Source organism: Cupressus sempervirens, chromosome 7 (genome assembly GCF_028749045.1).
Source record: "Cupressus sempervirens isolate cs-2001-9-10 chromosome 7, ASM2874904v1, whole genome shotgun sequence".
Lineage (NCBI taxonomy): Eukaryota > Viridiplantae > Streptophyta > Pinopsida > Cupressales > Cupressaceae > Cupressus > Cupressus sempervirens.
The window spans coordinates 854800588-854944766 of NC_143124.1; the positions used below are offsets into that span (position 1 = coordinate 854800588).

General features: G+C 37.1%; 2 protein-coding genes across 3 annotated transcripts; both read left to right on the top strand.

Moving 5' to 3' along the window:
• The first annotated feature begins 23621 nt into the window (after nucleotides 1–23621).
• LOC149550134 (putative GABA transporter 2) lies at nucleotides 23622–116146 on the top strand. 2 transcript variants are annotated; one of them, XM_089793256.1, is made up of 7 exons: nucleotides 23622–24000; nucleotides 24452–24682; nucleotides 66987–67084; nucleotides 114377–114563; nucleotides 114836–114966; nucleotides 115272–115511; nucleotides 115593–116146. In XM_089793256.1, exons 1-7 carry the CDS (start codon nucleotides 23835–23837, stop codon nucleotides 115977–115979), a joined length of 1440 nt encoding a protein of 479 aa, XP_089649382.1. In that variant the 5' UTR covers nucleotides 23622–23834; the 3' UTR covers nucleotides 115980–116146. The 2 variants fall into 2 exon arrangements, with proteins under 2 accessions (XP_089649382.1, XP_089649383.1); XM_089793257.1 differs by having other exon boundaries at nucleotides 115729–115999.
• On the top strand, nucleotides 55892–56906 carry LOC149550135 (uncharacterized). The gene is made up of 2 exons (XM_089793680.1): nucleotides 55892–56374; nucleotides 56504–56906. The coding sequence occupies exons 1-2, from the start codon at nucleotides 55892–55894 to the stop codon at nucleotides 56645–56647; spliced, it is 627 nt and encodes a 208-aa protein (XP_089649806.1). The 3' UTR covers nucleotides 56648–56906.
• Nucleotides 116147–144179: the final 28033 nt, after the last annotated feature.

Below are 144179 nucleotides of genomic sequence, written 5' to 3' on the forward strand. Positions count from 1 at the left end.
TTTCATTCTTCGATCGATTTACTTTTGTTGGCGCTTCAAGTTGGAATAAACATTGTATCTTAAACATGAGTGCTTGCAAAGTCTAGATCAGAAAACTTAAGCGTCAGTTGGTAAAAGAACAAGTGTGTTTTTTAGCCCAAGGTCATCCAAGTCTTCTCTCCCCTTGTCGTCTTTTGAGGCCATCTTGGGTGCATAAGATTAGGATCCAAAACCTTGTTTCTTTTTAGGAGGCCTGCTTGGGGATTTCATCACCCCTTGGACGACCTCAACTCCAGCGTTCTGGCGGAGTATAAGAATCGGAAGGTGAATCGAAAGACACCTCTCTTGAGATCAAGATTTTGTCACTCGAGCTAAGCCTCAAGGAACTTTATACCCTTGAGAAGTGAAAGAGGAGAAGTGGGTTACCGCTCCTCTCGGCTGTGTGACATCTTTTTGGTCTCATCTACGGATTTGGGCCTCACGTACCTTGGGTATATCGAGGACTCCTTAGCTAAGCCAACTTTCAGCCTTGTAGACAACCATCTAGGATGTTAATGTGTTTGAGGTGACTGATCGAAACATTTGTAGAACATACACACTCCTTGGCGCAAGTATCACTTTCTGAGAATCAAAAACTTCTATCTGGTTGTTTCTATCTATTGCTTGATCTTTTATTTGTTGAATGAATGTTTGCCAAACTTGGTCAATCCTAGCTTAGGGCATACTTAGCGTAGTCACTGCCTATTCCAGAAGTTGAATGAGTTGAAGCAAAACAACCAAGATCTCTCAAAGCCAAGCAGATTTAGAAATTGATGTTAGAGCAACCCAAACCCAAACAGAAGTTCCACAAAGTTAAACTCAAACCATCTCTAGCATACCAAGAACTTTTAGCCAAGAGAAAAGAAATAACACCAAGCCCACGAATTGCCAAATTCCACAAAGCAGAGGACAAAGCTACCGACGAAGCACTTCAAGAGGCCTGGTTAGAGCGCACCATCAAATTTAGCCAACATCCAGGAGTTAATCCTGCTTATGCCTTACCAACTAGGCATGATTTCTATGATTAGACACCCTTGTTTCTCCACATCTTCTTGGATAAGCTTCACTTTAGAATCATTTTTGTAGAAAAGCCAGCCATCTTAGGTTATCCCCTTAAGCATTATTAGCTCATCCATATCATTTAGAATCAAACCATCTAGCCAGCAATCAAAACCTCACATCCAAGCCTTAAAAATTGTTGTCACTTTTGCCAAAAGTTTGCCACTCCTAAAAATCTTCCAAATCCATCAATATCACCAAGGTTATCCCTTTGACAGAGCTTTGTCTAGGGTAATCCAGCTTTGTCACTTGTTATCCCTCATCACCTTGAGCTAAAGGTTGGGATCCACAAGTGGTCAATCTCGTGTTCTTCCTAAAGGATCATCAGTCTATCCTTAAGTTGACACAATCACCACCGAGCTTGCACATAGGAAAGCAGACCTTTCGTGCTTTGGCAACATATCTTTGAAGTTTGAATCTCCAACCCAATCCTCCTTAGGTTTTGTCATATAGCTTTTCCTTAACCTAGGAAATCATTTGCATAGAGAAGCCTTCCCGCTTTTGCATCCATCAGCATTATTGCATCTCATCCCTAGGAGCATTTTTCATGCCACCCGTCACTCGCTTAGCCAAGAAGAAAGAAACAATGGAGCCCTATCATTTGGATCGAACAACCTCACCCCCCTTGAGCACTCAGCCATCCTTCAGCCCAGAGAAAGCTATGCCATCATGTACTGACATTGAAGCTTTCATGAACCAACCAGGAAATGCAGTATTGGTAAATGCCATTATAGACAAGAACAAAGAGACAATCATGGCTAATTTTCGAAGGGAAAATGTAGGAACCTTTGACTTTGGAAGACCCCCTCCATTATCAGATCCATCTCACCCATTGTTTGGGCAGCTACCACCACCCATAGGCTCTTATGATCCAAATTATCCTCAACATATGCCAAAAGAAGAGCCTCCAGCCAATCCATATGATCCAACAGAACCAAACATACCATCATCCACCCAAGTTGAAATCTCCATGCCGCAAGCCAACCCAGCCACCACCACTCCATCCTTGGTTCATACCTCTCTGCTCCAAACCCCCTTTACCCAAAATAGCTCACCGTTCACCCCCTTCACTATTGCTGCTGCTGTTCCCCAACCCAGCCTTCCAAATCCACCCATCTCCCAAATCAGTGCTAGCATCTTTGGCCAACCTCAGCAATATACAACAGGGATGCCACCCATGGGGCCAAGTAATCAACCTTTCATCACCCCCAGCTTGTTCACTGCAGCCCAAAGCACAATCCCATCATTTCCATTAGGTCTTGGGAGCTCAATACCATTAGCCACAAATCTACAAGCTACTACCCTCACTCCACAAAGCTATCAAATCCCACAAGCTACTACCAATTTTCTACCAAGCTCCCAAGTGACCCCAGCCCCTGCCACCACTCTACCAAGCTTCCAAATCCAACCACAAAGCTATCAAACCCCATCAGTTCCATTCCCAAGCTTTCAATTCCCACCACCTCCACCACCAACTAATCCATTACCTCCAATTACCAACTACTTTTCAATGCCACTTCTAGGAGGTAATCCACCACCCCAGCCAACCACCAATTATTTACAGATACCATCCCAAATGGGGGCACAACCCACATATATTGGTCAAACCCCACAAGCCCCCCGATCCTTTCCCCAAGCCTCTCAACCATCTTATACCTTACCTCCACAAAGCAATCCATTTATCCCACAGCCAGCTTATGTTCCTCAATCCCAACCTCAAATCCCATATCAACAGCAAGCCTCGCAGCACATGCAACAATATGCGCCACCTCCCCCTCAGCAACCTGTCATCCATCATGCAACTGCCCAAACAATGTACAATCCCTATCAGCAAATCCCTCATAGCCATCCATATTCAGTGGCCCCATCCAGCACATACCTACCTCAAGGCACTCCTACATTGGGGGCACCCCAGCCATCACCTATCAATTCAGAATGGGAGCAAATGAAGATAGCTCTGAAAGCCATCCAAGAAGGGAATGATCCGAAGACATTCAAGTTTGAGAATGTGTGTCCTTACCCATTTGACAGAGCCATTACCATGACACCATTTCCCAAACACTTTGAGGTACCCAAATTTGACAAATTCAGAGGAAAAGGAGACCCTGTCACACATATCAAAGAATTTTACATGCACTGCCAGGACGTAGCATACAATGATGTCTTCCTCTTGCGCCTTTTTCCCAAAAGCTTAGCTGGACCAGCTCTTGAATGGTTTTATAGAATCCCCTATGGCACAATTAAAAACTTTGCTGAATTATCTGAGGCATTTGTAGCCCAATATGCCCATCTTGTTGAAACAGAGCTATCAATAGTTGATCTTGTCCACACCAAGCAAAAAGGTGGAGAAAGCCTTGCCGAATACCTGCAAAGATGGCAAACCCTTACCACCCGCATATCCTGCACCTTGCCAGAACGCCATGTTGTGAAAATGTTTATTGATAATGCCCATCCTAGCTTGGCTCACCACATGACCATGAACTGTTTGCAAACCTACAAAGATATCAAAGAGAAAGGAATGATCCTTGAGCAAGGACTCATTAAAGATGGTGTGGTCAAGCTTTACAAGGAAGCCAACCAAAATCAATCACATTCCAATGACAAGTCTAGGTATTGGAACAAAAACAAGCACGTTGCAACAGATGGCGTCACTGACACCAGACATGTGAATATTGTTGGTCCTTCTCACAACCAGTCCAACCCACCATATCAACCAAAAAATCAACAAGCTATCAACTACCAACAACAGAATAACCAAAGCTATCAAAACCACAATCCAAGACCCAACTTCCAAGGGTCTAGCAATCAAGCTAATGCCATCAATGTAGCTGCAGGACAAAAGCCTAGATTCCAACCTACACCTAGAAACTATACACCCCTTGGTGAACCATTGGATGTCATTTTTGAGAAACTAGTCAAAGAAAACCTCATCAAATTTCCTCCTACCCAGCAAATTGACCCAAGCCAATCCAAAGCTGCATGGTACAAAGATAATGAGTACTGCAAATTTCATAGGGTAAAAGGTCACACTACCCTCAGATGCATGAAACTAAAAGACTGTGTGCAGGACCTCATTGATCGGAAGGAAATCACTGTTGGTGCCCAAACCTCTCCCAATGCAGGCTTACAGATCTATCAAAATGCTTTTCCTCCACACCACAACCAAAATCCTGGAAAAGCACCTATCCAAACCAACAACAACAACACCAACAACCGTCAGCCAAACCAACAGCATGGGAAGAACAATGACCACACTTCATCCTATATAGACTATGGTAGCCTTATAGGTTGTATATCCGAGAAAGAGCCTTCCGTCAATGTTATCAATATCCAAGGACCAAACAATGAGTGTGCAGTCACCACTCGAAGAGCGCAATTTAACATCGCAGGCCCACCTGTTACACCAACACCATCAGCTCCATCAAAAAGCCAGTACAATATCTTGGAACACCTTGGGAACATGCCAGCCCAAATCTCCATTTTAGACCTTCTTCGCACTAGTCCTGTGTACAAGAACATCCTTGATAGTGCTCTCATAGAATCTCGTGTCCCTTTTGATATCAATGCTACTGATTTTCGTAATCTTGTTGGACACCTCTCATCCTCATGTGCCCTATCGTTCAAACCCACCGACATACCCGTGGTCGAGCCAGATCACACCCTTCCGCTTCGCATAGCCATCATGGTATCCAACTTTGCTGTAAAAAGAGTAATGATAGATAATGGATCAGCCTAGAATATTTGCACCCTAAAATTCATAAAACAAGCTGGGTATACTGAGGCAGATATCATCAGTGAGGTTATCACCATCAAAGCCTATGACAACTTGGAAAGAACCACAGAAGGAACTATTTTGCTGCCAATCAAGGTTGGGCCAGTCATCCAAGAGACACTCTGCCATGTTATTGATCTAAACCTACCATTTAACATCCTCCTTGGTCGCCCATGGATTCATGCCATGAAAGCCGTTCCATCCACTTACCATCAGTGCATCAAATTTCCGCATCAAGGCACTGAGGTAACCATCCATGCCGATCCAGAACCCTTTGCTTACTGCAATGCGGTTGAAGCTTCATATACAAACCATTGCCCTGGAATTGATATTGGCACATCCATCACCAGCTCATCCCACACTTATAATGACCCAGAAACCATCCTCGCCTCTACCCTGTCTACCGTGAAGATCAATAACAAAGGCTGTGGAGAGTATAGTCTGTCAGATGCATTTATTGTCGGGGCACTCCCACTTGATCCACATGCCCATGGACGACCAACATATCACAAAGCTAAGGAGGTTCCACCTCCTCGATACAAACAGTTTGGCCCAACAACCTTTGTATCCTCAAAAATCCCTCTTCATGAGGAGCTCACTCCAGATATCAACAAATGGTTACATAAGGATGCACCTCAAAGAAATCAAGCACGCCTTGATCACTTCAGCCAAAAGTATCCGCAAGAACATAAGCTCATCACTGACAAATGGAACTATCAAGGTGGTGGTCTAGGACCAGAAGAAAGAGGCATGCAGTGCCCCATCGACGCACATAAGTGGGAATCGAAGTCAGGTCTTGGCTTTGGCATATCCACAACTGGGGGCACCAATGAGAACGGTCACACTTTTTCGAACATTCATCGCAACCTTGTCGAAATCGAAGACATTCCTGAGGAAGTTGAAAAGAGAGCCTACGACGATATCCTAGACCAAATCTCCCTCGGAGACTCTGTTCTCCAAGAACTATCCATCCACCTCATTGACCTACCACTCGCCCATCCACAACTCATAGATTGGGACCAACCAAGTGTCATACACATCGATGAGTTCACATCAGAGGAGGCACTTCTAAGATTCATGGGAGCTGAAACTCCTCACAAGAAAACAAAGCCAGATTTTGCCTATATCTACAAGCTAGATCCCAAGGGGTATTTTGGAGAAAATCCCCAACCTAGTTCCGATACACCCAAAATTGGAACTAAGTTGAATCTGAGACTAGCTAAGGCAACGAAGAGAACCCCTCAGCAAGAAAATCCAGAGCCACAAGAAGAACATGAGGATTTAGCATTGCCTCCTCAAGATAATCGACCAGAGGTATCTTCTATTCTAATTGAGGATACTCGAGAAGTCAACATTGGTTCTTCAGAGATCCCCAGACTTGTACACATTGCTGCGTCCCTATCACAAGACCAAGCTGACCTCCTCTTTGAGGTCTTAAGAGAGAATATTGGCCGATTTTCATGGTCATATCAGGACATGCCAGGACTTGATCCAAAGCTTGTAGTTCATCATCTTGCAGTTGATCCAAAGATCAAGCCCGTCAGACAAAAGCTTAGAAAAATGCACCCCAAGGTGGCATTATTGGTCAAAGCTGAATTAGAAAGAATGCTAGCTGCTAAGGTTATCCGAACTATCGACTACTCAGAGTGGATCTCCAACATGGTCCCTGTCACTAAACCTTCCGGTGACATCAGAATCTGCACTGATTTTAGAGATCTTAACAAAGCTTGTCCAAAAGATGATTTTCCCTTGCCCAACATAGATATGATTGTAGATCTTACAGCTGGACATGAAATTTTGTCCCTCATGGATGGATTTTCTGGGTATAATCAAATCAAGATTGCAGAGGAGGATCAGCATAAGACAGCATTCACTACCCCTTGGGGAACCTTTTGCTACAACATGATGCCTTTTGGCCTAAAGAATGCTGGGGCTACCTATCAAAGAGCTATGACAGCCATTTTTCATGATCTCATCCATAGCATTTTGGAGGATTATGTGGATGATATCTTGGTCAAGTCTCATACCTTCATGGATCATCTTGCTGACCTAGAGAAAGTCTTTGATAGGTTAGCCAAATATCATCTCATGCTGAATCCCAAGAAATGTGTCTTTGGGGTCACATCTGGCAAGCTTCTAGGTTTCATAGTTTCTAAACGAGGTATAGAGATTGACCCCAAGAAGGTCAAGGCTATCTTAGACATGCCTCCTCCCCAGACACTGCGACAGCTTCGCTCTCTTCAAGGAAAGCTCCAATCTGTTCGGCGCTTCATCTCCCAGCTTGCAGATAAGTGTACACCATTTTCACATTTACTGAAGAAGGATGAAAACTTCAAGTGGGATCCTTTATGCCAACGCAGCTTCGACCATCTCAAGCAATATCTCATCAATCCCCCTATCTTGGTTCCACCAGTTCCTGGTCGTCCCCTGATTTTGTACATATCAGCAACACCTACTGCTCTAGGGGCACTTCTAGCACAGCTTGATGACTACAACAGAGAAAGAGCCATCTACTACATCAGTAGAACCCTAGTTGGTTATGAACTCAATTACACTCCTATGGAAAAAGCTTGTTTGGCAGTTGTTTTCTCAACTCAAAAACTTCGCCATTACATGCTAAGTCATACCATCCAACTAGTCTCCAAGATTGACCCTCTCAAGTATATGCTCTCTAGAACAGCACTTACAGGCCGTTTGGCCAAATGGGTTATGCTCCTTAGTGAATTTGACATCCAGTATGTGGATAGAAAGGCAATCAAAGGGCAAGCTATAGCATATCACCTAGCTGATGCACCTCTAATAGATGTTTATCCGTTGATCACAGAATTTCCAGATGAGCATATCTGTCTAATTGAAGAACAACCCCCATGGAAACTTTATTTTGATGGCTCATACACATCTCATGGATCAGGGGCAGGAATATTGTTGGTCACACCTCAAGGAGATTACATTCCAAAAGCCTTCAAGCTACAATTCCCTAGCACCAACAATATAGCTGAATATGAGGCCCTCATAGCAGGATTAAAGATAGCTGTAGAATGGAACATTGTTGAGCTACAAATCTTTGGCGATTCTCAGCTCATCATCAAGCAAGCCCTAAATGAATATCAAACCAAAGATGAAAAGCTATTACCCTACAAAGAGCTAGTTGATCAGCTAACCCAACATTTTACAAAGCTTCAGTTTACACAAGTGCCTCGAATACAGAACAAAGCAGCAGATGCTATGGCTACTATAGGCTCGCTCTTGGAAATTCCCCAAGCAGCTACACAATATGAGTTTTTAGTGGAGCAGCTCCTCACACCCGCCTATGCGAATGAGGATTCAAACCGTGTTTGTATCCTGGTTGGTCCCCAATCCCCTTGGTACCATGAGATTCATGCTTACCTTAACGATGGTATCATATCCCCTCACCTCACACGTACCCAACGCCAGAACCTCATCTGAAAATCATCCCGCTATGTTATCATAGCCAATACCCTATATCGTCGAGGTTATCACGATACTCTCTCTCGATGTTTAGACCAAAATGAGGCCGCGATGGTGTTAAAGGAAGTACACTCTGGACTTTGCGGTGCCCACACGAGTGGTATTGTCCTAGCGCGACAAATCCTTAGAGCAGGCTACTATTGGCCTACCATTGAAGAAGACTCCTGTGACTTTGTCAGAAAGTGTCTCCCATGTCAGCAGCATGCAAATCTTGTGCACGCTCCGGCACAGGATCTACAGCCTATTGCACCACCTTGGCCTTTCGCTTGTTGGGGCCTTGACCTAGTTGGAACTATCACACCCCTCTCATCTGATGGACATAAATGGATAATAACAGCTACAGACTATTTCACTAAATGGGTGGAAGCAGTCCCCCTAGTCTCAGCTACAGGAGTTCAGGTCTCCAAGTTCATCTTGTACCACATTGTTTGCCGCTTCGGCATCCCATCCACCATCTTCACCGACCACGGAGGTAACTTTGAAAATCTCAACATGGAAGAATTATGCACTTCCCTCCGCATCCATCACCGCTTTTCTAGCCCATATTTCCCACAAGGTAACGGCCAGGCAGAGGCAACTAACAAAACTCTCCTCAAAATTCTAAAGAAAGTTGTCAATGATTCCGGCCGTGATTGGCACCTACAAATAAATCCAGCCTTATGGGCCTATCGAACTTCCTTTCGTACATCCACAGGCACAACTCCATACTCCCTAGTCTATGGTGCCGAAGCGGTACTACCTATAGAGGTTGAACTTCCCTCCTTGCGCATATCTTTGCAAGGGCAAATATCAGATGAAGAATATAGAGTAGCTCGACTCACCCAGCTAGATCTCTTAGACGAGAAGCGGCAACAAGCCTATGATCATCTCACAGTCTATCAAACTCGTCTCAAAAGAAATTTCAACAAGAAGGTGCTTCCACGACACTTTCAGCCAGGTGACATGGTCCTCAAAGAAAACATGAAAGTCCAAGTAGATCGAGAAAAGAAAGGCAAGTTTGAACCTACATGGCTTGGTCCTTATGTTGTCACTGCTTCCTTTGGCTCTGGAGCTTATCAGCTATCTACACCAGAAGGAGAACTCTTGAATGATCCTACTAACATCAGTCATCTCAAGAAGTTCTATGCTTGAAGATCCTTGGTATACCTAGCTTTTGAAAAATACAAAAGAAAAAAATAGTAAAGAGAAATAAGCGTCCAATGGTGAAAACTTGGCAATTCAAGCACCTTGGATAGGTACCTTGGTGAAAACCTGGTAATTCAGGCGCCTTGTGTACTAAAGACTAATCCATTATCTATCACTATCCTATCCCTCATCCATTTACCCACCATCCCATAAGACACACTTGCTTGTTCCTTTGGTGTTCCAACCAAATATCCAAAATCTGATGAAGCTTGTAAATACCTCCTGTACAGCTTGTAAATCTTGTACCAAAGCTTGTATTATACCTTGTGAATCTTGTACCATACCTTGTCTATCCAAATCTTGTCCAAGGTTTGTACCATATTCCAGCCTATAAATAATCCTGTATCCTAGCTTGTATACTATCACGTGCACACACAAAAATCCATTTTCCTTAAGCTTTTCGCAAACCATCTACCTATCCACCTATCACCTATTATAGACATCCCATCCTTCACAAACATTTCCATCTCAAAAAAAAAAAAACCAAAACATGAACAAACTTGTACATTTGTAACATATCTTGGTCCATCAGCTTGTACATCCTCTTTAACTTAGTACCATTGTATCTATCCAGCGTTCATGTCAGTTTGTCCTTGATCAGCATCTTGCACCCATCACACATCTTGGTTAGCTATTCCAATGCATCCTTTAGCTAGATTTCCTGTCACCAAAGTGTTATCTTTCTTAGTTCAGCTTGCCAGATGCATCACTCATCCAAATCCACTAGCTTCGGTGCTCTCCAATAGGTCCTTGCAGGATATAGCTTTCCTCATCTCTGATCTTGGTCCGTTAGTGCCTTGTCCTACCCATCTCGTTGGCAAACGGCTCTCTTTTGGATTTTCACTTTCTTTTGATTTGGGATCTTCCCTTTTGGGTCTTGAAGTATCTTTTCCAAGCAATCTCCTTGTTCCCTCCTCAAGGTTGCCACGATCTTCCATATCATGGTATGCTACGAATGGGGCAATTAGAGTGTAAGGTCTTGATCAGGTCTTTCGTTTGTTTTTCTTTTCTGCTTGTGGGTTCTCCAGTGTCGTTTCCACGCTGCTTCCTCTAGGATTCATGTGTGATGCTGGGGCAATCCTTGCGTGTTTGTTTTGAGTTAGTTTGTCAGTCCTTTGGACGGTTGGTGAAAAGGCCTTGATGTTCTTGGTAACCTTGGCAATTAACCAATAGTCCTATAGCAAATCTAGTGCTCAACTACATGGTGGTACTTCTCTTTGAAGTATCCCCCCGCTCAAAAAGCTTCAATGGTTTTCCTTCATCTCCATTATCCCCCACCCATATCTAGCATCTGTCTCTCCTACCCCAGCTGATGCATCAGTATCTCTTTGAATCACTCATCACTCTTAGCTTTAGGGATCCACAATCCTAGTCTTAGGGATCCACCAATCCAAATCAACCCACCAAGCCTCATCTTTCGAGATCCACAATCCTAGTCCTAGGGATCTCCGAAACCCATCTTCCGCCAATCTAACTCTTTGAAATCCTGTTCCATCAGCTTTATAATCCCCTCATCCATCTCCCTATCCTGGATTCCTTTTTATAGCGCTCTGCTCCTTCATCCTCCATCTTCCCTAAGGTCTTAAGCTTGCTTCCTCTTGTGCATCTGATTCTCCTTTATCATTCTCCCATAGTGAGATTTTGAGCTAATTCAGCCCCTTCTCTTTGCCAATCTGAGTTTCCTTGCTCATCCCAGATTCTTGTACTTTTTCAAGAAGCCACCAAGCCTCGCTTTCTCTCCCCGCTGCCTTCTTGAGGGGGCATCTCGTAGTCCATTCTCTCCTCTTCTGCTCTAGCCTTGGGCATCTTATTTTCTTATCTTTGATGTCATGCCACTTGCGGCATCACATCAAAGAGGGGCAAAATGTAGACACCTAAAAACCTTTAGAAAATAAAGTATTTTTATTTTCTGAAAAAGTTCTGATGACATCATCATTTATTAATTAATTAATTATTTAATTAATTAATTAATTTTTATGCCATTAAATCCCTTTATCTTAATTAAAAATATTTAATTAAGGAATCCCTCCCAAAAATGTTTAAATCTTATTTAAACATTATTTCCTTATTTATTAATTATTTAATTAATAAATTGACCAAAAATCCTAAAATAAATAAATGACATTATTTTTTGCCCAAAAATTTGCCAATTTCCTTATGACCAATAACCTCTTCCAAAATCTTCTAATCCTTCTTTAATTTCAATTAAAGGCTAATCTCATCATTTCCTACCCTTAATCCCAACTCAAAATATTTAATTAAAATTAAATATTAATCCTCATGTTTATTAAAAAAGTTTTAATAAATATCTCCTCAACCCAAACCCTTGAAATAAATAAAACTTTATTTATTTCCTAAAAATCTAATTTATCCTCACCCTAAGAAGTTCTAGACTCTTCTAGAAAGTCTTCATCCTCGTCCTAGGAAATTCTAGACTATTCTAGAAAGTCTTTATCCTCATCCAAAGTCTAGACTCTTCTAGAAGATGTCTTTAAACCTAATCCTAATCCCCTCCTAACCTTGTCACATTCCCTAAACATGGGTTAAAACTTACTAACCCAAGCCAAAGTTAACAAATATCTCTTCCTTCACCCACCCTCATTAAATGCCATCCACTTGCCTATCCTTAAGCTAATCCTAAACCATCCTAATCCATCCTCTAATCATTTGCACAAGCCTAAACAAGCTTAAAACATTTCTAATCAAGTCCAAGTCGAATTTGCTCTCATCACCCTCAAAATATCTCAACCATAAAACTTTATGAAGTCCACTAGGTCATAAATGACTCTTACAAGCCCTTTTATTGCTCTTACAAGTCATTATGAGGGTCTTTATGAAGATTTTATCCCTTGAGCCTCCTTTGTTGACTCATCCTTCCCCTTTCCTCCATCCTCTCACCATGTGACATGTGTCACTCCTTGATTGGCTATAAGGAAGCACAATCCATGTGCTCTCCTCTCATGCAATCTGAGCCTTCCATAAGCTTTTTCCCATCCTTGCATCTTAGCCCTCAATCCCTCAAGCCTCTTGCCTATAAATTGGATCCTTCCCCTTTGCAAAATAACACAATCCATGAAGTAAAGTTATAATGCTATTTTGAGAGCCAAATCCATACTAAAGCCATCTATCCACACCAAAAATCCACAATCATCCATTGAAGCCTTTGGAAGCATATTGAGCATACACCCTATCTTTTTAGACAAAGCTACTCAACAAGAGAGCTTCTCATTGAGAGAGCCCATTAATGGCTCATATTCTCAATTGAGAGCTCATCTTAGTCTATCTTGAAGTTTATGAATTTTGTTTAGTTTGTAGAAGCTTTATTTAAATTTGGTTTCTATTAGCATACTAACATTGCTCATATACACATACTAGAAAATTTTAGACCTCTAGGTTACAAAGCATGTGAAAGAAGAATGGCTAGAAACTTTATTTTATCAATTCTGATTTTGTAACAATCATATAGACCAAAATTTAGTAGCTCATATCTTTCGACTCGGTGATTATTTTTCCAATCACTTCAGCCAGAATGTAGAAAATTATTTTTGGAAAAAAAATTCAAAAATGAGCTCGATCCAACGGTGGAAGAAAAAGATATGCCCCCCGAAACATGACCCATTTTTACTAGCAGTAGTATTTATTTTTGTCTATCCAACAAAGCAAAGATTTTTTTTTAACATATTTAAATGTCAATTGTTAACATATAATTTAAATATGTTAAGATATATCATTATTAACTTTAAAGTTAATAAGAATATCAATTTTCAAAAGGAAAAAGATGAGAAGTCAAAGAGACAAGAGTTAGTTACAAAACATAAAAGTGACTAGAAGAAACCAAACAGTTGCTGGAGAATGTATTTATTGTAAAACCTTTTCATTTGCAAAGGGTTCATCTTTTCTACAAAAGTAGGCATTGTTGGAGTAGAGGGGACGACATTTAATTTCTGTATTTTGGTGTATGCAAGGGAGATTGATATTCAGTTTTTGTAATAGATTTGGTTGTAGATTGCAAGCAAATATAATCAGTGTTGCATTTGTTGTGTTTAAAACAATAAAGGTTTTGTTATGAATCAAAGTATTTGAGCATCACTTTTTTTTATTACTTTCAATCAGAGTATTGTTACGATCAGTTTTGAGCATTTTCTTGCATTCTTAGACAAATGGTGAATGGGTGATAGATCGGTGTACTGTCATTCATTCTTGTTGTAAAGATTAGGATGTTTAATTTTTATTTTCATTTTGCATCGCATTTGCATAATCATCATTTACATTGCATTACCAATGTCAGGGAGTCATAGGAAGTGTGAATTCTTGGGGTTGGCTAGGTGTAGAACTAAATTCATTGCCCGAGTTAGTTTTGTCTAGGGCTGGCTTGGTTTTCTTCTTTTTTTCTCAGGTTAAGAATGTACCCAGTTAGTTTAGGAATCAAACGAATTCATTGCATATCATTCATAAGCGAGCTGTACCTTTTAATTTGAAGAAAATCTATCAACTCAATGATAGATTATCCAACTCTTGGTATCAAATTATTTTTCATACGTTTAGGCATTTAAGAGTTACATTGGAAAGAACAATCTATTTACCAACAATTTTTTTGCAACTCTACTGGGGAAGTGGAAAAGAAGATTAGTTTCGAAGATTGCTTCCTTAGTTTCATTGTTATCTCTAATGTCTAGAGATTTGTGACTCAATTATTGATTCTCATAATTTTTGGTTGAGGAGTCTAATGTTTTGATTTTTAGAATTATTATTATCTCGACTTGTAGGAGATTGGTGACTCTATTATTAAAGGACCATGGCTATTAAAGTTGTGAAAGGAAGGATGTTAGGCCCTTCCTTTATTGAACTTCATCAAACTCATGATCGAGCTTTGTGTAATCTTTTTGACGGTTTTAGAGAAAGCATTACCCATGGAAGAAAAGTGAACTTGAGCCTTGAAGAAGACCATGTACTAATTCTCCATTGGAGATGTGTTTGTGCTAGGTACCACAAATTGAAAGAGCTGGAAGTGAAAGCAAAGTTATTACAGCACTGTAAAGAAAGGGTGTTCCAGTTAAGTGAAGAATTAAAGGTGGATGATGATGAAGTTTCAGAAGTTCCACCTAATAATGTTTCTTATAATTTTTTAGTCTTGAGTGAACACGACATTTAGCTAAAGAAAAAAATAGAAGATTACCTACTTGCAAAAAAATAGATGCTGAAAGTGATCCAAATCTACAATTCCTTTGGGTTGCTTTTAAAGAAAGTATTGTTGAAGGTGAAAAGAAGGGATTGAGTTTCTCCCAAGATCATCAATCTGCCCTAATGTTAAATTGAGTGATCCAAAGGTATTTTAATATCCAAGATCAAATAAAGGAAAATATGTTTAAGCAAATCTCTCTGGAGAAAAACTAGTAAATAAAAAATCTCTATCTGCAAGTTGTTTGGTTCTTGGAGAGCAAGAAATATCCCAGTTTCTGGATGCACCCACTTCGATGAACATGGAGATTCTTGGAGATGATAATAAAATGGTAAGTGAACTTGAAAAAGAAATAGAAAATTTGTTTGTACCCTCTTTTCTTCCTATTGTTGAAAGTTTCATATTTGAAGAGAATAATGAAGATCACTTTTTGCTAATATTTCTTGTGAAAGTCATCCCTTGGTTTGTGCACAAGTAGAATATGAGACTTATAAGTTTGAAGAAGACAGTAGAGAAGATGATCTTCAGTTTGCAGTGCTACAATCATTTTCTTTTGTAGAAAATGCCAAGTTGAGTATTCTTGATGAATTAAGTATTGATGAAAAGGATGAAACATGTTTTGACGAATATCATTTTAAGTTTGGAGAAGTAGTTTCAAAGACAAATTTCAAACAAATACCTTTGATGGCTAATGAAGTGGTACATCATCATAAAGAGGATGAAGAGCCTGATTGTATTTTTCTTTGACACGAAATGGAAGTTGATCAAGTCTTATTGCCCCCCCAAGGTGATCCTTCCTCTATAGTTGATTTAGGTATTGGAGTTTTGAATTTGGATAGAGAGTTTTTAGACTTGTTAGCCATTAGAAATGATGAAGTTACTCCAGGCTAGATTGACCCTATGTGTGATGAAGAATCATTCAATTTCAGCATTGATTTAAAATCTAAAAGTTCTATTAAAAATTACTGATAAATGTGTGTATGATGGAATATCATCTTCAGAACAATTTGAGTATCTTGAATCTATCAGTCTTGTTTTGACTGTTGAAATATCTATTAAAGGTGATGTTGTAGAAAGAGATGAATGTGAGTATGTTCCTACACCAAATTTAGACTCTTTATACTTTTCTTCATTACAAAAAATGGTCAATTGTGCAAGAAGTAATGTGCAAAAAGGTAGGGACAAATCAAAAGTTTATGATGAAGCATGGTTGTTTGGAAGAGATTTCTAGGTGGCATATTTTCAGTATGCCTACAGATTCACTTTTAATTATGATGAAGTTGCCAAGAGGGAATGGTTTTGGTTCAACTTGTTGGAGCACAACTTTCTTTTCTAGAAAGGATCATACTTCTCCTTTCTGGTTAATGGTCATGTATGAGTCCATTTCTCTTCTCCTTCCCTTTTTTGAGGTCTCCTCACCCGTGTTTGTAATTAGTTTTCTTTTGTAATTTTTGGTGTGCTTAGCCTATCTTTTCCCAGTTTTGTGTTTTTGGTTGTTTTTAGTTTTGTTTTTGGGCCTTGCTCCCCTTCACCCTCCCAACAAGTAGCTCTTTGGTTATCTTGTTTATGCCTAGACTCTATAGCTCAATGGATAAGGCACTTGTTTTTACCAGAGATGTTGGATTCTCTATGCACTCTATAGTACATAGTCCCCAATTAGAGCCAGCTATAGGCATACTTTCGGTACACCATTTTCAAACTTTTAAAGTTGACCTCATAAAGAGTTTCCCCAAATATTTATGGTTTTTTTCCCTAACCATATTTCTATGAAGTTTCAATGTTCTAAGGAGAAGTCATTTTTAGATTTTCCATTGGAGAAGCAAGTGTTTCATTTTCCACCAAAGGGGAAAACATAGTAGAAAACTCATTTTCTGCTACACCTTTCATAGTCATTTTTAGATTTCCCATTGGAGAAGAAAATGTCCATTTTCCACTAAAGGGAAAAGCATAGCGGAAAATGCATTTTTGGCTACGCCTTTCGCTGTCAAAATTCAGTTTTCCACATGAGGAGAGAAAAGGAAAATCTCAATCCAAAATCAAGATATATGGGGTTTAGTATCAAGATCACTTTAGAAAAGTAATTTATGAATCAATCTACATCAAAATTGTGCCCACTACATGGAGGTGGAAAATTGAAGATTAGATGTGCTTTCTGCATCAAAAATGGAATTTTCACTAAGTATCAAATCAACAATAGAGAGATGAAAAAGAGCTATTAATTGATTAAACAAAGAATGATAATATAATAATGATTTATCTTTTGAATATTTGGACATCAACATGACATTAAATATGAAGTGGAAAATTCATTTTATGCTATGCCTTTCGTAGTTAGGTTGGAGTTTTCCACGAAAGAGAGAAGACAAAAATCAAATTTTTGACCAGAATGAATTTGAGTGTTATGTAACCAGTAACACAATAACAAAGAAGAAGTATTACTTGTTAATTAATTTCAAAGTGTAGCTATTACTAGAATGTGCAAATTTAACATACAACAAAGAAGCAAAAAATTGAGAACTTGGTACACTTTTCGACCTCCATTCGAGATTTTCTACCACAAGCATTCTAGAGAATCACTCCCAAAATTCAGCAGAGAATCAACATGGTAAGCATGGAAGAACATACTGGCAAATTGTAGATATCTGGGTTACAAAGCATGTGAAAGAAGAATGGTTAGAAACTTTATTTTACCAATTTTGATTTTGTAATAGTCATTGAAAGAAGAATGGCTGGAAACTTTATTTTATCAATTTTGATTTTGATTATTTTTCTAATCGCTTTAGTCAAAATGCAGAAAATTAGGTTTGGAAAAACATATCCAAAAATGAGCTCGATCCAGTGGTGGAAGAAAAAGATATGCTCCCCGAAACATGACCCATTTTTACTGGCAGCAATATTTATTTTTCTGTCTCCCCAACAAAGGAAAGATTTTGATTTAACATATTTAAATGTCAATTGTTAAAATATAATTTAAATATGTTAAGATATATCATTACTAACTTTAAAGTTAATAAGAATATTAGTTTTTAAAAGGAAAAAGATGAGAAGTCAAAGAGACAAGAGTCGGTTATAGAACTTAAAAGTCATTGGAAGAAACCAAACAATTGCTGAAGAATGTATTTATTGTAAAACCTTTTCATTTGCAAAGGGTTTGTCTTTTCTACAAAAGTAGGCATTGTTGGAGTAGAGGGGAGGGCATTTAATTTTTGTATTTCAGTTTATGCATGGGAGATTGATATTCAATTTTTGTAATAGATTTGGCTATAGATTGCAAGAAAATATAATTAGAGTGTTGCATTTGTTGTATTTAAAACAAGAAAGGTTATGTTATAAATTTGAGTATTTGAGCATCACTTTTTCTAATTACTTTCAATCGAAGTATTGTTAAGGTCAGTTTTGAGAACTTTCTTTCATTCTTAGTCAAATGGTGAATGGGTGATAGATCAGAGTACTTCCATTCATTCTTGTTGTAAAGATTAGGATGTTTAATCTTCATTTTCATTTTGCATCGCATTTGCATAATCATCATTTACATTGCATTACCAATGTCAGGGAGTCATAGGAAGTGTGAATTCCTAGGGTTGGCTAGGTGTAGAACTAAATTCACTACCTAAGTTAGTTTCGTCTAGGGTTGGCTTGGTTTCCTTCTTTTGTTCTTAGGTTAAGAACGTACCCAGTTAGTTTAGGAATCAAACAAATTCATTGCATATAATTCACAAGGGAGTTGTACCTTTTAATTTAGAGGAAATCTATCAACTCAATGATAGATTATCCAACTATTGGTATCAAATTATTTCTCACGGGTTTGGGCATTTAAGAGTTACATTAGAAAGAACAATCTATTTACCAACAAGACTCCCACTCAACCATGAAACTTTTGTGCTGAGGATAACTAAAAGAACAACCTCGCTCTGATACCACTTGTTAGGATTAACCCAAGGAAAAAAATAACAATTACATGCAAATATAAATAATATTAGAAAATAATAAATCACATAGAAAAGAACACAAGACACCAAGATTTAATGTTGTTCACCTAATCCCTGGGCTATGTCCACCAAACAACAAGTTCGATATTATTATGATCTAGTGATTACAACCTAATTACAATCTGTAATCCCTTACATCTCAATACAACTGTGAGAACCAATTTTCGCATCACAACACTAAAATAATCCCTAACCCTAAGCCCTTTTATACAAGTATTTTTACCGCTTTAAGGTTATAATTAATAATTACATGTTGGTCCACAATCCCAATAAAATAGGGCCCAAATTTTTTTTTCTCAGGGCGATGCCTTGAGCCCCAAAGAATTTATAAAGTATGTATAGTACTTTCCTGATCAACCACCACAAACTAACAAATGAGCCAATAAGAAATAATAAATTCATGATTAAAAATTAATTTACAAATAAATCTATTTTTAACTTTTAGGAATAGATGATGTTGGTTATAAAAATTAATTGAAGACCACAACTGAAAACATTAGTTTCCTATCTTATAGATAAGGAAGATACTAATAATTGTAGCTTGGGAGCTTGAGGTAGCAAAGGAAATGTCAAAGGTAAAAAGAGTAATTTGTTCTCTTTTTGACAAAGACGTTCTATTGGGGATTGAATCTATTCTAGAGTGGGTGGTTCCAGATGTTTGTTTTAATGTTATGTAATGTTTTGAGGATGAGGAGGAAGTCACATTCTATGGCTTAGTGTCATTCTTGTGTTGGTAGGGGAAGGTTGATAAGATATATTATATAATTATAGGGTATACATGGAAAAGATTGGGGAAAATTGAAGGAAGCAATTGTTGAACATAAATTATAGAAGATGACTGCACAAAGGGTCCTCAACTTAAGGGTGCCAAGGAAGCAAGGACAAGTAGTAGAAAAAAGAGCAAATCTTTCTTTTTTTAGGGTGAATGTTGTCCTTTTTTGAAATTATGATGATGGAAGTTAAAACTAATGAAGTTTTTATGTGGAGGAATGTCATTGATGGATTATCTTTTGTTATCATATTGATGTTGTTCAAACCTATTCAAATGAATGAACGATCTTGAAGCATGATGCATTATAGGTGTGACCTAGATGAGCGATGTTATCATTGGGTTTTACATGTAATCCTAATTTTTATTTATCAATATGTAACATGTATAAATGTCTACTTAGGCATTGTAGGGCTTTAAATGTAGATTTTTGGTGGTCAGGTCTTTCTTTGCTATGTCTCCTCTTTGTAATTTGATATAGACAATCTGATTGTGAAGACATTAGTTAGGTTTTCTAAGTTTGGTCTAAGATGGATTCTGAAGATGATATAAATTTCTATAATATCATTAATAAAATGAGTGTTACCAATTAAAAAAGAAAAAATACTTATAATCTTTGAGATTCTTAATAATACCATCAACTTCCTTAAGGTTTTCTTTCAACTCAATATTAATTTTTCTTTGATTATCAATATCTCAAGTGTAATCAAGAACTTCTTCTGAATGTTGCTATTTTGCATTAGGATTCTCCTCAAGTTGTTAGACTTCTTCCAAGGCAAAGGGTTTGATACCAATTTTTGGGATTGAAGAATACCAAGGAGGGGTGATGTGAATCAATATACTATCTCTTTTATTAACTTCAAACCAATTTCAGAAATATCATATAAATCTTATAGAAAGTAAACTAAAACATGACATAAAGATAATCAAAAAACTCATAACACTACTTTTTCTTCAACGAAAACCTAGTTAAGGGAAAAACCTCAATGGGGGTGGTACCCACAAATAAACTCACCACTGCAATAAAAAGTGCCCTGTTAAAGGCATAAGTACAAAATATTGGAATGCACTTGCATTTAGGCACTCATCTAAAGCTCATTGTCCAATCACAAAATTGATCCCCTTGGTTAAGTTGATCAAATTACACAAACAAAATTAGACTTATTGTCCTTTACCAAATTGCTTTTTAATGTCAAGAATGCTTATATTGTTCCAATGATAATCTGACAATTCTTTGCATCAAATATAATCTCTAAACACATAATTCATTTACAAATCATATATGATATCCACAAAAACACATGCCCTTTGCAATCAAAACTCAATTACATATATGAACTCATAACTTAACAACATAAGATTGTTGGCTCCCAAAATCAAATGTGGGACTAAATCAATAAAATAATGCTCGCTAACCAAGGTGGTCAATTATGATATGTTGGCTCAACCAAAATATATCATTTATGAAAACTTATCTTCAATCAATCAATCATATCGACAAATATTTACCAAGTATGTTCTTTACGAAATATTATCAACTTGATCTTTAGAATTGAACATCTCCTTCATGTAATCACTTCAAGTTTTGTGATGATTGGATTACACATAATCATATGTCTATATTTATGCTTTTCAATCACATCCTCTAACTCTTATGGATATGCTCAATCCAAACTAATCTAATTGATTTCCCTAAACTATTCTTTTGGTAAATAGATAACTCATAAGTATCAAAATCTCAAGTTAAGTGTCTAAGCTACAATATCACTAAGAGTAATTGAAAAGTAGTTGCCATCAATGAAAACATATTATGCTCAACTGATCACTGTTGCCAACTCAAACTCCCTTTGACAAACTCCTTATTTTTCTCATACATTTCTACATTCTCTTTAATGTCAACATATTTAAGGAATTCAATAGGGCCATATGTGTCAAACGCCTCTTGATGAATCCTCAACAAAGGCTCACCATGTTGTCTCTAACTGCCTTAGCTAGATGATCATATCTATTAGATTACTAGTATCAAATCTACATCCATAAATACATTTGGAACTTCAATTTTCCTAAATCATATTGTCAGGCATTGGATTCATGGTTCACCAAATGGGATTGTCCATACCATAATATGAAGGAGGCCTTGCCATATAAACCATCTCTGATAGTTTTTCATCCTACCATCTTCTGGCCCTCAAATATATCATTTTTCAAGGGTTCTTATTGATCCATAAAATCATCAAATAAATTACTCTTCAAATATTTTATCTAATGTAAGTGGTGTTCATAAGTTGACATCTTTGATAAACTAGGGCTTTATTAAATAATAATTTGTAGAAAAAATACACTAGAGTTCACAACTATTTCAATAAATTCAAAATGGATTTCATCTTAACTTTAACAAAATCACACCCCAACTCAATTTCTATACTCTAAACAACCTTTTTCCCTATAATTTGCTACAATTCCCACTCAAATACCATAAAATAACACACAGATGGAACACCCTACTTATGGTTTTTTTGCTAAAAATTTTCCCCAATTTTGCACAGAGAAGCTTTACTAGATTTTAATGTAGCTTAGGAACACTTCAAGATTTTGACTAAATGTAAAATGGCCAAAAAATAGATTGAATTAGCCTTTTATTGATTGTCTACAACAACCACTTCAACATCCAATCTACCATTAATTCATACAATTGATAAAATAGATTGGAAACCTTTTGAGCTCAATTTAAATCTTAGTAGTAGACCTTGCCTAGGTTGGAAACATCCAATGATTTTGAATAGTCAATTTGACATTGACTTCCACATTTACAAATGAGCCCAAGTATCATCCAATAAGAAGCAACTACATTACTCTAGGAAGCATGAGATCACCTTAGGCCTACCTTTATTCAACCATCAACTAACTTGGTCATGTGACAAGATCTCATGATCTTGTAGAATAAAGATCATGCATGTTTGATCACATGATCATGACGTTTGTCATCTTGCTTGCAAGCTAAAGGTTTGCTCAATTGTTAGCTTGCAAGCAAGATGACAAACGTCATGATCTTCATTGATTATCACCATATGCAAAAAGATGACCACTTAAGTTGCTCAATATTCAACTTCAATGTAATTAGCAACCAATATATTAAAAACGTCATCAACATCCTTGACTTCCTTTGATGCCATCTATCCCCCACCTAGTCCTACCTTCTTAGTCATCTATTGGCCTAAGATACATGATGTCATCTCATCATCCCATGATCAATAAAGATTGAGCAATTTTTGTGGCAAGATCATGACGACAATTAATCTTTCATATTCTTATTCATCGATCAAACTGAGCTCACTTACCTTTCTATTAACATTCAAGCATCTTTTTTGTCACTTCAAAATATCACTACTCAATTTCTTCATGTGTTGAAAGATGGACATTTTAGTAGCTTGAGAATTAGCCATAAGGATCATTAGACATAATATGCGGTATGAAATAATATTGCAGACGAACCAATGTATGACAATTGACAACTCCTTACCATCCCTAATTAATTAGGTCCATGTTGTGACATCATCATGGGATCACACGCGAATCAAAACATGTGTCACATAGCTTGTCGTTGGAAATGATAAAGGGACTCCAATAACATGACCACATAACCCTTAACTTAGGTGCTTAAAACATGAAGGAGACCACAACACTAGGACATAAAGGACTTAATCAGAGAAAAATTTAAAAAGGGGTCGACACTTGATAAATAAAGTGTTAGGACATAAGCACATTGGTCCCTTTCGATAACAAGATAACCCATCCTTAAATGGAAAAAGGTAAAAGACTAATTAGAAAGACAAGATTTTTTTTTCTTGACAACAAAACAATTTTAAATCGTAAATTCCTAAACCTAATACCTAAGGAGCACAAAGACACTCCAAACCACAAAAACATACCTAAAGTCTTGTAAACCATATGAAATTTGGAAGACATGAAACTTTACCACCCCTTTTAACACCATGGCAAACATTTTCTTACAACAAATTACTAGTTTTTTGAATTCAAAACAATGCTGGGAGGAGATTATTATTAATATATATTATATATATTATATATTTGCACATAATAGAAACATAATCTGCAAACACTCGTACATCTACTAAAACGAACTTTTTAGTAGAGTAGCTTGTCCTACGAAATTTTGACTTCGTAGTTCGGCTTCTTCTCTTACTCTTTTAATTTCCAAACGCCGACATTGACATTTTTCCTATGGGAAGGCTCAAATAATCCGTTGAGAACGTTGAAGGAAAATGGTTGACCAGACCGTTTGTGAATGTATCGATAGAATCTGCATTACGTATTACGGTGAAATTCACTCTGTGGAGAAATTGTGGTCTGAACATGGAGTACGTGAAGCTTTCCAACAGCACCAAGGAGGATATTTTGCATCACCATGAAACAGGATGGGAAGAAGAGAGACTTGATAGTTATAACGGAGGAAATGAGAATAGGCTAAGAGGAGATTCAGAGGAAGATGGTGGTGCGGCCTTTGTTTTGGTCTCCAAAGGTGCTTTCCAACCACCCTTAAAATTGTATATATGCTTAGTGTTTGAGTAAACTAGGATCCATTTCCTTACCCGATGACATATAAAGGGCTCGTAGCTCAGTTGTAGGATTGAAAGAGTGTTCTATGCCGGTCCTGAGTATTAGGCGTTTCATGTAAATTCAAAAATGGTATTATTGTGGGAGTAGAAATCCTAAACACATAAAGGTGTTAACACTGAATACTTGTTGCTTGGTCCAACATCTGTAGCTCAGTGGGAGACACCCATAGTCTTTTGGAATCAAACTGCATATCTGACTAATGTAAAATTTAACAAAGGCTGGTTCTAGAAGGCAGATTCGAACCCCGGGACATGATTCTATTCAGTTTATTTCTAAACAATTTAGTATGATTTTACTCAATAAGATAGCCTCAGATAATAAAAAAATTGAGTTAGTTGTTTCTGTTGTCACAGGAACATGGTGGCATGCGGGTTTTCATTTAACGACTGCCATTGTGGGGCCTTCCATTCTTACATTGCCATATGCCTTCTCTTGCATGGGATGGACGGTGGGACTTCTCTCCCTCTCTACAGCAGGGGGGGTTAGCTTCTACTCTTATTACCTTATGTCCAGAGTACTTGACAACTGTGAGAAAAATGGCCGTCGCCACATTCGATTTCGAGAGCTGGCAAGTGATATCCTTGGTATGTAATTCTACACTGCCTTTCTTTAATTATCTCGATTTATGAATTATTACACAGTTTTCTGCTTTAGCTACCTTTAGTGTTAGCGTATTTAATCACCCATTATATAACCCTGGGAATGTTGGGGTTAAACAAGAGCTGCAATGACATTTATTGTCTTAACACAACTCTCAATTGAATTCTCTGTTCATTTAATTAGCAATTTCATTTTAAAAGTTGAATTCTTTATGAAGTTAGTCTGACGTTAATCCCATTAATAAATGAGCACAATAAAACATAGTTAGGCTTCCATAACTGGGCCGAGCCTTCAAATTTTGAGTAAATTCGTAAAATTTCTCCCCTAACCCGCAAAACCCAGTTTTACCTTGACATCACCATTAAATTGAGCTTTGAAAAATTGCGGAGAGACTGCCAACCTTCCAGATAACTTAATGTTTCTTAGGCATTGTCAATTCGAACTCATTATTTGAGGAGAGAGTACATAGTTGGTTACTTCATAGATTTTCAGACCTGGTGAAGGCAGAGGCGAGTCTTGTGAGAGTGAACATCACCGTTTAATTTTTTCCAAGCACCGAATACTTCAGAAATAGCTGCCTTGATTTTGGCACAAAACTTCCTTTGGGTGCATCTTGGAAATTGTTTTCTTCCTCATCAAGTAGAAATATATATGAAATATACTCCACTTTCCAAATCAACCTCAAAGGGTGTCTAACTTTAAAAGTCCAAGCTTCGATCCAGTTTATGACAGAGTTGTTGGAAATATTATTGGGAAACATTGTGATCTGAGGTGTTTGTGTTTGCTCAAACATTGTGCTTCAAGAGTCTGCTAGTTATATCTTTGGTCCGGGAGAAGGATATTGGTCTGAAAAGAAGTAAAGTTGTTTGCTGGACATGATAGTGTTTCTGAACCTACAGAACAGTGGCAGACAAGCACGTATTAAGTGTTATAAAACAGTGGAAAACAAGTATGTATCAGTGCTACAAAACAATGGAAGACAAGTATGTATTGAATGGCACAAAACAGTGGAAGACAGGTATGTATTTTGGAGATTGTGTGAAAGATGCTTCAGAGTTATTTTCTTAGGTTTGGAAGTCATTGGTTTTTTTTCAGATGTTAGTGGTTATGTAACGAAATTATACAATGATACAATTTCATTTGACAATTGTTCAGTTGTGTGTTTTCAGGAAGATTTTTGCTCCAGAAATCAAGGTTGAAGATATATAGATGTGATTAGAATTGTATTCAGGTATTGGTCTTTGTTCCAGTGTGTTCCCTGGTGATCCAGAAACTCTTCCTAGTGATTTGGAAACAGTGCCATCAAGTATTGTAGGTACGATTAATTGTTTTTTGATCTGGAAATGTGTTGTGACATGGCTTCTGACATGGAGTGACATGGCATGTGGATCTCACCATGACGTGTGGTGGTTCGGATACAGCTAGCAAGTGATGTGGTTCTTAGGGTAGTGTGTTACTACACATTTGAGATGGCTATGGAAGGTGTTCCAATAATTTTGGATCTAGTATTGGGCTTTGTGTAATGTGTTCATGGTCCCTTTTTCTCCTGGAGTGGGTCGTGCTTCATGTTTTTGGTCTGGGTATTACATTTAATGATTGTCTCTTATCCGGATAGGTTTGTGCTATGTGACCTATGTATTTAATGTTTATCTCTTATCTAGATGTGTCCATGTTATGTGTAATCTATGTTTTGGTCTGGATGCTTCTAGCATGGGACCTTATTGTAATTTGTTGTTAGCATGGCCGAGTTGTAACTTAATTGTAATTAGCATGAACAAACTTGTTGTAAAATCCAATAATCTATTTTGTATATAAGTACAACATGTGCTTAAATGACAAATAGGAAGAAAGTGCAGTGTGCAAATCAGTGAAGATTTATAAAACCAATTTCAAAAGAGAAGAGTTCAGTTTACATGGCTGCTGTTTTGTGATACTGGCAGAGAAGAAAAGGTAGTAACTATTTGTTACTGAGGTTGACAGTTCTGTGCAGATCAACAACATTATCAGGAGAGCTTTTTCTTATCCTTTGGGAAGAATTGTATGTACCTTGTCCCTAGGATAGTGTGTCTTGGGTGTACAAGTTTTTTACTATATTTTGCTAGTTTGGTAGTGTGCTTCTGTTTGCAAGTTCAGAGCAGTGAGCTCCTATCTTATTTAGTGTTGTATTGACAATGAGCCTCTGATTACATATCCGAAGCAATGAGCTCCTACTATCTTTGTAATTAGATTATATACAAGTAAATTATCTTACTGGGCAAGCTTTTTCCCAGTTTGGGTTTTCCACATATAAAAGTCTTTGTGTTCATTTGTTATTGTTTCAATTCATTGTCCACTTAATAAGTTGTGTGGTGGAAACTATTGATGGTTGATTTTCGGAGAGAGGGTTTTAGTTTATGTTGAGCTTCCCCTTCAACATCCAGTGTGCTCAATAATTGTTATCAGAGAAAGGTTCCTCTTGACTAAGCTTAACCGCTTGAGGCAAATCTGGGATGATGCAAAATTTACACTCTCGTTCTTTAGCTTTTGATGGCACAATATTTCCTTATTAGAATTGGGAGTTAGTGCTACATAAGAAGAGATGATGAGGTCTGTAAAAAATCAAATTTAAATCTAATGAAGACATATTCCTTGGTTATTTCCCAAGAGGCAAGGCTTATAGATTTCATAATAAAAGATTGCAAAACATTTTAGGGAGTACTAATGTAAAAGTGGATGAAGCAAAGCATGAAAAAGAGAAATTACAATTGAATGATCACCCAAGGGAATCAAGGTGAAAGGAAGAAAAAGAAGAAGATGATGATGAAAGGAAAATTAGAATGAAAAAATACAAAGGTACCATCTAAGTTTTTCTAGAAGAATTGTTTAGAAAATCTAATTCTCGGTGATAAAGATATTGGATACTGAGGAATAAGATTAGCAAGCTAAAAAATGCGAACCTTTACTTGCTATCTGAAATAGAACCTCCCAAAAACGGGCTTGTTCATGAGGGAGCCTCTTGGACACTATTTCTATTTGAGCACAATAACTCTACCATCCACATCAGAGATAGTTATTAGGAGAGGATTAATGGATTGATGCTTAAGTATGTATTGTTGCTAGATATGATTTAGATGTAAATATCATATGATAATTATGGGAAATTGACATGCTTTAAACTTGAAACATTACAAGTTTCAATCCCTAAGTAAGATTCAAACCCTAAAAGAGGAATCTTAGAGAAAATCAAGGAATGGCTGAAAAGGGTCCATTGCAATTGGTATCAGAGCATTATCGTTCCATCCAATGAGGGAAATTCATGTAAACATATAAGATAAGATAAATGTATTAATGTCCAACAAGAGACCACGGAAAGGGTCTAAGGGACTGATAACACACAATCAAGGAGGCAAACAACAATAGGATCACCAAACACTGTCTGGAAAGAATAGAACAAAAGAAAACAAAGAGAAGCGAGAGCAAGAACAAAAAGGATGAATGAATAGTTAGCCAATCAAATAAGGGCATTCACAAAGCAAGCAATATTCGAGACTGAACTTCTCTAAGTTTACGTTCAACTTAAATATCAACCACCCAGCCCCTTAATATGTGTTATTACATACTTGGATCTAAAGACCTATAGTGAATAGGGAGTTTGTGAGGGGAGAGGAGAGTAATTTTGTCATGTTGAGGCAAGAATTCCCAAAACGGGCTTCGTTCATGAGGGAGCCTCTTGTAGACTATTTCCATGCCCGAGAGTATAGTAATTCACTATAGGAACTAGTCAGTGTAGAGGAATAATCATATCACGGGGATAGATAATGACTATTAAGTACGTTATTGTTTTCTTGTTCTTTATATTGAACCATAATATTAATGTGTATGCTTCATGTGTTTCTTCATTAATCTGTATACTTTGTGTCTTCCTACATCAACATGTATGCTTTGTGTCTTCATACTTTTAAGTGTATACCTTGTGTTTTCTTCATGTCTTCATTTTCTTGTGCATAAACTTCTTATTTCCAAATATGATTATACTTTGGTCTATCAAGAATAGGGCTATATGAATCATGTTATCAAACAAGGTAGTTTTGATAAATTCAATAAGCACCATAATGAGATAAACTAAAATCATTTCTCTACAAGATAATAGAAAATGAGTGTAGTTGTCATCTTCTACTACAGTTTCTTGAGGACAAGCAAATTTGGGAGGGGCAGACTGTCACAAACCATAATTGATATATATCATAGTAACACGGGGACGCGTCCCCCCCCTTTTTGCCCGACGTCTCGGAGACTTCAACGCACCGGAGACTTGGGGACTCTGTCTCCCCGTCCCCAGCGGTGCCACTAGATTCACCACCTCCACCGAGGATGAGGGACATCCTGCTATTCACTATTTGCAAATTCAACTATTTATGTTTAATGTTCGATGTTCCAATTCAATGCAATGTTTCAAGTATTCACTCTTTTACATCTTTACATCCTATATTGCAATACATATTTTCATAACTAACATTTTTAAATACCATATGCATAGATATATACACCCCTCTTGTCCCCTGCCGCCGTCCCCCCGCCGTCCCCCTGCCGTCCCCAAATTAAGGCCCCTCTGTCCCCCCGTCCCGGAAACTTGTCCCCCCGTTTCGCCGTCCCCCCGTCCCCCAGGGTGGTGTAACTATGATATATATACATATTTATATAATCTCCAAGGCATATTATGTTCAATTATTATTAATCATGTGAGGAATAATGATAATATAATATTAATCAACAGTCTTGATCACTCAATACTACTAATCAATATTAATATTAATCAATCATTATAGTTAATATTATTATTAATCAATATTAACTAATACATAATTAATATGATTGATACTTGATCAATTTATAACCGATAAATATAATATTAATCCTTAACATTAATATTATTAACCAATATTCACAATATATATAATATTAAAGATATTGATCAATAATATTCATGTTAGTAACAATCAGATTGGTCAAATAATAAACAAGTATTAAGTTAGTCAAGGCAAAAGACCTTCGATGGTGAAAGACACCATCTGCTGGGATGACAAGTCATGGCACTTGCTGACGAAACTCTCCATGCCACCAATTAAGAGTCGCGTCCAATACACTCGTGCACAGGGAGATATATTAGGAATACTGTGATCTTGAGATGAGGGGAGAGGGGAGTCTACAGTGGTAATAGAGGAACATATATATAATAAAATAGGAGATAATAAGGGGACAAATGGATTAGTAATGGAAACTTACAATAATAGCAAAGGGATAAGAAGTCTGGATCAGCAACAGAGATCTTACAACAGGAAATGCTGAGACTCTTTCACTTACAAGGAAGCTGGAGGGAGGAGTAGGTCAGAACTAACAGTCAAAGTACCACAACAAGGATCAGCGACTCACAATGATCGATATACAGGTATATGCATAACCAAAGGAAGGGAAGGACTATATCAGCATAGAACAACATGCGACAAAAAGATTTAGAGCATATGGAAGTCATAGGAGAAAGTGAATAAAATGAAACCATTGCAGTCAACACTTAGATAACAATAGGAAAGGAGAAATAACAAGCTATGGTGGAGATAGTGTCAGCAAGGAAATTGCTAAATCGAAGAAAAACTGTTATAAAACTTTGGAGTCCGTCGTTAGCCATTAAAATACAAAATGCTATATTACTGCTTATAATTGGGGGTTTAACCAGCCAGTACGTGTGGCAAGAGTAAATGGAGTAGAATAAGACAACCATTTTATAAGGTACAAATACATCTACCAAGTTTTTGACAAAATATATAGCTTTAATATGTGAATGGGAATGGATGAGAATTAATTGGCCATATACAAGATAAGATTTGCAACAATAAATAAATTATGGAACACACTTAATATGGTATGCAATAAACTCATATTAAAAAGTGAATTAGAAATGAGTCAAATGTTATGGTAAATAAGTAATTAATATTTACGTACATATAATCAAGTATGAAGTGAAATATATATATATATATTTGAACTATAAATTGGTTTATATAATTGGATCTTATAATTAAGAAGATTCAATATATTTGGGATATACGAATTATAATATATTAAGGCATGCACATATCCGAATCAAATGCCTACTATATTATATACGTTTATGTATATTAATAAGAACGGTACTAGTACTATGCATTAACTATTAATATAATTGTAATATATGATTTTACTAAGTCAATTCTTTAATCACTCCTTGTCACAACCAAGTGGATAGGGAGTTTGTGAAGAGAAGAATAATCCGGTCACAGTGAGTAGAAGATTCCCAAAATGGGCTTGTTCATGAGGGAGCCTCTTGGAGATTGTTTCTACGTGAGCACAATAACTCTACCATCCACATTGGGGTTAGTGATTAGAAGAGGATTAATATATTCAGTAAGTATGTATTGTCGCTAGATATGATTTAGAGGCAAATGTCATATGATAATTATGGGAAACTGACATTCTTTAAACTTGAAACATTACAATTTTCAATCCCTAAGTAAGATTCAAACCGTAAAAGGGGAAATTTAGAGAAAACAAAGAGCTGGCCGAAAAGGGTCCATTACAAAGTACTTTACAAAAGCTAGTGAAGACAAGCATTGTATTGATGCAATAGAGGAACAGTTGAATCGAATTGAAAAGACCGAGACATGGAAACTCATTCCAAGACCAAAATATAGAAGGTGATGGTTATCAAGTGGGTTTTTAGGAATAAACTGAATGAATATGGTCTATGATAAGAAACAAGCCATGGTTTTTTTGTAAGGGGTATGCCCAAGTTGAAGATATTGATTTCAACTAAGTTGCCGGTTCGGATTTTGGTACGGATGCGGGTTCGAAATTCAACCAAATTTTTTTGGGGATGGGTTCGGATGCGTTTTGGTTTCATTCTTACAAAAAACATATATTTTTAAAAAATATTTGTGTTTGTATATATATGCAACAACAAATAAGTCCATACATCACTAAGCTAATAGTAAAGCAACTTAGCAAAATACACCACCATATCTATGTTTCCATTCAATAGGATATTAATTACATCATTTAGCCATAAATACAACATGGTACACTTGCTTGGTCACATGTGTGGAACATATTTCCATATCAAGGGGACAATTTGAGAATGAAAGGAATTTTGAAAAGATAAATGCAGTTATTTTAGTTTTTATTTTCTATTGGTTAGAGGATTTCTAACCAATAGGATATTAATTGCATCATTTAGCCATAAATACAACATGGTGCACTTGCTTGGTCACATGTGTGGAACATATTTCCATATCAAGGGGATAATTTGAGAATGAAAGGAATTGTGAAAAGATAAATGCAGTTATTTTAGTTTTTATTTTCTATTGGTTAGAGGATTTCTAACCAATAGGATATTAATTGCATCATTTAGCCATAAATACAACATGGTGCACTTTCTTGGTCACATGCATGGAACATATTTCCATATCAAGGGGACAATTTGAGAATAAAAGGAATCGTGAAAAGATAAATGCACTTATTTGAGTTTTTAGTTTCTATTGGTTAGAGGATTTCTAACCAGGCTAGATCAAAAGTTGAGATTAAAATTTTAAGCCCTAGATTCAAAGATATCATATCTTTTTGAAAGAAATTCCTCTATAATTGTCAATTTGGATATCACCTATTGTCAATTTGGATTTCCTCTATATAAGCAAGTGTTCATTTTCATTCACATATGCATAAATGACATATTAACCATCTTTTTTGGTCTTTTTAGTGGCCACTTTAGGGTTTGGAGGATCGAGAAGACCAAATTAGGCAAAAAAAACACTTGAAAACTGTCTAATAAAAATGTTTTGAGACCAAATTCAGCCGAGGTTCAGCCATTGGGCAGAAAATTCTTTAAAATTTGCTGCAAATTCTGCCCAGGTTCCTTTGACAGAATTTGCAGCACATTCAGAGTTCTGCAAGAGAATTTGGGGAGAATTTGACAAGGACCAAATTTTGTACAGAATTGAACCAGACTTTGACAGTTATTGGAGAGAATTTGGTAACTTAGGATTTCAAAGAAAATTTTACTTCTATTGCAAGACTAGAAGCTATTCACATGTTTTTGGTATTTGTGTGTTTCAAAAATTTAAAAGTCTAGCAAATGGATGTTAAGCTTATCATTTTCATTGGCATTTTGGAGAAAGAGGTATACATTGAAGTTTTGAATAGCTAAAATGATTACTAATATAAGAAAATAAGGATTATGTGTGCAATTGAAGAAAGCATTCTATGGACTAAAGCAAGCCTCTAAAGCTTGCTACTCAAGACTTGACAAATATCTACAACAAGAAGGATTCAAAAAAGAAACTGTTACTAAGCCTAAAATTGCACATTTTGCCTGGTGTATTCTTTTCCAGGGCTTGCCTTTGGGCCCCCGGCTGCGGCACTTGGGTGTTCCTGACCTCCGTTGCCCTTTCTGTGGTCAATTTGAGACTTTTTTGCACATTTTTTGGTTCTGTAGATGGGCTCAGTGAGACTTTTTTGCACATTTTTTGGTTCTGTTAGATGGGCTCAGTGTTCCTGATCTCTTTCACCCCTTCTGCTTAGAACCTTTCTCTTGGCATATGGTTGTTCTAGGTGACAATACTCAGATACCCTTCAAGTACTCCCAGACATGGCATGCTAAAAGATTGGAGATCTTATTTACCATTTGGAAAGATCACAATGCAGTTATTTATGCTAACAACACACTTGACATTAATGTTGCTATGTATTCTAAAGCATGTATTTATAACAATGTCATGTTGCAAATTCAAGTACAAACAAATAAAGTGGCTCTGGAAGTGGCTCACCTACAAGAGCTTTTGGCTTATTGGGAAAATGCCCCTTGTATGGTAGCTCGTGTTCCGTCGGATTTGGCCTCCGACGATCATACTCCTTGCGGTCATCGTTGAGGATGTAGCAGTTCTGCTCGCTGCTCTCACATGCCTTGCTCTCAGTTGCACCGCTCTCCCAGTGGTGGTGCTTTTGGTTGGCACCTTTCTTCTGGAGGATCTGGTGGTCGCACCACTATGCCTCGCCTCCTCGGAGGTCTGGCTCAGGGTGGTCCCTGGCTCCTCCTGCTGCTCTTGCTACTGGTTGGCCCTTTGCGCACTCAAACCCCAAGTGGATGTTTCCCCAGATGGACTTAGCCATTTCTCCTCCCAGGCCTGAGGGAGAGAAAGATGAAGATAATGTTGCTGCTGCTGTTGATGGATGGGCTCCCCCTAAGTTGTCTACTCACCCCACCCTCGGGTGGGGCTCTAATGATAAGGATCCTCCTCCTTTGGCTAGCATTGCGCTGGTAACTTGAGGATTTTTTATGTTTTCTGAATTTTTTTTTGATGAATAGTTGATACGGCCTTTGGCCGTATGAACTTGTGGGGTGATCTTGTTTCCCACGGCCCCTTTTTTTGTGAATATGTAACTTTATTGTTTTTTTTTCAATATAAGGAAGGGACTATTCATCAAAAAAAAGAAAAGAAACTATTGATAGTAATCTATATATCAAAATTGGAGGTGAAAAGTAATTGATTTTTGTGGTTTAAGGAAATGACATCATTTTTGTATGCAGTCGTAACAAAATGTGCAAAGAATTTGCAGAGGATGTGCAAGAGGATCTTGAGATATTTATGCTTGCTCAATAGGTGTAACTTTCCTTACAAATCTATTATATGTTCGACAACTTACATTTTCTATGCATATTTTCAGTAGCCATAACGATTGATTTGGTGGCCAATCGAGCCCCTTTTTTTTCAAATTTAAGTACTCAAAGATATTTATTTTTAGTGTCCCCTTATTAGTATCACCCTAGTTTTTGCCTTAGAATCACAATTTCATTACAATAAGAATTGTAGGATGGTTAGAGATACAACTTTACCAATAAAAATGCTTTTTAACAAGATAAGCTTGATTTTGTCGTGCAATCACCAAATAAGGAACAAGTGTGTGCGTATATAATCAAATTATATTGTTAGCATAATATAATGTGCCTAAGTTACACATTCTTATATGGCTGTCATAGTTATACTGCCTTGGGGGATGGGGGGACAACAGAATGGAGGTACAAGTTTCCCGGATGGGGGAACAAAGGGGCCTTAACTTGGGGATGTTAGGGGGACGGTAGCAAGGGATAGGAGGGGTTGTATATACTATACATATGGTACTTTAATTGCTAGTTATGAAAAGATGTATTGCAATATAAGATATAAAGATGTAAAAGAATAAATACTTGGACATTGCATTGTATTGGAACATCGTACATTGAACATAAATAGTCGAATCAGGAAATAGTCAACACTAGGAGGTCCCCCCATCCTCAGCAGAAGTGGCGGAATTTGGTGGTGCCATTGGGGATAGGGGAACGGAGTCCCCAAGTCCCCAGTGAATCCCCGTCTCTGAGACATGGGGCAAAAAGGGGTGGGAGGCATCCCCGTGTTACTATGATGGCTATATATTGCAAAGTAATGAATATGTTTTATACCATGTAAATACATATTGCAATTTAAATATACAGAGCCTGATCAAATCGATAGCTTGTTGATGCAATCAGTATATTTAGCATGTAATCAATGTAATGCATAATAGAAATAACATGTTATTAGTATAATTAATGAAACATTTATTTCTGAAAATAGTTATATATTCCAATATATTTAGTTTTATTTTAACAACACAAAAAAATATATGACAAAAAATTCATATATATATCAAATGACATTTGTTATCTGACTGTGCTTCAGATTTTATTGTTTTTCCTTTCTTTTTTTGATTCGATCCATTATTTTGTTTTGACTTCTTCCTTACTGGGTATACCCTCTGCCAATGATTTTGTGACTGAGGCTGCCCCAGAGGATGACTATATTTTAATGTAATGTAGTTGTTAACTGCATTAGACATCAGATGCTGATTGGATTATAAGGTGCTGACAACATTCAAGTTTGATGCTTTTTCCTTCCATGCTGTGATTCTAATTTCTCCTTTAATCCTTGAATCTGCTTAAAGCACTGCCATTGTGGATTAATGGCATTGTTGACAGTTATATTTGCTGTAGAATAAATATGATTAATCTCTTTGATTCATCGACTTGGTGGAGTTTTGTATTGACTGCTGATTGGATAGTCAAAATGCTGAATGGCATTACTAAGTGCTGACTGTTTTTTTATATAAAATGCTGATTGCTGTTCCTTGTTTCCATCCCTTGCTGTGATACACTTTATCAAGGGTCATTGCTTCATCTCTGAATGCCCCTCTCATGTTGCCTTGCATCCAATAATTACCCTCTCTTGTTCATGAAGAATATTATTTCTTCAAATGTTCTCTTCGTCTTCCTTCCTCCATATTCCTTTTCAACTGAACTCTTCTTCCTCATTGTATCTTATTTTGAGGGATTCACAACTCTTTATTACATATCTTTTGACTTTTCATTATATTTAGTTAATTTATATTATATTAATTAATTAATTTATTCTTAATATAAACTTTAATTTTATTATTTCTTATTAATTTCTTATTTCAGATAGGGTGCATCACAATCCACCCTTCCTCAAAATTGCTTGTCCTCAAGCATTGCTATATTTATACTAATCTGTCAACATAAGTAATGTTGTGATCAATAGTCACATCATCGCCCAAGCCTGGGGCCCCCTTTTGTCTCTTGGTCTTGTCCTTTTGGCTTTAGTTCTTGGTAGTATTGGGCTAAATCTTCTAAAAAGTTCACTCTTTCAAATGAGAATTGGTAAAATTGGCCAGATGTGAAAAGTGTTGTCCATGTGGCTCTGAGAATGGAAATTATTTGTTTGTTTGAGAATTGAATGTCTTGACTTACTATTTTTAGAAATTCTATTATTGGTAAGTCTATTTTTAGTAAATTTCATTGCCTCTCAGATTGGCCTTATTTTGACTTTGGGACAACTTACTATTTTTAGAAAGTCTATTTTTAGTAAGTCTATTTTTAGTAAATTTCATTACCTCTCCGATTGGCCTTATTTTGACTTTGGGACAACTTACTATTTTTAGAAAGTCTATTTTTAGTAAGTCTATTTTTAGTAAATTTCATTACCTCTCCGATTGGCCTTATTTTGACTTTGGGACAACTTACTATTTTTAGAAAGTCTATTTTTAGTAAATTTCACTACCTCTCAGATTGGCCTTATTTTGACTTTGGGACAACTTACTATTTTTAGAATGTCTATTTATGGCAGGTCTATTTCTGCAACAAGTGAGCTATGGTTGATAAAGAGCCAAAAGGGTACATGTGTCTATATCCAAAAGAATGAGCAAGCATGACAGTCAATCAAGAAAAAAAAAATGCTCAAGTCTAGAATCACCCATGAAATATCCAAAAGTAGAAAGGCATGAAGATAATAGAAAAAATGGTTGTCGTGGAATTCTTCCATCATGGACAAAATCCACGATCTCTCAAAAAATCCAGCCTTGGAGAAAAATGGTTGTTGCGGAATTTTTCCATCATGGACAAAACCCCCGATCACTCAAAATTTCCAGCCTTGGAGAAGAATGGTTGTTGCGGAATTCTTCCATCATGGACAAAATCCATGACCACTCAAAATTTCCACGAGCAAGAGAATTAAAAATCATGGAAGCAAATATGGCTAAGTGTTGGAAACTTTCTCCTTCATGGAAGAAAAACCGGCTAAGTGTTGGCAATTCCTCCTTGACGGAAGAAAAAATGCTAGTGTTGGAAGTTTCTCCTTCATGGAAGAAAAATTGGCTAAGTGTTGGAAACTTTATCCTTCATGGAAGAAAAACTGGCTAAGTGTTGGCAATTCCTCCTTGATGGAAGAAAAAATGCTAGTGTTGGAAGTTTCTCCTTCATGGAAGAAAAATTGGCTAAGTGTTGGAAACTTTCTCCTTCATGGAAGAAAAACTGGCTAAGTGTTGGCAATTCCTCCTGACGGAAGAAAAAATGCTAGTGTTGGAAGTTTCTCCTTCATGGAAGAAAAATTGGCTAAGTGTTGGAAACTTTCTCCTTCATGGAAGAAAAAATGGCTAAGTGTTGGAGATTTCTCCTTCATGGAAGAATAAATGGCTAAGTGTTGGAAACTTTCTCCTTCATGGAAAAATGAAAAAGGATTAAGTGCTAGAAATTTCTCCTCCAGATCTTGAATTTCACCCTCTTCAAGTGTGTACCCAAGACTGGAAAAATGATTGATGATGATAAAAAAAAAAAAGGGGGAATTCTTCAAAATGTAAGAAAAGGCATAATAGTGAATTGAAAGCATTTGAAGAAAAAGGAGGAGAAAGCTCTAGTTCTAGAAATTCAAGAAAGACGCTCAAATCCAAAATTCTAGTACCAAGATCAAAGTACTAAGTGATCCGGTCCCAAACATTCAAGGTTCAAAGATCAAAGTTCAGATCCAAAAATCCAAGAACATGGCTAAGGAAATGTTTGAAAGCTTTACCAGGGAATCCAGTCGATGGAAAAAGATTGTTGATAACATCAAGCAAGGAATATCAAATGCAGTTGCATCCTTGTTATCACAAAGATTAAGGGAAGAGGAAATGACAACTGATAATCTGAAAGTCAAGTTAGAGGAATTCTTTCAGCTAAACGTATATGGAAGAGATGATATTGAGAACTTCTCCATCTTCTCAAATACAATGCACACTACTAAGGACTTACTACCAGATTGGGATGAAAACTTGGGAAAAGCAGAAAGAGCAATTGCAGTTCTAGAATTCAAGCAAGAATCTGCACCAAGCATCAGTATAGAGGAGTTGGAAATAGTATTAGATCGATTTCGATCTTTCAGGAAAAGAAATCAAGGATAGATGCATTAAATGCAGAGTGGGTGTGCATAGGGATCATTTATTACACCCCACTCTTTCTTAAATTAGCATGCATGATGGGCATTTATTACCCACTACAGTAGCGGATTCCTTATGGCATTAATGTAGATTCTTTTCCATTGCCCTAACCCTAATTAGGGCTGATGTGGCATGATCTCGGCCATCGGTTATTGTGATCATCCGGGCCACCCGTTGTAATCGAGGACCTATATAAAGGCCTCATTTTCTCATTTGTAAAGGGAGATTTTTATGAGATTGTTGCTATGAGTTACTAAGATAATAAAGTTTTCATTGGAGTTTGGTGAATACTTGACGTGTCTTAGTGCTTGCTTGTTCTCATAAAATTTCTTCAAGTAGATTAAGTTTAGCATAGTCAATGTGTGGTGATTACAATGGAGAATATGATGGTGTATTGATGAATTCCTTTGGTTCATACTTTTGACGTTTTAGTGATTCTAATTCGTTGTGTAAAGTTAGCCTGAACCTCTTTCATGCATATGCTCAACTTCTATCATTTGTATACATTGTTCTTTATGATGGTGTATGCGGTGATACGAAAATCTTTGGCATAACCCTTGAAGATTGCATTGGTTCACGCTTAGTTGTAGTATAACTTGGCGAAGCGGAATTCAGTAAATTGAGGAATTTGTCCACTAGAATACTATTTGTTGTTATCACTACCCTTAGGATTAGAATAGAATTCCTGAACCCCACCCTATTTAATTTCTGCATATTCTGTGAAAAATCCAAAAAAAAAAAAAAAAACGCTTCATTGCAAAACCTTAAGATAGCTCCCACATCCAGTATGGCTTGAAATGAATATGAATAAACACGTAAGGCCCCTTGTGATCATCAACAAATCACATCAACCACCGATCTTATCCACAGTCAAGACCTGGCATTAAAGGAACCTTGAAGTCATTGTATGATCTTCTAGCAATCTTAGCATACACAAGACTTTATTCAAGAGAGGATAAGATATTTCGGTATTTTGTTCTACTGTTTGGTGAGTCATAAAACACACATCAACAAGTAACATATGTTGCACAATTCTATTACCATCTCAACTTACAAATTGAATCCAATAATCCGGATTTACGAATGGCAAGTTTTCTCTATTCCCTTAGAGAGAAGTATGAAGGTTTGTACAATATCTTGTCTTCATTTATGATCTCAAAGATAAATTCATATCTTTTTATTCACTATTATTTATTCTCTAATTGTAGATCAACCCAAAAGTAGAACCAAACATGGAGTATACACTAGAAAATATGAAGAATGTGCATGAATATATGAAGATACAAAGCATTCACAAAACATGCAAGAAGTATACACATTAATGCAAGAAGACACGAAATGTACACACAATACATGTGTTGTTAGATTCCATTTTTATTGAATATAATGATTTCTTGTTTCATCTTTTACCTTGCAGGTTGGCAAGATCATGCTTTGGTACCACGTGTAATGTCCCTTTTTGGGGATTGCCATAATATTTGCCGTAGAATCACAATTTCATTAAAATAAGAATTGCAAGATGGTTAGAGATACAACTTAACCAATAAAAATGCTTTTTAAGAACGTAAATCTTGATTCAGGTCTTGCAATCACCAACTAAGGAACAAGTATGTATATACATATAATCTGATTATATTGTTAGCATAATATAATGTGCCTAAGTTGCACATTCTTATATGGCTACATATTACAGACTAATAAATATGTTTTACACCATGTAAATACATATTGCAATTAAAATATACAGAGCCTGATTGAAGTGATAGCTCTCGTTGATGCAATCGGTAGAATTATCATGTAATCTATATAATGCATAATAGAAATACCATGTTATTAGTGTAATTAATGAAATGCATGTTTCTGGAAATACTTATATATTCCAATTTATATACTTATATTTTAATGACACAGACATATATGGCCATAAATTCATATATATATATATATATATGTTGGTGTAAATAAGTGTTTACTATTTACACTTTCCGTAAGTTTACTTAGGTTAATGCATATTCATACGAGTCGTCATATCACCTAGGAATTTGCACATTCATATGAGTTGTCATGTAGATAACATAGTAGTTTGCATCTTATTTGAGCACATGTTGTCTACAACATCTTTTTATGAGATACACCTTTGTATTCTTATCCTCTCATTGTTGCACGTACTTTCATGCACAATGCTTAGTTGTTATGATTATCTCTTTGTTGACTACTAGTCATCTTGATTGCCTTTATATACAGGCACTACTATGATATATTCTTCCATTATCATTTGATCATTATTGAGATTCTCATTTTGATCATCTCTCATCTCTCTTGTGCTTCTAGATCTTGGCGTTGCTTTATTGCTTTAGGCAAACTCTTACATGGTATCAGAGCTTGAGGCTAATTCGTACATGGTATTAGAGCCAAGTTACGTACACTTGCTAGCTGTTGGAGAGCTTCATTGTCTCACATCTTGGAGGGCCACAATTTAGATCCGGGATCAACATTCTTGTGGGAGTATCTTTAGCAAAAGCAAACCTCACCATTGCGCCTGGGTGGTCATTCTGGCGAATTTTGACTATAAATTTGCCTAACTTGGGCAAAAGTCAAATCTGAGGCAATGTTTATGCAAATCAGAACACTAAGGCCCGATTTGCAATTTGGTATGATTTTGGATATTATTGCATATCAGATCTGAAATATTTTTCATTTCTGTCAATTTAATATTTGGATTTTTATATTTCACAAATTCTGCAATTTATTTTCAGATCTATAAATTTGCATATTCTGTAAAAACCTTGGCCTATACGGCCTATATATGTGGTCGGTCAAGTGGTTTTTAAAGGTAGAACAGGCAAACACCTCCCAACACACCAAATTCAACGTTAGATTAGAGATCAACATCATTGCAACACACGACGATAAGACCCATGCTAGGTTTCTCTTTGGATTTTAAGGTGTCGGCATTGTTTTTAAAAAATTCTGTTCACCTGCAGCAGGGTGCATGTGGGATTAAACCCACATACCCCACCACTCCACCCAATGACGTTCCCTTCTCTATGGCTTTGTCTACACCTCCACATGCCACCACCACAAGGACACACGGCTAGTAGACAACGCAACCACACGGTGACAACAGATCCACCACATAGGCACCACCTCTAGTCCGCCATGTTAGCATCGCCTGCACACTGAACAGACACACATCAGTGCTGAATAAGAAGACACGTCAGTGCCCTATCAACCATACATGCAAGCAAAGATGCCACATCAATGCTCACTCAACTAACATGTGTACCGCTAGGTCAGCAAGCCATGTCAGCTCCATACTACCACATTAGTAACCATACCTACCCAGTGAGCCTAACATGTCAGCTTGTGCAATTAGATTTGTTGACGTCATCAAACTTTTTCATTAAATTTGATGGTCTACCTATAGTAGGAGGTATTTTTCATTTTCATTTGGATGTCAATTTTAAACACGTATTTTCTAACATCATCAAAATTTGAATTGTCAACCCCTTCACCATATGCAATTTCAGATTTGCACTTCGACTTTGAGAGGCCGTATCTCACTCATCTGGGCTCCAAATTTGGTGCAATTTTTTTTTGCTTTGGGTTAAAATTTCCTAAACTTTCCAGTAGTGCTGTTTTTTGGGTTTTGGTGCATGGATTTTGCAGAGATTTTAGGTTTTGGTGACTATAGCTGAGCAATCCTACATTTTGCAACTTTGGAGGCTTCATTTGAGCTCATTTGGACACATTTTCAAGTTCCGTTTTTTTTTGAAAGTGCATATTTTTTATCTACTTTAAAGATATGCAATAATAGTGTAGCCATATTTGGATAGAAATATCACTTTCATAAATTGGTGTTTTTTGGCTTTGTATGATCATCGTAAAGCATCAGATTTTATTTAATTCTGATCTATATTGATTAGTGTTTGTTTTGGCCTCAAAAAGACAATTGTAAACATCAAAATCAGAAGTCCACCTTTGTCCAAAATTGGCAAGTGGCTATTGTAAACGTACTGTATATAAAGTGTCAAATCATCTTTTTGGGGTGGGATTCTTTGATTGAGTGAAAGGTGGGGGGTGTTTGGTGTCTTGTGTTCTTGTGTCTCTTTTTATTGTGCTCTTCCTTTTTCATTATGGGTGCTTTTGCAAAATTAACACCACATAATTATGCTACTTGGAAAGAAAATATAAAGGAACCATTAAATGACAAAGGTTTACTACATTATGTAATTGGTGCTGCAAAGAACCTGCTGATGATACTGATGAGTCTCGTAAAGAAGATTGGGAAACAAAACAAGAGATGGCCTTAGTAACCTTGCTATAGCATATCTTAGATCTTGTCAAATAGCACATCAGAAGCATTAGCGATCCAAAAGAAGCTTGGGATAAACTTGAAGCATTGTAAGGAACAGTAGATGAAGATATGGCCTACACTATTGAGGATAATCATCTCAAATGACCTTAGGAATTTTCACACCATTAAAGATTATCTCACCCAATTAGACATGTATAGGGCACAACTTAAGGATTGTGGTGAACCCATCAAGGATGGAAAGTTGACCAAACATGTGATGACTCATCTTCCTCCTGAGTATGCGACTTTTATTTCGAGTTATAATACTCACAAGTTGACAATCGGAGTTGCCTTCACTAAGCCTTCATTTGAGTCATTTTCATAAATGTTGGTCTTAGAACATGAAAAGCTAGTGAATATGGGGATTCTCAAGTCGTCCAAATCCAAAGCTTTGGTGGCTAATAAAGGGAATCAAGGTAGTCAGAATTTCAACAAGAAGCAAAAGCAGTGGAAGGCTAAGCCACAAGATGACACACAACAATCTTTCTCACCACAAGGAAAGTTTCCTTCCAACAATAATAAGAAGGGACAAAACTTCAACAAGTAGGAAAATAAAACTTGTGCATGTTGCAAGAATGGACATGAAAAACATTATTGCTAGAAGAAAGAATTTGATGAACTCAAGAATCTTCTCAAGAAGAATCATATAAGTCTACCTTCAAGAATGACTACTTCATCCTCTTCTTCATATTCAGATTCTGATAGCGAAAAGGATCACAAGGGAAAAGTTCGAGCATTAGTTGTTACTTCAACTAATGATTCAGGTAGATGACTTCTAGATTTAGGGGCTTCTCATCATATGGGATCTTCACAGTCTATATTTTCATCATTTGATCCTTGTCATATTCCACCTATTTTGATGGGAAATCATACTTACGTGAATGTGATTGGGAAAGGAACTATTGATAAGGGGAAGGGATACTTCAAAGATGTGTTGTGTGTACCTCACTGTTAGCCCTATTCTGAGTCGCCTTTATTCTTGATCTTTCTAAGTTTTCCCTAAACATGCTCAGTTTAGTTATTGAAGTTTCCTGCCTTTATTTCATGTTTCTCCGGTCACCAAAAAACATTGTACAAATTACCCGTGCTATTTGTCACATCTTGTGTATTCTGAACCTCTCTTTAAACCTCTTTTGAACCTTGATTCAAAGTAGTTCAAAGAAGTTCAACTGAAGGGATTTATACTGACCATTTTCCTGCAGGTAATGCATGCCAAGGACTACAAAGTGTTCCTTTGAACTACTTTGAACCACTTCGAATCTCGGTTCAAAGCAGTTTGAAGTGGTTCTATAACTACGGCTTTTCGGCAAAAAGTGATTATGGTTGGCTAAAAACTCCTGGTTCCCAAGGCATTAATTGACACATCAGGAGGTCATAATTTAAAGGTGCAACTTAATTTCAAACATGAGAAAAGCTGTCATCATGACTTAAAATGGGAAATCTTTCGCCTGAGAAGAAGATTGGGTGTCAGACGAAAGTGATCATTGTCAGAACAACCGCAAAGGGAAGTTATTTAATAAAGGGTCTTGTCAAAGGATTTCAAATGTGCGAACCCAGCTGCAACTGATTTGCCATGAATGCCTGATTATGAGGCTGTACTTTCGCCTGTATGTTCCCTTTTTCCTTTAAAAAGAACATAGGTTTCCTCTTTGTTTATTATGTGAAAGAAAGATTTGAAGGAGCGACTGAGAGACAAGGAAAAGAGGTCATTTTTCTTAGCAAGTTACAGGTGAGAACATAGAAAAACCTTCTCTTTGTTCTACCATCTGTGTTCTTTTCAAGATAAAATCAGTTTTGGGCTGTACATTCTTTGTTTGAGATGAAATTTGTACTGCATTTCTTCGAGAATGTTTCAAGTCTAGAATGCAAGAGACCCATCATTAGTGATACCAATTTAGAAGGTGTTAGAGTAGGAAAATTGCAATCCAATTTCCTTGAGCGAGCCGATGAAATGAATGGCTGTATGGAAATCTTGACTAGTGGCCTGATTGAAGCCGCAACTTTTCCTCCTGTCCTGTTAAGCCCTAGATTGCTTCAACTATGTATTGATCACTTTGACATGAGAAGTAAAAGTATCTTAAACAAGGATGGAGAATTTGTGTTGTCTATTTCTAGGGAAACCATTGCCTTGGTTTTACACCTTCCTGAATGCACATTTGCTGCATTTTCTCCTATCCAGTCCCTAGCCGAGTATCAGGAAAGCCCAAGTAAATATTGTAACATCCTAGCCAGGAAGTGGACAGAAACCAATTATGGCAGAGGCTCAAGACTGCCCAAGATAGTCACTAAAGATCGTATGAAACCCCATATACATGATCTTATAGTGCTGTTGCATCAGGTTAAGAGTTCAGCTGTTGTTTTCCTTTTTGAAGAATGGATGTTTCGTTATGTGGAGATCATTTTAAAAGGGGAGTTGTGGATGGATTGAGCCAAAGTAATTGCTAGTTCATTAAGAAGCCAGCTCAAACATGCTAAGGAGTCTAAGGGAATTTTTTACATGGCCTCTTACCTCACATATTGCATTGCTTGTGTCAGTAACATCACCTCCCTCCCACATGAAACTTGGAGTGAAGAAATAACAGTCTATCAATACTGCCCTCTACTTCAAAAAGACATGGTGTTAGAAAATTTTAGAAAGGTACATGATGTGTTGATAGAAAGTGTGCATTTGGCTCTAGAAAAAGGTGCCCATGCCTAGAAAATTGATTCAGAACAATGGAAGCTATTTCATCCACTTTCCTAAATTCACTTATTTGAGAGTAGGTGGGTTCGAGGATGAACTAATGAAGCTGCCGTGTTATGCACTTGATTGTTTTGTTTCGGCTGAAGTTTTCAGACAATTGTTTTCTGTAATTAAAGATAATCTACCTCAAGAAAATTGGGAGTCAGTGCTTCCTATCAAAATCAGTTCTTTAACCTGTAGCAGCATGATTAACGCCTCAATCATAGGGAATAACTTGCTTGGTTTTGGTTTTGGGTCTTATCAAGGAAGAAGAGATTTTGACAGTAAAAGATTTGCGGCTCAAGTTCTTGGCTTAAAAGGTCAGTCATCTACAGTCCCACATTTAGAAGACTTGTGGTAGGATTGCAAAAATGAAGAAGTTTTAAAGAGAGACCATTCAAGGCTAACACTTCAACAAATTAGTTCCCTCAAACTAAAATTTCAATAAGAAGGGGTAGTTGAAGATGGTTCAGACATTGTTGAACCAGGATGGGAAGAGGCCAGTGAGTCAAAACATTTGGAAGTGGATTGGAATCAGGAAGAGGAGGATGACATAAATCTAAGAACTAGATCCATCCTCACCCATACGGACAACTAGCTAAGGAGACAGCATGAAAATAGTCAATGAACCACCATCTGGAAAATCTCCAAAAATGGTTTCTTTTTTTGAACCACTGACTTTTGACATTCAAGTTTCGTCTCCTGTTGCAGGTAGTATATCGACTCCTAGTAGGCAGAAAAGAATGCCGTCCCCTGTAAAGAAGACGGCTCCTAGAACTAGATCTAGAACCAAGTCCGAGGCCCTCATGCAACAAGAAATTCAGAAGGAGAAGATGATGATCCAAGGACAGGATCTAGGCGATGGTCTCAGTTTCTCAGATAATCCTGATGGTGATGTGCAGTTGATTGAAGCCCCCAAGACAGACCAACCCAAGTTCATGACTCCTACCAAAGATACTCAAGGAATCTCTACTAATCCTATTATTCTAGGAATCTCTACTAATCCTATTATTCCATCCTGGCTATCCAACTCGGTTAGCAAGAAAAGGAATCTGCAGCTGGTGTCTACACCAGTGAAGGACATTGTAACCAAGTATGCGGCTCGTGGCTCCCAAGTTAAGAAGCTAAAAACCGATGCTCATTTGATTAAAGATCTCGTGACTGGAAAAATAACAGCAGAAGTAGCCACCTATAAGCAGAGTACTGAATCTGGCGATATTAACACTAAAGGTCTTAAGGTTACTTCTGTCGAATTAGGAACTATTAACAGGAGCACAGGTAACCAATTTTTCAAGCTCTTTGCGGATCAAATGCTAACCCAGTCAGAAAAGGATAATAAAGAAAAGAAGGAACTCAAGGCATTGGTAGTGACCATGGCTGCCTACATGGATTCATTAATGAATCTTGGGGCCCTTCCAGTGGTTCAGACCCCATAGTACTTTGATCCTAATTCCACAGACAGCCAACAATTGGTTAAACAAATGCAAAAAGGGAAACTGCTTTCAGATGCAATGCAGGACTGGATAACTTCCATCCTTAAAGAGGGCAACAAATTTATTCTAGATTTCACTACTACATATGCTGAAGGGGAAACACTCTTGGGTGAAATTCAAACTCTCACTAGGATGGGAGTCCGACCGAAACCAATGTCAGGCCATTGTGTTTCAGATTACTGAAGTTGAGAAACACGGGATACTCAAATTTCTAGGCGAAAATCCTATGAAAACTGTAGATTCCTGTATGTTATTTATCCTAAATAATAATATAGGTTGGAAAAAATCAATCTATAGGGAGGCTATTAAAGAAATGCAATCCATTGCAAATAAGATTGCGGGGATGCATGAAGAGCTTTTAAAGGATATGAATGTGGTAAATCCTATAGGAATTCCACAGTTCGATGATGGCAATATAGATTCTACGACATTGACAAAAAGCTTCAATGATGCAATTATGAAGATTAAAGACACTGACACACCCACTGCTAGTGATTTCACCATGCTAGCAAACATTGAATCCATGCTGCCACGACAAAGTCTAAAGATCAAAGAGTTCAAGTGGCAAAAAGATGCCTGTAGATCTAAGCTGCTGAGTTTAAAGAATCCACGCTCTCATGCGATGCAAGAGTTCATGAACGCCTTCAGGAGCTGGAAGCTGGTGAGGCAAACCGTGGGCGAGGAGGAGAAGACTGGTGATGAAGTTTGATCGGAACAGTTACTTTCCATTGTTTCTTTTTGAAACTGTTTCAAAACTGTTTTTATTTATTGTAACTATTTTAACCGAAAGGCTAGGCTTTAATGTAGGCCTTTTTGGATATGTTTAAAAACTATAAATGTTGGGGCATTGAACTAGTTAAGGGTTAGAATTCAGCAAGTTAGAATATATATATATATATATATATATATATATATATATATATATATATATATATATATATATATATATATATATATATATATATATATATATATATATATATATATCATCTTTGATCGTGCTTTAAGACTTGGTGTTTAAAGCAGTTTAGTCATTGTTACTTTGTGAACACTGATGATTTATTGTATGTAATATCTGTTGCTATTTCTCTGTAATTTATGTTCATCCATTTCTTTGCATGATTGTTTTAAAGTTAAGTATTCCCCCCCTTTTCGTTTAAATTGTCTTCTTGTAAAATAAATAAGTTGATTGTTACCTCACCGCCTAAGAGTGTGTGAGAGTACTTTTTGGTAAAAGTGCGCAGTTGGTTTTTATTAGTTTCCTTGAATCTATTGATAAATTTTGCGATGGGAGTTGTACCTATAAATGCAGAGAGAAAACAAATAACATGAAGTTTTCTCAACTGTTGTGAGCATTATTGTGTTTTCTAACCTTGGGTACAGAGTAAGTTTTGTATAGCGAGAAAAGACAATCTATTCACTGATAGATTTTTGGCAACTCTACTGGAGAGAGTCCCTATTGAAAAAGGATTAGGCCCTGAAAAATAATAATGAATTACAATGGTCCTTCCGAGTGATAATGTATTTCCCTTTTTATAGCCTAACCTCAGATTTGAAGACACACAAGAGGACATAATCTCTGATTTAACATCTGCTGCTTGGACATTATGCGAGATTAACCAATAGTTTCAACAAGCATTGATCGTGCTTGAAAGAGAAGAAGAACGCACTGAACTTTTGAGAGGCGTGCCAAAAATTCAAGAAGCAGTGGTGAATAGACTCGCTCAACTCCTTGTGAGACCTTAAAAAAGAGAGACTTGGTTGAAAGGAGGTATACGAGAGGAGGAAGAGAAAGGGGCATTCTCGATGAAAATTTCGAGCCTCTGAAAAACTTGAGTTTTCTGCCTGATTTTAATGACCCGAAGAAGAAGAAAACTAAATCCTACAGCAGGCCTAGTTCTCCCCCAAAGCCTTCCCCTCTCTCACCTTTGGTACAATCTTTACTTCTATTGAAAGCTCTGGTTTCTTCTCATTTGAACATTCGGCCATTGCAATTTGTGCTACCAACCATGGCTGTCAACCAACTGTGGGGTCAAAATATAGGCCCATTGAACCTAGGGGTCAATCCTGCCGCATTACCCAAGGGTGCAACCGAAATCTTACCTAAGTTTAGTGGGGATGGTAAAATTTCTATAGATGATCACTTGAGCGCCTTTCACATGGCTTGCGGAGTTATAAGTGTCCTAACCCAAGAAATCTCTATCAGGTTATTTGTTCGAATGCTAACTGATGCTGCTGCAGATTGGTTTAACCACCTACCTCACTAGATTCAAGACCCTTGACAACGAATGCTCACTATTACTTCAATTAAGTCAATTAAAGAAGGAAATGCATGAGCTCATGAGGGAGTTCATAGCAAAGTTCAATAGGTTAATCGAGAGAATTCCAGTTGCTTCTGGACCAAATGGGGAAAATCAAAAAATATTCTTTGTTAACGTAGTTCCCCATGATGTGAGTTTTCACCTCATTAAAGACGCAGTTGCTGATTTAGCGGCCGCTCAAAGATTGGCTATCCAATTAGAGGATGCATTCATTATTGCTGGCAAGTGGAAGAGAGATGTCCAAACCTCCAGGTCTACTTCTACTTCTGCATCCACAGACCCTTTCACTCAAAGATTGATGAATGATATAGCCATGTTGAAAAGGCAATAGAATAGACCTCATGGTCCTTACCAATCCCCCTATCAAGATATTAATAGACGCTAGCAACATCAGGGTCATGGGAAAACCCCGCTTTTAACAGCTTCCCAGCCAGGGCTACAAATTGAGGGGGCACCTAAAGAGACTATGTGCTCTTTCCATTTGACTACAGACCATGATGGGCAAACTTGTACAGACTGGTTGAGATCTGTTCAGCTAGCTAAAGATGCCCTCGGCGCTGAATCGCCGGTGGTAAGTGAAAGAATTGAAGGTGAAGATGCAAATACTTATTTTCTTGAATATGAATCTAACTGAGAAAGAGGGGGAGATGCTTTTGTGACACTCCAAGATCCGGCCTGCACTATTATGACTAGGAACCAAAGAAATCAGAAACCTAATCTTGGAACTAACACAACTGACTTAGGTTCTAAAGGGAAAGAACATGTACATAGTGATCCAGCAAAGAACATGGATTTCAAGCTTCTATCTAGGACTGGAACAACTTTTGGTACGTCTTCTTTTGACATTGTAGACTTCTGTAAATCTTCTTCTATATCCATTTCTCCAACAGAATATTTAAGAATGAACCCCAAAGAGTTGGATACGTTAGTTCAGTATGTAAAAGGGACACCTGTCACTAATGCCTAGTTTGCTGAACATACAACTGATTATATCTAGGACTGGAACAACTTTTGGTACGTCTTCATTTGGCATTGTAGACTTCTTTAAATCTTCTTCTATATCCATTTCTCCAGTAGAATATTTAAGAATGAACCCCAAAGAGTTGGATAATTTAGTTCAGTATGTAAAAGGGACACTTGTCACTAATGTCCAGTTTGCTGAACATATAATTGAAAATCGAGAATCCCCAGAAAAACCAGTTTTTGTATTTGAAAGGCATATAGAATATGTGCCCCATACCGAACCAGTGGTCAATGCTGTAGAAGGCGAGATGGAAGAGAGGAAACCTAATCCTTTCTATGTGTCCTTATTGTTAAATGGACAAAAACTCAGTAATTGTATAATTGACTCTGGAGCATCTAATAATATTATGCCTGCCCCTATTGCTAAGGCCCTTGGCTTAGATCTTACTAAAATTTTTGGGCATTGTTATTCTATGGACGGGAAGCAAGTACCCCTAGTTGGTCAGGGAAAAGATGTACAAGTTGTTCTTTATGCTTGCCCAGATAAAAGGCTGAAACTTACCATCCTGGTAGCCGACATACCAACTAGTTATGGAATGTTGCTTAGTAGAACCTTCTATAAAGATATGGGTAGAGAAATCAAGATGGATTGGTCCGAAGCTTATATTCGAGTAGGAAAGAAAAAAATAAAACTAGAATCAGAACCTAAGAATAAATACACGGTGGTACCCTCAGACAATCCAAAAGCCCAAATATTGTATCAAGAGTGCCAATTTGGAAATTATGTCATCTTGCCTGATGATAAACCCATCTTGCCTGATGATAAACCCAAGGAGGATAATATGGGAGACCATAGGGACACTCTGTGGATTTTGGAATTCGATGGTAGCTGCTCCAGTTTAGGTTCAAGTGCAGGAGTTGTTCTGATTTCACCTTCGGGAGAAATATTCCCTTTCTCTTTTAAATTGGATTTTCATAACACAAATAACATTGCAGAGGATGAAGCATTGCTCCTAGGCCTGTAGGAGGCCAAAGCAAAGAATATAAAGCAATTGAAGGTGAGAGGCAATGCTAAACTCATTGTAAAACAGGTAAGAAAGCAGTTTTCTGTGAAAAATGATAAGTTGAGACATTACAGGAATCTAGTTTGGGATGAAATTGAATCCTTTGATGCTTTCTCCATTGAATTTGTGCCTCGTTCTCAAAATACTAAAGCTGATTCCTTAGCTATTTCAACCTCTTTATTGCTACCACATCCAGAATTCAAAAGTGATACTTATAGAATTGAAATGATTTACAGACCTAGGGTCCCTGATAACGTAAATCATTGGCAGGTCTTTGATAATGATACATAGTTAAGGGATTTTATTGAATGTGCCGGAAATTTTGCTGATATTTTCTTCGAAGGGTCAGAAAATGATGGCAAATTAGTTGGGGAAGAATTAACAAAATCAAGAGAAATTGTTCAATTAAAAGGTAACAAAATTCCAAAAGGGTTGGTGTCTTTAGAGCATCTTTTTGGTAGAAAGGATGATAGGACCATGAAAGAGGGAAATGATCCTAACAAAGACCTGGGGAACATGACAAAATCAATATTGGGGATGAAGAAAACCCTAAATGGATTTCTATTGGCCGAACTTGCTCCGAAAAAGAAAAAGGTAGATTGTCGAGACTTCTCGCCAAATATCAGGATTTTTTCGCCTGGGGATACGAAGACTTAAAGAACTTTAGGAATGGGGAATTTATGCATCATATACCTCTGAAACCAGGAGCTGCCACTTTTCGGCAAAAGCTCAGAAATTATAATCCTAAAGTATCCAAGGCTATTTTGAAAGAAGTAGAGAAGATGTTGAAAGCTCGCATAACTTATCCAATCCATCACTCAACTTGAATAGCAAATATTGTCCCTGTGAGAAAGAAAAATAGTGGAATAAGAATTTGTGTAGACTTTAGAAATTTGAACCAACCCAGTCTTAAGGACAATTATGCACTCCCCACTATGGATCATGTTCTGCAAACAGTTGTTGGATCAGAAGTTATGTCAATGCTTAATGGATATTCAGGATACAATCAGATCAGTGTTGCACTTGAAGATCAACACAAGACAACCTTCATTACTCCTTGGGGCACTTTTGCTTATAATCGGATGCCATTTGGCCTGATCAATGCAGGAGCAACTTTCCAGAGAACAATGAATTCTTCTTTTAAAGATTTGAGAGACAAAATAATTGTAATATAACTTGTTGACCTGATCATATACTCTAAAAGGAGAAAGCATCACTTGAGAGATTTGGAGGCGGTGTTGGGCCGGTGCAGATAGCACGGTATACCCCTCAATCCTAAAAAGTCTGTATTCTTCGTCGAAGAAGGTAAATTGCTCGGGCATATCGTGTCAAAAAGAGGTATTAAAATTGACCCAAATAGGGTAAAAGCGATACAAAAGTTGGCTCTACCTACCAATAGTAGTGATTTAAAATCCTTCTTTGGTTAAATTAATTTTTTGAGAAGCTTTGTTCTTGAATTTTCCGAAAAAGTGAGGCATCTATTGAATATGATGAGCGAAAAGCACCCTTTTAGATGGCAGGAGGAAGGTAAGAAAGCCTTTGAGGACATTAAAACAGCCATTTCAAATGCTCCCATGCTGGTAAGTCCAGATTTTGAAAAGGATTTTATCATTTACTGTTATGCTTCAAAATACACTCTGTCGAGTATTTTGACCCAAAGGGATGATAAAGACAATGAAGCCCCAATTGCTTTCATGAGCATTCCCCTAAAGAAGCATGAATTAAATTATACTCAAACGGAGAAACATGCATTCGTTGTGGTGAAGGCATTAAAGCAATTCAGATACTACATTTTGCATTCCCATTCAATTGTTTTGTACTGGAGACAGCAGTAAAAAGTATACTGACTCAACAGGAAATTGGGTGAATAGAAGAGCTGTGTGGGTGACTAAGGTTCAAGAATATGATTTAACCATCAAGCCTACTTCTTTAGTAAGAGGACAAGGTTTATGCAAGTTGATAGCTGAGAATAAAGAGTTGTCCCCTGATAATACTGAAGCAACACCCTCTGTTTTGCTAATAAGTTCAATGGATCCTTGGTTCTCTAATGTAGCATACCTTTTGATGTATGGTGAATGCCCCCCGAATATGAGCTATGAAGAAAAACGCAATCTCAGATTGAAGGCAACAAATATGCAATCTCTAATGGCATACTATACAAAAGAGGAGTGGATGGAACCTTTCTGAGGTGTGCAGACAAAGAACAATAGAAAAAGTTATTGAAATTATATCATTCAGATGTTTGTGGGGGACACTTTTCATCTACAGTTACTGCTTTTAAAATCCTCAAAAACTGTTTCTACTGGCCAGGTATGTTTAAAGATGCTTATTCTTTTGTAAAAAACTGTGAAAAATGCCAACTTTTTACTGGTCATCCTCAGTGAGCAGCTTTACCCCTTAGACCAATAGTGATTGAGGAACCTTTTCATCAATGGGGTATTGATTTTATTGGGTCGTTAAATCCTCCATCTAGTGCTAGGCATGTGTACATACCAGTGTAATGGGACTCGCCGAGTCAGCATCGGACTCGGCGAGTCAGAGGCAGAGTCCACCTTTCTGAGGCAGACTGCCTCTTGACTCGGACTCTGTCGAGTCCTGTCCGAGTCCTGCCTGACTCGGCGAGTCCATGGACTCGCCTGACTCGGCGAGTCCCGATGCCAAGACTCTCGCCGGCGGGTAACAAGTAAAAAGGCAAAAAAAACATAAAATGCTTTGTTTAATTGGATTTTTTTGGTTTGTATAACATGTTATTGACCTAAAAAGGTCATTCCACCATTTGCTTGTGCTCACAAGAGAGAGGAAAGAGTTAAGAGAAGAATATTGGGGTTTTGAGAGAGAAATCAACAAACCGGTTTAGTCTCCCGTATTGATTGCTAATGGTTTGTGCATCTTTCTAGCTTGCATTAAAGCATTGAGAGGAGCTTGAAGGAGCATTTGGAGGAGGTTTCTACAAATTTGCATTTCCATTGTTTGTGCAAATTTGAAGAGGTAAGCTACAAGTTGTTGTTGCATTTCTTTGTGTTGTTTTATACTATGTTTTAAACTTTTGCATTCATATTTTTTAAGTATTTTCACTTCTTATTTTGTTTAAATTTGTTTGGTCTCTACTCTCTACTACTAGTCTACTATTTTTTTACTTCTCATTTTGGTTACATTCATATTGCAGCAGGCTGACAGCAAATAGTAACTTATTGAAATTTGATATAATGTCTCAACAACAAGGTGAGGGAAGTGGAAATAGGCCTCCATTTAATCCTAATGCAGACCCAAGTGCAATAGCAAGAGATAGGGCTTGGAAACATGCCATCTCGGGGCACAAAAAAGGAGTTGTTACATGTTGGCATTGTGGTGTGGTATATAATGGGGGAGGAATAAATAGATTGAAGTATCACCTAGCACATATACCTAGACGTGATGCTAAAAAATGCAAAGATGTACCCCAAGATGTTATGCGAGACATCCAAACTCTTCTAGAGGAAAAAATGGAGCAAAAAGAATTGAAAAAGAAGCAACATGAAGAAATGGCACAACTAGCTGGAGCCCAACAAGGGTCTTCTAGTTTTCGCTCTCCATTATCCACTGCTCCACCTACGGATACCACTGCTTCTACGAGTGTGAGCATTGGGCCTCGCATTCGTAAGCAAAAATCGACACTTGATTCTATGTTTGCTCCACGCACGGCTCCAGGTTCACAGCCATCGCTTGAAGGCATGGGTTGGAACAAGGATAAACATGATTATGCAAAATTGGCACTTGGGGACTTCTTCGTCTACAACAACATTTCATTCAATGCAGCAAGGTAATTATTTATGTAAATTTAAATTTAAGTCTTCTCTTGCTTTCAAAGTTACAAGTTTCAGCTTTCAACTTTCAGCTTTCAATAATATGTTTATTTTGTTTATTTTAATTTGTATTTTGTTTTCAAATTTATTTATAATATACTAATTTGTTTAATTTGAAATTTTATTCTATTTGTTTTAGGTCCCCTTATTGGCAAATTGGAATCGATGTTGTTGCTGTTTGTGGTCCGGGGTTCAAAGCCCCTAGTGCTGAAGAGCTAGGAGGCCCTATTTTGAACCAAAGGATGGCTGATGTACAAGTTGAAATCACAGAGCAGCGTGAGATGTGGAAGAAAAAAGGTTGCACCATCATGACTGATGGTTGGACTGATAGAGGGAGTAGAACACTCCTCAACTTTCTTGTTTCTTCATCAGGTAAATTGTAATTGTACTTAGAGTCTTAGACATTAAAAATTTAGAAGTAGAACTTGTACTTAAGTGATTAAGTTTATAAATTTTGAATTTATAAATTATGATTCATCATTAATCATTATACTAATTTGTTTCTTTTTCTTTAGGTGCCACGGTTTTTTTGAAATCCATTGATGCCTCGTGAAAAACAAAGAATGCTGAATATCTTTGTGGGATAATGGATGAAGTGATAAAGGATGTAGGTGAGGAGAATGTGGTGGAAATAATTACTGATAATGCAACAAATTATGTTGCTGCAGGAAAGCTTCTTATGGAGAGACACCCTCACCTATTTTGGACCTCTTGTGCCACTCATTGCATTGACCTCATGTTAGAGGATCTTGGTAAACTCCCTTGGATCAAAATAGTTATAGAGCGAGGAAGGAGTGTATGCAAATTCATACATAATCATACATGGGTTCTCAACCTCATGAGGAAACACAATGAGCAAAGGGAGTTGTCTCGTCCAGGGGTCACTAGATTTGCAACCAACTTCCTCACATTGAAATCCTTGCTTGATTCAAAGGGAGGTTTGAGACGTATGTTTGTTAGTGAGGAGTGGCTTGCATCCTCATATGCAAAGACCACTGCAGGGATTGCTGCAGCTGATCATATTTTTGACGAGCCCTCTTTTTGGACACCTATTGCTGATATTGTGAAGGTAATTTTCCTTTTTGTCCTCATTTCAACTTTATTTTGTTTATAAAATTATGTTATAAATTATTGTTCATTTTTTAAAGAAAAAACTTAAATCTGATTATTTCTTTTCCAACTTTCATAATGATTGCAGTTTGTAAAGCCGCTTATTGTTCTCCTACGAACAGCTGATGGAGAGAAGCCCTCAATGGGCTACATTTATGAGGGCATGGATAGGGTGAAGGAGGCCATTCACACTTTTTTTGCAGGGAATCGAGATAGGTATGGGCCTATATGAGATGTCATTGATAGATGATGGCACAATCTACTTCACAGGCCTATACATGCAGCGGCCTACTTCCTTAATCCAGCATACCGATTCAGCCCACATTTCAAGGCTAATGATGAGGTGTGGAGCGGCCTCTATGATGTTATAGAGAGAATGTCACCTAATTCAGCAGTTAGCACAGATATAGTCCGTGAGATTGAGCTATTTAAGAAAGCTCAAGGAGACTTATTTGCACGAGAGTTGTGCAAAAGAAATAGGACAGCATTGATGCCTGGTAAACACTAAAAATCTTTGATTCTAATTTCTACATCCTAATTTCTAATAGTAATTCTATTACCATCTTAATTTGATAAATTCAAAGTTATTGATATGATTCAAAAATTTCTTGTTTCAGATGCATGGTGGGAGATGTTTGGCACAAAGGTGCCAAATTTATAGAGGATTGCGATTCGCATCTTGAGCCAGCCATCTAGTGCATCAGGATGCGAACGTAATTGGAGTCTTTTTGAGCACATACACTCAAAGAAGCGCAATAGGTTGGCAGTGCAAAAATTAAATGATCTTGTCTTTGTTCACTACAACCTTCGCCTTCGCCATAGACAGATCCTTGGCACCGATACAACTCCGAATGTATTAGAGAATGTTGATCCTCATGCAGAGTGGAACACAGAGGTGGATGATCCTATCTTCAGTGATGAAGATGTGGAGTGGGTAGATCAGGTGGATCGAGAGGCTGAGGCAGTAGCGATGGCAGTTGAGGAGGCTAGAGCACGAGGAGACAGAGTGGACCCTGAGGCTAGGAGTGATGGATCCGAGGCTGATGACGAGGATTATGTGCGCGAGGATGATGATGATGATGAGGATGAGGAGGAGGTTCAGGGTCAGCCTTAGACACAGGCAGAGAGGATGGCTCTAGAGTCTTCCATGACTTATCTTAGGCGCACTCGTAGGAGGACATAGAGGATGGCTCTAGTTGTTATTTAGATAAATGTTTTTAACCTTTGAATTTGATACCATGGATTTTGTAATCCATGAATGTTGTAGACATTTGAGTCTTTGATATTGGAGTGACACTATGTTTATTACTTTATAGTTTATAACTTTATATTGTGGTTATTCAGTTTTTTTCCTTCAAAAATTCGCTTTTATACTTATGTGATCTATGCAAAATTGTGTATGTGTATTAAGTAGGTTCTATTTATATCAATTATTGTGTATTTGATGTTAATTGACTAAAAGATGCAAGAAACAATCTTAAAATCCTTAAAAATCTTTGGATTTCATGAGTTTTTCAATTTTCCGAGTCCTTGCCAAGTCCAGTCGCCGAGTCTGAGTCTGAGTCGGATTTTGACCTTTCCGAGTCAGAGGCGAGTTCGAGTCCCGTAACACTGGTACATACTAACAGCTACTGATTATTTCACCAAGTAGGTGGAAGCTATAGCAACCAAGAAGGCCAACTCTCAAGTGGTGTGTGAGTTCTTATTTGAATATATATTTGTTAGGTTCGGGGTTCCTCAAAAGATAGTTACAAATAATGCAACCTATTTTTCATCTGAAGAGATGTCCCTTTTCTGCTATGAATAGGGCATATCATTAGCTCATTCCTCAGACTATTTTCCTCAAGGGAACGAGCAGGCAGAATCTAGTAACAAGATCCTGGTTGCTATAATGAAGAAATTGGTAGCCGAAATTGGCACAAAAAGCTATATGAAGTATTGTGGGCTGATCGAATCACTCCTAAAAGAGCCATTGGCATGGCCCTGTTTGAGCTAGTGTACGGAGTAGGTGCTCAAGTGTCCCTACCTCTAGAGCTATCTGCTACAAAGTTGCAGTTTGTGATTGAAGATGGTTTTTTCCAGGACTCCCTAGAAAAGAGGATAATGTATTTGAACAAGCTGGAAGAGGAAGGAGATAAGCTTGTTGATCATATCACTGAACATCAGATGAAGGTAAAACAAATTTTTGATATGAGAGCCCGACCTCGTAATTTCCTAAAGGGAGATGAAGTTCTTTTATGGGATAAAAGAAGAGAACCTAAGGGAGTACATGGCAAATTTGATTCTCTCTGGAAAGGCCCATTCATCATTTCAGAAGCTGTTGGTCCAAATAATTTCCGTCTAAATTACCCAGATGGCACAGTTTTGCCCTTTACTTATAACGGGCAAGATCTGAAGTTAATAAAGATGTAACCCCTTAAAGAGTCCTGATCATGTACATACTCCATTTTTGGCATTTTGTTCTGCTTTTCCCTTGCTTTTTTTTTTGTTTTCCTGTGTGGTGTTTTCTTGTGCTAGTATTGTCTCCAATATTCTAAGTTCTCTGTGTACTTCGTGTACCCAATCCCCAGTCAGAGCCCCTGTTAGCCCTATTCTGAGTCGACTTTATTCTTGATCTTTCTAAGCTTTCCCTAAACATGCTCAATTCAGTTATTGAAGTTTCCTGCCTTTATTTCATGTTTCCCTAGTCACTGAAAAGCATTGCACAAATTACCCATCCTATCCGTCACATCTTGTGTATTTTGAACCTCTTTGAACCCCTTTGAACCTCGGTTCAAAGTAGTTCAAAGAAGTTCAACCGAAGGGATTTATATTGACCATTTTCCTGCAGGTAATGCGCGCCAAGGACTACAAAGTGTTCTTTTGAACTACTTTGAACCCCTTTGAATCTTGGTTCGAAGCAGTTCGAAGTGGTTCTATAACTAAGGCTTTTTGGCAGAAAGTGATTATGGTTGGCTAAAAACTCTCTATTCCCAAGGCAATAATTGACATGTCAGGAGGAAATAATTTAAAGGTGCGCCATAATTTCAAGCATGAAGAAAGCTGTCACCATGACTTAAAATGAGAAATCTTTCACCCGAGAAGAAGATTGGGTGTCAAACGAGAGTGATCAATGTTAGAACAACTGCAAAGGGAAGTTATTTAATAAAGGGTCTTGTCAAAGGATTTCAAACGTGCGAACCCAGTTGCAACTAATTAGCCATGAATGCCTCATTATGAGGCCATACTTTCGCCTGTATGTTCCTTTTTTTCCTTTAAAAAGAACATATGTTTCCTCTTTGTTTATTATGCGAAAGAAAGATTTGAAGGAGTGATTGAGAGACAAGGAAAAGAGGTCATTTTTCTCAGCGAATTACAAGTGAGAACATAGAAAAACCTTCTCTTTGTTCTACCATCTGTGTTCTTTTCAAGATAAAATCAGTTTTGGGCTTTACTTTCTTTGTTTGAGATGAAATCTGTACTGTATTTCTTCGAGAATGTTTCAAGTCCGGAATGCAAGAGACCCATCATTAGTGATACCAATTTAGAAGGTGTTGGAGTAGAAAAATTGCAATCCAATTTCCTTGAGCGAGTCGATGAAATGAATGGTTGTGTGGAAATCTTGACTAGTGGCTTGATTGAAGCTGCAACTTTTCCTCTTGCCTTGTTAAGCCTTGAATTGCTTCAACTTTGTATTGATCACTATGATGTGAGAAGTAAAAGTATCTTAAACAAGGATGGAGAATCTGTGTTGTCTATTTGTAGGGAAACCATTGCCTCGGTTTTACGCCTTCTTGAATGCACATTTGCTGCATTTTCTCCTATCCAGTCCCTAGTCGAGTATCAAGAAAGCCCAAGTAAATATCGTAACATCCTAGCCAGGAAGTGGATAGAAACCAATTATGGCGAAGGTTCAAGACTGCCCAAGATAGTCACTAAAGATCATATAAAACCCCATATTCGTGATCTTATATTGCTGTTGCCTCGGGTTAAGAGTTCAGTTGATGTTTTCCTTTTTGAAGAATGGATGTTTCGTTATGTGGAGATCATTTTAAAAGGGGAGCAGTGGATGGATTGGGCCGAAGTAATTGCTAGTTCATTAAGAAGCTAACTCAAACACGCTAAGGAGTCTAAGGAAATTTTTACATGGCCTCTTACCTCACATATTGCATTGCTTGTGTCAGTAACATCACCTCCCTCCCACATGAAACTTGGAGTGAAGAAATAATGGTCTATCAATACTGCCCTCTACTTCAAAAAGACATGGTGTTAGAAAATTTTAGAAAGGTACATGATGTGTTGATAGAAAGTGTGCATTTGGCTCTAAAAAGCCATGCCTAGATTGTCCTCAGAAGCCCAAAAATTGATTAAGAACTATGGAAGCTATTTCTTCCAATTTCCTAAATTCACTTATTTGAGAGTAGGTGGGTTCGAGGATTAACCAATGAAGCTGCCACGTTATGCACTTGACTGCTTTGTTTTGGCTGAAGTTTGTAGACAATTGTTTCCTGTAATTAAAGATAATCTACCCCAAGAAAATTGGGAGTCAGTGTTTCCAATCAAACCCAGTTCTTTAACCTATAGCAGCATGATTAACGCCTCAGTCTTTGGGAGTAACTTGTTGGTTTTGGTTTTGGGTCTTATCAAGGAAGAAGAGATTTTGACAGTAAAAGATTTGCAGCTCAAGTTCTTGGCTTAAAAGGTCAGTCATCTACAATCCCACATTTAGAAGACTTGTGGCAAGATTGCAAAAATGAAGAAGTGTTAAAGAGAGATCATTCAAGGCTAACCCTTCAACACATTAATTCCCTCAAACTGAAATTTCAATTAGAAGGGGTAGTTGAAGATGGTTCGGACATTGTTGAACTAGGATGGGAAGAGGCCAGTGAGCCAAAACAACTGGAAGTGGATTGGAATTAGGAAGAGGAGGATGACATAAATCTAAGAACTAGATCCATCCTCACCCATACAGACAACTGGCTAAGGAGACAAAGCATGAAAATAGTCAATGAACCACCATTTGGAAAATCTCCAAAAACAGTTTCTTTTTCTGAACCACTGACTTCTGACATTCAAGTTTTGTCTCCTGTTGTAGGTTGTATATCGACTCCTAGTAGGTAGAAAAGATTGCTGTCCCTTGTATAGAAGACAACTCCTAGAACTAGATCTAAAACCAAGTCTGACGCCCTCATCCAACAAGAAATTCAGAAGGAGAAGATAATCACCCAAGGACAGGATCTAGGCGATGATCTCAGTTTCTCAGATAATCTTGCTGGTGATGTGCAATTGATTGAAGCCCCCAAGATAGACCAACCCAGGTTCATGACTCCTACCAGAGATACTCAAGGAATCTCTACTAATCTTATTATTCCATCCTGGCTATCCAACTCGATTAGCATGAAAAGGAATCTACAGCCAGTGTCTACACTAGTGAAGGACATTGTAACCAAGTATGTGGCTCGTGGCTCCAAAGTTAAGAAGCTAAAAATCAATGCTCATTTGATTAAAGATCCTGTGACTGGAAAAATAATAGCAAAAGTAGCCACCTATAAGCAGAATACTGAATCTGGTGATATTGACAGTGAAGGTCTTAAGGTTACTTTTGTTGAATTAGGAACTATTAATAGGAGCACAGATAACCAATTTTTCAAGTTCTTTGCTGATCACATGCTAACCCAGTTAGAAAAGGATAGTAAAGAAAAGAAGGAACTCAAGGCATTGGTAGTGACCATGGCTGCCTACATAGATTCATTAATGAATCGTGGGGCCCTTCCAGTGGTTCAGACCCCACAGTCTTTTGATCCTAATTCCGCAAACAGCCAACAATTGGTTAAACAAATGCAAAAAGGGAAACTGCTTTCGGATGCAATGCAGGACTAGATAACTTCCATCCTTAAAGAGGGCAACAAATTTATTCTAGATTTCACTACTACATATGCTGAAGGGGAGACACTCTTGGGTGAAATTCAAACTCTTACACCAAGATGGGAGTCTGATCAAAACTGATGTTAGGCCATTGTGTTTCAAATTACTGAAGTTGAGAAATATGGGATACTCAAATTTCTAGGCGAAAATCCTTTGAAAACCGTAGATTCCTGTATGTTATTTATCCTAAAAAATAATATGGGCTGGAAAGAATCAATCTACAAGGAGGCTATTAAAAAAAATGCAATCCATTGCAAATAAGATTGCCGGGATGCATGAAGAGCTTTTAAAGGATATGAACGTGGTAAATCCTACAGGAATTCCGTAGTTCGATGATGGCAATATGGATTCTGAGACACTGACAAAAAACTTCAATTATGCAATTATGAAGATTAAAGACACTGACACACCCACTGCTAGTGATTTCACCATGCTAGCTAACATTGAATCCATGATGTATTTGAATGAGAACCTCATGCCGCAGCAAAGTCTAAAGATCAAAGAGTTCAAGTGGCAAAAAGATGCCTATAAATCTAAGCTGTTGAGTTTAAAGAACCCACACTCTCATGCGATGCAAGAGTTCATGAACACCTTCAGAAGCGGGAAGCTGGTGAGGCAAACCGTGGGCGAGGAGGAGAAGACCGGTGATGAAGTCTGATCGGAACAGTTACTTTCCATTGTTTCTTTTTGAAACTGTTTCAAAACTATTTTTATTTATTGTAACTGTTTTAACCGAAAGGTTGGGCTTTAATGGAGGCCTTTTCGGATTTGTTTAAAAACTATAAATGCTGGGGCATTGAACTAGTTAAGGGTTAGAATTTAGTAAGTTACAATATACTATGATAAAGTTAGTTCTTTTGATATAATTGAAATAGCAATAGACAGATAGAATATATATAAACACTCTTTTGGATGACTGTGTACTGAATAAAGTTTTTGAATATATATATATATATATATATATATATATATATATATATATATAGTGCTTTAAGACTTGGTGTTTAAAGCAGTTTAGTCATTGTTACTTTGTGAACACTAATGATTTATTGTATGTAATATTTGTTGTTGTTTCTCTGCAATTTATGTTCATCCATTTCTTTGCATGATTGTTTTAAAGTTAAGTATTCCCCCCCTTTTCATTTAAATTGTCTTCTTGTAAAATAAATAAGTTGATTGTTACCTCACCGCCTAAGAGTGTGTGAGAGTACTTTTTGGTAAAAGTGCGCAGTTGGTTTTTATTAGTTTCCTTGAATCTATTGATAAATTTTGCGAAGGGCACTGTACCTATAAATGCAGAGAGGAAACAAATAACATGAAGTTTTCTCAACTGTTGTGAGCATTATTGTGTTTTCTAACCTTGGGTATAGAGTAAGTTTTGTATAGTGAGAAAAGACAATTTGTTCACTAACACTCACCTAAGTCACAACCTTGTTTCCATCTATCAACTCACTCATGGGGTTACAAGGAGGATTGTGGAATTCACACCGGATTCAATATTTATAAGAGATTTGGAGACTAGAGAGATCATTGCTATAGGAGTGGTTGATCATGCATCTCAGCTATACTACTCTGCAGACTTTGCTCATGATGATGACAGTGATTCTTTTGCAGTTTCTTCAGCAGATTTTAGTCACACTTACAATGTTGATTCAAACTTTGAGGAGGACTTTGGCTACTTGAACTTGGGTATTCTCACACGTGAACAAGTTCTTGAGCCTTCCATTTTTTGTCTTCCTATTGAGATTGCATCTACTGTTGTTCTTGATGATGCTTGTATTCACACAACCATGGATTCAGTGCAGTAGAATATTCCTTGTCTTCTAGACTTAGTTCCATGGGATGACTTCTTAACAGACATTGCAAGTTTGTTTGTGGAGTCCTATATTGCAGATTTATTCATCTTCTTGTTGGTGAAGATGATCCTTTTTCAGTTGTTGCGAGGGAACATTCTAACCCTCATCTTCATTCTCTACCTTATCATTCTTTTGAGGTTGACATGATGGTGGATACTTTGATACAACAGTTGGAGGAGGTCACTTGCTCTTCAGAGGAGACACTTGAATCTTTGATATCTGTTCTATATTCATCCTCAGTTGATTTTGACTTGTCTTTTTCAGTAGAGTGGCATAGTACACATGATTTGGAGGAGGCACTTTTCAGTATTGACATGGGGACACTTGAGCTGGTTTCAGAGATTCCATACATTTTGAGGTTTCTTCCTACAGATGGGGGAGGCTTCATTGGTACACCTTTGGTTTTGTTTCTTCCTAAGGGGAGGAATGTTGTTCTACCTCATGGCCTTCTAGGCTCAGTTCCATGGGATGACTTCTTAACAGACATTGCAAGTTTGTTTGTGGAGTCATATATTGCAAATTTGGGGGACAGTATTGATCACATTCATCTTCTCGTTGGTGAAGATGATCCTTCTTTAGTTGTTGCGAGGGAACACTCTAACCCTCATCTTCATTCTCTACTTGATTATTCTTTCGAGGTTGACATGATGGTGGATACTTTGATACAACAGTTGGAGGAGGTCACTTTCTCTTTAGAGGAGACACTTGAGTCTTTGATATATGTTCTGCATTCATCCTCAGTTGATCTTGACTTGTCTTTTTCAGTAGAGTGGCATAGTACAAATGATTTGGCAGAGGCACTTTTTAGTATTGACATGGGGATACTTGAGCAGGTTTCAGAGATTCCATACATTTTGAGGTTTCTTCCTACAGATGGGGGAGGCTTCATTGGTACACCTTTGGTTTTGTTTCTTCCTAAGGGGTGGAATGTTGTTCTACACTCATGGTACGGTTTCTACATCGAGCCTAAAGCATCTACCACGTGTACATTCTACATTGAGGGGGGGCTACTTGGTCTACCTTCTACTTCTTCTCTTTAATGGGGGGGATCTTTTCCTCACATAAGGTCTTGTTCTCTCTCATTTTCTCTTATGTACTTATCTCTCTTTTTGGAGGGGGGGTTTTCCCATGTGGTTTTCCCTCCTTCTTCCTTTATGAGAGATTGCATTGCATATCTTTTGCACTTGCAGTTTGTACATGGATACCTGACACGACCTAGTAGCCGGGACCCATCTTGCATTATTATCTAGCGTTTGTGAGCTTAAGTGCATTCCCCTAACTTGCACTTAAGGGGGGGTGTTGGTGTAAATAATTATTTACTATTTACACTTAAGTTTATTTAGGTTAATGCATATTCACATGAGTTGTCATGTAGACACCTAGGAGTTTGCACATTCATATGAGTTCTCATGTAGACAACACAGTAGTTTGCATCTTATTTGAGCACATGTTGTCTGCTATATCTCTTTATGAGATACACCTTTGTATTCTTATCCTCTCATTGTTGCGCATACTTTTATGCACAATGGAGGATAATCCACTCTTAGTAGACATGTGCTTAGTTGTTATGATTATCACTTTGTTGACTCCTAGTCAGCTTGATTGCCTTTATATACAAGCACTACTGTGATGTATTCATCCATTATCATTTGATCATCTCTCATCTCTCTTGTGCTTCTAGATCTTGGTGTTGTTTTATTGCTCTAGGTGAACTCTTACAATATATATATATATATATATATATATATATATATCAAATGAAATACCTTTGTAATCTGACTATGGTTCAGATTTTACTGTTTTTCCTTTCTTGGTTTGGCTCGATCCATTATGGAGTTTTGACTTCTTCCTTCTTGGCTATACCCTCTGCCAATGGTTTTGTAGACTCAAGCTTCCTTAGAGGATGATATATTACAATGTAATGTAGTTGCTAACTGTATTAGACATCAGATGCTGATTGGATTATAAGGTGCTGACAACATTCAAGTTTGATGCTTTTCCTTCCATGCTGCAGTTCTAATTTCTCCTTAAATCTTTGAATCTGCTGAAAGCAATGCCGTTGTGGATTAAGAGCTTTGTTGACAGTTCTATTTGCTGTAGAATAAATATGATTAATCTATTTGATTCATCGACTTGCTGGAGTTTTGTATTGACTGCTGATTGGATAGTCAAAATGCTGAATGCCATTACTAAATGGGGACTGTATTTCTATATAAAGTGCTGATTGCCATTCCTTATCTCCATCCCTTTCTGTGACACACTTTATCAAGGGTCGTCGCTTCATCTCTGAATTCCTTTCACACACTAGCCTTACATCCAATAAAGTACCCTCTCCTGTTGACGAAGGATATTATTTCCCTTAGTGTTCTCCTCTTCTTCCTTTATTCATGTCCCCTTCAAATGAACTATCCTCCCTTTTACATCTTATTTTGAGGAATTCACAACTCTTTATTACATATCTTTTGACCTTTCATTAAATTTAGTTAATTTATATTATATTAATTAATTAATTAATATTATTTCTAATTAATTTCTCATTTCACACGGGATATCACACTATGCAATTGCTAAACAACTGAGAAATCATATATTGGTCAGAAGCCAACTTTGTAGCTAAAAAAATGAGATTTTCATAAATAAGAATGTAAGATTTTCAGCTCATTTTAGTACTTTGTAGCCATTTTAGTATTTTGTAAAATCTGCTTGTTAACTTAAATTCATTACCCTGTGATATGCTATATTTCTGCTTTTCATGTTACAAGTTACATAACCTGCATTAGTCACTTATTCCAGTTTGAAAGATTCGTATAGGTTCTGGATGGATGTTTTATCTGGTTGTGGCAGTTCAGACAACCATCAACATGGGTGTGTCCATTGGGAGCATTCTTCTAGGTGCTGAGTGTCTGGAGGTAAACAAACATTCTCAATATGCTTTTCTTAAAAAACATTTTTCTGTTTTGAAGGTTACTCTAATTTTTATGTTTCTATAATCCCTGGAAATAAGATTGATGTTGAGAAGGACAGGAAGCCAGCTGGAAAGTCAATTCAATAGGATGACGATCAGATATTTGATGAGAGAGCAGTCACAAAAGTGCCTTGATCAACACTAGGAATAAGCAGCCTTTTATTCACAATGAATTTATCTTGTCTCAAATAAACTGTGTTCTTTCCTTTCTTATTGTTACACTAGGTATGCAAATCCCTTGATTATTTTTCTTGCCTCAATAATTTTATTCCTTTTCTCATTACTTTATATGACATGTCCCCTTTTACCCTTCTCATTTTTAGTAAGAACACAAAAAGTTTCAGGCTGAATAAAGTTGAGACACAATTTCATGGTATTCACATTAGATCTTACCTCTTGTAATGCAAGAATATCAATATTTCATTTATACCTGCAGAATATTATAAGCACAACCTTCTTATCATAAGCTGCTAGCCCGCTAACCTTATTATTGACAGTCCTTGTTAACTTGTTGTTGATGAGGGTTTTAACTTTGAAGGCAATCTCAGGGTTTTATAGACCTCTAAAAATGGCTAGGTATCTTCTAATCTTTATCGTCCGTATCTATATTACTGGCTGGTCTTGGATCAGAAGAACGCTGATGAGATTTAATTACCCAAAACTGGTGGATCAACAAGATAAACTGCCCCCCCCTACCATTTTATAGGCTGCCCCCCTTCAATTAATAGGGAACCCTGAACGTTACCACTAGCCGGCAGGAGGTTGAACAGCCTATCAGATGATGCTAGCCCGCCCATTCCAGTCCACATGGCCAACAAACACCAAAATAATTTCCAAAATCGGTGGTGGTAGGGAGGCGGACCATGGGGGTGTAAGGGGTTTCTTTATACTTTCTTTTTATGGTCTCAATCATGTCCTTCCTCTATTGCCTCAGCAGTTTTATTATCCTACAGAGCATCACCATAAATCATGGATTTAATACCACTATCCTTGTCCCTTGGACCAGATGTCATAGCTTTCTCTGTCACTTTTTTGTTTTTGAGCACCATAACCAAGATGGTGTAGAAACTGCCTTTTCATTGTCCCATCGAAAAATTTCATTCCTCTCTCCAGATGAGATAGGATATCTAAGGCATCTAAGGGTGGCAATCTTGAATCATGATATTCTCAAAATCTTGAATTCCATCAACTAGCATGATGGCAAGCCAGCTGAAATTACTGATTGAGTCATTTACATTTGTCACACTAGCTGCCAACTAAGAGGTAGCATATTTCACTGAAGGTTGCGATTCCTTGGCTAGGGTAGCTATACACTTTTCTACATAGTTCTAAATTTGTGTGCAACACTTTGTGCAGCTTCTTTCTGTAGGGCTGTACCACCATGGTCTAGTTATACAATGCTAATTCCTAGTCACAACTAATTCTGTCACTTTGTACCATCAGATTCAGTACCCTTTCCAGTTGTAGCATTCTCCAAAATTTGGTCATCATCTTCTGTTCTGAACTGCAACATTCTGAGAGGCATGTTGGGGTTATACTTGGTTGAAATGGGGTATGTCTGAAGTTTGAACTGTAAGGAAGCTGCAAGAAGAGTTAGTAAAACAGTAAGTTAAAATGCAATTTATCACTACTTCGTAGCAAGTTGCACCCTCTCCACCTAAGTTCTATAGTTTGAGTATCGGTTGAATTCCATTTTAGTCTTGGATTCCAATTTCAACATTTTAGGGGTGTTTTCCTTCAATCTTTTGTTTTGTGGAGGTTTAGTTTATTTCTAATTCTCAAATTAACATCTTCCAATTATTTGGACTTGTAGAATAATCATTGAATCATAGATGCTTGCAAAAATCCAATATTGTAATTTGTAATAATTGGATGGCTTACCACCAATAATTAGAATTTTTAATTATTTAAGATCTTGGATGGTTCACCACAGTATTCTTGTTTTAATTGTTAAAAGATCCTGAATGGTATATTTGCTGGATCCCCTTTACATTATCATTCAGCTTGGTGTGTATCAAAATTGGGTGATGTAGTCTGCTATTTTGGTATTGCATTTCATTTTTCTATCAACCAATTTGGCTTGATCAGAATTTACATATTACTACCAACCATTTTGGCATTAATCAGTTCTGTGGGTCTGAAACTAAATATAATTTGGTCCTAGACAACAATCTTGATGTTTTGTTCCATTGTCCTCATTCTAATCTCCATGTGCTCACATCTTGGTCATACTTGGAACTTAGTGATATAAAAGAGGTTGGATTTGAGTGTTTGCAGATTTTTATATGGGATTTGAGCTAATGTTCTGCAAGGGATGTTACAATGATACATGAAAAGTTGATCCGACAGTGGGCTAAAATGGAGATGAGGATTTGTGATTTTAAGTATGAATTAAGTTCAATTTTGAATTCCAGAATGGATATTTAATTAAAAATATTGAAACACTATCCCGGTACACATACGATGGATATCAATGACACATGACCTCAGGGGTACATTGATGACCTATACAAGTTTCGTGGCAAGAGAATATAAGGGCCTTCTACAGTATTGTGAACAATAATAATGAACTTGATTTGGAATATAAATTAGGTATTGAATGGTGAAATTAGATGCACGTAATGATAATAACAATTTGAAGCCTAGCCAACTAGGATACTTAATCCCATAGACCCAATTGGTGAATAGCAGAGCTTTTGACAATTAATTAGGTTATAAAAGAGTGAATTTGCTTAATAGATTATTGAATTGGATATGCATATTGTAACAACCCCTTTTCTTGGGCCTTAGCTAACAACTAGCATAACATCGCATTACAGTTACTACTTCACATTCATGAGAAGGCAATTATAACAGCTATTTTACATGTTCATGCGAAAGAGATTAACGGTTACAATAAATTTAACTGAAATATCATAGCTAGCAATTGAAGGGCATAATTAAAAAAAACTAATTTGAGGATTTTAAGTTTGCAATATCCTAAATTCCAATACTAGAATCCGCCTAGGGCAACATTTGCAAAACCATGGGTTACTTGTAATATTCCCTTGGTTATGAATTTTAATAATAAGTCATATAAAAGTAATAAATTATTTAAATAATAAATAATGATAATTACTATTAAATAGTTATATTAATAGTTATAAGTATACAAGTAATATGTGAATCACTAAACTCTAAATCATCTTATTTTAATTAATATTTATAATTAAAATAATAATAACTATATTTATATATTAATGTGATTGAAACAATATTCAACTAAATAAATAGTAATCAAAGTAAAATAATTAATTAACGCTATTATAGCGGACAAGAAATAATTAAACTAAAAAGATTAAAGGAGTTGAAAAAATTGTGCGCCCCTTTGAAGAGTCACATCATTAGATGGCCGCCCATATTTAAATGCGAGAAAATTAGATTTTCTTTTCACAGGGTAAGAAGAAAAATCAAAAGGATAAAATGGGAATTAAAGAAAGAAGGGAGAAAACAAGGGAGGAAATAAAGGAGAAAAAATAGGAATAGAAATAGGAAATAAAAAGACAAAGGCACAAAGAAAACAATAAAGGGAATAAATATAGAAGTTGGAGTGGTTGAAAGATTTATAAAGGGAAATCATAACAAGCAATGTGGCCAAAATAAGAGGTGTAGAATAATAAATGCACCCATCTAAAAATAAGGCAAATATTATTATATAAAGAAAAGACCAAAGTCAAAATTCCTACCTTGGAAAAAGAAAAGGGGATAAGTACATGATATATTATGTGGGAAATATAAAATAAGGAAGAAGATTTCCTCCACTCAAACAATAATAATAAATAAGAGAAAGAGGTAATCCATGTGTGGGGGTTATAAGGTTAGGGAAAGGTATGAAATTAGGAATTTATTTTATAATTAAATTAAGCAATGCTATTTTCATTTGAATATATACTAAAAGTATTTTTAATGAAGGATTATTATATTAATATTGTTGTTATTGATCCCAAGTTTATTATATATGTTTGTAGATGACACAAGGCTATGGTAGACAAGAGAAAAATAAATAGTTGAAGATAAAATGATTTTATTTATAAAAATCAAATGAATATATTTGTGATAATAAATTCCTTATATGAGAAATAGTGGAAATTGGATAATATTGTGTTAACCTATGGAGTTAACACCATGGAGATTAATGAGACTTGAAGCATGGAGCTTGTGAGATATTAAGATCTCCATTGTCCGTCATGGTTGAGAAGCAATGTGCGAAAATATTCTAATGTTGTCAACATATGCATATGTGATTGGCCTTGGATAGAGGATGCTCGTTCAAGAAGAATCTTAAGGGGTGTGCTCCTGGGAAGATGGTGAGGTATCTATGAGCTAGGAAGCCCAATCTGGAGACGTCCTTAAGATTGGGGTTAAATTAGAGGGTAGACTGATAGAAATATTATTATTCTGTTTCTAACAAGGTTTTATGCGCAGGTTGAGCTGAATCAATTAATGCTACTAAACATGAACATTACATTGGTCCACATATACTGCTTAGGGCACAAAGGTTATAACACTGATTCGTAATAACCAATACCATTTAGGGCAACAAAACCACTGTAATGTCCCCATCTTTTTAGTCTTTTAATGGAGTTCTTAGCCTTTACATTCTCCAAAGGCTAAGTGAAGGAATAAAGAGAAATTGATTAAATTAGTTTCTTATAAAGTCATTAAATAAATTAAAATTAAAAGGTGACTTTATACTTAATTAATTTAATTAAAAGTGGCTAAAGTTAATTAAATAAATTAAAAGAATCTTCTAGAAGGAGGAATTAAATATGTTTTATTTCTTCTAGAAGGAGGTCCATTTATTGGAGGAAAAGAATAAATAGGGAGGGCAACCTCATTTTTCATCATTGAATGTGTTACCATCTACTCATTCGGATAGCTTGTGGAGCCAAAGGTTTTTGCAGTTGCTACATTGATCGTTGGGAATGAACACTCCCATTGATTTGCATAACTGAGGTGGTGAAACATATTCTGGCTGTTGGAAAAGACAAATTAGTCTTTTCATTGTGCCAAATTTGTGGCCTAGGGCCAGATTTGTGGAGTAAGGAATAAGTGGGATTTTGCTACAATAACTCTACTACAGTAATGCTGCTACAGTAACTTTGCTACAGTAAAATTCAATTTTTTTGAGCAATTCCAAGTTTTTATCTACCACATTTTGCATTGTTTGAGAGTAGATATTTAGGGCATTGTTAGGGTTTTTTTAAATCTATTGTAATCTGATTTATATCAGAAGTTTTATATTAGAATTTGTTGCCCTAATGTCTTATTGATGTAGATGCATATTTTCCTATTTGTAATCAGTGTTGTACATAAACATTTGCATCTTCATTGTTAGATGTTTTGGAGTTCTTTGCAAGCATATTTATTAAAGTTTGGCATATAGAAAGCAAATAGAATTTAGATATGCAATATATCTCTTGTTTGCAAAGTTTTTGTCAAACAAGTGAATTAGAGAAGAATTTGTGTTTGATGAAGTTATAACCGGTTGGGGTTATTACATTGGTATTAGAGCTAAATCTTGCCATTTTGAGGGTTTAGCAATCACATGCAGCCACTTAGGTTGGCTCTCACAGATTTTACACTCGCAAGCGAACTTTGTTTGACAGGGAACAAGAACTTGACAGGTAGTTAGACACCATAGGTGACAAGCAAGAGGGTAGCCCACCGAGAGACAATAGGAATGAGGATCAAGAAATAAGAGATTTTTTTAGAGCAATGGTTACAGGACAAGAGCGGATGGCTCAAGCTTTGCAGGCACTCACCATCATGGTTGAGTGCATGAACCCACAGAACAGACAAAATCAAGAACAAGGGGATAACAGGAGTGCAGTGGGATCACCTAGAGCTCATAGAACTCTTTCTAGAATAGTAGATAGGCCCACATGTACTACCTTTGTTATAGAGGAACCAGTACAAGAGCTAATAGAGGAAGTTGAGGATGGGACATTTGCAGATATCCTTATGGCTGCTAATGATGAATGAGAATTATTGGCACCACAGGTACATGAGAATGACTTTTGAGAGGTTTTTGAACCAAAGAAGAGAACACTACCGTACAGTCAAACAAAATAGGAGATGTCGTGGCGAGGATAATGAATTAATGCGTGCTACAGAGAAGCTTTCCTTGACTACATTTGATGGGAGTAGCAGAATGACAGCACAAGCTTGATACCTTCTTAGCACTAAGACTTATGACAAAAGTGGAGGAAATAAAATATGTCACACTACATTTAGAGGGAGCTACACATGATTGGTGGTACCATGGGATGGTTACCCTTCAACATAACCAAGTGACTTCATATCAGGACTTCATGGACAAGTTGGTAGAGAGGTTTGATAAGAAGGATCCAGGGAGTTGGCACAGTTGAGACAGACAGGCGGATTGGAGTATTTCATTAGTGACTTTCAAAGGCTATTTGTTATGGTGCCAGATATATTAGATAGGAGATTGGTTGTTTTGTTCATTGAGGGATTATCTGAACCACCGAAGGGTTGGGTAAAAGCCTTCGATCCATTCAATTTGCAAGAAGGAATTAAGAAGGCTAGAAGTATGGAACAAGTAGCGCCAGTAAATAAATTTTAGTCAAGGGTGCATCCTCTAGCAAAGACAAACCATTCTTCAAGAAACCTGAGAGGAATGAAACAAAGGTTGAAAATAAAGATAAATCATTTGCTCCTTTGGATAGAGAGACATTGAATGATTTAAGGAAGAAAAAACTCTATTTTTATTGCAAAGGACTCTATGACATGAACCATGACTGTCCTTTGAGGCCAAAGGGGAAAGTAAACAGGGTTATGTGGGCTTATTATGAGGATTCTGATTCTAAAAATTTAGACCAACAATCTGAAAATGAAGAATCAATTGAAGAAAAGGAAGACACATATGATCTAGGTGATGAAAAGACTGAGGGTAGACTTAAGGAGGCCCGTCTCACGAGTGTACAAGAAGAGGGATCATTTAGAATGAGAGGGGTATTGGCTGGTCCGCGAGTTATTACTTTACTTGATATAGGTGCTACTCACAATTTTATTGATTCCAGATTGATTGAGAGGCGTGGGATATAGACAAAGTAGTTTGAGGGTCTGAGAGTGGGGGTAGCTGATGGCTACATCCTCAAATGTGACAGGAAGATTACAGGTCTGCCCCTAAAGATCAACAACTTTGATTTCAAAGAAGATTTTTATGTTGTTAACATGGGTGATACAAATTTAGTTCTTGACATGACTTGGTTACATGATATAGGGGAGTTCACTCTCAATTTGAGAGATATGGAGATGAAGTTTCAGTAAGAAGGGAAGACCCATATACTTAAGGCCATTTGTGATAGTGGGTTTAGGATGATGTCTTGTAGATGCATGGAGAGCTTGTTGAGACGTGACCAGGTTGAGTGGGCAGCCTGTTGCACTTTAATGCCATCACAGGGGCAGCAAAAATCAGAATATCACCCAGACATATAGGAATTGAGAATCAAGCACTACAAGGTTTTTAGTGAAATACCACCAAGTAGACCTCTAGATAGAGGCATTGAGCATATTATTGAGTTAGAGGAGGGTGCTAAACCCATCATGATCACACCCTACAAACATCCAAAGAGATCGAAGGATGAGATTGAGAAAACCATTGAGGAACTACTTGTTGTGGGGCACATTAGACCAAGTAAGTCTCCTTTTGCTTCTTCTGTGGTTTTGGTGAAAAAGGATGGTACTATTAGGATGTGCATAGATTATAGGGTCCTGAACAAGAAGACTATCAAAAATAGATATCCCATCCCACAAATTGATGAGTTATTAGATGAGCTACATGGAGCATGTTTCTTGTCCAAAATTGATTTGAGATCAGGCTATCATCAGATTTGAGTCAAAGAGTAGGATATAGAGAAGACGACATTCAAGTGTCATTATGGCCATTTTGAGTTTGTAGTTATGTCATTTGGGCTAACTAATGCTCCAACTACTTTTCGGTCCACAATGAATAGTGTCTTTTAGCATCAGTTCAGGAAATTTGTGTTAGTCTTCTTTGATAACATCCTGGTGTATAGTAGGACATGAGGTTAGACATTGTGTTGAGCATTTTGAGCAAGGAGTCCTTGTATGCAAAAGAATCAAAGTGTGATTTGGGATTATCAAAGTTATTATATCTGGATCACATTGTCAGTGCTCAGGGAGTACGCATGGATTCTGAAAAGATTCGTGCTATTATTGAGTGGCTTACTTCAGTGAACCTAACATAGTTGAGAGGATTTTTGGGGTTGTGTGGGTTCTATAGGAGGTTTGTTAGTAGATATTCTAGGCATGCAACACCCTTGATGGATTTGATGAGAAGGGGGCTTTCTTATGGACTCTTGAGGTATAGGAGTGTTTTGATGAATGCAAGGAGTTGAAAACTTTTTGTCTAGTGCTAGCATTACCAAATTTTAGCAAACCTTTTGAGCTACGTTGTGATGCATCTAGCAAAGGTATTGGAGTGGTGCTTATGCAGGACAAGTACCTAATTGCTTATGAGAGTAGGAAGCTCAGAGGGGGCTGAGAGGAGCTTCAACATTTATGATAAGGAAATGTTGGCCATAATGCATACTTTGGCCAAATTTAGGCAGTATTTAGTGGATAGCAAATTCAGCATAAAAATTGACCACAATAGCTTGAAACATTTCCTGAGGCAGTGAGATCTTAATGACAGGCAGCAGAAATGGGTAAGTAAATTATAGGCATATGACTTTGATATTACCTATTTCAAGGGGACACAAAATGTAGTAGCAAATGCCTTGTCACGAAGACCTCACTTGAGCTTGATGACAAATATATCAAAGGATTGGAGACATTTAATCCTTCCAAAGTATGGAAAGGATACATGGGCATCGAGATCCATAGATGGATCGATCCAGAATAGTGATTTCACCCTTGTGAATGAGCTTATCATTTACAAAGGGTGCATTTATTTGGTGCCAGGGTTAGAGGTGACGAGGATGGTGTTGAGAGTTTATCATGACTCACCTATGGCAAGACATCTAGGTTTTCACAAAACCTACCGGTAGATTTGTGAGTGTTTTTCTTGGAAAGGGCTTAAAGCTGAGGTGTTGTAGTATTTTAGAGTGTCCTACTTGCTAGCATAATAAACATGAGCACTCTTACCTAGCCAACTTACTTTAGCCATTTCCAATTCCTGACAGGAAGTGGGAGTGTTTATCCATGGACTTCATCATAGGACTGCCAAGAGCCCAGGGTAGAGATTGTATATATGTTGTTGTTGATTGACTTACAAAGTTTGCCCACTTCTTCCCAATCAACACTACATACACTGCTACATAGGTGGCAAATTTATTCTTCAGAGAGGTATTCAGGTTGTATGGTTTACCTCAGAGCATTGTCAGCGATAGGGAAGTAGGTTTATGAGTCACTTCTGGCAGGAGTTGTTTAGATTGTGCGAGATAGAGCTCACTCTGAGTACTAGCTACCACCCCTAGACAGATGGTCAGACAGAGATAGTGAATAAATGGGTGGAGGGATACCTCAAGAATTACATAGCAGGGCAGCAAAAAGCTTAGGTTAAGTGGATATATCTATGCGAGTATTGTTACAATTCCACTTATCACATGTCTATCTAGATGTCACCATTCATGGCATTATATGGTGCAACAAATTGTTTTTCATAACAAAAACAAAGATGATTTATAAGAGATTTTCCCAATAATTATTGAATAGATAACTGAATTCCTTTTCATAGGACTTTAACAGTTTTAACTATCAACAATTAACTGAAAATAACTGTATCAATGATCAACTGAAATATCTAGAATAACGATTAACTGAAATAACTATATAAATGGTCAACTGAAATAACTAGATCAATGATTAACTAAAAATAACTATGTCAATGATCAACTGAAATATCTAGAATAACAATTAATTGAAATAACTATATCAATGATCAACTGAAATAACTAGATCAACGATTAATTGAAAGTAATGATTATCTATCTTTTTCTACATACAAGTAAAGTAAATGCTTATCATGAGAAGAAGAAAAAGAAAACATACAAATATTGTTCGGTGAGTCTTTAGTTGGTTGTGCAAGCCTCGGCTTTCGGTAAGAGGAGAAGCATTGACTTAGGCTTAAACTCTCAACCTCAGACCATACTTATCTCCACACAATCTATTGAATTAGAAAGGTCCTCCCTACCACGGGATTGGGCTTGGGATATTCTTAGTCCAGCCACTTGAGCATTCTGGTGTTTAGAATTTCCGCACAGTTATAGACGGACATGTCTGTATAACTAGCACCACTAACATCAAGTGATCAATAGATGACAAACATGCCTTTAAACGACCTTGGCCAAAGTTTTCTGATGGGTTCAATGACTTGATCACCACGGCTTGACTTGACAACAGGAAACAATAATAGGGACGAGCATGAGTTATTAATAAAATGATTTTATTTTTTAATTCATCATATCTGACTTTTATTTCTATGTCATTGTAGATTCCATTTCACCTCTTCACCTTTTCCATGGCTATACAGCCGGTGAGTCCTAAGTGCCTAAATCTCAGAGCAATCGGCTCTGTCCATTGATTCTCAATTGATTCATGATTTGTATATATATTTCAGCTTATCACAATCTGTGATTTGAGAAAGATGTTCTTAAAGATTTGCAGAAAATATTGTTTAACTCTAATCTCCAATGGCATTATGATCCATGAATTCATAACATGGTTACTTGGCTTTTACTTGCCATAAAAAAATCTAATTTTGAGAGGATCAATCCTATAATATCAAACAAGATATCATCATGATAAAAGCTGTAGCTTACTGCTATGTAATTCGGTTTTGTTGTAACTTTTGATCAAGAAAAATCATATTTGCAATGTTGGATTTGGATATTCCACATAACCTGGATTATTCTGGAAATGAAGCCTTGCTAGTCGCTCAGCTCCCTGCCTCACCTTTGCTTGCAAAATCTCTAATGCAATCCTTGTATAAGGTTGCTTATGATTTTTGATAGAATAACTGTATGAACAAGAAATCATGGGAAGAAATAATGTAATGGTATAAACTGATAATAGCAAGGATATTGGCACTAGGAAAAAGGTAGTTGGTAATGCGGAAGAAGGCGGTAATGATCACAAAAGTCGTATCCATGAACAAGGTAGTCAGGTGTTGTAAGAAAATGAAAGTAAATGTTGCCTTTTGTCTCCTTCGATTTCAAAACATATAATGAGCAACATGACTCCTTGGCTTCCAAGAAGCTATAACATAAAGGAAATGTATTGGCTCTTGGATGCCAAATAAATTTGCCAAGTGTTCAATCGGTTTCAAACAAGAAAAAGAATAAAAAAGATGGAAGAAGATTTGAAGGTTATAATTTGAAAAATATTATGGTTTATATCTATCTACGTACACGTAGATATATTGGTGAGGTGGCATCATTTTATTATAAAGAAAATAATATTATGGTGTCACTTTATTTTTATATCTGTGTACGCACATAGGTATATATTATAATAATATGGTGAAAAGATCATTCAAAATCCTTTGAGATACGTATTATATTTTAATTAATTTGTTTTATGTTTAAAATTGTTTATTTAATAGCTCATGCGGGTCCTTCAATTGTATCCTGAAGTTCAAGTCGCTAGATCCTTGCCAAGGCAATTTAAGGTCATCTCTGTCAATCCTGTTGACTGGACTTAAGCTAGTATCCCATTCCATTGATCTCGTTTAGCGATGCTTCCCCTCTTCATCTTCTCCTGCAATCACTCGTGAAATAATTCCACCATAATAACAAGTTCCATAATAATTTCCAAATAAAGATTTAAAAGAATTTAATTATTAACCATAATTCCAAAATCAAGCAACTGCTAAACATCACATAACAATTGATGGTTAACGACCATCTTCATTAACTATTAATACAACGGATATAAATCACTACCTACTTCACATGATTATGAAAGAAAAACCCATTCAATCTAACGGTTGTGAGCAAATTTAAAATTAGGTCAAAATTTGGGATGTAACATATGGATATGAGGCACCTAGTTTGATGCAAGTGGTACAAGGACTCACAAATCACATAATCACAATTCCATAACTTATCATGACAATATTGCACATTTTGCAAACTTATAACTGAATCAACAAACTGGGACATAATTTTCCACTTGAGAAGAGATGATCATAAATTTCGCAAATGAAGAAATAAAACTTATTCCTTTTATGAGAGAGTATACATATCAGTTAAACACGTTTTTCCAAAGTTATAGCCCAAAATGATAACTGGAATAAAAATTATTACTCTTCTCCCAAAACTACTCACATAAAAATCAGGTTCAGACTTGTTTGCACTCAAATGCTCATAATTTCTTCAAATCACGATGAAATTCGACCAAACCAAAATCAAAAGAAAGCTAACCCAAATACCTTTCCGAAAATATAAGTTGTAGGTCTGTATCTTTTCATATGAATTTATACCAATAGGAATAACAGTCAGGTTTCTAGAAAATTACATAGAAAATTAACATAAAACTTGCAAAAAACAAAACTCCTTTCATTTCTATTCTTCTCAAAAAGATTTCCAACCATTCCCCTCTGTAAATCACGATCATTACATGATATTTTAATGTCTTTTCAATTCTTCTAACTATTGGATAGCTCCTATGACTCTTGACCTTCCTCTTTACATCAACTTTACATATTGTCAAATTTTTTGTGACAATATTTTATTACATATTTGAAAACTTTTGCATTTTCTCATAAATGACCTTTTAACTGTATAAAACCCCTACAAACATATTAAAATAGACTATATATGAAATTTTATGACATTTTACCCTTCCATTGGTTTATTTACATAATTTGACCATACTAAACAACTTTGACAATCTATTACAAATTGATTCCAAGGCTTAATTGAGCCTTACATGTTGACTCAAATATATTGACAAACATTAACTTGACATTTCAGAATAAACATTAATGAGATATGTATTCTTTATGTCCATTTTTTTAGGTGCTCCTGCACCATACTCCTTACTTTCAAATCTTTCCAAGTCCCTTGGAAAGGGGTTAAAGAAAGCTTATCTTCATCTTTACTTTTAGTCTCTCAATCCTCTTGCTTAAAAATAAGACCTTGTCATGAAAACATTTATGCCCTTTACAATCGGATTTCCCTATCACTTGCTTTGAAAAGAACACAATGAAAAGTTAATTGATAAAATCAATGGGATTAGCGTCAAAGTCAATCATAAATCTTGCATCTTTTCTTTCAAGTCTTCTTGGGAACTCTTCACATTTATCTTCACTTTCAACATACATTTGATCGCTCTTTACTCTTTGTTGATCCACAACCTTGATTTCTTCTTTTTCAGTAGAAATCTCATTATGAGATTCATCAACAATGGTACCATCCTTTTTTTCTTCAACCACAAACATATTACCAACACTAGTATTTTCTTGTGTAGGTTCCACGATGAGTAAAGAAGTTTGTTCATCTTCTTTTACAATTTGGACAATAGGTTCATGATTTGTCTCTTCCTCTTGAGCTGCAATCATTTCTCCCAAGGCTTGAGTTTTCTCTTCCATATTCTTTAACTTTACTCTCAAGTTCATTAATTCTTCCTCTATCTCCTTCATCTCTTCTTCTTTTCTCTTCCTTCTCTCTTCATTTTTCCTCTTCTTTTCTTCTTTTTCTTTCTTTTTATTTTCATCATCTTTTTTCTCCTTTTGTGAATCCTTACCTTGCATATACTTCGTAAAAAATCCTAAACCTCCAAGAAAGATTATATCTTCTTGCCCCATCTTTTCTTGCCTCACCTAGGTTTTCCTTTCTTTTCCACTACCTAGTTTTCTTGGCATCCAGGTTCTTTCTTCAACCTGCAAAATGCAAACACCAACCCCATATAATTTCCTTTGCCCAAACCTTTTGGGCTCTGATACCAATTTGATGCAAGTTTGCAAGGACTCACAAATCACATAATCACAATTCCATAACTTATCATGGCAATATTGCACATTTTGCAAACTTATAACCGAATCAACAAACTAGGACATAATTTTTCACTTGAGAAGAGATGATCATAACTTTCACAAATGAAGAGATAAAACTTATTCTTTTTATGAGAGTATACATATCAGTTAAACACGTTTTTCCAAAGTTATAGCTCAAAATGATAACTGGAATAAAAGTTATTACTCTTCTCCCAAAACTACTCACATAAAAATCAGGTTCAGACCAGTCTGCACTCAAATGCTCATAATTTCTTCAAATCACAATGAAACTTGACCAAACCAAAACCAAAAGAAAGATAACTCAAATACCTTTCCGAAAATATAAGTTGCAAGTTTGTATCTTTTCATAATAATTTATACCAATAGAAACAACAGGTTGGTTTCTGGAAAATTACATAGAAAATTAACATAAAACTTGCAAAAAATCTCCTTTCATTTCTATTATTCTCAAAAAGATTTCCAACCATTCTCCTTTGTAAATCACGACCATTACATGATATTTTAATGTCTTTTCAATTCCTCTAACTATTGGATACCTCTTATGACTCTTGACCTTCCTCTTTACATCAACTTTACATATTGTCAAAAATTTTGTGACAATATTTTATTTACATATTTGAAATTTTTTCACATAAATGACCTTTTAACTTTATAAAACCTCTACTAACATATCAAAATAGACTATATATGATATTTTATGACATTTTACACTTTCATGGGTTTATTTACATAATTTGACCATACTAGACAACTTTGAAAATCTATTACAAATTGATTCCAAGGCTTATCTTAGCCTTACATGTTGACTCAAATATATTGACAAACATTAACTTGACATTTCAGAATAAATTAATGAGATATGTATTCTTTATGTCCATTTTTCTAGGTGCTCCTGCACTTGTTGCTATCAGATAGTAGAGTGCCCAGTGTTGGAGACTTATTACAGGAGAGCCAGGACATTGTAAAGGCTCTTAAGGATAATATCACTAAGGCACAGAATCAACAGAAGTAGTATGCTGATCAAAAGAGGATTGAGCAGACTTTTGAGCTAGGAGTTATGGTATATTTGATGTTGTAGCCTTATTGCTAGTCCACTCTCAAAAAGAGTGGCCCCAAAAAACTTAAGCCACGTTATTATGGGCCTTTTAGGGTGATCAAGAGAGTTGGATTTGCCGTCAGAGATCAAAGTCCATAATATTTTTCATGTGTCATGTCTCAAAAAGGCATTAGGACACATGATTGTTCCTTCTACAGTGCTTCCACCCTTGGACGATGAGGGGAAATTGGTTTTGGTACTAGAGGCTATCATTGAGTTCAAGGGGAGGAATTTGAGGAGATGCACTATCAAGGAGTACTTGGTGAAGTGGAAGGACCAACTTGTAGAGGATGCCACTTGGGAGAGTGAAGAAATTTTGTAGCATCCAGACTTGAGATTGCTTGGGGACAAGCAATTTCAAGAGAGGCGGACTGTAATGTCCCCATTTTTTGAGCCTCTTAATGGAGTTCTTAGCCTTTACATTCTCCGAAGGCTAAGTGAAGGAATATGGAGAAATTGATTAAATTAGTTTCTTATAAAGTCATTAAATAAATTAGAATTAAAAGGTGACTTTATATTTAATTAATTTAATTAAAAGTGACTAAAGTTAATTAAATAAATTAAAAGAATCTTCTAGGAGGAATTAAATATTATTTTATTTCTTGTAGAAGGAGGTCCATCTATTGGAGGAAAAGAATAAATAGGGAAGGCAACCTCATTGTTGGAGCATCGAATGTGTTGCCATCTACTCTTCTGGATAGCTTGTGGAGCCAAGGGTTTCTGCAGTTGCTACATTGATCATTGGGAATGAACACTCTCATTGATTTGCATAACTGAGGTGGTGAAATATCTTCTGAAGGGTTGCAGTTGTTGGAGAAGAAAAATCAGTCTTTCCATTGTGCCAAATTTGTGGCCTAGGGCCAGATTTGTGGAGTAAGGGATAAGTTGGATATTGCTATAGTAACTCTACTACAGTGATGTTGCTATGTTAACTTTGCTACAGTACCACTATTATAGTAACTTTGCTATAGTGATGCTGCTATAGTGCTGTTGCTACAGTGATTTGCTATAGTAAAATTCAGATTTTTGGAGCAATTCCAGGGTTTTATCTATTACATTTTACATTGTTTGAGAGTAGATATTTAGGGCATTGGTAGAGTTTTTAAAAATCTGTTGTAATTTGATTTATATCAGAAGTTCTATATCATAATTTGTTGCCCTAATGTCTTATTAATATAGATGCATATTTTCCTATTTGTAATCAGTGTTATGCAAAAACATTTGCATCTTCATTGTTAGATGTTTTGGAGTTCTTTGCAAGCATATTTATTAAAGTTTGGCATTTAGAAAGCAATCAAAATTTAGATATGCAATATATCTCTTGCTTGCAAAGTGTTTGACGAAATGTCAAACAAGTGAATTAGAGAAGAATTTGTGTTTAACGAAGTTATAACCGGTTGGGGTTATTAGAACCAGTGTAACATCCTTTTTTCCGATTTCTAATTATAACAATTACAAGTAAATAAAAGATACATTTAAATTATATTCACATGAATGAAGGACAATTATAACAACCATCAAGTAATCCTATCTAATACAGGCAATTTCATTTCATGATCAATTTGTAAAATCAACTGATTTCACTGAATTCCTCATACATTTTAAAGGAACTGATTTCTAAGCATTGAATGGAATAACTAATTAAATGATATTAACCATCTAACATTTCTTCAACTTGAGAATACAAATATCATAAAAGTAAAGTGTCCATTACCAAAAGATATTTGAATGTAGATCGTATCTCTATCTTGTGCAAGCCTTGACATTTGGTGGAGAGGAGAAGCATTGTTAGGGGCTTAACCTCCCAATCGCAGACCCTTAAATATCCTCACACAATCTCAACCAAGAAAGATCCTCCCTACCCTGAACCAGGCTTAGGACCACCGCTGTGTTGTGAGGTTCTCACACCATCGCCCCAAAACTTTGGGGACCCCCTTTTTTTTTAATCGCCTTGGCAAAATTTCTTGAGGTTGTCCAAAAAAATTTTTGATTTGATTTTTGAAAACTCTAAGTCTTGGACACCTTCAGGCCAGAAGGGAGAGGGTTAAATCTATTTTCACTCGATTTCAACTTGATTTTCTAGAATGACCAATTTCATCCTTAGGCCGGACAAAATTTCAAAGAGCAACATTTGGCAGGATAAAATTGTAAATTTTGTACTGAGACAATTTGTTTGAAAATTTGGATATAATTGTGTAAATTTAAATAATTTTCAAAAAACTGAAATTTTGTTAGATTTGAGTTTTTCGGAAAATCTTGAATTTCTTTGGTGAAATTTTTTTTCTTTTGTGAAGATGAAATCAAATTGTAAAATTGATTTTAGACTCTAGAAATGATTTTATTTTTGTCAAAAATTTAAATTGCTTGGCAAAATCGATTTGAATTGAATTGTAAAAATTGGCTTTAATGGATTAAAATTGCCTTGAAATTTTTTAAGCCTTTAATGAAATTGATAATTTAATATTAAAAAATGGCTTTTGGCTAGCCAAAATCCAATTTTAATAATATATTAATTGCTAAATCATCATTAAATGGAAACATTTAGCATCTTTAAGGCATTATTTACTTTCTTTTTGCAATTTTGGTCTAATTGGCAATTTAAAAGAGTAAATTTCCTCTTGACAAAATTAATTTTGGGCTAAGCATTTAATTGGGGGCCAGTTTTGTGTTCTAATTAATTTATTTTTTGCTCCTAGGGTCCTAGTCGGCCAGCTAGAAAGGATGAGCAAGTAAGGTATAAGAGGAAACTCTTCCCCCTTATTTCTTCATTCCTCACTCCTCTTTGGTGCTTGGGCGATTTTTGCTAAGGGAAAATTTTCTCTTTTTCGAGCAATTTTCCTAAGGCAGATTGGCATCCTTTTGGGCAAATTTTTTTCAGCTAGGGCAGATTGGCATCGTGTTGGCAATTTTTCAAAGATAGTTTGGAGTTGCTTTCCCATGTTTGGCGATTTTTAGAAGGCAGATCTGCACTTTTTCTTGGCAATTTTCAGTATCCAAAGGCAGCAAGATCCATCATATTTAAGCACCTTCATTTTGGCGATTTTCCTAGGGCAAAATTCTCATGCATGGTGGCTTCTCTAAGGCAGATCTGAAACTTCTCTTTGCTAGGCGATTTTTGCAAATTCTGATTTTTGCTAAGGAGCTGCAATTTCTGCCCTAATTTGGGCGATTTTATTTGGAGGAGGTTATTGTGATCAAAGGTCTGATTTTTTGGGCAGATGGTGGACAATTTTGAGAGCACTAAATTCTGATTTTTCCAGCTAGGGCCTCAAGATTTGCAAGGGGTTTGAAATTCTTTAAGTCTGATCCTAAAATCTAAAAGAAGACCCGGCTATTGATAAAGGTAACTTCAAATCATTTAGAGTTGAAAGGGGTCCTTAAGTTGATTTCTTTCTTTTGTTCTTGTCTAGATATTGTCTCCCTTGGTTCTTCTTGCATTCATCATCCACCACTTCATCATCCCATCATAGGTTGAAGTTTGGAGATTGAAAAGTGTGGAATCCATGATAGGACATTTGAAGAGGCAGAAATAAGCTAGACTACCCTAGGTATTAGAGAGGAAGATATAAGTGTAGTCCATCCTAAGGCAAAGGCGAGGCAGAAATAAGTGGTAGTCCCAACCCTAGGTTGAAGATTGGAAATTGATAAGTGTAGTGATAGGGCATTTGGCGAGGCAAAAATAAGTGTAGAATCTATCGATAGAAAGAAGGTTGGAGATCAATAAGGGTAGTCCATATCACTTAGAACGAAGGGGCAAAAATAAGTGTTTAGGATGGTAGATGTTAGTGCAAGCAAGAACCCTAAGGGAACAAACACTAAGAAAGACAAAGAAGATATGATGCCCAAAACAACTTTCTTCTTGAAAATGAGACGAATAATCGATACCAATGTCGAAACAGTAAATATGCTATAGGTAAAGGACAGACTAAAGGAAGGACAATCCCCATTGGCAAAGAAGATATATAGGAGCGGAATTGTACACGCAACAGCTTTTCCTCCTACATTGCCTTGTCCAGAATTGGTTATGGAGTGCGCATCTAGGTTTGATCTGATCAGCAAATCCATTATTTTTGATGAAGGGAAGAGAGTGTTGGCCAATATTGGCGGACAAGCGATTGAAGAAGCATTTAACATTCCCCAGTACAAGAGCATGACAGTGGTGATGATGGATTAGGCAGCCAAATCATTTCAGATAACTAGGAGGCCTATTTCACACCTCTAAAGCAGGATTGGCTACACGAGGGAAAGAAAGGCGTAACTAGGTCATCAAAGCTTACAGTGGCGGACTTCAAATCAGAATATGGAGATCTTATTGTGCTTCTTAGCCAGATCATTGGCCTAGCTCAAGGTATGCAATTCGAAAACTGGATGTACTTCTTTATTGATGAAATTGAAAAGGGAAAAGAAGATTTGATTGGGCTAGGATCATAAGCAAGAACCTAGAATTGCAACTTAGGACCGTACAAAATCAAAAGCAATAAAGCAATTCTACATGGGGTCCTACCTCTTTTATTTGATTTAGAGGTGGTGAAAATTGAAAAGTGAATATCAAGGAAGAGTGAATTTCAAGGAAGAGCAAATTTGGAGGAAGTGATTTGAAAATATTTGGGGCTAGAGGCCAAAGAGGTTAATATCAAGTGGACAAGAGGAGGACATCAATGAGACAGGGCTTGGATCAAGATTGGACGAGTTAGGAAAGGTTGCTATCAAGAAGAAACATTTGGGCACCCTTTCCTCCCTCAATGCCTTTATCGGATATGCAAAAGAGTATGAGAAGGACCATGAGAAGACACTACAAGCAGCAAGCAACATGATGAGATCGGCTAAGCTCAAGATAAAGCATACACCTTGCCCTCCCATGGAGGAAGTCAATGAAAGGCTAGCTAGGTTCATTGCCTTAGCTAAAAGAATGAAAGAAATAGGGAGATTTATATTAGAAGATTATTTGATGTAAGCCCAAGTGGCAATTTCTCTTTCTTCTAGGATAGGACAAGTGTTTAATTCTGATTGACCACCATTTTGGTGCCTTCTCATTGGTTGCTACTTTTCCATTTTTTTCATTGGTCCATTGGCGAGGTGGCATCTTCTCATTGGCCGATGGGGTGGCAACCCTAATTAGAGTTTCTAGGATTCAATCTAGATTGTCGGTTTTGCCTCTTTATCTCTACCGTTGGTTGTAAATTTTGGCCTCTATATAAGGCCATTTGCTCTCATTTGTAAAAGTTGGAGAAAATTGTTGCATAATGCGAAAATTTGCTATTTTTTTCTCATTGTTGTGACTTGCATGGTGATTAAGAGCCTTTGGTATTATTGCATGGTTTCTACTTCCAAATAGTTAGAATATTGTTTTTTTTCAAGTTGTTAAAGTGGATTGCATTTCAAGATTGCTAAGTAAGAGTAAAGTAGATGAATAGTTGCATAGTAGCATTAGTAGATGTTTGATAGGGATCAATACTAGGCCACTAGTTCATTTTTCTTTGAATCATTGCATCTATGGAGGTGGAGCTGCTGGTTAACTTTCATTAGATTCGATCCCAGTCCATTTGCTCATCTTCCATCAATAGGAGTAGGAGTAGAATAGCAAGTAGTTTAGGACTTAGAATTTTGAAGAAGAGAGTTACATAGATACCCATCTTAAGAACTATTCACCCTCCATGACCATCACTCTCCCCACCAACACCATCTAGCATTCACACTGAATCACGATCTCCATCATCCCACCAAAGCCCAAGTCATCCTCAACAATTAGCGTAAGACTGCCTACGTGATTACCAACAAATCACATCGATATATTGAGTTAGTATCCACAGGTGTAAGGAACATTGGAGTTATTCTCATGTCCCATGAGTATTAACTTTTCAATAGAGGAATTGTGTGTTTGATACTTTGTATCAAGTATTTAATTGTTAATATGTTATGTGGTACAAAAATTGACATCAACACACTGTCCAGCCACTAAGCAACTTGGTGTTAGAGTATCAACTTACCACTTGATTAGACAACAAGACTTATACTGGACTAGTTTGATTACATTCAATACTTGTTTAATAATGATTGATTTCATTCTCTTTATCATGCAGGGTTAGCATGCTATATAATGGTTATCAATTCACTCCCTTCATCTCGACCTTATTGGTCATCCTTGATGAATCAATGGGTGAAGACCCAAGCATTGTGTTATCACGACCATTTACATTCTGCCCAATTTGTGTTTATGGCTTAACAAAAGATTCATGTTACTTGTAAATCAGTTATTGGTTCTTCTTGAGAGTGCTATTTGTTATCTCAGGGACATATGGACAATTTCTCTGTATAAGCTTGCACCAGATAGAGTTCTTTTTGAAGCAAGTTCTGCTAGGAATCAATATCTTGATATAATCTCAATATTCTGATAGAAAGAATTAGTATTCGAATAATGGAATCCAGATTCTAATATAGATTCAATATTCTGATATAAAATTAATACTTTGATATGGATTAGTATTCTAATATGAAATCAATGATCTTTGATGCTTAAGCTGATGCACAGTCTTCGTGAAGAACAAAAGATACTTCTTTCTTTAGAGATTTTCTCTCTTTCTATTTAAGAATGCCAATTTCTTTTATCAAATGGAAAATAATGCGTGACATGAATATAATCACCACCTCATGGTTGGACAATCGGATTCCTTGCACTTGCAAACAAGAAACTCCTAGCAGTGGAGACGCACAACCCTTGTGGACAATGAATTCGCTTCTAGTTAATAGTGTTTCTTGTTCAAATAAATAGGGGAATGGTAGCTACAGTCAAACATGATAATGGACTTTGGCTAAGACAAAAATATTATGTATATTGTTATAAATAAATTGAATAATATAATAAATATTATTATGAATTAGTTTAAAATATGAATGACGACTAAATAATGAATAAAGGTAATATTATTGTTTATGGTAATAATATTGTTCATTTATAATAAATTGTCATTGATTCTAATTAATTCCCAAGGACACCTATAAATCGAATAATTATAATCATATGTAGACAAAATATATATTTAGAAATATATATGTGGACACACCAAACATTTCATAATTGAAAGACACGAATGGGGTTGCGTCACCTCATACCTATATTAATAGGCAGTGGTCAAAAGACAAGACATCACCATCGAAGGAAGTAGGAAAGGATTAGAATATCTAGCGATAGTCCCATCGAGCACATGGTTAGCATTGAGCAAGAAGGAATTGTACCTATCAAGGATCCCATATGCGATTCATGATTTGAAGGGTAGATTGCACTATTAAAAGGTATGACATATTATTAATGATATCATATAACTATTCCAAGGTTATTAAATATCTTATGTTTAGGACATAAGGCTACAGTAGATATGAGTATAAATATAAATAATTTTTATTTATTGAAATAAAATGAACATATATGTAATAGTCAATTCCTTATATGAAGAATAACAAAAATTGGATAATATTGTGTTAACCTATGGGGTTAGCACCATGGAGATTAATAAGACTTGAAGCATTGGGTATGCGAGATATTAAGATCTCCATCTGAACACTGTGGTCGGGAATTAATAGATAATCTCCGTGTGCCTGGAATATTCTGATGTTGTCAATGTATGCATATGTGGTTGGCCTTGGTTAGAGGATGTCCTGTCCAAGAAGAATCTTAAGGGGTGCGCTCCCGAGAAGATGACGAGGTAGCTATAAGCTAGAAAGCCCAATCTAGAGGCGACATTAAGATTGGGGTAGGTTAGAGGGTAGAGTAATGTAAATAAATATATTATTATTATTGTAATTCTAATCAGTTGCTTGCAAGTTTGTCTAATCTAGTTAATGCTACTAAGTAGGGACATTACAATTTTCTTCTTCTTTCTATTTAAGAATGTCAACTTCTTTTATCAAATGTAAAATAATGCATGACCTGAATATAATCACTGCCTCCTGGCTCTACAATTGGATTCCTTGCATTTGCCAACAATAAACTCCCAACAGTGGAGACTCATGGCTCTTGCGGACAATGAATTCGCTTCTAGTTAACTGTGTTTCTTGTTCAAATAAATAGGGGAATGGTAGCTGCGGTCAAACAACTATTGTATGATATCAAACTGTGATCTTGCTAATAGATTGAAGCTAGGAATAGATAGAGAGCTTATACCGCTGTGGAAAGCTTATATCACAGAGTAAAATACAATTGAAATGCTTGCCATCAACAGAGCTATCATGGCTGGAAATGACAGCTGATTTTGAGCCTCCAAAACTTGGTAGTCGCTATGGTCTTTCTCCTCTTCCCTCCAAAGGTAATAGATTCATCATATCCATAAACTGCCTCAAGCTCCAATAAAGAAGAACACAAAAACAAAGAGCCATCGAACATGTGGCATATATTTAAATATAATAAAGGTCACCGAAATGACATAAAGTCCAAAGAAATAATTAGCAAGGTAGCCGCTCAAGGCAAAATAAATAAGACCTTGGCCAAGGATGAAAGAACAATAATATTGTCTTAATATATAACATCATGGTATCTAAAATACCTATATACCTATATATGTATGTATGTATATACGTGTACATGCGTAAACCCCAACCATATATCTCTTACATATATGCCAAATATCAAGTATTTGTATACATCCTTATATATAATATTGGTTTACGTATATACACATATACATATATGTACATGTATAGATATTTAGGTATGATGGTGTTGATAAGTTAGGACATGCTTTAAACGCTAGGAGGCTCTAACCAAAAAACACAATTGTAAAGGTTCCAACTTGTATATATATATATATATATATATATAATTTAACTGATTAGCTCATGGTTATCCAATGTACGCTCTTGCTTGTATAGTGATTTCTTTAGCCATAGGGGTTCAAGACTTGTACCTATTTTCCCAGTGATGGTGGTGCCCCCCCGTGCCCAATTCCTTTTTGGCAATGCTCCTTCCCGCCCCCTTCAACATGCTCCTGCAAAGAAAGGAAACTCTCCACGATTATATCATATTCCTTAATATAATCTCAATTACCATAACAAGTTATTATTCTTAAACCATCATAATGGCTAACTACTATTTTACTTCCCATGATAAATAACCAACTTCCCAATACTTCAAGATAACAATATAATAGCATCATAATGATTAACTATCATGTCATCTTCATATGAAATTATAATGGATTAACCATCTTACCATTTCACATGATCATAACTAATTTTTTCTTGTCAACTAACTTCACATGAAACCTCGATAACTATATGAGCATTTTTAAATTGAGTAAAATTTTGGGATGTAACATACCCTTCCCCTTGTGTTTCATCATCCTCGATGACTTTGAAATTTTAACGAACACTATAAAGGACATTTAAAATTGGTCCAAAAATTGGGATATATATGTTGATCTAAGTTAATGGTGTTCATCATATGCTGCAGGAGCATCCCACGCCTATAAACAATCTTGTATCAATTATAAACATTTATTTTTGTGCTTTTTGTGATTATGGGTATTTTCCGAGTGTCTGTCATTTCATTGTACTGTAGTCTCATATTTCATGTTACAATATAGAAGTGGTCAGGTCTATTCAACCCTCATCAAGGTGGGTAAATATTGCATAAGCCAATCTTGATCAAGATCTAAAGTACTAAGAAGCATCTTGGACATGCCTGTGTGATCTAATTTGTGTCCGATGCTTTACTGTTTACTACATCTTAACTTCAGTATGTAATGATGCCTTGATTGTACTATTACGATAATAGATAGTTTCTATTATCTCTATTTAGTATTTAATGGTTATCTATTGTAATCTCTTGTAAATATTAAAATGTTTCTATTCTTTGCCATTGTTTCTTGAGGAAACATCATTCAATCTCTTGTATAAATTGATCTCTTGATCACTATTAATATCAAGCAAATATTTTTCAATTACTTCGTAATATGGTATTAGAGCCAATACTCTAATTTTTTTCGAAAATAATTATAATTTCTTGGTTGAAATTATCTGCCTTTTTTTTGAAATTATTTTCATGCATATTTGCTTCCAAAACCTTTGGTTCGACTAGGGTTTTCGGCCAAAATAATCGTGCCATTTTGTCTGTAACTCCCACGATTTTTTTTGGTCTGCAAATTGGCACCCTTTTATTTGCAACTAGCGTGATTGAATCCTTTGAAAATTGAGGGTTATTCTTTGTTGTTCATGTGGAGGTCTGTTGGGTGTCATTTCTCTCCAACTCACTTGCAAATGTTTATGCCACTTGCGTCCAAATTTCTCTAAAAATTGCGCGACTATTTTGTGGCCCTTTTTTTCCATTAAAAAAAAAGGTGGCGGTTTTTTGCCTATTTGGAGGCATCTAGGTTTTATAAAAACCTTTGCTGTTTATTTGCACCCAAATTCGACAATTTTCTCTGCAAATCTGCGATTTTTCTAAGCTTTTTTGAAGCCAAGGTTATTTTTGTTCAAAACCCTAATTTTTCAATACCAAATATGAATTTTTTTTTATATTCTTGTTGGGTTTTTCGAGAGCTCATTTGGGTTGTCATTCGATTTTTCTGGGTACCTCGATTTTCGTGCCTCATTTTTGAGCTAGTAGATCTGAAATTTGAAAACATATTCCTTCTAGGTTTTTCAAGCTCTCTTCTAGATACCTCTTCGTTTTTTTGGGTCTTATATTTTTTTGCCTCAAAGTATGTGTCTTTACAGATTTTCATGCTTTTTCACTGAAAAACATGCTATGGCATCTATGACTAATATTTTGCTCAAGGGAAATCAGAAGTTCAACAGTCGCAATTATGGTGCGTAGAAACATTGAATGCTAACCATCTTCGAATATCGCAACAAAGATAAGGTGGTTCTGGGTACTGCAACTCGACCTACTCAAGCTGGTCCTGAACTATAAGCAATATGGTTCATAGTCCACAGGGAACAATGCGAAGCACGCTGAGCAAACAGATTCTGCCTTTTATGCTTTCTAACAACTTCGTGCTCTGGATAGATTAACCATTAAGGGAGGGTATTACAATAATAGATTGTTTCTATTATCTATGTTTAGTATCTAATGGTTATCTACTGTAATCTCCTATAAATATTAGAATGTTTCTTCTATTTTTAGAATAGAATGTTTCTATTCTTTACATTGTTTCTTAAGGAAACGTCGTTCAGTCTCTTGTATAAATTGATCTCTTGATCACTATTAATATCAAACAAATATTTTCCAATTACTTTGTAATATGTACTGCATGCCAAAATATTTAAATCTCATGCCAGCCAAAATGTCAATTGTCCATCACACCCTAATTTCATTGTGTAATAGTGCCGTGATTGGATTATGCATGAAAATATTTACATTTCTTGGTTGAAATTTAACATATTAATTCTTGGAACAGTTATAGTTGGAAAGAAAAAAATTATTTTTTTCCCATACTTATGGGGTCATGGACTATGGTCTTCATGTTTAATGTTAAACCAATAGTATTTTTATGAAGGGGAGATTACATGTGAACAAGTGTGGTTTTATCAACATATGACTTGAGTAAGGGGCACCTTTAAGTCATTTGTCACAATATCACTTGTTGGGGCGAAATAAGGAAGCATGATTATGCATAACTTTGATTTAGCTGTTTGAAACTAGATCATTTGTGTTGTTTGACCAATGCCAAGTTTTTTGGTAAATGCTTGGTTTAGGAGGCATGCCCAAAGAAGCATTTTGGGAGGTGATGTAGCATAGCTTAATTGGTTGCAGTTTAAAATAAACACTGTAAAGAGTCAAACTGGCCAACATCTTCGTACTCAAGATTATATCATTTATTGATACGATGGTCTTCAACTATAGTGAATTGGGACCATTGATTGATGCAGTAGTGAAGACCTAAATACAATAAGCTACATGGACATGTAGTTGTGGAATCAATGAGGATATTAAATGGCCTCCAACTCATATCAAGCATTTGGCCCGTGATCCTTGATCTAGATATGCTTCTTTCATACTGTTAATCTTCGCTAAAATCTAACAAACGGGTCTGCTATTTTAAATTAATAGTTAGACATTGAACAAAAACATCTTCTAGCCCCCTATGATGAACTGTAGGGGTATTAGACAGTAATAAATTGTCACTGGATCTCTTTGAAGTACAAGTCATGAACCTAACACTTGTGATAAAAAAGGCCTCTCAGTGAATTGTAAACCATGATTATCACTGCGATGATGACAATGATTGATCTTTAATCATAAGCTTTGAGAGATTCAACTAGGAATTGCATGGTATGTAATTATTTTGGGAGTAAATGCAAATTTTGTATTAAAAAAAGGAGTAAAACATTACAAGCTTTTCCTTTATTATGCTCTCTAACAATGGCCACGTTTTGTGTGAACAGTGCCTTTGATTTGCATTTATGGATAATGTTGTGCCAAATTACTATATTACTACCTAAAATAGCTATTAGAATGGTATTCTTAGCATCTGCCTATAAATTATCAGTGAGAAATAAGCACAAAATTTTTCTTTTTGGAGAGATAAGTATCCCCACATTCTATAAAATGGATTCCAATACATTAAACCAATGCTATTGGGCTCTTAGTGTTCCAAGAGGTGATAATTATTTCCTTTGGAAAACCAAAGGCCCAAACTCAACTTTAATTGGAAAGTTTGAGGGATATGGTTTTTGGAACAATCATTAGACCCATACAAGTTGGACATGACTAGAGACAATATGACAATGCCACTTACAAGCGTAAATAGACAATCTTATATGTTGTTTCCAATAAGGTTCAAATCTCACATATAAATCGTCACGAGTATTGAAGGGTCTTGGGATCATCTCAAGAGAGCATATGAATCTAAAAACCAATATTATATTCTCCTTTATAGTGTTAATTACATCTTGCAAATGGTGAAATATTGGAGAACTTCTTTAGAAGTGTGGTGGAGATTAGGACATCACCACAAGCATTAGGGGAAATTGTGTTAGATGACTCGTTTGTACTCATTGTCTTGATAGCACTACACTCTTAAGTTTCCCATGTTTGTCACATGTCACAATGTGGCTAGTTATTAATGTCCTTGCTAATAGGACTACAAATATTTTATTAAAACTTCTACACATGATATAAATCAGCTTCCGTCATATACCTGTTAATGTCACTACCAAATATTTATGGTAAATAGCTGACAATTTTACTAATATATACGTTGGCACCATACAAACCCTGAATCTATATCAATATTTATCGAGAACATTAACAACCTTAAAAACCTATATTATATTAATATTTGCACAGCATTAACAATTTCTAAATATGATTGAAACTTTTTTATATTCTCCTAACAACTTTAATGTATATACAACAATATTTTGGCATAGGATTATACTTTGATATATTGACAAATTTAAGAACCACAAATTAGAGATAGTTGTTTGCATTCATTGGTACTTGATCAACTTGATTTATTCAATGTGCACAACTATTGTGCATCATTTCTTATATCCAGAGAAGCAAAAACTACATTACAAACACTACTTGTGTAGCTTTCATAGACTAAGGGAACTCTAATCAACATTCATAGTTTTGTGCTTCAATCTAGCTTAACCTTGTGGGTAACCACCACTATGGTTGCCTCTATAATAACTCATCTCTTGTCAACTACAAGTGTCAAACCATCATTCTATCAACCACCATTAAATCCCTATGCGACACTTGGATGAGAATCACTCCTTCAGCCAATATATGCATGAGGGATAAGTGGGAAGAACTTGTACAGAAATTTGGATAAGGGGGAATGTTGGTGATGGGAAACAAGTATTTTGGACCACAACATAGATTATGGAAAAAAGGGACATGACAATAGCAAAAAGCCATTCTTTGTGGAGTTAGTGAATTTTCTGCAACAAGAAGAGGCCCTTAGACACCAAGCAATTAGGCACTCACATTTCAAAATAGGGGGAAAAAGGGGGCGAGACATTATATAACATAGGGAATAAGGCATTGACATGTCAATAGTTAGGAAAGCAATATGAATGGTAGAGTGGTCCATCAAGTTCATCCAAATATGAACTAGAAAATCCATTGTGGTCATTTTACACAGACTTCTCCAAGTGTTTGCTAGAAGCACATTCACACCAGATCCACAATCAACAATTACATTAACAAGTTTTCCTTCAAGGATCTCCATGTATACCACTTTAATGTCCTTGATATTATATTATTATCAAATAATTTAATTTAATAATTTTGTGTGTTTGGCTCTGAAGTTAAAATTATTATTTATTGGGTCCTTGTTTATTTTTATTGTCAATAACATTGTGGCCATGTTGGCACTTTTTGTAATCCTTCAAGAAGTTTCTCTGAAGCCATATATAAGGTTAGGTTAGTTTTCCTTTAGGTATGCGAATTTGGCATTTGCCTTGTATGTACAGACTCCAGTTGGAGTTTAGTTGTCTTCCATTTCGAAGGTGAAAGACCCTCCCTAATTGGCATTCAATATTTTGATGGGTGTAACTCCTCAACCTATCTACTTAGGTCTTAGTCCAAGATTGTTGTAATTTGAAGTGCTATCCTTATTAATCCAAATATCTCTTCCATGTATGGATCTTCATTTGTTTCTTCATATTTAGAGAATATTGATCTTCCCATTCTTGGCGATTTATCTTGCATATTATCTTTTTGTGATCGTCCATATCATTGCACCATTCCTAATTGGTATGATTCTACTGTGCAAGTATTACAGCATAGGGTGAGTTCCATTAATGTCGTACAACAGAGTATAGTGTGCGACCTTCGTACGGTTGGCTCTTGATCATCGTATAGTGTCCAAGTTGCTATGTAGCCTCGACATCACCGAATGACATCAACGAACAAATTCCACCATAACGCAAAGAGGAGGGGCCCACATTCGGGCATTTTCTGGATAGAGGGTTGCTACTTGGCAAAAGACACCATACAAGTCCGTATAGGTGTCCTAAGAAGACTATCCGATTTGAAAGTGAATGTCATATGCCATTAGTAACCATACAGTAATTATTGAACTACATGCAAGTTTATAGAGCCATGGGAATCAATTCAAAGGCATAGTTTTTATGTGTATACTTTGTCGTACGTGGAACATTACAATGGTATCAAAGCTAGTAATTTTGCCATCCTGTTGGGTAGTGGATGCGGGTATACACCAAGAGGTACCATTCAATTGACAGAATGGAGGAACCACAAGATCGTGTAGGTGAAGTCATGGTACTATTAAGGGCGCTCACTAGAAGCCAAGCGCAACTCAACAACACCATGGTCAGAGGGGAAGAACAACTACTACTCATGGAGGAGATGTTGTAGAGGTTGGCGAAAGGAAAGACGAACGGAGAACAAAATGGGCATGACAATAATATTGTCGCAGGGAGAGAAAACCCTCAACATTCACCACTCTCAACCATCAATGTTGATATTTCCGCCGAGAACCAAAGCACCTCATAGATAGCAATAACCCACTTTCCAGGAAATGCAAGAGCACTTAAGGCAAGATTAGAGGAACCAAGATCTCAAAGGAGACATTTCCTTCAAGAATTATGTTGATTTGCAAATGAGATACTTGGGTGGCAGCAATCGTGGCCACTAAAATGATGATCTCAAATAGAAGATAGGCAAGGTAAATCTATCATCCTTTGATGGATCCAAAACAATCTCTGCACGGGCATGGGTACAGAAGGCGGACACATGTTTCAACTTAACCTTATACTAGAGGATGAGGCATTCAAATTTGCAGCACTTCACTTGGAAGGGGTTGCTCGCGAATGGTGGCATCATGGAATGGTTACCCTTGGCCATGATCAAATAACATCATGTGTCGAATTCATGGAGAGGTTGATAGACCACTTCGACAGGAAAGATCTAGAGCTCAATTTTAAGGATTTGGGGCATCTAAAGCAATACGGATCAATCAGTAATTATATTAAACAATTCTAGAGGTTGTCTGTGCTGGTGACAAATATCTTGGAGAGGCAATCAATTGTGGTGTTCATGGATGGGTTGATTGAACTCTGAAAGGTTGGGTGAAGGATTCAACCCCATAACACTCACCAAAGCAATTAAGAAGGTATGTGACATGGTGGCATCCTCTTCTTCTTACTCCAAGAGTTATTCACATCGCAAGCTAGCCACCCTCCCTCTAAAGGAGAAAGACAACAAACCCCATCCAAAGAAGCCATCATTATATGAGGCCACCATATCGGAGTTTAGGAGGGGGAAACTCTATTTTCCCTGTAGTGAGCCATTAGAACCAGTGATGTTTAGGCAAAGGAAAAATCCATCACATTAAGTTGATGTCTGACAATGAGGAGCTTGAGCAAATTGAGCTTGAAGGAGATGGTTAACAAGCTTCCAAGGAGGTTAATATAAACTGTACAAAGAGGATTGTCATGCTAGTACAATGAGGAGGTGCCATCTCAACATTTTTTGGTACTCTGAGTTGCACTATATTTTGGGTAGGAGGTACATTCCAGGGGAAGTCTATCATGGTCATGCTCGATAGTGGGGCCACATTCAACTTCATCACTCATAAATCAAAGGGGTTTGTATATGGAAGCACATGAAGGGTTCCAAGTCAAGGTGGCTGGAGGAAATCTCTTGTCATGTACCCATCTCGTTTCCACAACTGAGCATTTACCATGTTAAACTAGACGATGACCAATGACTTTTTTGTTATAGATTTGGATGACATAGATGTCATATTGGGCACCCAGTAGATGGAGACTCTTGACGAGTAAACATAGAGTTTCAAGATGATGAGGTTCTCCTTCAAAGTAGATGGCAAAAAGGTAGTATTGAGGGGGATGTCAAATGGAGGCCAGAAAGAAATCTCAGCACAATGGATGGAGGCAATCTTCAAACATGATGATGTAGTCTGGATGGTACACACCTGTTCTCAACTAAACCTATAGACGGGCAAGAAAACTTCTACCAAGATGAGGAGCTTTAGGTGGTGTTGGATAAGCATAACATGGCCTTTACTAACACCACACTTACAATGGCTTTGAGCACACCATCGAGTTGGAGGAAGGAGCCTAGCCTGTCATCACCACACCCTGTCACCATCCTAAGTTCAAGGATGAGATAGAGAAGATGATCCAGGAACTCGACAAATGATGGATTAGGCCCAACTGTATCCCCTTTTTGTCATCGGTGGTGCTAGTGAAAAAGAATGATGGATCCCTCTGGATGGACATGGACTACTATGCGTTAAACAATAAGACTATAAAAAATAGGTACCCCATCCCCAAGATCAATGAGTTGTCAGATGAATTACATAGAGCAGTCTATGTTTCCAAAATAGACCTTCGCTCTGGCTACCATCAGATCCACAAAAGACAACCTTCCATTGCAATAATGAACACTGAGTTCTTGGTCACGCCCTTTGGGTTGACCAATCATAGCATCATGACCTGTGATCATACCATCATATACTTCAAGTTCAACATCAAAGATTAAAAACATTAAAATTAAATTATAATTTCAAGTTCAAGCATCATTGTTTCAAGTTCAACTAGTGGATTAAAATTTATTAATAGTCTTCTTCTACTTCTTCATCTTCATTGGCACTAGTTGACTCAGCAATAGAGCTAAGACCAATGGGATGAGCTGCAACAATAATAGTATTGGCATCGAAATCTTCAAATTCATCAAGTGCAAGCTGAGAAGTGGAAGCATCCAAGTCCGCAAGCTCTATATTATATTCTACCTCTTCATTTACCCTTCATTGTTTTCTATACTCTTGTCATCGGTAAATACTGTGTAGCCAACGGGCCTTCGGGAAGGTTCTTGTTATGTAGCCAACGGCCCTTCGGTAAGGTTCTTAGGGAAGTATATATACACCCTCTAGGATCATTGTAAACATCATCAGAAGCATTATGTAATCTCTTCAGCATATATGCGAATAATAAAAGGAGTACTGTTGCATTACATGTTCTTGTCTATTGTCTGTATGCATTAATAAACTGTTTACCCCATACGGTAAACATTTGGCGCCATTGCCTGATGGACTTGGAACGAAGGTAGGGGAATGCAAACTAATGCCAAATCAGCTTAACAAGGATAGAAATAAGCTAAAGGGAAAAGATGGAATACACACCGCACAAGAAAATTTAATTTTGGCACAACAAGCTGAACGCAGACAGAGGTTTCAGCAAATTGCCGACGGACACCGAAGCACTGAGAAATTGTTGGAAGAGACTCGACAGCGGGTGGAATTGGTGGAAGAAGCAAGAGAGGAATTTTTGAACCTATATTCGCTGAGGGGAGAGAATCTAGACAAAAGGAAATTAACTCGCATGACTCGGAGTACCGAGGGAGCACGAGCGTGGAGTGAACTCTTCATCTGCAATATACTTCTAGAACGAACAATTTTGCTTAACGAAGACCCTTCTTCACCAAAAAAACACAGCTGTTGGAAACAACTTCAGTGTCAGAATACAAAGCGTTGGTGTTGGAATACAAAGTGTTGGTGCCGGAATACAAAGCGTTGGTGTCGGAGTACAAAGCATCGGTGTCGGAGTGCAGAACATTGGTGTCGCAACCCCGAACAACGCCCATCCACAAAAGCAAGTAATAATGGCAAGACAAAAGGAGAAGTTGCCAAAGTTTGATGGTGATGGAACAGCCGATCCAGTCCGACACTGTAAAACATGCAAAACAATTTGGAGGGTGAATGGCATAACAGATACAAATGAATGGGTCCAACAATTTCTGGCAACCCTAAAGGGGGTAGCAATTGATTGGTTTGCCGATATGGATCCCCAAAAATTAACCAATTGGGACAACGTTAAGGAGTTTACCACCGAATTTCGACTGTTGCATGACGACAATGAGATCGTAGCAGAGATATACAACACGAAGCAAGGCAAAAATGAAACAGTTCGAGTATATGCTAGAAAATTAGAAGACTTAATAAACAAGATGGAAAGTAAGCCGGCAGATGGGCTGCAAAAGAGATGGTTCATTGAAGGACTACACCCGAAGTTACAAAAGAAGATGAGGATTGTGCTGCCATCGTCATACACTGAAGCATACAATCGGGCGATGAACTTGGAAAGTGAGCAAAAAACAAAAAAGAAGAAGAGTAGCTCATCCGAGTCAAATGACAATGTGTCTTCGGAAGAAGAGAGCAGCGATGACGAAAAGGGCAGCAAGAAGGTCCGAGCCCCCTAGAAGGATATGATCTGAATGATGAAAGAATTTAAGAACATGCAAAAAGAGACGAAGGGGAATGACCTATGGTGCACAAAATGTAAGATAGAAGGTCACACGAAGGGATCCTGCCCAAAGAACTAGTTCTACGAGATCTGCTAGATCATGGGACATTCCACAAAAGAATGCCCCTTCAATATGAAAACAAGAGGACCTCAACAAATGCTCCTGACCTAGGAGGCTTCCGCGTCAAGAGGGAGCGGGAACACTAGTAATGAGGGTGCTACGTCAGGTGGGTATAGAAATAATAGATGAGGGCAAAACAACAACAATGCCAACAATAATAATGGAAGCTGTAGCCGAATTCAGTACGATACGAATAGTCGCTCGATGGTACAATGCCAAGCATGCAATTTGTGGGGCCACTTTGTCTGAGACTGTACAATAGCAAACTCACCAAAGTTGTTATGCAGATGGTGCGGTCCTGGAGATCATGAAGATGCCAAGAGCCCAAAATTAGGAGTGAATCTGATCACCATCGGGATGGATGAAGAGGAGGTTCTGGCAATCACATAGAGGCAAGCAAAATTGTACCCCAACATGATAGAGGAAAAGAAGAGAGAGAAAGCACGAGTGGAAATTGAGAAGGCAACGTAGGCGGACAAAACACACTTAAAGGACACTACTGGTACCTCAGCAAGAAACTGCGTGGAACAGAACATTGTACGACAAATATTACAAACTGAAGTACCAGTCAAGATAAATGATCTGCTACTCACAATGCCTTAACTTCGATCGGCACTCACAAACATCACTCCAGCTACTAATTTATTAGGAGAACAAGGAAGGGAGAAGGAAAGTGGAGCACATGCAAAGGACTCGATGCTGCCAGCCCTAACATCCTGACAACATACGATGGTTGTCGAGATGGGAATTCTGGGAACTATTTTGACAAACACAATTGTGAACGGAGGATCCAGTGTGAATGTGTTACCAAAGGACACTTGGAAGAGGTTGCGACAACCGACGTTGTGGCCACCTACATTCCAGTTGCTAGTAGCGGACCAACATAGCATTAAACCTCTTGGCATCCTAATGGCACAACCAGTGACGATTGGAACACAGTCGTTCCTGCTCGACTTTGTCATCCCACTGAAGAGGAGAGGATACGACACTATTATGGGCCGTGGATGGTTCGTGTAAGCGAAGGTCAAGCATGACTGGAAGAAAAATACATTATCACTGGAAAGCAAAGGGAGAAAATTCATTATTGATTTGCACACGCAAATGGTGGGCAAGGAAGCGATCTCATCTGATTCGGAAGACGAGGATGAAGGAAAGCAGCGAATAAAACCAGATCCGGAAGGAGTCCTATGATTGGAAGGCGGATCAACGGACAATGATTTGGATTCGGTGAACGGATTATTTCATTGGCAAATGGAGGATTACGAGCTATTTCGAAGTTGTAACATACTCTTGATAGAGGAAGGGCATCGCAGGGATGGATTTCCAAAAGAGTTCACGGAAATAAAAGGAGAGGCACCACTGGATGAAACACCTGCACATGTATTTGGTGGCGGGAAGCCAATAAAATATGATGAAGCTACAGTACAAACCATGAATTTGGGGAATGAGGCCGAACCAAAAAACATACTAGTAGGTGATAACTAGAATCCAGTACTAAAAGCAGCGGCATTTAATATATTTTTGGAATACAAAGATGTATTCGCTTGGACATACAAGGATCTGAAAGGAGTACTGCTGGAGTTGTGTGTGCACCGCATTCCGTTGGTCAAAGGTGCAGTCCCTGTATGGAAGCGACCTTATAGGATGAACAAGAACTACGCAGCACGGGTTACAGATGAAATCAACAGGATGTTGGAGGCCAGTATTATTTTCAAGGTTCAGACAAGTGAATGGGTGTCGCCCATAGTAATCTCACTGAAGAAGGATACCACCCAGATCCGGATATGTGTCTATTTCAGATGCCTCAATGCGGTAACAATTAAGGATCTCTTCCCGATACCATTCACAGACAACATATTTGAGGAGGTAGCCAGACATGAAATATACTCAGTTATGGACGGGTTCTCAGGATAAAATCAAATTTGCATAGCAGAAGAAGATAAGCTTAAAACAACATTTGTGGTAGGAGGGATGTATGCGTACAACCGAATGCCGTTTGGTTTGTGCAATGCGCCGGCTACGTTTCAGCGGATCATACTGCACATATTCAACAAGATGTATGTTGGTAACTTCAAGGCGTTCTTGGATGATTGGTCTGTGTTCAGCACTGAGGACAAACATTTGACGGCGTTGGGCGAATGCATGGAGAGATGTCGGAGGGCACGACTAGCTTTAAATCCAAAAAAATGCCGGTTCATGGTTCCATAGGGAAAATTATTGGGACATATAGTTTGCAAGGAAGGATTGAAAACAGATCTAGACAAAGTCAAGGTGATATTGGAAATGCAACCATCCACGAATGTCATGGAGGTGAAGTCTTTCCTTGGACACAGGCTATTACAGAAGGTTCATTAAAAACTTTGCCAAAGTATCATACCCGTTGGACAAATTAACATGCAAGGGAGAACCATTCAAATGGGAGAAAGAACATGATGAATCATTTGAAGGTTTGAAGGTACGCTTGGCCACAGGACCTATCTTGGCATATCCGAATTGGAACAAAGAATTTCATATTCACGTTGATGCATCCAACTATGCAATAGGCGCAACCTTGTCACAGACAGGTAACCACGGACTCGATCACCCAGTGTACTTTGCTAGTCGACTACTATCTAAGGCAGAGAAAAATTACAGTACAACGAAACGGGAAGCATTGGGCATGGTTTACGCAGTATAAAAGTTCTGACACTACTTGCTGGCAACACCGTTCATGTTCTATGTCGACCATTAGGCTCTGTTGTATCTGGTCAATAAACCTATCGTCCAAGGAAGAATCAACCGATGGTTACTTTTGTTGCAGGAGTTTACTTTCAAGATCATTTTATGGCCTGAGAAAAAACATTTCAGCACAGACCATCTGTCGCAGCTCAAAATAGGAGAACCGGCGGACAGAGTGAACGACGATTTCCCTGATTTGCAATTATTTCAGATTGCAGTACTGCCAAAATGGTATACGAGCATTGGAGAGTACCTTTTGATGGGACAATTTTCGAGTGACATGCCACTAAATGAGAGAAGGAAATTGGTGTTGAGGAGTCTAATGTTTCGATTAATCAATGGGTTATACAAAATGGGACCTGACCAGATCCTACAGCGATGCGTCCTAGAGGAAGAAATTCCAAGGGTACTAAAGGAAGTGCATGAAGGACTGATAGGACACATGGGACCAGACACAAATGCACAGAAGATACTCCTGGTAGGACTGTGGTGGCCAACAGTGTACAATGATGCGCGCGAATGGGTCGTCAGGTGTGACACTTGCCAAAGGGTCGGGAAACTACTAAATCAGGACTTCATGCCACTTAACCCCTCACACGTGCAGGAACTTTTTGAAAGATGGGGGTTGGACTTCATTGGACCTCTAGAAGTGAGCAAAACTAGAAGGTGTCGATACATTATCGTAGCAACAAAGTATCTAACCAAGTGGGTGGAGGCACGCGCACTACTAGATAACTCGGTAGTAAGCACAGTGAGATTTATTTAATGAGCAAATAATTACTAGGTACGGGATTCCAGTATAGTTGACAAGTTAACCATGTTATCTGATTGCTCACCACTGAATTTAAGATCTATCATTCATTGTCGAGCTCGTACTATCTGAGAGCAAATGGATAGGCTAAAGCTATGAACAAGATCCTGGTAGCAATCATCTACAAGTCATGTGCGGTTGAAGGTGAACACTGGGAGGAAAAACTGCCCTCGGCCCTTTGGGCATACCGCATGGCGTACAAGGTAACAACAGGACACACACCGTTCTAGTTGATGTTTGGACAGGAGGCAGTGGTACCAACAGAATTCATGATACTGAGCCTAAGGATTGCACTGGAAAATAAGTTGGGTGACATGGAAAGCCTGAGAGAAAGGTTGCATAATCAGAACAAGCTCGAGGAAAAGCGACTATTGGCACAATGGGCCACGGAGGTGACACAAAACAGGCACAAAGCATGGTATGATAAAAACCTGAAACTGAACAAGTTCCAGCCGGGACAATGGGTGTTGAAGTATGACGGTTGGAACAAGATCAAACCAAGCAAAGTTAAAGTTAAATGGGTTGGGCTATATCAAATCGGGGAAGTAGGTGATAATAGAGCAATAAAGTTGTGGACATTAGATAGACAAGAAATACCAGAAGTAGTGAATGGCTCAAAGCTGAAGATGTACCATGCCAGAATGATTCCCTCGTCGTCGGAGAAGGACGAAACTCGGAGGGAGAATTAGATGTGTGTTCCAAGAAATAAATAAAAAAATAAAAAAATTTAAAAAATGAAAAAATTAAAAAAAAAGAAGGAAAAGCACTGTACGACAACTATACCGTATGGTGGCCATTACATATGCCTTCACCGTATGAATTTGTGTAACACCGTACGGTGTGAAGGGTGATTCGAAAAGCGTAAAGGGAGGCACAAACATCTGTTGTACGGTCCTTTGCAACAAATGAAGAATGAAGGCATTGTAAGCTTTAGCACCGTACGGATATAAAGTCATCCAGAGAGACATTGTACGACACATGAACACCTCTAGGCAGACATTGTACGGACACATAAGGAAATATAAAGTCCTCCAGTAATCACCGTACGGCAGCATTTAGTTGTCTGGAGGCATCGTACGGAGATATAAAGTCTTGTTGAAGGTACTGTACAACATTCTTTAAGAGAAGTAACCATTAGTCTATAGCAACGTTTGTGGAGAATAGGATATCCGTACGTTGGGAAGCCCTCCAAGTACGGCAATATAAAATGCATTAGTTACATCATCCAAATCATTTCCACCGTACGCAGGATAAATAAGTCTCAGGGTACTAGAGGAGTTGTGAACTTATGTGAGGCCAATTGATTGAAGGGGTTCATCAATCATTCAGTCCACCGTATGAGCAATTGATTCAATAGGCACAAGGAAGAAGTCAAATATCACAACTGAAGGAAGGATAATTTCATTGCCACATCTAGATGCAAGATCCATTGGGTCATGGCGTATTAAACCTGCATTCAAGGCCACGTTATCAGTAATCATCTCTAGTGACTGCGACTAAGCCTAGGCAGGCTATGTACAGAATTTGGAGGCCTGCAAGAAAATTCCAGTGGCCTGCGAATTGTTTCTGGAGGGGTGCATTGAATTGCTACACATCTATATAGTGTCTATATCGTGCATGCAACAGAGAAGAAAGGCATCCATACGGCTGTACGGCCTATGAAGGAGTACTTAGCCACATCCAGTGAGTACATCCGCACAGTGAAGTTGATAAATAAAGCATACAATTTAAGGGAGGGAGTAGGGCTGTACCAGAACACAGGAGAACCAACCATTCTCAAGGCATAAGAGGAAGACTGTACAGGTCCATACGAAAAGAAAGGAATTTTTCAAGAGATAAGGCAAAAGTAATTGACCTAACGGTAATTCATGCAGTCAGCCGGAAAAAGGTCTTGGAGGAAGAAACTTGATCACGATTCAGCTATGAGTCAAAATACACAGGTAGGGCCTCCCGAAGCACGGCCACGCGAAAAGGACAAGGGCAAGCAAAGGGCCAAAGTACAGAACCAGCCGGATGTATAGCTGACACCACAAAACGTAGCATTTGAAGGACTGAATGGGTTGGAATGCAGGAAATGGTGGAATGAGAATCCGAAGGACCACCTCGTCAAAGCAAGCATAGGGAAGGCGCAAGTAGAGTGGGCAATCTGGATGCCAATTTTTTGTATCCGAGATTTCGAAGGTGTCTTGCATATTATGATTGAGGCATATGACAAGCACTCTTGTAAAAGTACAGTTATGTACTTGGGATATGACATTGTGATATCATTTCGGCCAACTGACTTTACCAGAATATTTGGCATACCAAGAACGGCACAAGGAGGCAAGAAAATTGACATTAAGCCACAAAAGATGGACAAGGAGAGGAAATTGAAGCTGGTGGAATTAGTGTGCTAGGATCAGGTACAGCAACAGAAAGATGCCCTTACCCAGACCTCCAGGAGAAGAGGGTTGCGAAAATCTGACATTAGAGAAGGCCATTGGAGGTGTCTCATGGACGTGATAAAGAGTAGACTTACAAGGTCCAGTAGGGTGTCAGATATGTCCTTTCCGCTGGTCAATATGATGAACAGACTCATGAATGGGAGGGTTTATGATTGGGCTTCTCTATTGGCCACACGCATGGATGAGTTCATGACATTGCAGCATAAAACATTTTACATGCTGCACTATGCCAACAGACACTTCCTGGAGGCAACTGCAAGGACGATACCCCAAGAAAAGTTGGAAATACTGTCGAGTCCGACAATACTTGGTGAGCCTTCGATAATGAAGTGGAGGCATTTAGAGTCACCTAGAGTGCAGAAAGGCGTTGGCTAGAAGAGGGTATGACAGGAGATGCAGGAATCGGGTAACACGGATAGTGGCCGCCAGGATACATCTTGTGAGGACGACTCAAAGGATATGGAGGAGGTGGAGCAGGCTGAGGAGGACGATGATGAGGAAGTTGGGGTGATTTTAGCAACCCCACTTCGATTTTCATGGCAGTTGATGGCTGCACCAATGGTAGCTACGACATCATTTTCAGCTCCGCACATGCACACTATGGTAGATGTTCACATCCCAGGTTTCAGATAGTTTCGGCATCCAATGGTGATGACCCCAATCACTCTAAATCCTAGATCACGGACAGCAGCAGCAATAGTAGGATCGATTTCACATTTAGCGGTTACCCAACCTTCAGTAAGCCAGAGGACAACATCACTAGTAGACACACCTATGGCTACGCAACCTACGAGAAGACAACCTTAGCCTGCAGTTCAGGAATCGACCCCTGTACCTCTAGAGCAGGGATCACTTCAGTCGGTAGCACTAAGTTTGCCACAGCCATCTCCTGTAGTAGAGTCGACAGCCACGGAGGGAGGAGTCAGTTGGGGAGGCACACAGAAGCAGGTCCGTTTAGAGGTGATTGGGACGGATGCAATAGTCATGATAGTTGACACCCTAGTGGTTGAGGCGGCGGATCAAGACGCTAATTTGAGCATGCCAGAAGTAGAACCCTAGATGCCAGCAATGGAACAGATTAGCTCAGCGAGTCGGGCGAGTGAGTACCTGAGGCAACAACTACTTGAGGTCCCTCCATTTAGTCTCCTATGCGAGAGGATCTTCAATTAGAAGCAATTTGGTCAAATAGCGAGGTGGTCGAGGTCCCCACATCACCAGAAGCAAGAGATCAGAGTGTAGAGGCACTGGAAAAAGTAGAAAGGTGGTTATAGGCGCAACATCCTACACCTGTAGTGGAGGAAAAGGATAAGGATATCCATTCATGCCTCAGTGACATTGCCGAGAAAAGCAAGTTCCTGGCAGAATTGGTGCTCACAGAGAGACGACAGGCAGAGGCTGGGCAAGAAGCTCGGGAGGCTGTAAAGAAGGCTCGGGAGGAGATGGCCGACTGACTTGCCACCCACTAGTTGGCATGGGAAACAGAGCGGACAACACTGTTAGCACAACTCGAGGAAATTAGATGAGGGAAGCAGGAGGCCGATCAACAACTTGCATCAGTGCTATAGGAGAAGGAAACAACAAGGAAAGCACATGATCAGAAAGAAGCAGAATGCGATGAGGTCACATTGATGTTGAAGGAGGTAGTGGAGGAGAACTCACAGATCAGAGCTGATTTAAAGGTCCGGACGGAATGGTGTATCAACTACAACGCAACCGATCTACACAGTCAGAGACATAGCCTTCTAGTTCATAATGTTTATGTTGTTTTTTTATCTATGAATAAATATAATTAATTATTTTGGGTTTTGTTGTGTTGTCGTCCAGAGACGACTTTTCTTTTTGGGGGGGATGATGTCGTCAGTAAATACTGTGTAGTCGATGGGGCCTTCGGGAAGGTTCTTGTTATGTAGCCGATGGCCCTTCGGGAAGGTTATTGGGGAAGTATATATACACCCTCCGGGATCATTGTAAACATCATCAAAAGCATTATGTAGTCTCTTAGGCATATATGCGAATAATAAAAGGAGTACTGCTGCATTACATGTTCTTGTCTATTGTCTGTATGCAGTAATAAACCGTTTACCCCATACGGTAAATAACTCTTGTGTGAGGCAAGACACAAGTTATAATACATAAATACCAAGTTCTTCGCCCTTTTTTATTGCAACCTATTGTGCTTCACTAAGTGGATGAAAGAATATGTGCTCCAATTTCTTTCTGGTGCAGATGAATTAGCAACCTATGAAGACAAGACAAAGTAAACAATTAAAATATAATTATTAATCTTATAGAATAAAAATTACTTGCTAGTCATGAAGATAAAGTTAATTTTTCAAAATAAAATGTATGATATAATTTTGGTTGCAAGGGGCTGCAACGGTTGGAGTCTTTGGCTATGGAGGTACCACCAACTATGAGCATCCTTTTGAAGCCGGTGACAAAGAGCATCATTACTTAGATCTCTTGCATTTACAAACTCTACGAACTCATCCGTAATCAAATCTCGCATATGACCAGGAAAGGTTCTTTCAAATGCTGCCTTGCATCCATCAAACACTTCTAAATCTCTATAGGGTGGTAGCCTGCCTTGTAGATCAATATATTGGACTCTATAGTAGTTGGGTGCCAATGCATAGGCAAGAAAATGTAGAGGAGTGGTCATTTTGTTCCATAGTCCAACAATAATTGTTTGCAATTGTTTGAAGAGGGTCTCTTGGGGATCTTGCTCTTTTCCACTTACAATTTGCTTGATCTTCTCAAGTATTGAGTCTATGCTATCATAGATCTCTCTAAGACAAGCACTATAATGTCAATGTACCTAAGCATGCTCATAATGGTCTCGGTGAACTTAATGAGATATTCCACATGTTCCCACCATAAGTCATCCAATATCCTTTGTTTTACTTTGTCTTCCTTGTCACTATTGCTTTGTTTCCATATAGCCCAATTTATTGTTGATTACCATATTGGAAGGTGCCTCTTTCACTTGCACAAGTCATCTCAAGAAAATTAAAATTGATGCAAAATGAGTTTCAACAACTTGTAACATAAATTAGAGCAAAAAAAATACAACTATTAGTTACATACTTTAAAAAAGAATACACATTACACAATCAAAATATGAAAATCGGAAATTGTAAGATAATAATTTTTTTTTAAAATTACTAACTTGAGCTCAAGTTCACTTACCCTCAGTGGCTCCAAACATGAGAACATTTTGAATATTGAGGTCAAAGCCTCTGCATACACCTCATTGATCCACTCAATTTTGTTCCTAATCTTTTGTAGCATAAGATTGAGTGAATGAACTGTACAAGGTGTCCAAAAGATATGTTGATATCACTCTTCAACCAACAAATGAACAACTCTACAATTCTTTGCATTTTTTTATGACTTTGACAATATTTTTAGTGTCCACTTGTTCAATGGCAAGGATGAGAATATTAGCAATAAATAGCCCATCTTTAACTTGCCCCTCACAATCCTCGTATTTCAAAAACATTGTTCCTTAAGGGGACACCACCATGACATTGATCAAGGGACGATTTCTAGCATCTTTCCACCCATTCGAAACAATTGATATCCTTGTCTCAATCAATGAATCCCTTATGGGCTTCAATTCATCATTAAGCGCCTTGACCTATTGATCCAACAAAGTGGTTTAGACTCTCCCATAACTAGGGTCCTTATGCCTCCTTGAGCTTCATTGGCACTTCGAGCATCATCTTCCAATATGGAGAGCGAACAGACACTAGAAGGAAGTCCATTTGCATACAAGCACCTTGCGACTTCAATGTCGAGAATTTCCCAACTCTAATCTTGAAATGCAAATTTCTACTGGTCCCTTTCTTTTGTGTGTAAGGGGTGCTTCACTTTCATACTCAAGGGTAGCTGAGGCAGTATAAAGGGGTGGTCTTCTATCACAACATTTGTGGGGGGGTTGCATTCCCTTTTCTCTTTTTTACTTTTATTGTCAGTGCTAGTGGTTGTATTTTGTCTACATTCTTCTCTCTATTGCTGCCTCATGCTCTTGAATATATTTTAATATTGTTGCATTTGGTACAGGTACATTTTTCTTCCTAAGGCATTTCTTGACTCCTCTTCTAGGGTATCCACACAAATGGCCTACCAGTTGAAAACATGGATTATACCTGTATGCATCACAATCTCGATATTTCCAATGGAATGCACCACCTCCTGGAAGGGGTCTTACAATACTAACATACTTCCACAAAGGAGAATTGGATTGGGGTTCTAATTTCTGCTCAGTATTGCCTACTGAGGAAGAGGTAGATGCCATTGTAGTTTATTTTCCTATGGCAAGAAATTGTATACATGTTCAGTATAAAACTTAAAAGCAAGTGAAGGAAAATTTATGGCAAACAATTGCTAGATCTTATTGACAATGAAAGAAAAATGAAAAAAATAAAAGGCTACAAAAAGAAAATGGAAAAAGAACTTATCTCTTCCAGTCATTATAAGTGTGCAAAAGTGTAGGAATGAGGCACAAACACTTGAAGAGGGTTCACAAATCAATCTTCCAACTCCTTCTTGCACAACCAAATTCTTGCTCAACCGCCTATTTGGCATTTGCTCTTGCTCAAGACAAAATAACCTATTTGCATACCACAAATCAGAATGAGAAGTCAACATAATCCTTTCATATCCATGTTTTAGGGTTGTGGATGTCACAATTTTATAAATTTTGCAAAAAACACACTTAAAACAATTCTGTGGGTTCTAGGTCAACTCAATTTGCTGTCAGTTCAAGCTGAAGCTGCCTCGTCCGTCTGGGTTCGATTGGCTGCCCTGCTGGTTGAAACTGGGTGTCCAAATTTTGTGCCCTACCTAGACCAAAAGTTGAACTGTGCTGGGACCTGGTACTGGTTCGGAATTATGCTGGTCCAGGAGGCATTTCCAGCGAACTGGACATTGTAGTCTAAAACTAGTGGGAGTGGGGGCTTCAGAGATTCCATTCTCTTCCTCATCTATTTTATCTTCACCAAAGAAGACCCTAATCTCCTAGTGGTTCTTTATTAAATTATTTAGGCTATAAAAAATCAATGAAGAAATAATTTTGATAAAATCATTCACAATCCATAGTTTAAATGGGTTTTGTTTGGCTTCTTCACGGGATCAACAAAAAGCAAGAGTGGATTAAAGCAACAAACACTAGCATTCATAGGACTAGCATCATTGAATGCAATAGCCAAAATTTTAAAACCAAAATATTTCATTTTTTACTAGTTCTATTGCTCAGGTTTTTTGTCAAACACTTTGCCGGTAATTATATATGAAACATTTGTGAGTGCAAACATTAAAAGCTGTAGTCATTAATGCATCAAAAAATCATACCATTGCCACAGAACTTCAAATAGACATTTTCTCAAGCAGTTTGCAGCCAATATTATTTCAAAATCGCAAATAGTCAACAAAAGTTACATTTCTCATATATTGGATGTTTACAAATAATTACTTATCGATGTAAATTCTACTCGCTAAGATTAATTTATTCATTGCTGTTGCCAACTGCAGTATTGAAAAATTTCAAATAAAATTAATCTATATTTCAGTACCTCAAATATTCCTAATATTTTAATTGCTAGTCTTAAACAACAGCTGATTGATAGTCCAAATCAGTGGTCTTCATAAGTTCAAACCTCCATGAAGTAGTATGGCTCCCCACAATGATGTAAGACAGACCTTTAAGGTGGCACAGCAGACTTAAAAGGTATGGCAACTTCCTAACATGTGATTCCTCGCTTTAGATTTGCTTAAGGTGGCTTGGGAAGTCAACTCTAGTCTATAGGAAGGCATTGAGCTTTCATACATATGTACCGCCCCTCCCTTTACTTGCTGAATTAGCTTTTACAAATAGTGCATTACCTTTTTGGGAGCTTAAGGTGGTATGGCTGGTATGAATTTCCAGCTAACGAAATATGATAACTTCAATGCATTTTTCCATAGCACACACAACACAATAAATCTGGTTTCTTTTCCCTATGTACAATACACATTCAAGTCCAAAGCCCACAACTGGAAATAAATTCCTTGTTTCTCCATTGAAGCACAATTGTGAATTTTGTGTGAATCCACCATAAATTTGACTAGGAAGAAAATATTTAATTGCTGAAGCTAATCGTTGTAGGGTTTTTTCATCTTAGGGTTTGAAGTTTTTGAACTCACCTTTATTAAAATGATAATCTTTTTGGTCCCCATAAAGTTACTTTATATTATTTCTTCTTTTTAACTTGTCGACTGTGGAATTTTGTAGCTTCTTTAAAAATTATTATACTGAGGATACTTTTATGGCATGTAGTATATATCCTATCTGTAATTCTAGCAAGGCTTAAAACGATGGTGGATGCCTCTTATGTTGTTCCTACACTTAAACTGCTATGTTCATGCTGTGTAAGCCCCAGGTGAAGGCTTTCTCAAAGATTGTCACAGTTCTTCCAATTGTACAAAGTTCAAGATGGCAGTGCTTCATAGAAAAATGTACAAACCAAATCGCACAATATTTCTGTTCTGATGTTTGCTTCCTGAATCTCTAATTTTGTTGTAATAGCCACTCTCAGTATCACCCCTTTTCTTAATATACACTTCACCTTTCCTCAAAAAAAATGCTAAATGGACTTTGGTGATATAATAGTCTTCTTTAGTTCGATTTGTGTGTTAAGTGGACATCTTTGTAAACTGTCTTGTGTCTACTAGATTTTTTTTTCCACAGATAACAAAGAAACTTATGGTGTGAATGTTGTGTGTACAGGTAATGTACTCAGATTTGGATCCCACTGGGAATTTAAACTTGCATCATTTCATAATTGTAGTTGCTACAGTTATGATCTTGTTGTCTCAGTTACCTTCGTTTCATTCACTGAGATATATCAACTCTGCATCCCTGTTTCTAAGCTTGGGATACAGCTTTTGCATTGTAATTGCATGTATTATTGCAGGTACAATTTTACTCATTTGGTATTCCTGATTATTTTAGTTATGTTGAACACAATATTGACCATTCAAAAGTTCAAAAAAGAATTTGTATTGCCTACTTCCTTCTGAGGCTAGAGGTATGGCTTCTGCATTGCATTTGCATAAATTAGTGTGGATACAATATAATTCTCAAAATTGCAATTCCTGATTTTTCAAGTTCCATTGAACACTGCCTTTAGTCAATCAAAAAAAAAAAGTGAGGAAAATAAAATAAAAATCATACTGCTGTGGACAGGTTATTCAAGTGAAGCTCAGTCAAAAGATTATTCCCTTACTGGGTCAAAGATCATCCGTGTTTTCAATGGATTCAAAGCAGTGTCCATCATGGCGACTACATTTGGCAATGGCATTTTACCTGAAATACAGGTGAAGCCTTAGATTTTAATGATTAATCTCTTTATCATCTAATTTCTGACTAAATGCTACCTGTTCAACAATTTTTTTAAAAGAACTATTTATGAAATGTGATGAAATGCCTCGTGTGTTTTTAGGCCAAAATTGCATGCACGATCTATCAAAGAGATCTGCTTGTTTACAATTATTTCTATGGGTGTTTGGGCATTATTTGATTGTCTTGATTTAAGATTTTGTATGTTAGATCATGAATTAGGACTCTCTTATCATCGTGCATAAGAAAATATGTTTGATTATCTCAATCCTCCTTTATATAGGCGACACTCGCCCCACCAGCTACAGGGAAGATGCTGAAAGGGCTATGCATGTGCTATGGAGTGGTAGTGGTGACATTTTACAGTGTAGCAGTATCAGGCTACTGGGCATTTGGCAATAATGTCTATGATAACATATTGGAAAATCTTATGCATGATGATGAGGGTGTTGCTCTAGTACCTACTTGGTTGCTTGTTATTGCTGTGATTTTTATACTCTTGCAGCTTTTTGCCATAGCACTGGTAAGCTTCTGTATCCTCCTTGCTTAAATTTGCTTCCGTTTAATAATGTGAATTCTCCTCTAATTCTTGATGGAAAATAAGGTGTACTGCCAAGTGGCCTATGAAATCTTAGAGAAGAAATCAGCAGATGTGAGGATGGGTGTGTTCTCACTGCGAAACCTACTTCCTAGGCTGGTTCTGAGATCCTTGTACATAATAATATGCTCATTTGTTGCAGCCATGTTGCCTTTCTTTGGAGACATCAATGCATTGGTGGGGGCTGTTGGGTTCATTCCATTGGATTTTATCCTTCCAATGTTGCTTTATAATATAAGCTTCAGGCCAGGTCATTCTTCTATGATATTCTTAGTCAACAACTTAATCATGATTGTTTTCATATTTGTGGGAATCATGGGTACAATTTCCTCAGTCCGTCAAATAGTTGTTGATGCAAAACTATTTAAGCTTTTCAGCACTACTGTAATTTAAATTGAAAATTGTTTCTCTTCTCCCCTGCATAACTTCAAGAAATGTTCCCTGTAACGGTATTCTTTGTTCCAAATTTTCAAATGATAAGCCAAGTACAGAGGCCTTCTTTGGCTGAGAACATAAATTTAAATTTTCAATTTCTGGATAGGATATTTTAACATCCTTAACATCAGTGTTATCAGTTTTCGACAATCCATTAAAATTTACAAATAGTAGCTTCTGGATTAGATTGCGTGTGTTTTTAACATTGACGTTTCAGATCACACATTGCAATCCATCATGACAAGAGATGCACAATAGCAAAGATGTTTAAAACATCCTAATGATGGATCACATTGTGATACAAAATGTTGAGGTTAAAAATATACACAATCTAATCCAGAAGCTACTATTTGTAAATCCTATACATCATAATTATCAAAGACATACAAATTTTACATGGCAAACTTCAATATCTATAGTGTCCTTAGAGTATTTGAATCCATGTATTTTGTCCAAAGTTGCATGGATACGGGTATGGATACAAATACAGATACATTATTGGTTACAGATACGGCCATTTTTAAGACCCCCAATATGGTTACGGCTGGGTACAACATTAATAAATAACACATACACTCACATATAACACAGTTTTCTTTATTATTAGATGAGATTTTCATTACTTCAAAAGCAATATTGACACACAAATGCTACATAAATATTTGTAAGTTAATTTAACACTTTACAATATGCAAAAATAGTAGAGTTGCATTAGAAAATAACACAAAAAATGGGCTGCTGAAATAGAAAAATATTTTATTTGTCTTTCTCATTTGGTGTAGGTTTTGTTTATACCAATATTTTTTTAAAATTGCATTAATAAACTTTTTTAAAATTAAATTTGGGTAGATTTACATCAAATCTTTTTAAAAACCAAATCGCATAATATTTGGCATGGTTGGAAAATCAAGTTTTCTTAGGTATACATGGGTACAATACTCGACGTGTATCCGGGCAGTATCGGATACGTTTCCAAATTGGATACATACACACACCCAAGGAGGGACAAAGGAGTTTCTGGCAACTCTGATTTTGTGTAAATTTATAGGAATTAAGGTAGCTATGATGAGGAAAAAGAAGTCCATGCCCATTACCATTGACAATACATTGTCTGAATAGCCATCAAACCCACCAAAATATCATCAGTGCCATACGCAGATTCAGTTGCCCAACTCTCACCAACAGATCCACCAGCAGAGGTAGAAGCAGCAGTTTCAGGACCTAACTTAAACTTGTTTAAGGACAGTCAGGTGAACATTTTATTAAATAGTTATAGGCTTAGAGCAGGAGGTATATATTTGTTGGGGTTCCTTAGCCATCATACACATCTGTGTGTTTGCGAGCATCACATGATATGCATATTTAGCTCCTTGTTGATCTTGTGGCTGGCCTACCATGTGCTATCTGATCGGACGCCTGCATGCACTGATCAACAGTGCACAATGGGCTGTGTGCTGATGGAATAGTATCTCTATAGTTTCAGAAAAATCAAATAATGATTTTCCATCTCTGAGTCACAATGATTTTATGCAGTGTTTCAGACAAAATTGAGTAAATTTGTTCATGATCCTTTTTTATACCATGTGACTAGAGATATGGGATGACAAGAGATGATTAACTCATGTGACTGTCCAAGGGTGATCCAATTCTGGCTCCTAGTTTTTCAAAATAGCAATGTATACTATGTAATTTTTTATTTTAAATGGTGCTTTTCGATTAAAATATTTAATGTATCCCCTGGTTGGAGGCCAGTTGCTCTTAGCATGTTCAAGCTTTGGGACTTTCTTGAAATAGTGCACATTTGCTAACTTCGTCCGTACCAGCAGATCAATTCTTAGGCCTACAATTTAAAAAACATTTCTGTAATATCTGATGACCTCGTTAAACAGGAAGAAAAACATGTATATGAACCTAGAAAAGACCACATATTTGTAGTATGTAGACATTAACACTACCACAAATGTATGCTGCCACTTGTCATTACCATGACCTTAAATCAATTTTAGACTGAAGTGCAATGATATTTTGCTGTGTGTAAATCCGGCTTATGAAAATATGTTGCAAAAAGCACAACAGAGTAGAGGTAGAATATATAATCTTCTATAGACATTACAGCATCATGAATGAGCTTTCTAGGAAGACCTCTTATCTGTCAGATAAGCACGAAACGAAAACTGTGAAGTCTTAATTAATCTGGCATCTTAGCAGCCACAAAATGGCAATTTTTGCATTGCTAGTGGTAATTAAGTTAAAAAAATTCAATTTCAAGATCGCTATCTATTGGTTCGCTTAAAATTCCAGTGTTCATCCTCCCAAAACAATAAAAAAGACAAACTGGGGAAAAGATATTTGCAAACAATTGACAGAACTCACACCATAAAATGGAATAAGAGACTCAAAATTTGGGTTGAATGTGCAGTAAATGCTAAAATATGTTAACAAGTTGAACTTTTGGAGTTATGTGGAAAATTCCCGAGTCCAATTCATTTTAGATGTTAGTCATGATCTCATTTTTGAAGCACTTCTGGAATCAAATGTTCTTTGTGCATGTGCACTTGAGTTCATTCTTGCAGAAATCTGCCTTGTTAGATACATGTTGCTAGACTTTCAGTGCATCCCTTTTAAGTTTCTAGCTTCGTGATTTTTTATGCAATTATGTTGAGTCCTTGTCTAGATAGCCCCTAGGTGGCTCTCTTCTCATCAAACATCCTTAAGGCTTGCCTATGTGTTCTTTCTGGGTTTTCCCTACTCCGCTTCCCCCTACACCTCTACGCAGGATTCTCACTTTTTCTCTGCCTCAAGGTCTTGGGTGATCTAGGTTTGGGTTGGTTTTTGTCTAAGCATCTTCTTGATGAGAAGAAAGTCTATTTTGATTCTGCAATATGTTCCTATCTCTTGCAAGTGTTTCTTTTGCATCCGGCCCTCTCCATTGAATTTTCACCGCCAGCATGCTTATCAAGTAAGATCCCAAGGAACAAAATAATGATGACATCTACAAGTATATTTGAAGTTGATTCATGGTGAGAAAACCAGAAGAACAAAGATCTAAAGCTATGGAACTCTCAAAGTAAAGATCCGAAGTCAAAATTCAATTCTATGCAGAGAAATGAAGTTCCATCTATTCATGTGATTCCATTTTTCAAGCAAACTTCTTCAAATATGTTTCCGAAGAAAAGAAAGGAAAAGTGACCAAATCAATGGGAAATATTTCTAAGTGTTAAATTCTTCAAAAAATATATACCCCAAAGGTGCTTTTTCATCTAAAGGGAATATGGGAAGCTTCTCTTCTAGAAGACATAAAAGATGAAGAAAGTCGAGGCCGGATGTGAAGATATTCTATGGAGATGCCAGAAAGATGTTTCTAATGAAGTAAATTGTTTGAGTGCGAGCCCGATACAAAGGAAATGATCGTCCAAGTGCTCGAGGTAGAAAGTTCATTTGGCAATTTCTCCAAGTTAAGTGATAAAAGCCTTGTGTGGAAAAGAAAGCGATAAAGTATTCGAGTTGCTGAAGGAGTAGTCCGCACGATGCGCCCCTGAACCAAAGGAAATCAAAGGTAAAGGCAAGCTTACGGAGAAAAAAGGTAATGCCTCCTTCCTCGCACTTAAAGAATTATAGTGTAAGCCCTTTTGGCAGATTTTGAAGTTAAAAGGGTAGCTTCCAGTAAGGTTAAGCTAAAAAGGATTCGGAAAGGAATGTAAGGAAACTCAGGTGCAGAAACAACTTTCTACACTAATCTCTTAAGGAAAGTATTGTGCAAATTCTATTTAAATCCTTACAATTACAGATTCAATATTATGTAAAAAATAATATTACAGTCAACCATGGATACAAAAACAGATAGAAGAAGAAAACACAGACACAAAGATATGCCAGTGGAGAAAAACCTTTTGATAAAACAACCCCACCCCTCCAAAACCTACACAATGTATTATCTTCAACGCAAAGATTACAACACACTTGCAGTGCAAGCTCTTTTAGGACACGGAAGACTAATCCAGTAGCTACCAAGAATACACTATTCACACTCCACTATCTACAACCCTAAGAATGCTTATATAATGTGCTTTCCATTTTTAGGGCAACTTCCAAAGATAGCTCTTATGCGTCATAGGAATCCGTCATAACCGTTTTAGTCATGATCTCGTTACACACAATTAAATCTTCCAAAGATAGCTCTTACGCGTCATAAGAATCTTTCATAACCGTTTCAGTCATAATTTCCTTACACACAATTCAAGATGCCGACACATGCAAGTGGAGTGACACATCAACATGCCAACTAGACATGTCCACTCACACGTAATTACATTATTTACAAAAAAATACATTTACAAAAAAAATAATAAGAATAGGAATTATCCAAGGTTGAGACAGCTTATTCGTAACATTCTCCCACTTGTCAAACACCTTGTAAGAGCAACAAGAACTAATCGCTATAGGCCGAAAGGCCAACAGACTCCGAACACCATCTAAACTTCTCTATGTCCACTGGTTTCGTCAATGCATCTGCAACATTCTTTATAGTATCTACCTTCTCCAAATTTACCTTTCCATCTTCCACCATATCTTTCACAAAGTGAAACTGCACATCAATGTGCTTCGTTCTAGCATGGAAAGTTGGATTCTTTGCAAGGCAAATAGCACTTTGACTATCGCAACAAATAGTAATCTGTCCTACATCAACACCAATATCATAACACAATCTCCTAAGCCAAATGGCTTCCTTACAAGCATGAGTAGCAGCCATGTACTCAACTTTTGTAGTGGACAAAGCAACCATAGGTTGTCGCTTACTCATCCACCTGATGGCACCACCAAACATAGTGAACACATAAGCACTAGTGGATCTCCTACTGTCAATATCACCTGCCCAATCTGAATCCACAAACCCACAAATACAAACTGAATGCAGAGCTCCAGAAGAGTTACCATGATAACAAATGGAGTAATCTGATGTACCCCTCAAATATCTGAATACTCATTTAATTGCATCCCAGTGTACCTGTCCAGGATTAGCCATTAACCGGCTCAAAACTCCCATTGCTTGGGCAATGTCTGGTCTAGTACAGACCATAGCATACATCAGGCTGCCAATTGCACTAGCATAAGGTACTCTACTCATGTCCTCCACCTCACTAGGAGATTTTGGACAATCATCTACAGATAACTTTGTTCCCATAGAAACAGGAACACACAATGGTCTACAATCTGACATGCTGAACTTTTCCAACACAGACTTCACATACTTACTCTGACTCAACCAAAGTATTCTGTTAGACCTATCTCTACTAATTTCCATACCCAAGATGTACCTTGCTGGCCCAAGATCTTTCATCTCAAACTGTGCTGACAACTGAGATTTAAAATCAGAAATCATACCCTTACCCTTCCCAAATAGCCACATATCATCAACATATAATGCAACAATAAGAAGGTGATCATTTTCAACTCTAAAGTAAACACAAGGATCTAATTTCGATCTTACAAATCCAATTGACAACACAAAGGCATCAAACTTAAGGTACCACATCCTAGGAGATTGTTTCAAACCATACATAGACTTCTTTAATCTGCAAACCAAAGATTCTTTACCTTTAACAATGTAGTGCTCAGGCCATGACATATAAATCTCTTCCTCCAAATCACCATGAAGGAAAGTTGTCTTCACATCCATCTGTTCTATCTGTAAATCATATGATGCAACAAGAGATAACAGAAATCTAATGGATGTCAACTTTGCAACAGGAGAGAATATTTCACCATAATCTATTCCCTCTACTTGTGAGTACCCCTTCGCAACCAATCTAGCTTTGTACCTTTCAACACTGCCATCTGCACAGAATTTCTTCTTGAACACCCATTTGCTACCAATAGGTTTTCATCCTTTAGGCAAAGGTACAAGGTCCCAAGTTTTGTTTGTATCCAATGAAGCCATCTCATCATCCATGGCCTCAATCCAAGAACCTGCATCTTCCATATCCAAAGCCTGTTTCACAGATCTAGGCTCATCAGTGTTAGTAATCAAAGCAAAAGCACAACTAGAATCTAACATAGAATAACCAGACCTTTCTGGCTGCTTTCTTACTCTCGTGGATCTCCTCAAGGATTGAGGTTGAGGTTGTTCTTCCTCTTCTTCTGAACTATCATAGCTACTAGAGCTCTCATCATTAGACCCAACATGTTCTTTCTGTTCAGTCTTCTTAGGGGTAGGAGGCAACTGAACAATATCTTCCTTCTTTTCTTTTTCATTTGGTTGTAGCACAATAGGAGAGGATGTTAGCTTTCTAAAAATAACATTTCTACCATACAACACCTTACTAGTCGCAAGGTCCCAAAGCTTGTATCCTTTCATACCAACACCGTATCTAATGAAAATACATTTGACTGCTTTGTTTTCCAACTTAGATCTTTTCTCCTTTGGAATGTGTGCATAAAGCTTCACAACCAAAAACACAAAGATGTCTAATTGAAGTCTTCTTACTAGATCACACCTCCATTGGTGTCTTACCAAGAAGAGCTGATGTAGGAGATTTGTTAACCAGATAGCAAGCAATGGCCACAACTTCAGCCCAAAACTTTTGTTCAAGACCAGCTCCACTAAGCATACTCCCAACCTTCTCCATCAGTGTCCTGTTCATTCTTTCTGCAACTCCATTTTGCTTCATTCTTTCTGCAACTCCATTTTGCTTCATTCTTTCTGCAACTCCATTTTGCTGTGGGGTATAAAGAGTTATCTTATGCCTCTCGATACCTCGTTCTTTACAGAACTGTTTGAACTTTGTTGATCAAAACTCACCACCATTATTAGTTCTCACATACTTAATCTTCGTACTAGTCTAATTCTCTACAAGGGCTTTAAATTCCTTGAATCGACTAAAGACTTGTGTCTTACTTTTCAGGAAATAAATCCATGTCCTACTATAATCATCTATGAAAGATACAAAAAATACAGACTTGGAGATTGAAGGAACTTTTACAAGAGCAAATACATCAGATTGAATAAGATCTAAAACATCAGAAGATTTGTGAGAACTAGAGTGAAATTGAACACAATTTTGTTTACCGTAGACAATGTTCATAGAAGTTGAACTCGAGATTACAATCATTTAACCCCTCAATGAGGTTCTTGTTTTTTAGGGTTTTGAGACCGTTCTTGCCAATGTGGCCAAATCTCATATGCCACAACATTGTCTTTTCTACAGGAAGCTTGCCTTCCAATGTGTTTGCACCCTTAGGTACACATGATGCACTACTATCAAAACCAATAACCACAGTCTTCTTTACAGCTTGTTCAGATGGTGGAGATGAAGTGATAGCTACTCTCTTCTTTGAAACAGAAGAGCTATTGCACTAAGAAATGCATGCATCAAGCTGAAACAAAGTACTAGTACCCTTAGTAAGCACTATAGCTCCTCTCATCATCTTACATCCATCTTTAGAAAAAACAACTTGCACACCTATATCATTTAGCATACTTACAGATAATAGGTTTCGTGCCAAACAAGGGATGTGCATTACCCTGCTGGTTCCCTTTACTCATCCATCAGGGAATCTGATAGTGACCCGTCCTCGTCCAACTATCTATAGGTGAGAATCATCACCCAAGTACACCTTTCCACCATCGAAAACTTCATACTTTGAGAACCAGCTTCAATGAGAGGTCATGTGGAAAGAAGCACCCGAGTCTATCAACCACACATCATCAGATGCATGCACTGCCAAGGCTGCAATGAAAGCATCGCCATCTTCTTGAGATTTTTCTGAACTTGAATCTGAGACCTTCTTCTTTTTCGTTGGCTCTTTATAGTCTTTACAGAAGTGCCCAGTCTTATCACAGTTCCAGCATTTTGCCTTGGACTTTCCAGGAGTCTTTGATTTTCCACGGGATTTGGATCTACCCTTTCCAAACTAGTCACTTTTCTTGCCTCTGTCATTGGATCTACAGTGAACAGCAAGAGCTTCCTTAGTTGAATCTGATGACTTTCTCCTCGTCTCCCCAGATAACAACGAAGACACCACATCATCCATTCTGAAAGTGACTAAAGTACTTCCAAGAGCCATCACAAGATGGTCCCATGAATCCGGCAAGGAACATAACAGGGTTATACATCGATCCTCCTCCTCTATCTTGACACCAGATGATGTCAACTGTGCAATCAGTAATTTAAATGCATTTAGATGATCTATAATAGATCCTCCTTCGTCCATTCTTAGAGAATACAACTTCTTCCTTAGGAACAACTTGTTCACTAAAGATTTGGCCTGATACATAGACCCAAACCATGTCCACAAACTGTTTGCAGTCTTCTCATCAAGAACATTCAGGAGAACTAAATCAGCTAGACAAAGTCTAATGAGACCCTTAGCTTTCCGATCCTTGAGATCAAGTGAAGTCACCTCCCATAGATCATGATCTTCAAGCAAGTCTTCCATCTTGAGTTTCCACAACTCAAAGTTACTGCCATTAAATTTCTCCACCTCCATTTTTGTGTATGATGAACTAGCTATCTCAATCTACAAATAAGATTCAAAATGCTCTACACAAAACTTCCACTCAACTTGAGATTAGCTCAAAAAACCCTACCCAACAACTAGAATCAAAAGTTGATCAAGCTCTGATACCACTTGTAAGGAAAGTTAAGTGCAGAAACAACTTCCTACACTAATCTCTTAAGGAAAGTATTGTGCAAATTCTATTTAAATCCTTTCAATTATAAATTCAATATTATGTAAACAATAATGTTGCAATCAACCATGGATACAAAAACAGATAGAGAAAGAAAACACAAACACAAAGATATGCTGGTGGGGGAAAACTTTTCGATAAAACAACCCCACCCCTCCAAAACTTGAACAATGTATTATCTTCAACTCAAAGATTACAACACACTTGCAGTGCAAACTCTTTCAAGACACAGAAGACTAATCCAGTAGCTGCCAAGAATACACTATTCACACTCCACTATCTATAGCCCTAAGAATGCTTATATAATGCGCTTTCCATTTTTAGGGCAACTTCCAAAGATAGCTCTTACACGTCATAGGAATCCGTCATAACTGTTTCAGTCATGATTTCCTTACACACAATTCAAGATGCTGACACATGCAAGTGGAGTGACACATCAACATGCCAACTAGACATGTCCACTCACACTTAATTACATTATTTGCGAAAAAATACATTTACAAAACAAATAATAAGAATAGGAATTATCCAAGGTTGAGACACCTTATTCCTAATAAGGAAATGATCTCGTTACTACAGGAGATTAAAGTAAAGTTGTATGTTAGTCGCATTTATGGGCTATCATATGGGTAGAAGTAAAATGATATAAAGAGCCGTTGATCTTCTGATTTATTACAAATCTGACCGTTATGATAGTTAGTTATGACTTATCTCGTTTGTGTGGCGCCAACATTCGAATTTCTGAGTTTATATGATCAGATTCCTGCCAAACAGAGTTCCTAATTTCATAACGGCTATTTTGTTAAAGTATTTTCTTTCTCTATGTGGAATTATAAGCTAATGACAATCAGAGCTGTTGGGTATGATCGTTTGGTTGGATAAGAGTGTGAGTTAAAGAACTTTTCTGATATTGCTTTCAAGTTTTTTGACCTAGGTGATCTGCACAGAAGACTAAACACCCAAGCCATCTATCCAATCGCACAAAAATTGAAGGAGAGTGGATTAGTAGAAGCTGTTGGGTTCCCCATGGCTGTGCAAGCGCCAGAGTTGATGAAGGAATGCATTGAAAGATATAATTCGAAGACGAAGCAAATTTTCTTGCCTAACCAATCTATTATGCTTTCTATAAATAGAGAGTTGATGCATCTACCTTCGGGATACCAATGAAAGAGGGGTATTGTGACATTGATTTTTCATCATCTACATCAGTGTTTAATGAGAAGAAGAATCTGAGGAGAGAAGATATGTAGAAATCATGGTTCCAAACTCCTCAAGGGAAAAAGAGCAAAATGCTGAGGACTCTCTTTAGAACCAATCTGAAGAGGGAAATTGTGGATATCTTGACTCTATTATTGAGATTATAAGGTAAGGAAAAGGTCCTCAATTTCATCAAGCACCACTTCTACATGGTTCAGGCCATTTGTGTTGAAGGACTACAAATTGACTAGGCTCAAATTATATGTGAAGAGTTTGCCTCCTAGCTAAATTTGGAGAAGGCATTTAAGCAGTTCTTTATGTCATCATATCTAATATATGCCTTAGCCACGCATCATCTATGGCCTGGTCTTCCCTGTATTGAAGACTTTGATGAGAACACCAAGGTATATGAATTCTATCCTCACCTACAATTGGAAAAGATTTGAGGAATACGTAAAGGTTAATGATGCTTTCACAATGAGGCTATGCTGGGAATCGCAAGGGTGCCGTGAGCAGAGGTATTCACCATAAGCCATATCAACGGTCAGCCAGTTCAGATGTTGTTTCATTCAATTTCCATCTTTCTCCTACCTAGGGATTGGTGCATTTGATGGCTTCCCGAAGAGACTCTCTAGGTATCCCGAAGATAAGGTAGTTCTTGTTGAGTTATGTTGACAAATATTAGAAGTGAATACCTTATGTTCTAATGTGAAGAAGATAGTTGAGATTTCTTTTCCAATTGTGGCAGGATCTTATTCTTGTGCCTCTAGGTCTGATGCCCGGAATTTAGTCAAAGCCTTTGAGAGCAGAATTAAATTGATTGATTACGAAGTTATAAGACCCCAATATGATCCTGTTAGCTTTGTCAAAGATCATCTGAAGCTTGGTTATGCTTATAGGCATGTTCCAGCTATTGAAGATTATTGGGCCGGATGTCATAATGAGTACCAAACCAAAGAGAGGTACTAGTCTAGGTTAACAGTTGGTGAAACAAAGTTATATAATGACAAGGTTGATGTTAGTGATGTTATAGATGATGGTTCTTTTATGAGGCCCTCTACTTATGAGCGAATCAAGGATACTCCTATAGTGTCAATTCTGCCTAGTGGTCCTGTTATTGATACAATGGAAGTCCTTATGAATGGTACCATCAAGAGGAGAGACAAATGGGTAGAGTGGACTAGAGCGAGAAAAAAGAGAACTGGAGTTGCGGGTTCTGCTAGTGGAGTAGCATCCAGAACAGCTCAATCATCATTGACTGCTACTTCCACTACTACATCAACATCAGCCGGACCAACGCAATCTGTTGGTGGAGAAGGAGACCAACCTCCCAAGAAGAATATACAAGTCCCTCCAACTTGTGGAGGAGGTTCTCTGCCAAATACTAGAAAAGTTGGAGATAAAGAGGCATAGAAAGATAAAGAAAAGGAGAAGGAGAAATCAGTAGTCAAGGATTCCTCCCCTGTGCCAGTCATCAATCTTGATGGTGACAATAACCCTCTGGATGGTCAAGAGCAGAAACATCTCAACAAGATAATACTCTAGTCCTCTTAGTTACTAAAGCAACTGCCTTTCCATTTGCTAGCAAGAGCAAGGTGACACCCCTAGTTGCAAGGAAGCTCTTTGATCAAAAAGCCCTGCAATCAGCACTCAATGTCCTTTCAATTGAGTCTTGGTTGGAAGAGACCATTGATAGAAAGAAGAGGAGATGTGAGGAAAGTGCTCCATCTAAAGACTTCATTGTGCAAGCAACTCAATCTCGGCCAGTGTCAAAGAGGACGAAGAAGCAAAAGACTCTAGCAGCGTTGGCAACATATTCTTCTACTGGACACATGCTAGTGGAGATTGCAGAACCTCAGGAGGGAAAGTTTCATGAGTTAGAGTTAACTCCTAATGATTTTAAGATCAGAATTGTTGACATGGGCATTCCAGTGCATGATTCCATGGTCAACATCTGGAAATCAACAAATGTAAAGATTGAAGACAAATTGGACGAGTTAAGGTTGGATAAAGAGGTACTGAAAGCCTCGAATAGAGAATTAATGGATTACATCAGAGCTGCATTTGGAAACCCATCTACAAGTACATTTGATCCAAGTGTAGAAGAGAACAAGAATTTATTGCTCAAGCTACAACAAGAAAGCAATTTAGTGAAGTTGGTCATGCCTGGATAGATGAATTAAAGGGCCAAGGTCCCCCTCTCATTGAGAACCTTGGAAATTTGTTGTTAGACACAGATGGATTGAGAGAAGCAATGTCAAATCACCTGACCTCAATGAAGAAAGAGTTAGAAAGCGTAACAAAGCAATTGGCCATGTTACAAGAGGTGATTGACATGAAGACAAATGTTGTTGTGACCCGTGGAATACTTAAGTCAAGCCAAGAACCATTGCTTCATTGGAAGCAATCATTGGAATTCAAAATGGAGAGTTTAATGAAGTTTGAGTAGGAACTAAACTGTGTCTATGATTTACTGAAGAAAGTAATGGATAAGATATTTGAATACTTAAAGGTTTACACATTGAATCATATGTCACCAATAATGGCCAGCTAGTAGATATTGAACGAATGAAGGCTAAGTTTTTGGCATTCATTGAAAAGCTACTGACCCAACGAACTTCCAAGTGGCAAGGATTCTGGAACTCACAACAATGGAGTGTGCTCTGAAGCTTACAGCGGAGAAGCTCCAGTCAAGGATCTCTAGAGTTGAAGAACTGATAGAAATGCATGACTATTGGATGTTCAGAGCTGACAATATCCTCATTCCAAGTGTCATGGAGCTGAAGAATGTAATTGATGCAATGAATGCCTACAGAACTAAGTTCGTAACTCCAAAGAAGAACTAATGCTCTGTCAAAAGCATTACATTCTCCTTACAAGATGCGACAAGTGTCACCCCTGCCCTCTCTCTCTCTCTCTGATATTGTAGCCATATTTGGCATTCTCCCATAGGCTAAGGCTTTGTAACGGATGACTATGCAATCAATCCTATTTTTAGAATACATTTGTTCAAAGATGCTATGTATTGTAATCTTAAAATGTAACTGGCCAGTTCTAAAGGGCCTATAAATGTAACTTTTAGAGAAGTGAATAAGTTTGGCAAAATTTCATGTGGGCAAACCCCTTAAGCTGGGACTAGTGTGTCAGACTTTGCATCTACATATTGATTTTGCTATCCATATTAGTTTAGTTTTAGCTCTTGCATGGTGTTTGGAATGAAATGTGATGTTAATGAAAGTTGTGGGATTAAAAACAAACTAGGTTTTATTGCTTTCTTTTCAGTGGTTATATGACATATTACCATCATTCACAATATTTTCTCACTTCCTCTATTCTATGCAAGCTAGTTACATGTGCATTTCATTACTGTATGAGAAGTTTGGGATTTGGTTAATGTAAGATACTGAGTAGAAAGTAAACTGTTGTTGTGAACTCTTAGTAACTTGGGCAATTTGGGTATTGTTTAGTGATGCAAGAGGGAAAGAGAGAACTAGGGCCAAAGGCACACCCAGCTATCCAAACCACCCTGGCAAGAGTTAACACAGTAAAAACACAAAACAAAGAACAACAACCAAAGGAGGGAGAAGCGAACACTTTATTGATTCCTCAAATATTCAGCATACATGCCCAGCTGTAAGGCCTTCTGGGTTACGGCCATATAAAAATTCAATTACAATCCTCGATGATCCTACTTCGCATTCTTGCTTCTTGCTCTTCTAAGTTTCCTATATAAAACTCGATCCTAGACCTCCTTAAATACTTGTGCAGCCACAGGTAGGCCTATCACAAAATGAGACCTTACATTAAATACATGCACAGCCACAAGTCATCTTACATTAACTACCTATACCAAAATTAAATGCGAGAAAGGTTGGCCCAATTGGAACCAGACACAAACTACTTGTCAAATGAAGATTTCCCAAAACACTAGCACACGGCATTCGAACAATCACTCGGCAACCACATGAGCTTGGCATCCAAGAGAATTGGGCAACCATAGAGAACTCGACAACCAAAGGAATCACTCGGCAGTAACTAAGGACTTGGCAACAACTAAACGCTCGGCAACCACTGAAAGCTCGGCAATGCAAGACATTACAGCTAGACAGAAAAGAAAACTGTAAACATGCAAGATATCAGTGCAACCTAGGATGCTTCTGCATCAGACAACCAGGGTTAGAAGAAATGATTCTCTTGAATCATTGAGACGTTATAGTCTGAGTTGAATCCAACTCAAATTGAGAAATCCATGAAACATCTTCAATGGGTCTATTCTTCCACTTTACCAAATATTCATAGTAATCTTTTCCTCTTGTGCTCTTACCAACTCTCTGATCCAATATCTATTTAACTTCTTCAATCTACTTCTTAAGATAATTATCTGATACAACAACTTCATCATCTGACTCATGATACTTATATAAATCAGCAACATCGAATATAAAAGATATATCCATGTCATCAGGTAACTCAACTTCATAAGTATTACCCCTGTCAAACTTCTTCAAGATCTTACAAGGTCCAAACCTCTTCATCTTCAGCTTATTGTACATTCCAATAGGAAATCTTCCTTTCTTCAAATGAACCATCACCTCATCACCAACTTCAAAATCATGATGTCTTCTAGACTTATCAACGTTCTCCCTATACATCTAATTACTTTGTTCCAACCTCGATTTCACTTCCTTATGCAAAGATTCCATATAATCAGCAAATTCTTCCCCTGTAGCACTTCTCTTTTCTTCAATAGCAAAATCTCTCAAATTTGATACTCCTCTAGGCTACATTCCTGTGACAATCTCAAAAGGTGTTTTCCCTATACTCCTATTCACAGAATATTATATGCAAACTCAGCTTGTGCTAACACTACTTCCCAATTACTTGGCTTATCTCCAATCAAACATCTCAGCAAATTACCCAAGCTTCTATTCACAACCTCTGTCTGTCCATCTGTTTGTGGATGGAATGTAGAACTAAATTTCAACTTGATACCCATCTTCTTCCACAAAGTCTTCAAAAAAAAACCAAGAAACTTGCTATCTCTGTCAGAAATAATGCTTCTCGGTAATCCATGCAATCTCACAATCTCTTTGAAGAAAAGTTCAGCAACATGCTCAACATCTGATGTCTTCTTACATGGTATGAAATGAGCCATCTTAGAAAATCTATCCACAACAACAAATATATAATCATATCTCTTCACTATTTTAGGCAATCCAAGAACAAAATCCATACTAATGTCACTCGAAGGTTTTTGAGGAACAACAATAGGTGTATACAAACCAGTATTCTGACTTACTCCTTTTGCAACTTGACAAACTCCACAACTCTTTACAAATTTTTGAACATCTTTATACATTTGTGGCCAATAATACTTCTCCTTTAGCGAATTCAATGTCTTATCAATTCCAAAATATCCAACCAATTCACCACTATGCTTTTCCTTGATCAAATTAACTCTCATAGAACTTCTAGGGATACACAACTGAATTCCTTTAAACAACATACCTTCTTGAATGAAATATTCATCATACTTATTCATGTGATTTATTAGATTTGGTGCTTTGCACTCTCTCCATGCCTCAGAAAAATCAGGGTCAGTATCATACAACTCTGTCATGTCTTCAAAACCAAGAACTTCAACCCTCATCTCAGTCAATAAAGAACGTCTTCTACTCAATGCATCAACAACTTTGTTAGTAACTCTACTCTTATGCTTGATCACAAATGTGAAACTCTGTAAGTACTCAACCCACTTCATATGTCTCTGATTCAATTTATGTTAACTTGCCAAGTACTGTAAATCTTTATGATCAGTATACAACACAAACTCCTTAGGAATCAAATAATGTCTCCACTTCTTCAAGGCTTGAACAATAGCATAAAACTCTTGATCGTGCACAAAATATTTCCTTTTAGCATTATTCAACTTTTCACTAAAGAAAGCAATAGGTTTACCTTCTTGACTTAATACAACTCTTATTGCACTACCACTAGCATCACATTCAACTTGAAATACCTTATTGAAATCAGGCAAAGCCAATGCAGATAACTCAGGAACCTTTTGTTTCAAAGTCTCAAAACTCTTATTGGCTCCATGTGTCCTCTTGAATTCCCTTTTATCTCCTCTCGTTGTCTCAATCACAACATTACAAACAAAACTGAAATTCCTCATAAACTTCCTGTAAAAACTAGCCAAACCATGAAATGATCTTACCTCACCCACATTCTCAGGTGTAGGCCATTCCAAAATTGCTTTTACCTTCTCAAGATCCATTTTCAAACCATCAGCTGAAATCAAAAATCCCAAATACAAAATTTCTTCTTGCATAAAAGAACACTTCTTCAAATTAATCATCAATTTCTCCTCTTTCAATCTCTGCAATACTTGTCTAATATGCTCAAGATGTTCTTCCTTAGTCTTACTGAATATGAAAATGTCATCCAAATAAACAATCAAAAATTTACCTGAGAATCTTTTCAGAACTTCATTCATCAACCTTATGAAAATACTAGGTGCATTAATCAAACCAAAAGGCATAACCAACCATTCATACAAACCATCTTTTGTTTTGAAAGCAATCTTCCATTCATCACCTTCTCTAATTCTGATTTGATGATAGCCACTTTTCAAATCAATCTTGGTAAAATACTTTGCTCCACTCAAACAATTCATTATGTCATCCATCCTTGGCATAGGAAACCTATATTTCACTATGACCTTGTTAATAGCTCTAGAATCAGTACACATTCTCCATTTTCCATTCTTTTAAGGTGCTAATATAGCAAGTACAGCACATGGACTCAAACTTTCTCTGATCAAACCTTTCTCCAACAAATCATGCACTTGTCTGTTAAGTTCTTCATTTTCTGTAGGTGTCAATCTATATGGTGCTTTGTTCGAAAAACTAGCTCCAGGAATCAAATCCATACAATGACTTATACTTCTTATTGGAGGTAAACCATTAGGTATATCCTCTGCAACAATCTCTTTATACTTATTCAGCAACTCTGCAATTTCTTCTAGTACTTAGTCAATACTACCATCTGACGCTCGACCATTACTATCCAAACTTGGTCCTCTAGGGATTATAGCAAAACAAGCTTGGTTCTTTTTTATTTCTTTTTCAAATTGTTTCCCATTAACCATGCAAACTTTTATTGTAGTACAATTAACCTCATCTGGATTTTTAATCAAAGGCAGCAATATTTGTTTCTTCCCATTCACCCAAAGAGTGTATTGATTCAATCTTCCAACATGTATAGCATATCTATCATATTGCGAAGGTCTACCCAATAGAATATGACAACAATCCATAAGCATAATATCACACAAAACTTCATCAAAGTAATACCCAATCTTGAACTTCACAATACATTGTTCACTTACCAATATCTTATGCTCATCTTTGATCCATGAAACATGATAGGGTTTAGAATGCTTCAGCCTCTGCAACTATAACTTTATAACCAGCTCTTCTGATGCCAAATTTGTAGAACTTCCACTGTCAATGATTACCTTGCAACATTTTCTAGCCATCTTACATTTGGTTTTGAAAAGACTTCTCCTTAAAACAGGTTCCTCATCACTTCCCTTATTACATAAGGTTCTTCTCACCATCAAATTTTCACCAGCCTCAGGTCCACTTGGTGAACCCTCAGTGTCTCCTTGAATCACAACTTTTCTATTACCTTGCCCACTTTTAGAAGATCTACGTTCAAAGGATCTATGCCCTTCTTTACCACATCTGAAACAATTACCATGAAATCCACCTCAGAGTAAGAATTACCTCTTTCTCGGTAAGAACCAGTACCTCCTCAATAGGAATCACCACCTTTCCACTCGGTTTTGCCTTTGTCATCATTCTTCCATTCAGATTTACCCTCATCTTGCACAAAATTGTTAGATCTGCTACCTTCACCATAAGATCTATCTCTGCCTCTCTGGAATCTACCACCTCTACCTCTTTGTCTTTGTTCATGCTTCTTTATCAAAATATTCTCAACTTTCAAGGCATATTGGTATGCTTATTCCACACTCTCCAATTTCACAAAACTTATTCCATCTTGAATTCCAAATCTCAAGCCATTTATGTACCTTGCAAGTTTTTCAACATCATCATCCACATGTCTAGATCTAATGTCCAACCTATAGAATTCCTCAATATACTCTTTCACGCTTATGTCTCTTTGCCTCAAATTCTGCATCTTTCTCAACAAGGTAACTTGGTAATCAACAGGAAGGAATTTTTTCACCATCATTACCCAAGTTCTGATATTCTCCTTTCCTCTCCTTTGTTTATCAATTTGTAGATGTTCCCACCACAGTGAGGCATGTCCTTTCAACCTAGTAACTGCAATTTTCACCTTCCTATTATTAGGAGTGTTTTCATACTCGAAGAACATCTCCATTTCAAAGATCCAATCCAACACAACATTGATATCCAATTTTCCATCATAAGGAACAACTTCTACAATAGGCTTTGAATTTTCTCTAAACAATACTCTCAACAACCTTGCTTCATCTTGATCTTCTTCATGTTCTGGATTAGGGTTTGGTGCTACTGTTTCATCATCACTTACATCATCAAAATGTGCTCCTCTCCTTTGGGCCATCTCCAAAGCATCTAATCTGGCTGCAATTTGTCTCAATGTATCTAATATTGCATTATCAATATTTCTTCTATCTCGAACCATCTTTACAAATTAGGTTCCTATAAGATTGTAACCCTCTGCAAGCTATAGGTCAAATCTGTAGATCTGCAACCCTACAACCCAATTCAATTAGGGTTCTACACGATCCAATCACCACAAGGACGAACCTCAAGTTCTGATACCACTTGACGCAACAGGGAAAGAAAGAACTAGGGCCAAAGGCACACCCAGCTATCCAAACCACCCTGCAAGAGTTAACACAGTGGAAACACAACACAGAGAACGACAAACAAAGGAGGGAGAAGCGAACACTTTATTGATTCTTCAAATATTCAGCATACATGCCCAGCTGAGAGGCCTTTTGGGTTACAACCATATAACAATTCAATTACAATCCTCGATGATCCTACCTCACATTCTTGCTTCTTGCTCTTTTAAGTTTCCTATATAAAACTTGATCCTAGACCGCCTTAAATACTTGTGTGGCCGCAAGTTGACCTATCGCAAAACTAGACTTTACATTAAATACATGCACAGCCGCAAGTCGGATCACATTAACTACCTATACCAAAATTAAATGCGAGAAAGGTTGGCCCAAATTGGAACTAGACATAGACTACTTGGCAAACGAAGATTTCCCAAAACACTGGCGCACGACATTCGAACAATCACTTGGCAACTACATGAGCTCGGCATCCAAGAGAACTCAGCAACCACGGAGAACTCGGCAACCAAAAGACTTGGGAACAACTAAACGCTTGGCAATGCAAGACATTGCAGCTCAGCAGAAAGGAAAATTGTGAACACACAAGATATCAGTGCAACCCAGGATGCTCCTACATCATTTAGTTGATCACATCTTCTCTTCCTATGCAGTATACATCAGTAGATAGTCTTGCATTTTTGCATCTCACATTCAATAGATAGAATAGACTGCATTTTAGGTGTTAGAAGAGCTTACAAGTGACTTGTATGCATTCATAGTTGTGGAGGTTGTGAGTCATCATTAGAAATCTGCCTGGATTGCTTGAAGTGTTGGGCAATCTGGTTATACCTCTTCTACTCTCCGGATGAGAGCATACCCCTAAACTTGCTAATCTACTAAAAAAAATATTCATTGCAAATCTTTGCACACAAGGGAGTTGTACCTTTCAATTCAAGGGTCCTTGTTAGAACACCTATATTGACCCATTCTGTTGCTAACAACTTTGTCTTTCACCATATTGGGCACATTAAGAGTTAGGGTATAAACCAAAATTTAAGGAAGACAAACTATTAACCAACAGTACATTAGTGATAGACAACTCAGTTATCAACTAAAGGAGAATAATAGTGTGAGAGAATGAATTATGGTATAATGCAAAGCTCTCATGTCCCTATTCATTTATAAGATGAAAACAGTTGGAGCTTGTAGCTGCGATAGAGATCTTTATCTCTAGAAATATGGACGTTATTATTGCTATGGTCACCTTCAGCTGAAAAGGACACTTATGATTAAATTATAATATTCAATATAAAGACATGTCTTTCAAAATGTGTTAAGGCATGTAAACAAAAAGAGTTGTATTTGTAATAAAGAGTAATGGAAATTGAAGAGGCCTTCGATTGGAATGTGAAGAGTCTCTCCTCATATATATCGCATCAAGCGAAAGACATTGTACACTTGAATTTCATTATCAATAAAATGATCTTTTGTTGTGTGTTGTTGGGTTGTTCCCTTCATTCTCAAAGAGTTTTCTCAGGATATTTTTGTGTGTCTCCTTCATCTTTTCTAGTAATTTGTTATTATTGTTTATCTAATTCTAGGATGAAATCCAACATGGTATTAGAGCAAGGTTGGATAAGAGAAATAAGAGAGTTTGTTTTATATTTTCTATTATGTTTCCAACTTGAGCTACTGTTGTTAGGACTTATGTTTATCGACAATAAGAGTTTTGTCCTCATAAGTGTTTTGTATTCAGTATTATTATTTTTATTCCTTCGTGGAATATATACGTAACAGCTGGAGAAAGTTTTTTTGGTGTTCTTGTCAACTTGTGTAATCGTTGTGAAGTGTTTCCACGTCATATGTTTATTATCAAATGAGTAAATGGAAAGATGGTCTATTCTTTTGGAATCATGCAGCTGTGATCATTCACATCTACCTTGAGCGGTGGTAACCCCCATATTGTGTATGCGTTATTGTCAATGGTTCGTTTGTGTGATATGTTAATCAAAATAGTTTATTGCATGTGCATGGAAGTGTGCCGACTATTCTTAGGCTTTGTTCTCATATTTTGGAGAGTTCTCTGTGTGTCGAGATTAATTCAGAAGTCTTCTATGATTGTTAGTGTTTTGAGTGTGATTCTAGAAGATAGCAATGAATGTTGTGAATAAATAGGTTTTCGTTAGTCATATATTGTCGCTTGCAACAAGTTGCTTTTGTTTATTCGTCCTCTTTGTTTTGCCTGACATGGCCTCTTTATAATAGATATAGGGACTTATGGCTAACGTCTTTGATAAGTACGAACTCAACCATCTCCCATGAGGAGTAATGCTGAAGATGGAATACGGTGGTGTAAAGCTTTGATTTGGAAAGAAGGATTTAGGTAGGATCTAGAATCGAACCATTTCATTCCTTGCATGCATTTGTTTTTCTATGAAATTGAATAACTTTAAGCTTCTCTTGTTGTGGTTGCCTCTCGCTCGATTTCGACAGCTTGTGTTTCCTTGGAAGAAGAGTCACTCAGATTTTCAAATACTTTTGCTTCCATCGGCTCAAATCTGCCAGACGTTTTGCACAAAGGTTGTTGCTATGGAGCAATTTTCCTCTAGTGTGACAATTAGAGTGACCGTTGTGTTTATTCTCCCAAGTGCCAACTCTGGCATGTCAGTTACAATCTCAACTATGTAACTCCTGCATTGAGGATTTACATTTGGATGGTAATTGAAAAGTCTCTAGCGTCAGTTCTCTAATGAAGTGACATTGCACCGTTGGAGAGTAGGTTGATTCCAAAAAGAAGTTTTTTGTCCTGCACTGACGTTTCATTGTTTTTCGTAAAGTGATCTCACATTGATTGCATTCTTTCTACGGTGCCACTCTTTGTCTTTGGTGACGGGTCTATCAAAACAAAAGGGACAAAAGACTATCATCGAAGTACACTCAATTTTTCATATGTATGATGTGACATTCAAAACATTCTCTCCTACTCAAAATAGGAGTGAATCTTATTATGGATTGCATGCACATTTGGTTGGACCAAAATTCCTTTTCATAACTGCCTACGTGTAAGGAATATTGGAGTAGCAGACAGAACTGGAGCTTAACTTTGATTATTGACATCAGATACAATCTTGTTGATATAGCCGAGCTGAAAATAGTGGTGAATTTGCTTAAGAATGAGTCTATGTGTTGAGATAAGTATCCTATGATTATTTGAGCTTCTATTACAAGGTTGGAAATAGTGCTTACTTTTCAGTATTTATATCTCATCATGATAAATTGATTAATATCTTTTGCTTGCAGGATGCAACAAGATAAGGATTTCATATTTAGAGGGAGATGTTGAATTCAGAGGGAGGATTCATTTTCTATCTCTTCTTGGTAATGAAAGTAGTTCTTGATTAAGAGGGAGCCTTTATAACCCCTCCATTCTTACATATGTTTGTTAATATTTTTGTCTAGTAGTTCTTGAGACTCTTAATGGAAACAAGTCTTAGTTGTGATTACATTTCTTACTGATTATTACTTTTTTTTCATGATAGTTATAAGGTCAACTTGATAACTCTTTCACTTATGAGAGATTCATAGTAAGCATCATGTAGAGAGAGTCCATGATGTCGTCACGTTGAATGATTCCGTGATGGGAGTTGGAATTCATGTTAAGAGAGTCCATGATTGTATCATGTTGAGAGAGTCCATGATAAAATGTTGGTTGTAAACCTAACTTGTCGTGTTGAGAGATTACATGACATCATCATGTTGAGTGAGTCTGCGATGATAAGCAATAGCGATTTTTGCAAGTGTCATGTTGAGAGATTCCATGACAACATCACGTTGAGTGAGTTCGTGATGAAAGTTGAATGTGATTTTTATAGGCTTTTCATGTTGAGTGATTCCGTGATTGTGTAATTGTTTTTGGTCTATCATTTTGAGTGATTCTATGATTAAATTGTTCTCTTAGTGTCACGTTGAGAGATTCCATGAATTTTATAGGATCTATGTGGTTAGATTTTATTATTGACATTTTGATTGCAGCCTTGTGTGACTGTTCAGCTAAAGATCTCTCTATGGCTAAGAGGGATTGTTGGAAATTGTAGCTGTGATAGAGATCGTTATCTCTAGAAATATGGACGTTATTATCGTTATGGTCACATTCAGCTGAAAAAGACACTTGTGATTAAATTGTAATATTAAATATAAAGACATGTCTTTCAATATGCATTAAGGCATGGAAATATGAAGAGTTGTATTTGTAATAAAGAGTTATGGAAATTGAAGAGATCTTCGGTTGGAATGTGAAGAGTCTCTCCATATGTTATATATATCACATCATCAAGCAAAAGACATTGTACACTTGAATTTCATTATCAATAAAATAATTTTTTGTTGTGTGGCTGGGTTTTTCCTTACATTCTTGAAGGCTTTTTCCAAGATGTTTCTGTGTGTCCCTTGCATCTTTTCTAGTAATTCATTATTGCTGTTTATCTGAATTCTGTGATAAAATCCAACAAAAACAACTCATCAGTACATCCTATTAAGGAATAATGAAGTATTTCCAATCAACTCAGTCACATAGTACATAAATGATACTAGACCAAAGGGACTTCCCTATGTTGAAAATGATAAACCAAAGATAGAAGGTATTTTCTGCAGTGCCATATTATGATATTGCTGCAAGCATTTGATTGCATAGTTTATTAGTCAAATTCATTGACCATCTTTCAGTAGTGGTTTATATGAGCCCATCTCTTATGAGAATGAATGACCCTGTTGTTTCATTCATGTGACTATCACCTAGATGCAATGAGCTCTAAGTGGACTATCCATTCTCATGATTGATGGGGTGTTATGAAATGAGTCAATGAGTTTAACTAACTTGGCAATTAAGTCTTTATATCAATATCATAAACCAAGGATAGCTCAAAATTATGGAAAAAATAAATTACTTCACTTATAATTAATAAGAAGCCAAGTATGAGAAAATGAATCATTTTACTATACAAACCTCTCCACTCTCAGTTGGCAATGGCTATCCAGCCATCAGAATGCACCATGACATCCAATGGCTGGATGACACATAACTGGAGCTAACTGTCATTTTCCTATCAAACTGCTGTTGAACTCCAGTTCCATGGCTAAACACTCATCGTTGCACTTAAATATCCAGCGGTGGAAGTCACATCCAGCAGAAGACACTATCAGTAAACTCACTATTACAGCAGTAATCCTGCACAAACTGCAGAGAGACATTGCTGGATTTTTTTTTGGGTGGCTGTTTCCTGTCATTTTCTGCTACACTAGAACAGAAAAAAAGAATGATTTATAATTGCATGCATACCTGCATCATCTCCGTTTAAGTGTTTTGTAGTGGGAATTGAATAAAATAATCCATTATCTTGTATCTGTACTAGAAGGTGCCTGTGTGATTTTTTTATTACTATTAATTTTCTCTCTTATGTCATGCTCTTTAACTTTGCAAAGATGGGTAAATCTAATCAAGACAAAATAATTTGCCTCCATTAAAAATAATTCAAAGAGACAAATTTATTTTGTATTGATTACATTTAACTATCTTTGCAAAGTTAAAAGAATATGAAACAAGAGAGAAAATTATAGTAGTAAAAAGATCACACATGCATTTTCCAATACAGAGATGAGATGCAATTAATTTTTCAATTCAACTCCCACTATAAAACATTTAAAAGGAGATAATGCAATTATAAATCATTTTTTTGAGGGTTCAAATGTAGCAAATATGACAAAGATGGTAACAACCACCCAAAAAATCCAGTGATGTCTTTCTGATGTTTGTTCAGGATTACTGCTGTAATGATGAGTTTACTGACAGTGCCTTCTGCTTCCGGATATTTAAGTGTGACGTTGAGTAATTATCTGTGGAACTGGAGTTCAACAGTAGTTTGATAGGGCACACAACGGTCAACTCCAATTATGTGTCATCTAGCCTCCAAATGCCATAGTACATCCTGATAGCTTTCACTGTTTTTGAAACAACCAAATGGTCCAACAAACTATTGTCTATGCAACACCTAGAATGTCCCATTAACTTTAATTATTAACTCATTAAAAATTTCTTTACACATTAGTTTTAAGTGTTAATTTTTAATTAATTATAATTATAATAAATGGGGTATTCTAGATGTTGCCATCCAGTAATAGCCATGAAAAGATAAAAATCAACCAAGAAATAGTTTGAAAAAGGAAAATGGTCATTGATTAGACCATGTTTGCATATTGTTGAGGGTGATTTTCCTTTTATTAAGAAAATGTGAGAAATAAGCAAGGATGAGCTGCTTCTAAGTTAATTTGTGATGTAGGAAAACACGATGAGGTGAAAATTTGAGTTTCTTGTAACCAAGGATCAAAGCAGCATGGAAACACCATAACATTAACATGCATTTTACTATATGTAGCTGTCAAACATTGAAAACAAATTTGCAAGTCCACCAATAAGACATCATTGAGAACCTGATGTTTGGAAGATGTCAGAAATGTAGCAGTTCATTTGCAACATTGATAGAGAATTGTAATCATTTGTATGGTAACAACACGAAATAATGTGTTAATGTATCTAACACTTAAGTGAATGTCATCTAACATTCATTTAAAAATTTAGACAAAGAAAATAAGAGAATATCCAAATCCACATTTATTAGAAGGTTTGCTATAAGTCCTTTCATATGAATATGTGATTTGTTTTGCTTTCTTTGATTACAAGCATTACCCATCTTATGTATTACCCATCTTATAAACTTGGTTCTTGCTTTGATAGATGCTATCCATTGGTGGGGCTTGCATCTAATTAGTTGAGATCTTAATAATACTTAGCCTATTTTTTGATCTCTTACCCTAAATGGATACTTGTTTGAGTGGGGGATTGCCTAAGGGATTTTCACTATGAATCGCATACAAATATGGATTGTCTTTGGTTTCTAAATACTATGGCATATGGAGAATAAGTGAATTTTTAAAGTAATAGAAAAATGGGATGCATTACTATTGTAATCCTAATTTGACCATATTTCTCTAGTTCCTTAGACATATAAGACATATATAAGCCAAATCAAAACTCTTTTTTAAAATGCCTTTGAAACAACCAACATGGTTTTTTTTTTATAGCTCATAGCATTTAAGGAAACGATGAATTGGTCTCCTCGTTTAATTGCACATTCTCCTTATCCCTTTTCTCAAGTGCTACATTTAGAGTCTCCTCGGGATTTTTAGGATCTAATGGACCAACCACTTCATTCACATATCCCTTTAGGATCTCATTTTGCTTTCAAAGAGTTATTAGGTCAGTCTCATCCTATTCTTAGTGCCTAAACACATTTTGATTCCTGTTGTCACCATTAATTTGGTAGTGTCCACCATGGGTTTTCCAAGGACAACCTCCCTGATTTGATAATCTTTTGGGGTAAATTCCTCGATATATGCATGTGGAGGAGGGATAGAAACAAGTGCAAACAAGTCCTAATTCTGATCACTCATTACAAAGGCCAGTGTTCATGCATCTTTTGCAGGTGACTTAGGCTTCTTGAGAGCTTCAATTAATTATTGCATTCCCTCTTCCTGAGTATAACACTATTGCCTTTTGTTTCTAAACATCACTTCTTTCCTCAACCATCTCAAAGTATTTACTATCAGAGATTTACCTTTAGAAGGAGGAGTTTGTTCTACTAGGATTTTTCCTTTATCACTCCTCTCCGGAGTCTTCTCCTTTTGTGAGAGATCCACAGTGGGCATCTCTAAATCTGTCTAGTCCACACTCCTCACCTCTATGTCTTGGGAAGTCTATTGAGGTTCCTCACATATTTGTCCTTCCTCCAACACTTCATCCGCAAGTACTTATTGTGGCTCTTCTTCCTGTTTAGGTTGCACTTGTTCTTCATTACCTAAAGGGAGAGGAGTATCTGAACCTTTATCCACACAAAATGAATATGGATTTGGTGATGGCAGATCTACTTCAGGTCCTTATGGCTGAGGTGGAAATTGACTCCAATCCTCTTTTTGAGGTTTATTAATCAGAGTATCCATAAGTTTATTTCCCACCAACTCAATCTCAACTGACATAAAATCAAATTCTGACATCTTAAAGACATCAACCCCCTCATTCTCCTGCTCATCGATCTATTGTTGCAACTCATCTTCAAAAGTCATAGACTGAACATGCTATGTAGGAATGGAGGGTGGTGCAATAGTCAAGCTTCATCTCCATTCTAACTCTGTTGCCCTAGCAAGACGAGTCCTTTGACTCAAAGGAAGGTTATCTTCTTTGTCTCCCTTATCCTCTTCTTCTTCTTATGGGATAAATTTTGGAACTAATGGAAAAGGGATAACGTTTATAATCACCTCTTGTCTCCTCTTGACTAGAGTTTTGATCTTTCTTCTCTTAGGAGCCAATGGGGAGGCTTGTACCTCTTGTTTAGGTAGAGATACTTCTTGTATTTCTACTTTGGTTCCTCCTTGCCCTTGTTCTGTCGATGGCACTAGAAGATTATCTTGGTTCTACGTAACTTCTAGATTCTCTGCTCTTGTAAATTCTCTTCCCCTTATTGTGGTGGTGCTTGAGTTTTTCCTTCTTCCGGCTTGGCTTGTTGAGGAGAAGTTCTTTTCCTCTTGCCTTTACCCTTTTGAGCCCTATAATATTCAACTTCTCTGTCAAGTTAGTGCACTATTTTTGGCCTCACTAGGGACTGAGTTGTAAAAGTGGGCACTATCACCTTGGCTCCTCTACCTTTTGATGGGCAAGTTTTAGCTTGGAAAACTACCGCTTGAGGAATTGGATCCAACTTGAATGGTCTTTTGATCCAGTCCTTAGTCAATTGGATAACATGTCTGGCCCTATGATTAATATCTGAATTTTTCTCCTTATCAATCTCTGCATTCATAATGGGACAATCAAAAATCTTATCTCTATTGTACAAAGGATCTAAGAGCTCTTCAATATCTTGCTACACTATTTTTAGAGGGACCTTTATCTTCAAGGCACTGCCTACCAGATAGAGAGTCACCCTACAATAATCCCTTATATGGATTTCATAGTCATATTTTTCTTTCATCCAATGGTCCTCAATGACATCTTCGTGTTGAAATTATTTGCCCGCCAAGTACTACACTCTTCCAATGTTATCAAAACAGGGACAAGGAGAGTTATATTCCTCTAAGGGATATTGATCCCACTCAGACTCAGAAGTTGGAATATCCTACTTTCAGACAACACTAAATAGACCTATAATGATGGGCCATACATAGGTTTTCTTGTGTTGCTTCCTTACTCTATCATATGTAGACAAGAGTTATCGTGCAATCTCTAGCAATATGAGTCTATCACATGGATACCTAGGGAGCTTCTTGGGATTGACAATCGTACCCACTACCCTCAAATAAGTGAATGTCT

What these genes read in the sequence shown, in the direction of transcription:
- LOC149550134 (XM_089793256.1), top strand. Translation starts at nt 23,835, where the DNA reads ATGGAGTACGTGAAGCTTTCCAACAGCACCAAGGAGGATATTTTGCAT. An exon ending in CTTTGTTTTGGTCTCCAAAG is followed by an intron (nt 24,001 to 24,451) that starts GTGCTTTCCAAC and finishes CTGTTGTCACAG; the next exon opens with GAACATGGTGGCATGCGGGT. An exon ending in GCTGGCAAGTGATATCCTTG is followed by an intron (nt 24,683 to 66,986) that starts GTATGTAATTCT and finishes AGATTCGTATAG; the next exon opens with GTTCTGGATGGATGTTTTAT.
- LOC149550135 (XM_089793680.1), top strand. Translation starts at nt 55,892, where the DNA reads ATGGATGAAGTGATAAAGGATGTAGGTGAGGAGAATGTGGTGGAAATA. An exon ending in CTATTGCTGATATTGTGAAG is followed by an intron (nt 56,375 to 56,503) that starts GTAATTTTCCTT and finishes TAATGATTGCAG; the next exon opens with TTTGTAAAGCCGCTTATTGT.